Source organism: Elephas maximus, chromosome 3 (assembly GCF_024166365.1).
Source record: "Elephas maximus indicus isolate mEleMax1 chromosome 3, mEleMax1 primary haplotype, whole genome shotgun sequence".
Taxonomy (NCBI): Eukaryota; Metazoa; Chordata; class Mammalia; order Proboscidea; family Elephantidae; genus Elephas; species Elephas maximus.
The window spans coordinates 811,059-948,162 of NC_064821.1; the positions used below are offsets into that span (position 1 = coordinate 811,059).

The 137,104-nt window shown below is 57.7% G+C and overlaps 5 protein-coding genes across 12 annotated transcripts; 3 read left to right on the forward strand and 2 right to left on the reverse strand.

Annotated features, from left to right (window-relative positions):
- Positions 1–9,156: 9,156 nt before the first annotated feature.
- On the forward strand, positions 9,157–11,527 carry GPX4 (glutathione peroxidase 4). Its single transcript, XM_049876119.1, has 7 exons — positions 9,157–9,268; positions 10,200–10,294; positions 10,386–10,530; positions 10,729–10,880; positions 10,955–10,979; positions 11,135–11,194; positions 11,275–11,527. Exons 1-7 carry the CDS (start codon positions 9,185–9,187, stop codon positions 11,305–11,307), a joined length of 594 nt encoding a protein of 197 aa, XP_049732076.1. The 5' UTR covers positions 9,157–9,184; the 3' UTR covers positions 11,308–11,527.
- A 1,244-nt stretch (positions 11,528–12,771) lies between these two features.
- SBNO2 (strawberry notch homolog 2) lies at positions 12,772–77,639 on the reverse strand. 4 transcript variants are annotated; one of them, XM_049876113.1, is made up of 32 exons: positions 77,523–77,639; positions 61,833–62,049; positions 53,963–54,057; positions 51,536–51,662; positions 32,246–32,401; positions 28,610–28,693; positions 28,298–28,394; positions 27,698–27,858; positions 27,472–27,605; positions 27,274–27,364; positions 26,630–26,773; positions 24,500–24,617; positions 23,924–24,029; positions 23,365–23,518; positions 22,359–22,535; positions 21,987–22,084; positions 20,947–21,029; positions 19,770–19,961; positions 19,173–19,342; positions 18,527–18,658; positions 17,233–17,368; positions 17,009–17,121; positions 16,785–16,856; positions 16,575–16,683; positions 15,863–15,937; positions 15,602–15,745; positions 15,357–15,451; positions 15,161–15,253; positions 14,905–15,036; positions 14,631–14,707; positions 14,204–14,394; positions 12,772–14,100 (listed from the first exon to the last, which is right to left on the reverse strand). In XM_049876113.1, the coding sequence occupies exons 2-32, from the start codon at positions 61,950–61,952 to the stop codon at positions 13,586–13,588; spliced, it is 4,191 nt and encodes a 1,396-aa protein (XP_049732070.1). In that variant the 5' UTR covers positions 61,953–62,049; positions 77,523–77,639; the 3' UTR covers positions 12,772–13,585. The 4 variants fall into 4 exon arrangements, with proteins under 4 accessions (XP_049732070.1, XP_049732069.1, XP_049732071.1 ...); XM_049876112.1 differs by having other exon boundaries at positions 19,713–19,961; XM_049876114.1 differs by lacking the exon at positions 61,833–62,049 and having other exon boundaries at positions 19,713–19,961.
- A 23,166-nt stretch (positions 77,640–100,805) lies between these two features.
- Positions 100,806–123,839, forward strand: STK11 (serine/threonine kinase 11). 4 transcript variants are annotated; one of them, XR_007516384.1, is made up of 11 exons: positions 100,807–101,795; positions 109,762–109,845; positions 110,617–110,706; positions 111,244–111,376; positions 111,574–111,710; positions 111,862–111,989; positions 117,172–117,229; positions 118,181–118,377; positions 121,557–121,769; positions 122,709–123,226; positions 123,636–123,839. XR_007516384.1 is itself a non-coding variant. In XM_049876123.1 (10 exons), the coding sequence occupies exons 1-10, from the start codon at positions 101,506–101,508 to the stop codon at positions 122,921–122,923; spliced, it is 1,545 nt and encodes a 514-aa protein (XP_049732080.1). In that variant the 5' UTR covers positions 100,807–101,505; the 3' UTR covers positions 122,924–123,839. The 4 variants fall into 4 exon arrangements, 3 of the variants coding, with proteins under 3 accessions (XP_049732082.1, XP_049732080.1, XP_049732081.1); XM_049876123.1 differs by having other exon boundaries at positions 122,709–123,839; XM_049876124.1 differs by lacking the exon at positions 123,636–123,839 and having other exon boundaries at positions 100,810–101,795; positions 121,552–121,769; positions 122,709–122,796.
- Positions 123,840–124,596: 757 nt separating this feature from the next.
- On the reverse strand, positions 124,597–133,865 carry CBARP (CACN subunit beta associated regulatory protein). Of its 2 annotated transcripts, none has more exons than XM_049876121.1 (10): positions 133,571–133,865; positions 131,932–132,042; positions 131,723–131,862; positions 130,769–130,833; positions 130,288–130,432; positions 129,924–130,095; positions 129,628–129,768; positions 128,842–129,052; positions 126,920–127,100; positions 124,597–125,750 (listed from the first exon to the last, which is right to left on the reverse strand). In XM_049876121.1, exons 2-10 carry the CDS (start codon positions 132,019–132,021, stop codon positions 124,682–124,684), a joined length of 2,214 nt encoding a protein of 737 aa, XP_049732078.1. In that variant the 5' UTR covers positions 132,022–132,042; positions 133,571–133,865; the 3' UTR covers positions 124,597–124,681. The 2 variants fall into 2 exon arrangements, with proteins under 2 accessions (XP_049732078.1, XP_049732079.1); XM_049876122.1 differs by lacking the exon at positions 133,571–133,865 and adding an exon at positions 132,440–132,605.
- LOC126073993 (translation initiation factor IF-2-like) lies at positions 132,724–134,214 on the forward strand. Its single transcript, XM_049881334.1, has 4 exons — positions 132,724–132,822; positions 132,872–133,103; positions 133,306–133,419; positions 133,532–134,214. Exons 1-4 carry the CDS (start codon positions 132,724–132,726, stop codon positions 134,212–134,214), a joined length of 1,128 nt encoding a protein of 375 aa, XP_049737291.1.
- Positions 134,215–137,104: the final 2,890 nt, after the last annotated feature.

The window sequence follows — 137,104 nt, forward strand, 5'->3', positions numbered from 1 at the left end:
AGTAGTTAAGCACCCAGCTGCTAACAGAAAGGTCATTCGGAACTCACCAGCAGCTGTGCAGGAAAAAGATGTGGCAGTCTGCTTCCGTAAAGATCACGGCCTTGGAAATCCTATTAAAAAAATACTGCTGTCGTGTCCAACCACAGGGTTTCCAAGGAGTGGCAGATGGATTCAAACTAGCAACTTTCTGATTAGCAGCCAAACTCTTTAAGCACTGCACCACCAGGTCTCCGTATGGAGCAGTTCTACTCTGTCCTATAGCGTCGCTATGAGTCGGAATCGACTCAGCAGCAATGGTTTGGTTCAGCTTTTACTGAAGCAGGTGGCCAGGCCTTTCTTCTGCAGTATCACTGAGTGGGTGCAAACTGCCAACCTTTAGATTAGGAGCCAAGTGCAGACTGCACCACCCAGGGACCCAAGAAACACAGAGATAGTGAATAAAACAGACCAGGAGTCCCTGATGTTCCAGGGGACACAGGATCACAAGCACTGAACATAACATGTGAATGATAAAATATGTCTGAAGCTGATACTGCTATGAAAAAAGCAGACCAGGGTAAAGGAGATGGCGGATGAGAAAGCTTGCAGCATTGAAGGCAGAGGTCAGGGAAGGCAGGGAGGAGAGATTTAAGCAAAAACTCGAAGGAGAAGAGGGAGGGAGCCACGCAGGTGTCTGGGGGAGGGTGTACCGGGCAGAGGTTAAAAGCCCGTGCAAAGCCCCTGAGGCAGGACTGGCCTCGTGTGTTGGCATCCAGGAGGTGAGTGTGGCTGGCTCGGAGTGTGCACCGGGGAGCAGGGGAGTTCAGAGTCGAGGTTCTCATCCTGGGCGTTTCTGCCCCCAGGGGACACTTGGCAACCTCAGGGAACATTTGTTGTCGCAACTGAATGGGGTGCTACTGGTACCAAGTGGGTGGAGGCCAGGGATGTTGCTCAACACGCTGCAGTGCCCAGGACGGCCCCCACCCCAGGGAAGGCAGCAATGCTGAGGGGGAGGACCCTGTGGCCTGAGCAGGGTCACTGGGTGTGAGAATGGAACAGAAGGAGGGGTCAGGGATGAGAGTCACGGGAGCCTCTGGGACTGCGACTTGACTGTGTGCTCTCAGGCCCGTGGCTTCACCTCCCTGTGCCTCAGCACCCCTCCTCGGCCCATGGTACAGTACCCACTTCATCGGGTAACTGTTGTTGTTAGGCGCTGTCAGTAGATTCTGACTCATAGCCACCACGTGAGGTTTTCTAGGCTTTTTTTTTTTTGTACTTTAGGTAAAAGTTTACAGAGCAAATAGGCTTCTCATTAAACAATAAATACACATTGTCTTGTGACATTGGTTGCCAACCCCTCAATGTGTCAACACTGCCCCCTTCTCCACCCCAGGTTCCCCGTTTCCATTTGTCTACTTTTCCTGTCCCTTCCTGCCTTCGCTTTTGGGCTTGTGCGGACCCTTTAGTCTTGTATACATTATTAAACTACAAAGCACGGTCCTCGCGTGTGTTATTATTGTTTATTTTATAGACCTGTCTACTCTTTGGCTGAAGGGTGAATTTCGGGAGTGGCTTCAGTACTGAGTTACAAGGGTGTCCGGGGGGCTGTACTCTAGAGGTTAGGCTGTAATCTTTACGGAAGTAGATCATCAGGTCTTTCTCCAGTGAGTCCCTGGGTGGGTTCGAACCGCTGATCTTTCAGTTATCGGCCGAGCGCTTAACGCTTGCACCAACAGGGCTGCTTTCATTGGGCGGTAATGGCCGATAATTGCAGACTGCTTAGACCTGCATCACCTGAGTTAGCAACCCAAAACCGAATCCACAACCGTCAAGTCGAATCTATAGAACAGAGTAGAACTGTCCCATAAGGTTTCCAAGGACTAGTTGGTGGATTCGAACTGCCAACCTTTTGGTTAGCAGCTGAGCTCTTAACCACTGTGCCACCAGGGCTCCTGAGTTACCTAAGTGCTCATTAAATAAAATAAAGGAGACAAGCAAACAAGGGAGGAGGTTGCCAGGTGCCCTGGAGCCAGGGGAAGGTGGTGTCTCCAGGAGGAGGGAGAGACCTTCATATGTCCCTGGCCCCAAAATGTGTGTCAATTTGGATAGGCCAGGATTCTCAGTGTTGTGTGGTTGTCCACGGTTTTGTGATCTGATGTGATTATCCTATGTGTTGTAAATCCTAAAGTCTGTGATGTTAATGAGGCAGGATTAGAGGCTGTTATGTTAATGAGGCAGGACCCAATCTACAAGGTAAGGTCGTATTCTGAGTCAATCTCTTTTGAGATATAAAAGAGGGAAGAGCAGAGCCACAGAGAGATCTCACACCACCAAGCAAGGAGAGCCCCTGGGGGCTGCTGCGCTGAGAAGCTCCCAGGCCAAGGGAAGACTGATCTCAAAGACCTTTCTCCAGAGCCGACAGAAAGAGAAAGACTTCCCCTGGAGTTGACACCCTGAATTCAGACTTCTAGCCTCCTAGACTGTCAGAGAATAAATTTCTCTTTGTTAAAGCCATTCACTTGTGGTATTTCTGTTATAGCAGCAATAGATGACTAAGACAGCTGTTGAGCTGCCAAGCCCTTGGAGGCCTGAGATGGAGCAAGTGGGGCTTGGCTGAGTGGCCCTGTGACCCTGACCAAAGCAGACCCTGGGGCTGGCTGGATAGGACTCTGCCAGGACAGGAAGGGGAAACACGGCTACAAAGGGGGACAGCAGGGAGTGATGCTGCAGCAGGAGGAGTGAAGATGGGGGAAATAGAGTTTTATGTGCTGGGGTGATGACCCAGTTAAAAAAAAAAAAAGAAGCTTCTGTGGAGTTGCCCCTGAGTCATGGTGACCCCATGTGTGTCAGAGAACAACTGTGCTCCACAGGTTTTCAGTGGTTGATTTTTCAGATGTCTTTCTTCCAAGGCACCTCTGGGTAGACTCGAACCCCCAAACTTTCTGTTAGTGGCTGAGTGCATTAACTGCACCACCCAGGGACTCCACTCTGGAGGGAGAAATCCACAGGGAGGGGTGAGGACTGCTGGAGCCCTGGGTGAGCCAGAGGGCTTGGGTGCAAGTGAGGGGTGGTCTTAGCTGGGAGCTGGGTGACATGGATGGTGCGGGGGTTGAATTGTATCCCCCCAAAAGATATGTCAAATTGTAACCACCCCCAGTACCTGCGACCGTGACCTTGTTTGGACACAGGGTCTTTGTAGATATGATCAAGTTCAGATGAGGCCATACTTGAGTATGGTGGAGCCTAACCCAGTGACTGGTGTCCTTATGAGAAAAGACACAGACAGACAGACTCAGAGGGAAGATGGCCCCGCGGAAGTCAAGGAATGCCAAGGGTTGCCGGCAATTGCCAGAAGCTGGAAGAGACGAGGAAGGCTCCTCCGCTAGAGCTTTCAGAGGGAGCTTAGCCCTGGATTTTGGACTTCTGGTCTCCAGAGCTGTGTGAGAATCAAGCGCTGTTGTTTTAAGTCGCCTGGTTGGCGGTACTTTGTCATGGCAGCCCCAGTAAGGCAGAACCCCCACAGTGCTTGTCACGGATTGAATTATGTCCCCCAGAAATGTGTGTATCAACTTGGTTAGGCCATGATTCCCAGTACTCTGTGGTTGTCCTCCATTTTGTGATTTTAATTTTATGTTAAAGAGGTTTAGGGTGGGATCGGAACACCCTTACCAGGTCACATCCCTGAGCCAATCTAAAGGGAGTTTCCCTGGGGTGTGGCCTGCACCACCTTTTATTTCTCAAGAGATAAAAGGAAAGGGAAGCAAGTAGAGAGTTGGGGACCTCATACCATCAAGAGAGCAGTGCCAGGAGCAGAATGTGTCCTTTGGACCCAGGGTTCCTGCGCAGAGAAGCTCCTAGTCCCGGGGAATATTGACAAGAAGGACCTTCCTCCAGAGCCCAGAGAGAGAGAAAGCTGTGCCCTGAAGCTGACACCCTGAATTTGGACTTGTGACCTACTAGACTGTGAGAGAATAAATTTCTCTTTGTTAAAGCCACCCACTTGTGGTATTTCTGTTACAGCAGCACTAGACGACTAGGACAGTGCTTTACTCTTTACCTGGCTCCCTCCCCTACAGTGTTGTATTTCAAAATCATTTTTTCCTTTGCTGGGCTCCCCTCCCCCTGAGCTTTGCATCTGAATCCTGCTTTTACAGGGAGGTTCCATGTAAACCCCATGCGCCTGCGTGGTATGATGAAGGATGTTGTCAATGTAACTTGTATGAACTCCCTACTGGCAAACCCTTTAAAAGTAACCTGCCTGCCCACCCCTGGGGACCAGTTTTGGCAGCAGTAAGCACTGAGGGACCCCATTTCCTTGTACAACAAAACAAAGGTGCCATTTTTGTTCTTCCACCTTGGTCTCTTGTTTACTGGGCAAAATAAGCCATGCTGAGTAAGATCCTGGGGTTTCCACCTGGTAACACCAGGACAAGAGTACAGGTGCTAACAGTTGGGACCACCACCACCCGTCTGTCAGTTTGTCGAACTGTGGTGGTTGCAAGTTGCTGTGATGCTGGAAACTATGCCACTGGTATTTCAGCTGCCACGGATCACTTCGTGTGGCCTTCCTAGCCGTGGTCTTGTCACTCCCACCCAAGTGATTGGGCAGGACTGTGTGATAGGGTAATTGTGGCCCACCAAGGGGATTGGTCAGTTTGTCATCCTGCTGGGCTTGAAATGAGCCATCCCAGAGGTCAGAGAGACGATACTACCCCCACTACGGAAGAACAGCCAGGAGTGGAGAGTGCGTCCTTTGGATCTGGGATTCCTGTGCTGAGAAGCTCCTGGAACCAGGAGACAGAGAGAGAGAGAGCTGTAACATAAAGGCAGCAGAGACCCAGCAGCAGGAGATGGCATGGTGGACTTACAGGCCCATGGAGAGAGTAAGCTGAGTGACTTTGGGCACAGGCCTAGGGGCAGGGAGAGGCGTGCCTGTGAGCAGGGCTCGGAAGAGGCCGTCCTGGTGGAAGAACTGTATCCTGAGCCTGAATTGTAACCTGTTACTTCCCTAATAATCATGAGTATTATCTGTGAGGTCTGTGTGGCCATTGCAATGAATTATCAAACTCAGAAAAGAAGTACAGAGTGCTGTGGGAGGGACGGGTGGTGTCAAAATTGGGAAAGATGGCGGAGAGAGGAGGCATGCCCGACCTCTGCCTCACAGGAATCAGCCTTGGGCTGTTGATCTTGACTCTCCTTCCCCTGAAGTTAGAGGAGGTCAGACACCACCCCCGGTCATTCTGACAAGAGTTTTGCAGAGCTTCCAGACTAAGAGTAGGAAGAAACTTCCAAAAATGAGCCAATGAAAACCCCATGGAGCACAGAATATTGTCTGAGATGTCGACTAGCTAACTTTGGTCATGTCATCAGGAGGGACCAATTGCTGGAGAAGGAGATCATATTTAGGAAAGTAGAGGGCCAAAAAGGGCAAGGGAAACCCTCAGGGAGACGGATTGACACAATAGCTCCAACAATGAACTCAGATACGGCAAGGGTCGTGAAGAGGTGGCAGGAGCAGGCACGGTTTTGTTCTGTTGAACATAAGATCACCATGAGTCGGAGCTGATTCAACAGCAACCAACAACGGGTGGAGAGCCAGGTGTAGGGATGGGTGCAAGTGGTTGTGGCAGTGGGAGGGTGTGGAAGTTAGAGTTGTCTTGAGGTTCCTGGCAAAGTAAGAGATAGGGAAAGAGGTGGGAAGACAGGGGAGAAGGGGCATGTGGGAGCCCAAGAGGTCACCTCCAGCCAGACCACAATCCAAGCCAGATAGATGATTGAGGATGTGCCATGTGGCACGTGACCTCTCAGCTGCTTCAATAGCTGGTCTCAGTCCACACAAGCTCCCTACACGCCCTGCCCTGCCATACTAGTTGGCAGAGTCCCGAGATCACCACGACCCTCACACAGCTGGTGGGATTGTAGAATAGGTGCCTGCTGAGGAAAATAGGCTGGCAATTCCTCCGAAGGCTAAACATGGAGTCACCATGTGTTTTAGTCATCTAGCGCTGCTAGAAATACCGCAAGTGGGTGTCTTTGACAAATGGAAGTTTATTCTCTCACAGTCTACAAGGCTGGAAGTTCAAATTCAGGGCACCAGCTCCAGGGAAAGGATTTCTCTGTTGGTTCTGGGGGGGAAGTTCTTTGTCATCCAGCTTCTCCTGGTCTAGGAGTGTCTCAGCTCAGGGACCCTGGGTCCAATGAATGCATGCTCCTGGTTCTTTTTTCTTGGTGGTATGAGGTTCCCCTCTTTGCTGGATTCTATCTTTTATACCTCCAGAAAGATTGACTCAAGACACAACCTAATTTTGTAGATTGAGTCCTGCCTCATTAACACAACTGCCTCTAATCCTGCCTCATTAACATCACAGAGACAGGATTTACAACACATAGGAAAATCACAGAAGAAGACAAAATGGTGGACAATCACACAATACTGGGAATCATGGCCTAGCCAAGGTGACACACTTTTTGGGGAGACACAATTCAATCCATTAACACCATGTGACCCAGCAATTCCACTCCTAGGCATCCACCCAAGAGAAACGAGAATGTATGTCCACAGAAAAACGTGCACCAATGCTCACTGCAGCACTATTCACAATACCAAAAGGTGGAAACAACCCAAGTGTCCATTAACAGATGAGTGTATGAACACAATGTGGTCTGTCCACACAACAGAATATTAAAAAAAGTGAACCCGTTGCCATCGAGTCTATTCCAACTCATAGTGACCCTATAGGACAGAACAGAACTGCCCCATAGGGTTTCTAAGCAGCGGCTGGTGGATTCCAACTGCTGACCTTTTGGTTAGCAGCCAAACGCTTACCAACAGGGCTCCAAATGGAATATTATTCAGCCGTAAAAAGGAACGAAGCTACAACATGGACAAAGTTTGGAAACATGAGGCTCAGTGAGTGAAGCCAGATACAAAGGATCACATGTTGTACGATTCTGCTTACACGAAATGTCTAGAACAGACAAGCACAGAGGCAGAAAGTGGATTTGTGGTTGCCTATTTTTTTTTTTAGAGCTTAGGGGGTAGCGGGTGGGTAGTGACTGCTAATGGTTACGGAGTTTCTCCTGGACTGACAAGAATGTTCTGGAACTAGGTCGTGGTGATGGTTGCACAACATTGTGAATATAGTAAAAACACTGAAATCGTACACGCTCAAAGGGTTAAAATAATGAATTTTAGGTCACATGAATTTTCTCTCAATAAAATTTAGAAAAACAAAACAAGAAATGAGACTACGTACAGGCCCCATTCCAGTCCTTCCTGGAGCTGGTGGGAAGGACTCGGTGGTGGGAAGGACTCGGCTGGTGGGCAGCTCCACTTCCTCCCTGGGGACACGGGAACTGTCCTTCTGGCCACCACCCGGGAACTTCTCTGGAGCCTTCGGGCTTCCCTAGACTCCATTTTGTCAGCTGTACAATGGGGTCACTTGAGGAAAGCCATGAAACCCCACATGCAAATCCCTACCAGAGACTGGAGCCTCAAGCGTGGTTCCCAGGAGCAGCCAAGAGCAGTCCTGCCCACTCTGTCCTCCCCACTGGGCCCTTATCACAGCTGGCACAAAGTCAGGAACACTGGGCGGGAAGCCACTACATTCTCCCCACCTTGTGCTCCCTGAGGGTGGTGTTCAGGGGAAGCTGAGTTAACATTCTGGTGAACGTGTTTACAACAACCTTGCAAAGAACACCTCCAGCAGAACTGTAAACAGCTGAGCCTTGGAGAGCACCAACAGAGTCACAGTGTGGTCATTTTGCCCAGCGCTGACAAGGAGGGGAGGAAATGGGGGGGGGACTTCCTGAGAAGTGAGACAATGGGGCTGCCCTGCCGAGAACCATTCCAAGGATGCAGCCCCTTGTAGCCAGCTGGGAGAGGCCACATGGAGACCCTTGCACAAGCACAGGACTGGGGGGACCCAACCCCAGAGTCCCCGGCTCCATTCGCATCAAAGTTCCCCTGTTCTGTCTTCTGGCAGGCCTGGGAGAGGGTCCGGGGTCAACCCCGGGATGGAGGGAGGGACCCGCCCCAAACCCCACCAGTGCCGTCGAGTCGATTCGGACTCCTAGGGACCCTATAGGACGGAGTAGAACTGCCCCATAGAGTTTCCAAGGAGCGCCTGGAGGATTCGAACTCCGACCCTTTGTGTAGCAGCCGTAGCACCTAACCGCTACCGCACGAGGGTTTCCGCTTTTCACAGGCTCCCCCAATTAGCCCAGCCTGCAGAAATGTCCAAGGCGGGTGGGGAGGGGTGGTCAGGAAAGAGGGTGAGAAGTGGAGAGCAGGGCAAAAAGCAGACGCCACCTGACAGTCACAGGCGTGTTCTTCCCGGGGGCGGCGGGCAGTGGAACCTGGTGACTCAGTCCCCAAGAAGGAGGGCCTCCCGGCTAGGGAAACGCCTGGAAAAACAGAGCCTAGCGAGACGGCCTTGTGTCTTTGTAAATACCTGCCTACCGTGGTGACAGCGCTAGAAATGCGAACGGGAAGACAGCCCTCCAGGTGTTTCGAGTTTTCTGAGCGTGTACCTGCGTGTCGTACCTGCGTGTCGGGGTGTGTTACCTGGGGGGTGGGGGTGGGACAGGGACCCCTGAGGTTCGGGCAACGTTTCTTAACTGTCCTCGGGGCCCGGCGACCCCGTGCTTCTCAGGGGAGCAGCGAAAGGGGGCATCCACGGCGACACGCCGCCCCGAGTGGGGGAAGGCGGCCCCAGCCCACCCGGCAGGACTGCGGCCCAACTCTGCTTGATTTTATTAATGAATCAAAAACACAAGTTTTCAGAGCGGAGGCGACTTCCCGCGAGGGGGAGCCCCACGCACGGCTTCCCGGGGCGCCCCCCAGGCTGTAAGCCGTTCCGCCCGCCTTGCGGGGAGCCACCCGCGTAACCGTCCGCAACCCTCCGAGACGCCGCCTGCGTGGACGCCGCCTGCGTGGACGCGGGCCCGGCCCCCGAAGAGCATGCGTAGTCGCCAACAACAACAAGGCCGCGGCCCCGGCCCCGCCCCCGTCCGCCCCGTCCGCCCCTCACCCCGGCCTTCTATTGGCCTGCCGTGGCCCGCGTTGGCGGCGACCACGGCACCGGCCAATGAAAGCGCCTGTGGGCGGGGCCGGGCGCGGGGCGGAGCGGGGCGGCGGCGCGCGTCCATTGGCCGGCTGGGCGAGGGGAGGAGCCGCTGCTGCGGGCTCCCCGGCGTCGCCGCGATGAGCTTCAGCCGCCTCTGCCGCCTGCTGAAGCCGGCGCTGCTGTGCGGAGCCTTCGCGGCGCCCGGCCTGGCCAGCACCATGGTGAGCGCGGCCGGGCCGGGCCGTCGGGCGGGCCTCCGGGGCCGTCGGCTCTGTCCCCGGGCCGGACCCCCGGCTCCCTTTCCCCGCGGCCGCCGGGCCGGGCCCGAGCGCTGGGCCCAGTCGGGGCGCTCGGCAGGAGGCCGGGTGGAGGGCCGGGCCGGGGGCAGTTGGGGCCCGGGTCGCCCTCCCGGGGTCGAGGGGCGGCGAGGGCCCGGGCGCGGGCGCGAGGGCGGGGAACGCGGATCAGCGCGACCGCTGCGCGCCGGGCCGCGCGCCCCTCCCCCGCCCGCTGTCCCCAGGCCCCGGGGCCGTGGCGTCACAGTCCGGGCGCCCTGGCCACCGGCCCTTTGTCCCCCGGGCGTGGCGCTCGCAGGGCACTGGCGCGACCCGACACCGGCCGACATGGGCCGCGCGGTGGCCGGTCCCCCGCAGCGCCGGGGCAGGGGCCGGGGTGGGCGGAGGCGCGGAGCCCCGGGCGGGCGGAAGGCCCGCGCGTGCAGGCGCAGAAGGGCGCGCCCTCGGCGGAAGGTGGCGTGCAGCGCGGGAGCCAGGGCGGCCAGGCCCCCACTCCCGTGGGGCCTCGAGCTCTCCCCAACCCTTTGAGGTCGAGTCGATTTCGACTCAGTGACCCTGTAGGACAGAGTACAACTGCCCCCTAGGGTTTCCAAGGAGCACCTGGTGGATTCGAACTGCCAACCTTTTGGTTAGCAGATGAGCCCTTAACCACTAGGCCACCAGGGCTCCCTCGACCTATCTGGGTGGCTTCACTGTGTCCTGCAGCCCGGGTGGGGCTGGCCGGGGGTGTGAGCACTCCAGAAGGGGGGGGACGCACGTCTACTTTACCTTGCCCTGGGGCCCTGGTTTCCTGGGGTGCCGATCCCCCAGACCCCGGGTTGGGCACCCCGGCCGCTCAGTGCCCCTTGCCTTGCAGTGCGCGTCCCGTGAGGACTGGCGCTGCGCCCGCTCCATGCATGAGTTCTCTGCCAAGGACATCGACGGGCACATGGTGAGCCTGGACAAGTACCGGTGCGTACCCGCGGCCGGGAAGGGATCGAGGGTGACAGGCAGAGGAGGGGGGCAGCGTGGCCTGACCTTGGCCCTGTGACCTTGTCTGCAGGGGCTTCGTGTGCATCGTCACCAACGTGGCCTCGCAATGAGGCAAGACAGAGGTAAACTATACTCAGCTCGTCGACCTGCACGCCCGATATGCTGAGTGTGGTTTACGGATCCTGGCCTTCCCCTGCAACCAGTTTGGGAGGCAGGTGCGTGGCCTGGGACACTGGGCCGGCAGAGGCCTGGTGAGGTGGGCGTGGGGCGGAACACAGGACCCCAGAACAGGGAGGAGGTAAGGATCTGTGAGGTGGGGGGTGGGGGCTACAGCTCCAGAAAGTAGGGTGAGGCAGGAAGGAGGACCCGAGGGGGCTGCCAGGCCAGTGACCCCTAGCACCCTGTCGCCACAGGAGCCAGGGAGTAACGCGGAGATTAAAGAGTTCGCCGCCGGCTATAACGTCAAATTTGATATGTTCAGCAAAGTCTGTGTGAATGGGGACGACGCCCACCCCCTGTGGAAGTGGATGAAAGTCCAGCCCAAGGGGCGGGGCATCCTGGGGAAGTGAGTCAGGGGGCCGGGAGGGCAGGGTGGGCCTGTGGGTGGGCAGCCCTGGTGACCCTGCTCTTCTTTTACAGCGCAATCAAATGGAACTTCACCAAGGTAAGGGTTGTGTTATAACGGCCGGTGGAGCAGGACAGGGCTGTGTCCAGGTCCAGTGCCTCCTCCTGCCCTTGTCCCTGTTCCCCTCTGGCCCCCGTGCCCGGTCCCTTTACCCCATGATCTTCCTGTTGCTGACACTGCCCCCATTCGCGTAGTTTCTCATCGACAAGAACGGCTGTGTGGTGAAGCGGTACGGTCCCATGGAGGAGCCCCTGGTAGGTGGCACTCTGAGGACCCGGGTAGGGGCGGGGGCGCGGGGAGAGGAAGACTTTGACCTTCATATTCCCCACCATAGGTGATCGAGAAGGACCTGCCCTGCTACCTCTAGTCCCACGAGTGCCCACCCATCCACCCGTGCAACCCCTCCCTGCCCATGGCCTCTGCGCTTCTCAAGCCTTCCACCCGGCACCCATGACGGCCTGCTTGCAAACCAGCCCGCTGGTGAGGCAGACCCGAGAACCTGGCGTGCACCTCTGCCGGAGGAAGGTCTCAGTGGCCCACCTTGGGCGTCCCCCTTTTCGCCTTATGGAATAAAATGTTCACATTGGCCTGCTGGCACCTCCTGTCTCCTAGGGGGCTCCTCCTGGTTCCAGGGCAGGTGCAGGTGGTTGCTTCTGCCGTCCCGCCCACCCCCTGCCCCACTGCACAGATCTGGGTCATTGGGCTCCACCCCTTTGCTTCTAAGCCTGCTGGGCTTGACAGAGCCAGACACAGGGGAGCCGATCCTGAGGAAATAAACCCTCCTAACTGGCTACCCTCCCTGACCAGCATTAACCCGAGAGACAGCCGTTCTGGGCTGACCCTGGTGGCTTCAGTCTGCCCTGTGAATCCTTAAAGCCGTCTGTGCAGTGTGGTGGGTCAGTCCCCTGCTCTGGGACTGGCCTCGTGCAATGACCACCTGTGGCCCTACCAGGCCAGAGCCGGGGGCTGTGGGCTCAGCAGCTTGCAGGAGGATGTTCAGCTCCCCTTCACAGGGAGCTCAGGAGACCTGCCCCTCTGTTTCGTGGGAGGTGGGCCTACCCAGGGGATAGCTGGGCGGTTGAGACCACCTGCCCCCTCCCAGGGAGAACCAGCAGCTGGGGGTGGGGATCCTCAGGCTGGGAGGGGGCTAGGAATCCTATGGTCCCCTGGAGGGGGGGTCCCAGGTCACTTTCTGCAGGGTCTCTGCCTACTTCCTGCCTCGCCAAGAAGGGGCCTGCGAGCTGAGGCTATGGGGCTTCTGGCCAAAGTGCCCCCCCTTTCTCTGATGGAGCCTAGGTGCTCCCATGGATGCATGGGTGCATTTTCTTCCAGGCTACCTCCTGGACTGGACAGCAACAGGGCTGGGGCCTGGCTGTCTTGGCAAGCCCCCCCAACCACTGGGGTGGTCCCTCACATGAACCAATCCCCTGCAGAAACCCTGGGACGAAATTGTTGTAGACTGCAGTCCCAAATACCAAGGTTCCAGGAACAATTCCGGGTACTGTCGGGTGCCAGGCCCTGGGTCCAGGACAAGCCAGAGACTGGGCAGAGACTCAACGTCCACACAATGCACAATGGCCTCCTAGGGAGGGGTGAACCCTTGTGTCCCAGGGAGAGGCAGTGGTGGGCCTGGGGATCAGGCAGTGATTGACAAGATGGCTCAGAGGGAGTTTTTACCCCCGGAGTCACCCTGGGCAGAGCCAAAGCCCCTGGGACTCTTGCCATCTCCAGTGGGACCTCCGGCAGCCAGACCCCTCAGTCCTTGTCATCTCCCCAGTTCCGGTCTCCCACGCAGACACAAACAGCCTGGGCCAGAGAACCAAACGGTGTGGGAAATAGTCAAAAGGCACATATATTTAAAAAAGATCTCTTTACATATATACACTGGAATTCATTATAAATACACTATAATAGAAAGGAAGCCCCTGCGCCAGCCCACCCTGAGAGCAGATTCCCAGGGCCTGGGGGAGGCGGCCAGGCAATAATTTAGGGAGCAAAGGCGGCTGGGCGGGTGGGGGCATTGCATATATTAACAGGGGCGTGCCCTGGAGCCAACAGTTGGCAGGGGCCCTGAGCACCTGGGGTTTCCTGAGTCTCCAGCTCTTGGGACCACCCAGTTTCACGGATTTCTGGGGTTCACCTGACCAAGGATGGGGCCTTATAACGTGGGTGTGGTAGAGCTGGGGGCCCTTGGCCCAGGGCCCCTACCTATAGTGATGGTGGCGGGGGGGTCAAGAAAGAGGGGCAGAGGATCCTGGGACCCCACTCCCAGGGCCTGTGCTGGCCCCGGACACCCCCAGTCCTGTGCTGGCCCCGGACACCCTCAGTCCTGTGCAGGGTGGCCTGCATGGGGCCCCTGATGACCCCCCCCCCCAGAACTGACCCCCATCTGGGGGGGTGCTGCCCAGGCACCGGCTGTCCCAGCCAGCCCTTGGAGGGTTGGCTGGGGGAAGGCACTGCAGTGAGGCCCAGTGGGCTGGATGGGGCCGCGCCCCCTCCTCAGTAGTCACAGGGGACCTCGGCCCTGCTCACTGCCCGATTCGTGGGAGAGAACCCGCGCTCACTTAGATAGACACGAGTCACCCAGCACATAAATAAGATTCTGTCCCGAAGGCACCCCGCCGCTGGGGCTGCGTGTGCTCGGCCTACGAGTTGGGAAAGGGCTGCCCGAACTGAATGACGCTTTGCCGCTCCGGGCCCCCGCTGCCCCCCGCTGCCCCCGTGCCGGCGCCAGGTACCGGTGGGCCGGGGGGCTCGGCGGCCGGAACAGCGCGCAGCGAGCGCAGCATGTCCTCCAGCACCTCCTTGAAGTTGATGTCACAGCCCAGGTGTAGCAGTTCGCAGGAGTCAGTGGGGAGCGCCCCAGGGTGCGCCGCGGGATCTGGTGGGCCCAGCAGCAGGCCAGGACCCGCGGGTGCGGGAGGCTCGGCGGGCAGTGGCGGGAAGGTGAAGTGCGGGGCCGGGGGGAAAGGCTCGGCCGGTGGGCTGTAGGTCAGGTCCAGCACCTCGCCAGGGCCGCAGGGCAGTGTGAGCGGACGAGGGGCAGGCAGCGGTGGCGCGGGGAGGCCCAAGCCGCGCGCGCGCTTGCGCTTCACGTCTGCGTCCATCAGCTGCAGCTCCCGCAGCACGCGGCGCACGCAGCCCTCGGGGACCTTGATGCCTGAAGGCGGGCGGGCCAGAGAATGACATCAGGGTCATTGGGGACCTCGCCCCCAACCCCTGCAGCCCCGCCACTCACCGGGAACCCTGCCCCTGCCGCTCACCAACTTGCTTTTTCTTGTCCTTGGTCTTGAGACGCACGATCTGCAGGTAGCTGCTGCTGGTGATATCGGCCATAACAGCGGCGATGCGGCCCCACACGCGCAGCAGCGCCCCGCACAGCATGTAGTGATGCCGTAGGCGCAGGCCCTGCACGCAGTCCTTGCCTTCCTGCACCAGTCGGCAGTGCCCGTTCCTGCGCCAAGGTGGGGCGGGATGGGGCGGGGCTCAGCCACTCCTCAGGGATCCCCGAGGCGCCCCACGTGCCCTGCTCCTCACTCTCCCCTGCCTGACACCCTATCATACAGCCACCCTAGAGGATGAGGTGAGAGAACTGGGGGCCACGGAGACCTGTTCAAGGAAGACCCCCCCACCCCACCCACTCGGCCAGCACCCCGTGACCAGCCCCTCCGGCCACCTGCTTGCCCTCACCAGGCCTTGTGGCTGCAGTGCTTAAGCGAGAAGCCGTAGCTGTTCTCCCAGTGTTCTTGGGCCTCCTCCGCAGTGACCTGGGGACACAGCCGCCTGAGCCTCTGGAGGACTCCAGGGCCTGCGGCAGGCGGCCGGACAAGTGGGAAACTGCCGCCCACGGCGTGCCCTGCGCGCCCTGTACCTGCGGCCCCTCCAGGTGGTGTGGGGGCTGCAGGGCCGGCCAAGGGAGGATGGGTTGCCCGAGACCCCCCACCCAGCGGCACCGTGTCCTCACCCGGTGGAATTTGCGGCACAAGCTGTCCAGGGTCTCCAGCTGGCTCTGCCGGCCGATGTTGGGTTTGTACACAGTGAAGTGCTTGCCGCGGCTCTGCTCCGCCAGCAGGCAGCTTGGCTTGTTGCCACGTACCTGGTGGGGAGGGGGCATAAGGACGGGAAACAGGGCTTGACCCAGTACAGGGCTCGCCGGAGCGTGGGAGTAAGGACTAAAGGGAAGGGAGAGAGTAGGTAAGCAGGGCACGGGAGCTGCCCACCTTGTAGGAGAGGTAGAAGCCGTCATACACGCCCGTCATTTCCAATGACTTGGCAAATGCTTCCTCCCAGCGGAGGCCTCGGTCCACACTGATCTGCCACCACACAAGGACCGTTATCAGGGCAGTCCAGGAAGTCAGTAGGGACAGTGACAGGGTGATGGGGCTGGGCCAGTGGAGCAGGGCAGTTCCTGCTAACCTTGTAGAAGACCACCTGTCCGTCCTGGGGGTGCCCAGGCGTCAGGAACACCTGCTGGCTCTCCTCGTAGATTTCGTCGACACCCGGGGCCAGGTCTGGGGAGGAGACCAGGTTTGGGATCAGAGGCCCACCAGCCTGGGCCTGTTCAGACCTCACCCCTCTCCCGCCTACAGCCCTTGCCCACGTCCCCATGCAGCGCCTCCCACCGGTGCCCCCCAGATGCTCGCATCCCCTGTGCCCCTCACCCAGGATGCCCATGTCGTATTTGCCCTCCTTCTTGTCTGCCTCCAGGAGGTGGTCAAAGGTGTCCGAGAAGTACTGGAAGAGTGCGTTCTGCTTGTGGACCTCCAGGCCCAGAATACGGTTCAAGAACTTGGTGATGGAGCAGTCTGGGCAGGCGAGGAGGGAGGATCACCCTAGGAGGCAGGACTAGGAGCCCCACCCCACCCTGATAGTGGTCCCACAGAAGGGGTCTCCTTCCCTGGGCAGCCCCGAGGGACACTCACCCTTCTCCACGTCCAGGCAGCCGGACCTAGACTCCCGCCCGCTGATTCCAACCGACAGCAGGCCCTGCTTCATGTCTGGGGCGGGGCGAAGAGGGGTCGTCCACTGCCCCACCAGTCCGCAAGCCTCCCACGGCCTTAGGCCTCAGCTCTTACGATGCCCCAGACAGGGTGACCACCCTCCCAGTCCCCTCCTGTTCCCCAAGGACATGCTGAGGAAGGAGCCAGCCGACTCTGGATCCCCCCCAGCTTTCGGAGAAACTCTATTTCCCCATCTGTAGAACAGGGCCTTAGTTCTGGGAGAGAAGGCGTTGTAGCACCAACTGGGCACAGGCAGGGTGGGCTTCCCGTGAGGGGACTGGGGTGGCCCACCACCCTGCCAGCATCAGAAACCTGAGGGGGGACTGGGGGGCCCTGAATTTGAACGCAGTGGAGGCTCTCCTGGGGACCGGAGGGGTGCATTGGCAGCCTGGGTCCCGGTGGGACATCAGCCTTTGGTTCTTTCTCCTTTATTCTGCCTCCACCAAGCAGACAGAGGAGCATGCTCCTTGGCTCCCCGGAAACGCACCAGGATCCACTCCCCTTGACCGTAAGTGGCCCCTTTGTGAGTGGGGGGTGGGGGGAGTTCTAACCTACCCCAGGACCTTATGATCTGTTGTCCCCTCCCGCTGCCTTCCCAAAGACTCCCTCCTGTACGTGTACCCCCAGGGCTCACCCCGGAAAAAGGCCGCGTCCCCTCCTGGGTATCCCCGGGGCAGGGGCACCTTGTTCTCTGTCTGGCTTAGGATGGTGGTGAGGACGCAGTGCAGGGCCCGGGCACCATACTGTACAGAAAAGCGGGGGACCAGGTCAGACGCCGGCCTGAGGGGTGGGCTCAGCAGTCCGCAACCCCCTTTCTTCTCAGTCACCCCTGTCCTGCTGATACCTTGTTCTCGAAGTTGTACTTGCTCAGGTCCCGGGACTCAGTGGCTCGGCGGTCTCCGTGGGTCAGAGCCCCCTGCCAGGAAGGGGTGACAGTCTGCCTAACAGCCCACGCGCCTTCCTCCGCCTGGCGCTCCATGCCCCAGCTGCCCTAACCAGCTCCCCGGGCCACGCCCCCTCCCCCTCCAGCGTGCCCTCCGGACAGGCCTCTGAAGCCTGCCTACTCACCAGGCTCTCCAGGCGCTTGGCCACGATGGAGGCAAACCTCCGCTCCCCGGCCAGCTCCGAGATGAGAAAGATGTACTCAGGCGCCGAGACCTGGTTGGACCGGTGAGTACGGCCTTAGAGAGACAGAAGGCTTTTAGGGACCTGTGGCCCAGCAGGACTGGGGAACAAGTTGGGGCAGGGGCGGGCCCATTGAGGCAGGGGTGGGCCCACGAGTTGGGGCTCACCGAACTGTTGGATGGCACGGTCAGCGCTCCAGGGCAGCTCAAGTGTCATGTGGACCCGCCGCTTCTGGTTTTGCACCCGGCGGTCCGCTTGGAGGGAGACGCCTGAGCTCGAGGCCTCCGAGATGATGGCCACGAGCTGGGGCCAAAACGCAGACATTGGGGTGGGCCGGGGTGGGCCAGGGCAGGGCCCCCTGCACGCTCACCCCTCACTCATGCTCCGGGTCACCTAGACGGTGAACCCATTTCCCAGTGGAAGGGTCCCTGTGATGCCCCAATTCCAGGAGGACTGTTTCTTTGGTGGGAGCCCACGTGTGTATAAAGTAAAAGGGCCACTGAAGGGTCTAGAGACCTCACTGAAGTCACTGTGGCGGGGTGGGGGTGGTGGCTTTTATTCGTGCGCTTCCCTGAGAGCTTAGAGGTGGCCATCTGGGCCACCCCTGTCAGCAGATGCAGCCCAGACAGGCTGGGCAGTCTGGACCACAAATACGCATGCACACACATGCTTGTACACATGGATGTGCATACACGTACACATCCGTGTATATGTGTATACGGACACACATTACACACATGTATATGTGGACACTGGCACATTACACACGTGTATACCGACACGTGAGCACGCTTACGTGTATGTACATACCAACACACGTACACACATGTATGTTCATACCGGCACACATTACACACGCAAGTATATGTCCATACCAACACACACGTACACTCATGTATATGGGGAGACCGACACATGCACGCTTATGTACGTGTATACCAACACACGTGTACACACGTATATGTTCACACCGGCACATATCACAGTCGTGTATGTGCACACCGACATTACACACGTGTACATCCACACCAACAGACACACACACGGCCAGCCACACACGTGTATGCACACACCCACACAGGGACACTGCCAGGGACCTCTCAGGCCTCTGCACCACCTCTGACCCAAGGAGAATCCAGGCCCATGGTGTCAGGAAGACACCAAAAACACCCAAACCCATTGCCATGGAGTCCATTCCGACTCTTACTGACCCTGTAGGACAGAGCAGAACTGCCCCATAGGGTTTCTAAGGAGCACCTGGTGGATCTGAACTGCCGATCTTTTGGTTAGCAGCTGAACTCTTAACCACTATGCCACCAGGGTTTGTCGAGAAAAAGGAGGCTCCTTAAATAAGGCCCCGCCCACCCCACCCCCGAAACCCCAGCTCCGCCCACCTCCCCATCCCTCAGAAGCCCCGGCCCTGCCCACCTCCCACCCCTCAGACGCCCCAGCCCCGCCCACCTTCTCGCCGCTCATGAAGCGCTCCTTCTCCCTGAGGTTCACATGGTCAATGGACAGGCCTTGCTCTGCCCGTGACTCGAAGGCCACAGTCCCGTCGGGCCTGGACACCACACGGCCTTTCCTGCCCGTCATCTGTGGCCACGCCGGAAGCAGGGCAGGCTGTCAGCAGTGTGGCTGCCCAGGGCCTGCCCCTCCTGACCCTCAGTTTCCACACCTCCCCCCACCAAAGGCCGAATTGGGAGGCTCCTGCCCTGAGCTGGGCCTGGTGAGTCAGTGGGGGGCTCGCAGCCGGGCAAACAAGGCTCTCCTTGCGCCTAAACACACCTGAGTGGCCCCAGAAACACGTGGGACGCAAAGACAAAATGGATGAGAGCAGGCAGGGAGGGAGGAGCCAGGAGGGGTCAGGTCTACAGGACCCTGGAAGCACACCCCGAACCTTGCGCTCTAGCACTTCAAGGCAGCACAGGGCAGGCAGCCTGGCTGAGGGAGCCCGCCCGGCCCTGGGAAGGTGGGGCTGGGGTCTGTGCCAGGGAGAGCCCTGGACCAGCCTGGCCTGGGGGCTGGGATGCAGGCTGGCCAGCACGGAGCACGAGAGCCAGCCCAGTCTGAGACCTTTGTCCCAGGCAGCCAGTCCTCCCACGCTCACCTCTGCCACGCACTCGGGACCCCCGAGCTGGTCAATTAGTTCATCCAGGGTGTTGACGGGCAGCTCCCGACCCAGGTCACGCACTTTGGCCAACAGGTCCTGCTTCAGCCGCTCCACCCGCTCCAGCACACCTGGGCCCTGCAGGTCCCGCTGTTGGGGGCAGAGAGGGACTGCGGGTGGGGGGGTGGTGTAAAGGGTCAGGGAGGGGCGAGAGAGAGCAGGTGAGGGTCAGACAGGGACAGATGAGAGACGAGGACCGGAGAGGGTTCAGAGTCTGGGTGCTACACAACCGCTGGGCTCCTGACTGACAGGCACAGGGCAAGGGTGGGGTCAGGAACATTCTCCCTGACACCTGATTGCCCAGGTCTAAACTCTGCTCTGCCTTGAAACACCTGTGTGGCCCTCACTTCCCTCCTCGGAGCCTCAGTCTCCCCATCTGTAGTTTGGGGCAGGAGTGCAGTCCACCCTCAGGCAGGCCAAGCACTTGGGACAGGCCTAGCTCGGGACAGGGCTGGCTCGGGACAGGGCTGATGGGCCCACCTGCTGGGTGCTGAAGAGCTGGATGAAGCAGCCAGTGGACGACGGGCTGGCCCTCACCTCGGTCGTCAAGAGGGGGCCCGATGGCGTCCACGATGACCACGTCGTCGTCCACCAGGGACTCGGGGGAGGAGTTGAAATCGCTGTCCAGGCCGGCGTCCGACTCGGTGCTGCTGTCGTCGCTGACGCGGATTACACCCGCCGCCTCACACATCAGCCGGGGAGCCTTGGCCCCCCGGCAACGGGGCCGCCCTGTGGGGAGGGGACAGGGTCACCGTGGGCTGGCAGGTGGGCTCGGCAGGAGCAGGAGCAGGAGGCAGCAAGAGCCAGAGGCAGCAGAGAGAAGCCAGTGCAGCGAGCCCCGTGGGGAAGGGGCTGTCGGGGACAAAGCAGTTTGGAGCCCCGCTCCTGAAAGGCCTGGGACAAACGGTACCACAGGTGCCTCTACCCGGCTGTCCCTGGTCCTTCGCTCATGGAAACTGCTGTACCACCGCTGGGTTGGAGCAGGGTCAGGGTCCATTCTAACCCCAGTGTCCCTCCTCCAGGCCAGACGAGATGGTGTACATGGGGCCGTGGGAAGACCGCACACCTGGACCTTCGAGGGACTTGATCAAGGGACCAAGTGCGACTCTGCTGTCCACATACAGGCCCTGATGGCCAGGCTAGGGGGCCCAGTGCCTGTCTGGGGGGGAGGGGGTGGGTCCCGGCTCTGTCCCCAGGCTGTGTGACCTCACGAGGCTCTCTGGTTCTCTGGGCCCCTTCCCATCCTGAGCTGGGATAGCTGGGATGACGGTGGACCTAGCATCTCACATTTGCTAAGGCCATGACTTCCCATAATGGGGATGCTTCCTCCTGGCCTAACCCTAATCCACACGGCCAGTGTGTTTCAAGCCATGTGGATGGGGCTTGTGCTAAGCAGTTCCCGGGGCCCTGCCTACTGAGGGCCATGGCGCCAGGGCTGCTGTGTCCCTGCCAGCACTCAGGTTTGCTAACTCGGGACCTCTGGGTGACCAGGGTGCCCAGGGTGGGCCTGGGAGCCACGTGTCCCTCTGCTCAGCTGTCCTACACTGCTCATTTGCAGAGAATGAAGACACCCTGCCCCTGGGGCTATCCCCTCATGAGCCGGGGGTCAGTGGTGGGGGGACCTGGCCCAGAGAGAGGGGGCAGCAGGCACAGGCGGCAGCGAGAAGCCGGGGAGGCGGCGAGGCCAGAGGCCGCAGCAGGGATGTGCTCTTACGTTTTCTCTTACTGCCCGCGGCTCTGTCTCGCTTTCTCTTGGTTGAAGGAAAGTGCTTCTGAATGAGCGACAGAAAGACGCCTCTGGAAGGGATACGCAGAGTCATGCTTGCTCTGGCCACGCTCCGCGGACCTGGGCGGTCGACTGCAGGGGACCCTGCGGGGCCTAGGATGGGTCGACCCCATGGCGAGCACGGGGCTCTGCTGCGGCCAGGCTCCTGCTGCCCTCGGCCTCTCCAGGGAAGGGGCTAGGCCTGACGACAGGCTGCGGGGCAGGCAGGGGTCTCACTTCAGGGACTCTGAGGTGGCAGCAGAGCCCAGGGAGCCAGAGGGCTGCTTCTGCCTCCTGCGGGGACCACAGCACGGCCCTCAGGGAGTGAGATTTTGATGGAAGGGAGGAGGAGGGCAGGTCTGGGCTGGGTAGGACTCCCGCCTCTTAGTCCCCCTTCCTCTTCCACCATTAAAGGGCCACCTTAGTGAGGCTGGATGCTGCACACAGCTCTGGCCGCACAGGCTGCCTGCCTGCCAGGGCCAAGGTGGTGGCCGAAGATGCCAGCTCCTGGGATGGGGCACTGGTGACATTCCAGCCCTAGACGATGAGGGGGAGCAGGGCAGGGGCTGCGAAACCAGACCCACAAATCCAGGTCTATGCAGGAGGGTGTATGTGCCTGGAGCCTACCTCCAGCACCGTCTGCCCCACTGGCCATGGTCGCCCCGGGGCTAAAGGCCTCTGAGGGCTGAGCCCACTCTGAGCGAACCCACCCGGTGCTGGCTGGGTCTGCAGGGCCCTGCACCCCGGCAGACACCCCAGGCAGCATCAGTGTCCCCTGGTGGCCAGCCTGGGCTCAATGCACACGCTTGCTTTGGTCTTGCGTGTCTGCTCCTGCCAGCCCACTGCCTCAGACCACCCCTGGCCCAGGTGAGGCCCAGGGGGCTGCGCGCCTGCAGAGGTTACACAGGGAGGGTGCTGCTGTCCAGGCAGACAGCGCACAGGACCCTCAGAGCTGAGACGGCCCCTCCTGCCAGGCTGCAGTCACTCACTCGGCAGCTGAGACGAAGCAGTCAAGGTGCCCATCCTTCTCATCCAGCACCTCACGGGTGCGGGCCTCGCCCGTGGACTGCAGCCCAATGACCACACACTGCGGATGGAGGGCCAGCCGGGTCAGGCAGGGGGTGGTAGTCAGCGGCCCTGAGCTCATCCAGGCCCACCCCCTTGTCCGGTGCAGCCCCACCCCGCCCTGCCCCATTCTTCCTGGATTGGCAGCCCCCCAACCTTCTCCTGCCCACACTGCCTTAGGCCAGCACCACCCTCGCCCCCCTCACCTTGTCCTGGGTCAGCCCCCCACCCCACCCCTACCCCGCCTTCCGTGGCCTCCCAGCACCTGGGCCAGGACCAGCCCCCTCTGCCCTCACCTTGTCGCGGGCCAGCTCCTCGCGAGCCAGCTCCACCAGGCGGTGGACCTTGGCAGCGATGCACAAGTACTTGAAGAAGCGCTGATGGGCGGACCAGAACTGGCCCCACAGGGACTTGCGCGACTCCAGGCCGATCCAGTCGGCCGCCTGCTGGAACACGCCCAGGGCCTCGGCCCACTGCAAGGACAGCGGGGCTGAGCAAGCACCCATACCAGGGATGTCCCGCCTACCCTGGCGCCCCTGGGACTGCCGGCCTACCGATTTTGGGGGGCTACCTAGACCTACACAGTCACAAACGTTAAATGCCCAATGAGTCAGATGTAAACTGGGGTGACCCTCCAGCTCCTGTGATTTTCCTCCTCTCTCCTCCCCACTCAGTGTGTGGATTTAAATGTGAGCACGTCCTAAGAAGTCAGGATGATTATAGGAGAGTTTCTTGGGGGTCAGTGGGATCCCCTAACCCATGGGTTCTCGTTGCGGTGATTTTGCCCCCAGGGTACACTTGATGACGTCTGGGGACATTTGTGGGTATCGTGATCGGGGGGCTGGTGGCATCAAGTGGGTGGAAGCCAGGGATGCTGCTCCACACCCTGCAGTGCACAGGACACCCCCACCCCAGAGAAAGACCTGGCCTCATGTCAGCAGTACCGAGAGAGACCCTGCTTTAGTGTGACCCTAAGAAATCACCCCAAATACAGGCAGGGCCTGATGCTCGGAGGGCTGGTGCTGCGTACGTGTAATCTGTAAGAACAACAGGAGCCTGTCACTGTGGGCTCTCGACTACAACCTGGGGGCAAAGGCCTCAGGAGATTGTGGGTAGCGGGCTCGGTTCATGCTCACGGAAGCAGAGGGGCACAGTGGCTGTGTTCTCCCCATAACTGGACAGCCTGTCACGTCCCCAAGGATGCAGCAAAGGGAGGTGCTGCAGCAGGATGAGGGGTGTCGTGGAAACCCAGGACCACGCACAGTGCCTCTCTGCAGCAGAGCCCCCGGCTGCCACACTTACCAGAAGGGCCGCGCGGTTGTAGACACGCTCGAAGGCTGGGGCCAGTGGGATCTCCTCGATGCGGAAGGTGACTCCAGAGAAGCTAAGCTGGCGTGCAATGTACATGCCACTGACCTTCATGTCCATGGCCACGATCTCCATAGCACCCACACCCCTGAGGACAGACAGATGGACACAGAGCCCCTGAGTGCCCATGCTGGGGCCACCTAGGGATGGAGCTGACACCAGGGCTGAGACCCAGAGGGAGAGAAAGAGCCAGCCTTGACACTGGAAGGACAGCATGTGCAAAGGCCCTGTGGCCATAAGAGCCTGGTGGACCAGAGAACACAGAGAAGTTAACTGGGTGGGGCCAAGGAGGGGCTGGAGCAGGAGTGTAGAGGGTCAGAGGGCCTGGCGAGGGGGAAGGGTCTCTTCTGAGAGCAGCACTAGACAGAAAGGATGCAGTTCACATTTGAAGACCCCTCTGGCTGCCACGTGGAGTGTCCAGTACAGAGAGGGGAGCTGGGAAGGTGCCCCAGCCTACTACCAGGCCCCCATCAGGTGCAGGACGGGCACTCACCTCTTCTCGATGGCGTGCAGAAACTCCTCGAAGGTGCGGAAGGGCGTGCCCTCGCCCCAGATGCCCAGGCGGCTCATGTAGATCATGTTCCGTGGCTCAGAGGCACCTGGGTGGTAGGTGCAGGAAGGCGGCATCAACTCACCCAACTCAGCAAGGTCAGGGTTGGGGGCCTCAATACCACCCCAGAATGAGCCCCGTGAAGACCACATACAGGGGGCTGAGGGTCTCGGTGAAGTCCCCACAGCCAGGGGGTGCCAAGAAGGGCTGGAGTCACGGCTATGTTTGGTGGAGGAGGGGCTTGGCATGGGACTGTGGAAGTTACTGCTGCCCTGGGGAACATGAGCCCTACTAGGCCAGAGCCCGAGGAAAGCTGGGGTGCAGACCAGCATGGCAGGTACACAGCAAATGGGACATTTCCTCCATGGCTGTACCAAGGCAGGCATTGCTAATTGATGGTAGCAAGTGAGATCAATCACAGACACTGCTAATCAACAGTGGCATGTGCAATCCAGCCAGCTGACCCTACTGCCTGCCCACTCTCTGCTCCAGCCCCTTCCTGCCCCTGGCCTTCCTCACCTGTGGCACTGGCGTAGACAACCCTGGCCAGAGGCAGCTTGTTCTGAAGGTCTAGGACGGCCTTGCCCATCTTGGTGGAGCTGGCATTCTTGGCTTTGTGGCACTCGTCAAATACGATCTGAGTGGGCGCAGGTTAAGGACTGTCCTGGGACCACAGGCAACCCCCAGGGGCCCTGGCCCTGACCACTAAGGCCTTCCTGGTAGGGGGCAAAGGCCCTCAGCCCATTACAGGCCCTGCCACATCTCATCTTACTTGGGACTTGGCAGCATCGCTCCTGGGAGGGAATCTGCTGAAGGGGCCATTGCCCTGGGCGACGCCAGGCCAGGGTGGTTGGGGGGATAGGTTCTAGGTGGGACCATCGCCTTGGGCTACGCCAGGCCAGGGCGGTGGGGGGGATAGGTTCTAGGGGGGACCATCGCCTTGGGCTACGCCAGGCCAGGGCGGTGGGGGGGATAGGTTCTAGGGCCCGAGCACACAACAGGAACACAGAACATGGCATACGACAGCCTCATGCAGACCTCTGGGGCAATACTGACACAGTGAGCACAAGGAAACTGGGGCCATCTCAGGGAAGCAGGTGGGGGCTGCAGCCACATCCCCACATCTGTGTCCTGGTGGTGACACGGCTCTACGGCTTTGTCAGATGTCACCACTGGGGGAAACTGGGTGAAGGGCACCTGGGACTGACCCTCTAAATTCTTTCTTACAACTGCACATACATCTGCAATTATGTCAACTTTTAAAAAATAGTATTGAGAAAAAACGTGTTCTAAAGATGTGCGGGGAGAAACCAGTTGCCATCAAGTCAATTCCAATTCATGGCAACCCCGGGTGTTACAGAGGAGAACTGCTCCGCAGGGTTTTCTTGGCTGTTTAACGTTAACAGGAGCAGATCACCAGGCTTCTGTGTGGGAGATCTCGGTTCGATTCCTGGCCAGCACATCTCCTGTGCGGCCACCACCCGTCTATCAGTGGAGGCCTGCCTGGTGCTGGGACGCTGAGCAGGTTTCCGGGGAGCTTCCAGGCTGACTAAGAAGAAAAGCCTGGCGATTCACTTCTGAAAAACCGTCAACGAAAACCCTACGGATTTATGGCAGTCCAATCCGCAACGGATCATGGAGATGGTACAGGACTGGACAGCATTTTGTTGCGTTCGGCATGGGTCGCCATGAGTTGGGGGCTGACTCAACAACAGCCAACAATGACAACACATAACACAGGGTCCCGTTTACATACAAGTGATGCTTCTCTATAGGTGCCTGTATAGAAACACCTAGAAAAGGGCCTGAGAGGGTACGCTGCTCCCACCTGGGGGCTGTTCTGGGGAGGGAAGGGAAGGGAACCCAGTGGCACCTGGCAGGACAAAAACTGTTGGAAAAACGTAACAACCAGAGCGGCAGTAATGAGACTGTTCACGCATTGTGAAGAACCTAACCAATCTCACTGAACAACTTGTGTAGAAATCACGGAATGGGAGCCTAAACTATTGTGTAGACCTTCATCGAAAACACAACAAAGTATTATTAAAAAACAAAAGAGCGCTGGAAAATGTATCCACCTCAGGACAACACCCAAGCCACCTCATACTTTCCTGGTCTTTACACTATCTACGACTCTGTCGGTCAGAAAGCGAAGGTATTTACACCTTTCAAGAGCACAAGGAACAGGATGAGAAAGAGGGAGGAAAGGCCTCCCTGCTGGGCTTTCTGTCTCTGCTGGATGGTTGCGGGGGCCGGGCTCCCCTGTGGGAGCCCTGGATGAGGCAGCCAACCAGATCCTTGACATGTCACCAACGTGACGCCTGACGCTGGGCTTGGCCAGTGGGGTCTTTCCTTGGGAGCTGTCTGCCTCCCGTGACGGTGGAACCCTTCATGGCAGGCACCCCCAAGCCACCACATCCCAGAAAGGAGGGGGGAAGTAGGGGCAGTGCCCCTGTCCTCCCTCATGGCCTCCTGTCAGGCAGTACCCTCCCAGCTTTGGGGCCACCGGTGGCCACTGCCTCCTTGGGGCGTCACTGCAAACGCCATGCTGGAGTCTGGTCACACATCCAGCTCTGAAGCCAGGAGGCTGGGCTGGACCCAAGAGTGCACGGAGACGGTGGGTTATGTGTGGTCCCCCAACAAGGATACAACGCCGTCGAAGGCGGCCCCGCACCACTCAAGGATCTGGCGGATGCGGGTGCGGTGCTGCCCGCCGGCCTGGCTCTCCCCGATGAGGGCGGAGTAGGTGGCAAAGAGGACACCCTCTGAGGTAGTGTTGTCGCCGTACTTGATCTGGGGGAGGGGCAGACATGCACTCGTGTGGGTGCCCCTGCTCCCCTCTGAGCCTCAGTTCTCGTTTGTGAAAGTACGGGCTAGAACTGGGGCAGCTCAGCCCTTGGGCCCCTGAGACCCCCAGGAGACATGGTCTAAGGATTCCATCACCCTAGGTGGGCTTCAGGCTCAGCTTGCGTGGGGCCCCCTCAACCATCCAGCAAGAGGAGTGGGGCACAGCGCAGCAGTGGGCTTTGCTGTGGTGGAGGCAGAGAAGGCCAAATGGCTGATAACAAGTGAGATGAACCTGCAGCCCCAGGGCCATGTCACTGCCCCCTGGACCTGCCGGCTGCAGATGAGAGCTGAGACCAGAGGCTTGCACCAGCTGGCCTGAGGAGACTGGCTGTTCTAGAAACACTGTGCCGGGTGTGCAGGGCAGGAAGGCAAGGTAGGACCCTCTGAGAGGCAGAAGAGGGGGCAGGAGGATGGGAAGGTGTGGCAGGGGTCCCACAGCGCCCCACCTTGCTCAGTGCGTGCACAGCAATGCCGGGGGCCTCGATGTCCCGCAGATCACGCTCCGCATCATACTTGAGATCGTTGGAGACGCTGAACCTGGGTGGGGAGCGGGCATCTGGTGGACGTCCAGGGGTCCCCGTCCCCACCCTCTGGCCTGCTGAGGCTCCTCAGCATGAGTGGACTGGGATGGGGGGGGCACTCACCACAGGGACTTCTTCCTGCCCCTCAGGTAGTTCTCCAAGATGATGCCAGCCACTGTGCGGCCCTTGCCCACGCCGGCCCCGTCCCCAATGAGGAAGCCAGCCCGCTGCCCGCTGGGGAGCAGGACCTCATGTTGCTGTGTGGGGGATGGGGGAACAGTCAGGGCGACAGCACAGGGAAGGCTTGGGGTGTGTCCCCCTGGGAGCAAGGGTAGGGCCGGGCACCCACCTGGCAGGCGTAGGTGATGGCCTCCAGCTGCAGGGCGGACAGTGCCCCACTGTCTGAGGCTGAGGCAGGCAGAGCCAGTGTGTAGGTGACGTCGGGAGGTGGCACACTTGACAGGGTGCTGGTCTCCACCACGCGGTCAGGGTGGTGTTTTCCGATCTTGGCTGTAGGGTGGGGGGTGGTGGTCAGGGCTCACTGTGGCCGGCTGAGCAGCCACACCATCCTGGGGATGCTGGGGCTTCTTCAAGAAGTGTGAGTGGGGGTTCAGGGCCAGGAGGGAGAATTACTCCGTTTCTGGCCTTTTGCAAACAGCATGGAGAATGGCTGTTGGAATTCCAACGGGACACCAACTGACACCACCCCTGGTGTCCCTGCCTACCTCCCAGAACCAGCCCCCTGGTGTCCCTGCCTGCCTCCCAGGGCCAGCCCCCCACCCCCGATGTCCCTGCCTGCCTCCCAGGGCCAGACCCCCAACCCCGATGTCCCTGCCTGCCTCCCAGGGCCAGCCCCCTGGTGTCCTGGCCTGCCTCCCAGGGCCAGACCCCCACCCCCGGTGTCCCCGCCTGCCTCCTAGGGCCAGCAGCCCTCTGGCCTCGCACTCACACTTGGAGGGCACATAGTCAGCGTAGGTCTCCGTGTGGCCCAGCTCCTCGGCCTCCTCCTCCTCAGCCTCGTCCTCCTCCTCGGGCTGGCTCTGCGACTGAGGGGCCGTGTTAGGGGGCTGCTGGCGCCAAGCCTGGTGGGGAGGGTCCCAGCACCCCAACCGTCTCCTCTGCTGGCCACCCACTTACCCACCCTGCATGGTGCCTTCCACAACCCAATTTCCACATCTGTGAATGGGATGCTCCCTGCTTCTGTGTGTGTGAGTCCCCCCAAGGCCCCTGGGTAAGGGGGAAGGCAGTGCTGGGGGCTCACCTGGTAGCTGATGAGAAGTGAGGTGGCAGGGAGGGAGGACACAGGGTCTTCAAGGCCTGAGAATGGCCTGGTGGGCAGGAAGAGCTGGGGGTGGGGAGACAAGAAATCAGCCCACAAGCTGGGAGAGGATTCACCCCAACAAGCCCCCTGCCTGGCTCAGGCCTCGTCCTTCCCCCTCTCTCATGCCCCCTGGCCCCACACCAGGGCCTCCTGGCCACGAGGGGTGCAGCAGTTCCTCAAGCACCTGTAGGCACTTCCCTGGGGGGTACATTCTGCCTCCTCCCAGCCAACACCCTGCCTCCCCCCGCCCACCGGCTCCAGGCTGGCCTCAGGGAAGGGGCTGCAAGTTCTGACAGATAAACAAGATGCCCCTTTCCTGTGTAGCAGGGGCAGGCTGAGAGCTGCCGTCCAGTCTGGTGCCAGAGACCCACCATGTGCTTGAGGGAGAGCCACTCTGTGCTCACTGGATACCCACTGTGTGCTTGAGGGAGAGCCATTGTGCACCTTCAGGAGACCCACTGTGTGCTCACTGGATATCCACTGTATGCTTGAAGGAGCACCACTGTGTGCTTATAGGAGACACACTGTGTGCTTGTAGGAAATCACTGTGTGCTTGAGGTAGACCCACTGTGTGCGCTCGCAGGAGACCCACTTTGTGCTTGAGGGAGACCTACTGTGTGCTCACTGGAGACCCACTGTGGGCTTGAGGCAGACCTACTGCGTGCCCGCAGGATACCCACTGTGTGCTCACTGGATATCCCCTGTGCACTCGAGGGAGACCCCCTGTGTACTTGTAGGAGACCCACTGTACACTTGGGGGGGACCCATTGTGTGCGCTTGCAGGAGACCCACCGTGCTCGCAAGAGGCCTACTGTGTGCTCACATGAGACCCACTGGGTGCTTCTGGGAGACCCAATGCATACTTCTAGGAGACGAGTTGTGCCCTTGTTGGAGACCTATTGTGTGCCAGGCCCCAGCAGCAGCACTCGGGACATGGGACAAAGGCCAGTAATACTGTCTTGGTGCTCATGTGGGTGGGGGCACCTGTGTGGCCTGGCCATGTGTGGCCCGTGGGGGCGGCTGTGAGAGCTGGGGGCAGTGGCCACCAGCACAGGGACCTGCTCTGGGCCCTGATCCACACAGCATCCAGAGCTCAGGGGACGGGGTGGCCCCACAGGCCTGAGGCCACACAGATAACGGTGCCTCTGTGGAGGGGCCGCACGGCCCCATCCTGGGGACGACTGCAGTGGAGTTGTCTCTGTGGCCACCAAGGCCACAGCATGGATCTAGGGAACTGCCAGGAGTCCTGTGGGGGGCGGACATGGCCCACACTGGGCTGCACGGTGGGGTCTCCGATGCTGTAGGGGTGCGGAACCTGGGACTGGCCGGGCTGTGGCCAGTCACCCGCTGTACAGACCACAGCACAGGAGCACAGTAGAGACCAGAGCGGGGTCTGTGACATTCTAGAACGTTCTCACTCTTAAAACACAATTGTGTGAAAAACTTCTAGAAGGAGACAATGCCGAGAGTTGCACAACGCGGTGAATCCAATTAACGTCACTGAATGGTACTTTGTCGTTGTCGTTGGGTGACGCTGAGTCACAGCGGCCCCACGTGACAGAGCGGAACTGCCCCGTGGGGCTTCTCGGCTGCGATCTTTACGGGGAAGACGGCCAGGTCTTTCTGCCCAGGGGCGGCTGGTAGGTTTGAACCGCTGACCTTCTGGTTAGCAGCCGAGCACTTAACCACTGAATGGTACTTGCAAAAAGTTCAAATGGCAAGTTTCACATTCTATATATTTTACCACAATTAAAAAAAAAAAGAAAAAATTGTAAAAAAAACTGTTGAAGTAGGAAAAAAAAAAAAAGGATGGGGGGTGGTTACTTCTGGCCTCAGAACTCTCCATGAGGACCCCACGCGTGAGGCTGAGGCTGAGGCCGGACCAGGGGCCAGGCCCACCCTGAGCAAGTCTCTGGGTCTCAGGCGCCATTTCCGGCCCCAAAGCCCGCGAGCAGCGCATGGGACCCAGGGTGGCCGCCCGTGACGCTGAGCCGTGACTTTCACTGCTGGCTTCAGAGGTTCTGTGCGCGGCAAATTTTATGATGAGAAAATGAAGTGGGCGTGAGATGCAGGAAGGCTGAGAACCTACACTCAGCCTCCTCTCTTTTTTTCAAATTAAAAAAACCACACACAAAAAACAAACAGCGGCCAGTTCCCGGAAGGCTGAGTCACGGTTCCCGCTGGCCAAGGGTGGAGGGTGCAGGCTCCAGGGACGCAGCCTGGGAGGCCTGGGGCCAGTCACGGGTGTGGGCTGTGGGGCTCCCTCCAACCCACCTGGCCACTGCGCGGGTCACAGCCCTCCCTGTGGGGATCAAAACGTGACAGGCCAGCAGGCACCTAGCAGTGTCCTCTGGGGAAAGCTGGGTGGGCTGGTGACATTGCGGAGTCCGCGCCAGGCTGCACTGCAGCCCTGGGCTGGGCCCTAACCTGCCTGTCTGACCCTTGGGTCGGCGGCTTGTTGAGGAGTCTCTCTCCTGACGGGGGGCTCGAGGAAGGCCCGCTGATTGGGTGCCCCCACTGTGTGCCTGGAGCTCCTGCCCAGCCCTTTCTGCACCCCTCCTCAACCTCATTGCCACCAGGGGAGCTTTCTAACAGAACCCCAGCGCTCAATGCCCCCAGAACACTGGCCAGGGGCCTCTCGCTCCCCTGAGGACAAAGTCCAACCCCCTGCCCTAACAGGGACTCGATTCCACCAACCTCGGCCCCTCGTTCCCACCTGGCCAGGCTCATAGACCACCACCACCCCTCAAACCCATCATGCCCACTCTTGCCATAAGGCTTCTGCATCTGCCGTAAGGCCTCCACACAGACGCCCCTCCCTCAGCTCTGCCGGACTGACACCCTCCTTGGCTCTCAGCCCAAGTGTGCCTCTTCAGAAGCACTCTCCACTCTGTCCCATCACCTGACTGTATTCTCCCAGGCCAGGGCCACCCCCTCAGCACTGCTGACACGGCCAGATCCTTCCCTGGGGTGGGGGCATCCTGTGCACTGCAGGGTGTTGACCAGCATCCCTGGCCTCCACCCTCTCAATGCCATGGTGTAACCCCCAGCTGTGACAAGCACAGATGTCCCTAGACATGAACAGGAGTCCTCTGGGGGGAAACCGCCCAGGTGAGTGATTTTCACTTACCCATCGGTTAACGCCCGTCCCCCAGCAGGGCCGATGGCCTTGCTCATGCTGGCACAGAGCACCGAGCAGAGATGCCCCAGGGACAAGGAACCCTTAGAGAAGAGCGTTCATGTAGAGGGAACAGCAGGTGCAAAGGCCCCGAGGCAGGAATGGACCAGGTGGGCTGAAGGGGTCTGGCCAGTGTGCCACGGGGGCCTGCAGGGAGGGCGGGCTGTGGCGGGAGCCTTGTTCCTGCGCTGAGAATGGGAGAGGCGCTCTGTGCTTTTCTGGTTCTAATCCATACGCCTTCTGGGCTATGCAAGAAATCTGAAGCCCCTGAGCTGATAAGCCACCCACATCCATGAACACGTGCGAGCCCTGACAATGCCCAACCGGGCCCTGCCTGAGCGCCCCACCACCCACCTCTTGGAGCCACCCCATGGGGGCCGGGGGGAGAGAGCACTGACCTTGTTGTCATGGGTGGATGAGGTGGTGCTCACGTCCCAGATGGTGGGCACCTGGCTGAGGCTGTCGGCCGGTGGGAAGTCGGGCGTGTCTGCGATGTCCGACAGGGAGTCCACGGATGAGGATAAGTTGGAGATGTCGTCGAAATTCAATGAGTCCTGGAAGACGGGCTGGTGAGGCGGCGGGCGGACACCCACGTTTGGCCCCCAAGTGGGGACGCTGCCTGCCAGCAGCACAGTGTTTTGTGACACCTTTAACTTCAAAAGCTTTTTTAACTTCAAAAGATATTCGGTCACTTCAATTTCCTTGGTTACTAGGGGGAGTTCCTGGGTGGTGCAAGCGGTGAACACGTTCAGCTGCTAACTGAAAAGCTGGAGGCTCAAGTCCACCCAAAGGAGCCTTGGAAGAAAGGTCTGGCTATCTACTTTGGAAAGATCAGCCACTGAAAACCCCGCGGAGCACAGTTCAACTCGGACACACGTGGGGTCACCATGAGCTGGAGTTGACTCGATGGTAACTAGTTAGTTAGGTTGGTTATAAAGGATAATCACTCATGGTTGTAGGACAGTAGGCCCAAAGACGTCCACACCCTGATCCCTGAAGCCTGGGATCTCACAGGGTTAAGGGACTCTGCAGATGGATGAAATGAAGGCTCTTGAGATGGGAGATGATCCTGGATCACCCAGGTGACCCATGTGATCACAGGGTCCTCATCAGAGGAAGGCAGGAGGGTCAGAGTCAGAGGAGATGTGAGGACGGAAGCAGAGAGAGAGAGAGACAGGCTGGAAGATGGTCTCTGTTGGCTCTGAAGGCGCATGAAGGGGCCGTGGGCCAAGGAACGCGGGGCCTCTAGAAGCTGGAAAAGGCCAGGAGACGATTCTCCTCTGTGGCCTCTAGAAGGAACCAGCCGACACCCAGATTTCAACTCTGACACCCAGATTTCAGCCCCACGAGACCTATTCTGGGCTTCTAGTCTCCAGGACCGAAAGGGAAAAAAACTTGAGTTGTTCTAAGCCACTCAGCTGGTGTTGGTTGTCACAAGGGCCACAGGAGAAGCATGCACTGAGGGGGGTCTGCGTGGGACCTGGGAGGATGTGGGCACCTCAGCTGGGAGGGGCCTGGATGGTGTGGAGGTGGGACAGCTGTGCCGAATCCCACCCGCCCTCCCCTCAGGCCTGTGGAGTGGGGCGATCTCAGGATGTGCGGGTCAGGAGGGTGAATCCAGAGAGCAGGGCTTCTTTCTAGGGTGACGGAATGTTCTGAAATCAGGGCTGATGGCTGCACAGCTCTGTGAACATACTAAGAACCACTGAATCGTGCACTTTAAATGGGTGAATTATAACTCAATAAAGTTGTTAACAAAAGGAAGAGAGAAAGAAAGAGAAAGAGACTGAGGAAGCCAGCACCGAGGCTGGACGACTGGGTGGATGTGGAATCTAGAAGAGGCAGGGGAGCAAGGGCAGGGGGCAGGGAGCAGAGGGGATGGGGAGAGAGGGGACAGGGGTGGAGGGACGGGGGCGGAGGTGACAGGGTGGAGGGGACGGCACTGGAGGGACGGGGTGGAGGGGACAGGGTAGAGGGGATGGGGTAGAGGGGACGGGGTGGAGGGACAGGGGCGGAGGGCCGGGGTGGAGGGGCCGGGGTGGGGGGCAGCTGCCAGCCAGCAGTGGGGGAGCTGCTGAGGAGCTCTGAGGCGACAGCAGCAGGATCGGGGTGGAGGGGCCGGGGTGGAGGGGACACGGGCGGAGGGGCCGTGGTGGGGGCGGCTGCCAGCCGACGGCAGGGGAGCTGCTGAGGGGCTCTGAGGCGACAGCGGCAGGATCCCTGCATTTGTCAGATTCACCACGCCTGCACGTACCCCTGAAAAGGTGACACTTTTTTCTTCTTAATTGTGGTTTCAGTGAAATTTTACGCTTCAAGTCAGTTTCTCATATAAAAATTTACAAACACATTGTTACGTGGCCCTAGCTGCTCTCCCTGTAATGTGACAGTATGCTCCTCCTCCCCACTGGGTTTCCTGTGTCCCTTCAGCCAGCTCCTGTTCCCCTCCCCCTCCACCAGGTCCACAGAGCAGCGGCCCAGTTAGTCTCCCGTGTCCACCTGAGCTATGAAGCACACTCTTCACGAGTATCATTTATGTCTTATAGTCCAGGCCAATCTTTGTCTGAAGAGTTGGCTTCAGGAATGGTTTTAGTTTCGGGCTAACTGACAGTCCAGGGGCCATATCTTCCAGGGTCCCTCTGGTCTCAGTCAGACCATTAAGTCTGGTTTGAAAAGGTGACATTTATGTGCTTAAATTACCAATCACTAAGTAAAAATTCCCCCACGTGTCTGTCAGTTTGTCGTACTGTGGGGGCTTGTGTGTTGCTATGATCCTGGAAGCTATGCCACCGGTATTCAGATACCAGCAGGGTCACTCATGGAGGACAGGTTTCAGCTGAGCTTCCAGACTCAGACAGACTAGGAAGAAGGACCCTGCAGTCTACTTCTGAAAAGCATTAGCCAGTGAAAACCTTATGAATAGCAGCGGAACACTGTCTGATATAGTGCTGGAAGATGAGCCCCCCAGGCTGGAAGGCACTCAAAAGATGACTGGGGAAGAGCTGCCTCCTCAGATTAGAGTCAACCTTAATGACGTAGGTGGAGTAAAGCTTCTGGGACCTTCATTCGCTGATGTGGCACAACTCAAAATGAGAAGAAACAGCTGCAGACATCCATTAATAATCGCAACCTGGAATGTATGAAGTATGAATCTAGGAAAATCGGAGATCATCAAAAATGAAACGGAACGCATAAGGATTGATATCCTAGGCAACAGTGAGCTGAAATGGACTGGTATTGGCCATTTTGAATGAGACAATCACATGGTCTACTACGCCAGGAATGAAAACTTGAAGAGGAATGGTGTTGCGTTTATCATCAAAAAGAACATTCCAAGATCCATCCTGAAGTATGACGCTGTCAGTGATAGGATAACAGCCATATGCCTACAAAGACCAGTTAATATGACTATTACTCAAATTTACACACCAACCACTGAGGCCAAAGTAGAAGAAACTGAAGATTTTTGTCAGTTTCTGCAGTCTGAAATTGATCAAATGAGCAATCAGGATGCACTAATAGTTACTGGTGATTGGAATGCAAAAGCTGGAAACAAACAAGAAGGATCTGTAGTTGGAAAATATGGCCTTGGTGATAGAAATGAGATCGCATGATTGAATTTTGCCAAGACCAATGACTCTCCACTACAAATACCACTTTTTCACCAACATAAACGGTGACTATACACATAGACCTCACCAGACAGAATACACAGGAATCAAATGAACTACATCTGTAGAAAGAGACAATGGAAAAGCTCAATATCATCAGTCAGAACAAGGCCAGGGGCTGACTGTGGAAGAGACCATCAACTACTCATATGCCAATTCAAGTTGAAACTGAAGAAAATTAAAGCAAGTCCATGAGAGCCAAAGTATGACCTTGAGTATATCCCACCTGAATTTACAGACCATTTCAGGAATAGATTTGATGTACTGAATGCTAACGACCAAAGACGAGACAAGCTGTGGGATGACATCAAGGACATCATACATGAAGAAAGCAAGAGGTCATGGAAAAGACAGGAAAGAAAGAAAAGACCAGAGGAGACTCTGAAACTTGCTCATGAATGTCACACAGCTAAATCAAAAGGAAGAAATGAAGTAAAAGAACCGAACAGAAGATTTCAAAGGGTGGCTCAAGAAGACAAAATGAAGTTTTACAATTACATGTGCAAAGAGTTAGAGATAGAAAACCAAAAGGGAAGAACACACTCAGCATTTCTCAAGCTGAAAGAACTGAAGAAAAAATTCAAAGCCTTGAGTTGCAATACTGAAGGATTCTAAGGGCAAGATGCTGAATGACAAAGGAAGCATCAAAAGAAGATGGAAGGAGCACACAGACTCACTATACCAAAAAAAATTAGTTGATGTTCAGCCATTTCAAGAGGTGGCATATGATTGGGAACCAATGGTACTAAGGGAAGAAGTCCAAGCTGCACTGAAGGCACTGGTGAAAAACGAATCTCCAGGAATTGACAGAACACCAATTGAGATATTTCGACAAACGGATGCAGCGCTACAAGTGCTCACTCATCTATGCCAAGAAATTTGGAAGAGAGCTACCCGGCCAACCAAATGGAAGAGATTCATATCTATGCCTTTTCTCAAGAAAGGTGATTCAACCGAATATGGAAATTATTGAACAATAATTTTTTTTTATCATTAACACCACAGGCAAGTAAAATTTTGCTGAAGATCATTCAAAAGCGGCTGCAGCAGTGTATTGGCAGGGACTGCCAGAAATTCAAGGCGGATTCAGAAGAGGACATGGAACCAGGGATATCATTGCTGATGTCAGATGGATCCTGGCTGAAAGCAGAGAATACCAGAAGGATGTTTACCTGTGTTTTATTGACTGTGGAAAGGCCTTCGACTGTGTGGATCATAACAAATTATGGGTAACATCGCGGAGAATGGGAATTCCGGGACACTGAATAGTGCTCATGAGGAATCTGTACATGGATCAAGTGGCAGTCATGCAAACAGAACAAGGGGATACTGCATGGTTTAAAGTCAGGAAAAGTGTGCTTCAGGGTTGTATCCTTTCACCATACCTATTCAATCTGTATGCTGAACAAAAAATCCGAGAAACTGGACTATACGAAGAAGAACGGGGCATCAGGATTAGAGGAAGACTCATTAATGACCTGCGTTAGGCAGATGACACAACCTTGCTTGCTGAAAGTGACGAGGAGTTGAAGCACTTTCTTATGAAGATCAAAGACCACAGCCTTCAGTATGGATTGCACCTCAACATAAGGAAAACAAAACTCCTCAACGGGACCAATGAGCAACATCATGATAAACGAAGAAAAGATTGAAGTTGTCAAGGATGTCATTTTACTTGGATCCACAATCAACACCCATGGAAGCAGCAGTCAAGAAATCAAAAGACGCGTTGCACTGGGCAAGTCTGCTGAAAAAGAGCTCTTGAAAGTGTTGAAAAGCAAAGATGTCACCTTGAGGACTAAGGTGTGCCTGACCCAAGCCAAGGTGTTTTCAATCACCTCCTATGAATGTGAAAGCTGGACAATGAATAAGGAAGAAGAACTGACACCTCTGAATTGTGGTGCTGGTGAGGATTACTGAACACACTGTGGACTCTGGGAAAAACGAACACATCTCTCTTCGAGGAAGTACAGCCAGAGTGCTCCTTAAGAAGAAGGGGTGGCGAGGCTGCGTCTCACGTACTGTGGACATGTTGTCAGGAGGGATCAGTCCCTGGAGAAGGACATCATGCTTGGTAAAGTAGAAGGTCAGCCAAAAAGAGGAAGACCCTCAACGAGGTGGACTGACACAGTGGCTGCAACGATGGGCTCTAGCATAACAACTGTGAGGGCGGTGCAGGACCAGGCAGTGTTTCATTCTGTTGTGCACAGGGTTGCTGTGAGTCGGAGCCGACTTGACAGCACCTAACAACAACAACAAGGTCAAAATTTAAGAAACAATCAAACAACCTAACAAAAAGACAAACAACCCAGTCAAAAAATGGGCAAAGGACTTAAACAGACATTTTACCAAAGAGGATATTCAAATGGCCAACGAGCACATGAAAAGACGCTGGCCATCATTAGCCATTCCAAACCCAAACTCACTGCCGTCCAGTAGATTCTGACTCATAGCAAACCTAGGGGACAAAGGAGAACTGCCCCACAGGGTTTCCAAGGCTGTCAATCTTTAGAGAAGCAGATTGCCACATCCTTCTCCCGTGGAGCAGCTGGGGGGTTCAAACTGCTGACCTTTCAGTTAGCAGTCGAGCATTTAACAACTGCACCACCAGCGCTCTACTCGTTGGCCATTAGGGATATGCAAATCGAAACCACAATGAGACTCCACCTCAGCCCCTCTGTAACGGCAATGATCAATGAAACAAGTGTTGGCCAGGTCATGGAGAAACAGGCACCCTCGTCCATTGCTGGCAGGAATGTAAAATGGTGCAGCTGCCGTGGAAAACGGTCTGGCAGATCCTCAAAAAGCTGGCCACAGAAACACCATATAACCCAGCAATCCCAATCCTAGGTATAGACCCAGAAGACGTGAAAGCAGGAACGCAAACAAAACCTGTACACCGATGATCACTGCAACACTTTCCACATGAGCCGAAAGGTGTAAACAACCACAACATTCATCAACAGATGATGGACAGACAAACCTACAGGTCTCTACTCGACAGGAGCAAAATGGTAGGAAGGTAACCAGAAGTTCAGAGAAAAAACAAGTCCACAGGAGCCACAACTTCATCTGCCCTGAGACCAGAAGAACTGGATGGTGCCCGGCTACCACCGCTGACTATTCTGACCGGGATCACAATAGGCGGTCCCGGACAGAGTGGGAGAAAAATGTGGAGCAGAACTTGAATTATTATTAAAAAAAAAAAAAAAAAAAAAGCCAGACAAACTGGAACAGTAGAGAACAGAGGACTTCCTGAGACTATCACCCTGAGACACTCTTTAAACCTAGACCTGAGCCTATCCCGAGATCATCTTTTAGCGAAATAGCAGAAACCAAAACCCGCTGCCGTTGAGTCGATTCTGACTCATAGCGACCCTACAGGAGAGAGGAGAACTGCCCCATAGAGTTTCCAAGGAGCGCCTGGTGTATTTGAACTGCCGACCTCTTGGTTAGGAGCCGTAGCACTATGCCACCGGGGTTTCAGCGGCACACAAATGATGCTAACTGTAAGATCCAAACCGGGTTTAAAAGCCATCTGTGTGTGAGACTAGAAGGTCAACAATCACCCAAAAGCAAAGATGACGGGGCAGGGAAACTAGAGTCCTGGAGACAGAACAAAACTAAGGAGAATGTTGACACATTGTGATAAATATAACTAATGTCACTGGACAATTTGTGCAGAAATTGTCAGATGGGGACCTAACTTGCTGTGTAAACTTTCACCAAAAGCTCAGTAAAATGTTATTAAAACAAAGAACAAACGAAGAGATGATGCATAAACCCAGTGGGGTATACCCACACACTGAGATACTGCTCGGCGATGAAAAGAAATGTGTTCTGATGACACGAGCCTTGTGTGAGCCTTGAAAACATCATGCCGAACCAAGTCAGTCAGTGGTGAAAGGACACTTTCGCTTTTATGAAATAAGCTAATATCTAGAAACTGAAGATTACTGGTGGTTAGCAGGAGTGGGAGGGAGGGGAAGGGGGAGTTTTTGCTTAGGGGCACTGAGTGCATGTTAATGGGGGGGGATGTCTGGAAAAGGACGGGGAGAATGTCTGCACAACCTGAAGAATGTAACCAATGTCACCGAATTATCTGTGCAGAGATTGTTGAACTGGCACATGTCTTGTTGTTGTATATTTTCGCCGCAATTGAAAAAAAAAAGAAGAGAAACCATCGATGGGGGGAGGCGTCACTGAGCCCCCTGAGCCAGTCCTGTCGGGAATTCCAGGGCAGGGTGACTCAGATGGGAGATGAGTGGACAGGTCAGCCGGCCAGACCGGTTCTGACAACCATACGCCTCCCCCATGGCCATCCCCAGCCTAGGCCCTCGAGGTGTCAGGGGGCAGACCCAAGCCCTCCTGCTCCAGGAGGACCCGGCTCTGGACTTGCTCAGCCCACATTTGAGGGGCAGGAGCAAAAACCTCTCAGGCTCCTTCTGGAGGCGGTAGGGGCAGGGGAAGGTTTGTAAAAGGTTCCAGGGCCTCCGGGAGTGGGGAGGGGGACACTAGCAGCTGCGAGCCCTTAGGAATGGGACACTCCAGAAGTCACCCATTTTTGCTATCCTCTCCCTAGGGCCACGTGTGACTGTGCCTGCCCCGCCGTGGCAGCACGTGGGGGGCATATTCCATTTTCAAAAGCGGAGATGAGGGATGAGGGGCCGGCACCTGCTGTGAGGGGGCTTTCAAGACCCCTCCTTACCAAGAGGGTGGAGCAAAGGGCAGGGCCAGAGGTGAGAGTGCATCGCCCCCCCGCCGGCAAGGTGGCCAAACATGGTGACGTCCCTCCAAAGAGCACAGCGTGGAAAGAGGGAAGAGACACCTGACGATACACCTCAGCCAGGTGAGCAAGGTCAACGTCACAGTAACGTGTCAGGAGGACAGTTCACAGCCTGATGTGATAGGGTGGGGAGGGCATCTCACCCCTGAGTTCTTTTCCCAAAACCCACCACCCCACTAAACCATGAGGGAAACACCAGACACACCCAATCGAGGGGCCTCCCACAAAACTCCTGAGCAGCACCCCTCAAAATCGTCAGGGTCTCAAAAACAGGGAAAGTCTTAGAAACCGTCACTGCCCAGTGGAGCCTGAGAGGTAAAGTAAACAAGACGTGAGAGAAAAACTGAGGCAATCCAAACAAATATGGTTCTCAGCTAATGACGGTGTATCCACATTGCTGGCTGATTATGACGGTGTCGCAACAATCTGTCTTGGAGGAAGTATGGCCAGAGTACTCCTTAGAAGCCAGGATGGCCCAACGTTGTCTCACATTTCTGGACATGTTATCAGGAAGGACCAGTCCGTGGAGAAGGACATCATGCTTGGTAAGGTAGAGGGTCAGCAAAAAAGAGGAAGACCCTCAACGAGATGGGTTGATGCAGCGACTGTTAACAATGGGCTCAAACACAGCAACAATTGTGAGGATGGCAGAGGACCGGGCAGCGTTTCATTCCGTTGTACGTGGGGTCGCTGTGAGTTAGAAACGACTCCACAGCCCATAACAACAACATGGCACCAATATAACTGATGTTAACAACAGGGGAACTGGGGAAGGTTTTGAGACTCTACACCATCTGTGACTCCAAAGCTGTTCTAATAAAGTCTACTAAAACCCAAGTGCTCACCGGACAGCACCCAACCTCCCCTTCCTAGACACTGTCTCCTGCTAAGGCACCCCCACCCTCCCGTCCCCACCCAGAGCAGAAGACCAGGCAGGACAGAGGGAGGGGCCTCACTGAGGTGTGGGGCCACGGCCCTGGCAGGGAGCAGGGCGTGGGCCTCCCAAGCTCCACCGTCTGGACCCTGCTCATGCAGGGTAGGCACCCACCTGTTGCAGCTGAGTCAATTCTGACCCATAGCGACCCTATGGGACAGAGTAGAACTGCCCCATAGGGTTTCCAAGCAGCACCTGGTGGATTCAAACTGCCGACCTTTTGGTTAGCAGCTGAGCTTTTAACCAGTGTGCCACCCAAGGTTGCCTAAATGGGGGCAAGAGCAGAACCCTCCCCAGGGAGGCCCTGCCCCTGCCCATGTGTCAGGACGTGACTCCCAGCAGCTCCCCCAACCTCGAACCCCAGAATCTGACACAGAACCAGACCCAAGTCAATGGAACCCCAGCATCTCCTCCTGCCCCTCCCACCCTCCTCATCAGCCCCAGGCAGGGAGGAAGCCTGGTGGCCACACCTGAAAACTTGAGAACAAGGGTAGGGAGGCAGGATGGGGTGGGGCCGGGGGCAGGACCCGGCTCTGGCCCCTCCCAGGGGGTGGGGACTCAGCTCTGTGGGACACGGCAGACTGGGGACACACCCCCTCACGCGGCCCCCTCCGGACTGGCCTGCCCTGGACAGGGGCCCCGCTGGGAGGGCATGTGACCGTAGTCACTGGAGGAACTCTGCACAGGCCAGGGTCCGTGTTGTGGGGGAAGGGTCTGCCCAGCCAGAGCCGAGCCCAAAGCCACGCCCCCGCCCTATCCCTGGCTTGCAAAGCCCCACAAACAGCTCCGTGTGAGGTTTCAGGGGAGATAAGGATGTCGCAGCGTGGACGCCCCAGAACCCACAAATGCCCCAGTTGGCGACCCACCTCCAGCCACCCCTTGTGACCACGGGTGCTCAGACCGACACCCTCGTTCCCCTAAGACTCCCCACCATTCAGCCACAAGCCTGAGGCAACTGATCCACCCCCAAGTCCTCAAATTTCTCCTGGAACATCCCGGCAGGGTCGCTCCGGCTGCCTGAAGGAGCAGGGTGGGAGCTTTCTGGGGATTCCCGCGGTGGCTAGTTGAGGAGGGCGTAGGGGTAGCTCTCCCCATCCTCTCCTCCCGTCCGGTCCCCGTCCCGGCCGCCCCCTCCTCTTCCTGGCTGCCCCCTCCCCATCCCTGCCAGGAGAAGCGCACTGAGCCAGTGGCCCGCTTACCTGGCCGAGCGCAGAGAAGCGCAGCCAGAGCCGCAGCCGGGACATGGCGCGGAGCTGGCCCGGGAGGTGCCGCGGCTCCGCATGACCCCGCGCGGTCCGGGCTCGGCAGCCGCCGCGGGCGGGTTAGTCACAGGCCGACTTCCTCCGCCGGCGGCTGACTGTCGGGAAATGATGCGGCCGGGCCGATTACCGGCAGCGCCCGGCCTTACTGGACGGGGCGGCTCCAGCGGCTGGCAGCGCGGGGCGCCATACCGGGCGGGGCACTACCCAACCCAGGTCCCGCCTCTGCCGAGTGCACAGGCCCTCCTGGCCCTGGCATCAGTTTCCCCCGCCAGCTTACGCTGTGCGTTCTGTCCCCAGCGCCACCCCCAGAGCAGCTCCCGGCCGCCCAGACCCCGGCCGCCCAGACCCCAACTCTGAGGACCAGCGCTACACGAGGGAAGCTGCGGCTTGGCGAGGGGTCCGGGGGTCTCTCAAGCCCTCGTTCCATCCCCCACCATGAGCCCCTTCACCACCCACCATCCACTGAGGGTTTGCTGGAGTGGGGAATCAACCCTCTGTCATCCCCACAACCTGGCTGGGCACCCTTGTCCCAGAAATGGTGTTTTGTTCAGTAGAAAACAAGAGAAAGGACCATCTGTCGTGGCTTTGCCAGTGGACTCCCAGCGTGGGAGCCTCGGGTGCCCTTGCTGTGCAGGCCTGGGGGTGGGGCATGAAGGGCGGGACTCTGGCCTTTTGGTAAGTCAGGGGCACAGGCTGTCCTGCAGACTCCCACCAGCCTGTGCTGAGTAGGGCCTGGAAGCTCCCCTCCCAAGCTTTGGAGCCTTGAGTCACCATGTCTGATGGTCCCCCAGGACTGGTGACGTTACCAGGGGCAGAGACATAAATAATGCCATGTTGGCTGAGGGAGACCTGCTGCTCATGTTACTATCAACCACGACCCAACCCTGGGGGCCACTGGGGGGCTGCCAGAGCCTATGCAAAGGAGCCAGTGGGGAAGGGCAGCTGGGCACAGGCCACAGTGACCTGGAGGAAACTGCACCTCAAGACCCTGTGCACGCCCCCTGGTCCTCTGGAGCAAGGCGGGGCAGGAGGGCACCCCTACCCATCTCACTGCAGCTGGCGGGCGGGGCTGCCTGTGCTAACCCAACAGCAATGGCGGCAGAGCTGACATTGGAACCCAGCCCACGTGGCTCTCCCACTCCTGGACCCCGACATCCTGAACTGTGACCAAGCCCCCTCACCTAACAGAGCACCTGGGTAGCATCTACTCTGGAAACTGCTGAGCACAGACCACAATCCCCAGACACTTGTCCACCATGATGGCCCCTCCACCTCCCAGCCTGCTCCCCACCCACAGCCGGAGTGGGCAATATACCCTAACGACCCCAGCAGGGCCAGGCTTAACACCCTGCAGGTAGGCAGGAAAGAAGGGGCACAAATGGCCAATCAGCACATGAAAGAGTTGTTAGCCTCCAGGGAGATGAAGCTCAGTACCACAGGGAGACACTTCAACCCATGAGCATGGCTACCACAAAAAAGACAATCACAAGGCGGACCAGAATGTGGGGAAACTGGACCCACATGCATGGCTGGTGGGAGTGTGAGATGGGGCTACTCCTCAAAAGGCGAAACAGAGTCACCGTACCACCCAGCAATGCCACTCCTAGGTGTCTAAAACCAAAAACCAAACTCAGTGCCATCAAGTCGATTCCGACTCACAGCGACCCTATAGGTGTCTGCCCAAAAGAAATGAAAACACGTCCACACAGACACCTGTGCGCACACATTCACAACAGCCAGCGGGTGGAGACCCAAGTGTCCATCAGCGGATGAGTGGATAAACAAAACGTGGTTTGTCCACACAACAGAGTATTATTCAATGATACAGAGAAATGCGGGTGTGACCCATGCAAGGGCACGGATGAACCTCTAAAAAGCCAAACACAAAAGAACTAATACTGATTGTATGATCCCACTTACATAAAATATCTGCAAAAGGCAAATGCGTACACACAGAAGGCAGATCTGTGGATACTGGCGGCTGGGGGAGTTTCCTGGAATGGGGTTGACTACTACTCAGTACAGGGGCTTCTTCCTGAGGTGACGAAAATGTTCTGAATTTGGTGTGGTGATGGTTGCACAGCTCTGCGAACATGCTACACCCTCTGACTTGCACACTTTCAATGGGTGAGTTGTATGGTATGTGGGATATGTCTCAACCTAAAAAAAAGACTTAGCAGGAAATTGAAGCATAAAGAAGACACAAGGGCACACGGCACGGAACTTTAATGTAAGATTCACAGGACACAACGCTCGCTGTCAGACTACCCCAAGTCCCTAAACTCCCTTGGGGTCTCCCCTTATCCTCTCTGCAGATGATTCGCTGGCTGGTGAAGCAGCCCTGAGCAAGCGCAAGGGAAGACTCCTGAGAGGAGACACAGAATGTTCCGGAGTGTGGGCTGGGGTCCAAGGATAGGGAACGGAGTTTCCGCAAGGGAGAGGCGGGTCCTGCAGGGAGAGGTGTCCTGTGGGCTCAGGAGTCTCCCTGGGGTGTCCCAGCACTCCAGCTGCCCTGCACCATCCCCAATGATGCCCCTCGGGTGGATGTCTCGTTCTGGGCTCGGCCAGCATGTGAGGATAGGGGCTGCAGCTGCCTGGGGTTCCTGGGACAGGCCCCTCTGGCTGCTGGGGAAAAGTGGGCTCAGGGCTGGAAGGGCTGCGGTGCCCAGGAGAGGCAGCAGGAAGGGCAGAGAAGCGTGAGGGGGGGAGAGGAGTCGAAGGGTGCCGAGGACGCCGGGGAAGGGCAGGAGCACATTCAGGGGAGACCATTCTGGAAACAGAGGGCAACGAAGAAAGGACAGGGCAGGGGGGAGGAGAGGTCGTAGCTGGAGGCAAGACATCTTATCACCAGCACCCGGTGGGTCTCTGTGGTCAGGAGCTGGGTGTTCACCAGGCAGCGGGGTGGGCGGGCGCTGCTTTCGTGCCCCCGAGGTGGGGATGGAACCGAGGGAAGGCCAGTGCAGTGGTGCTGGCTGCGTGCCGTGGCCACCCCCCATGTGTGGCAAGGGCTACAGGGGTCTCTAGGGTGGGGGCCCTGGCTGGCGGGTCCCAGGGTGACCTCTGGTCATGCTCACGAGGCTGGGTGTGGTACAGGGACGGGTGTCTGTCACGTGGCAGTGGGGCCAAGGATGGCCCTGAACCAGGTCTGATGTGGCTCCCTGCTCACAGCTGCCTGCCAGGCCGCTGACCCTCTCTCTCCGGTTCTGGGGCTGCCTGGCCACCCTGTCCCTCATTCCTTCTTTATCCCTCTCTGACGGATCCTCTGTCAACACCAAGTGCTTGCTGTGTGCCGGCTCCGGGGCCCAGCTGAGCAGGCCCTCACCATTGTGGCCTGAGGCAGGGATGGGGGTATGTGTTCAGTCTTCTGGAGGATGGGATGAAATGGAGACAATTAGAGAAGCTTCCAGGGGCAGCCTCTCAGTCAGTGGGTTTCCAGGCAGATGGACACCAGGAGCAGAGGCAGAGGCCCAAGGTACCGGGAGTGGGGTGGGACCAGCGGCGGGGGTGGATGGGAGAAGGCTGCCTGGAGCAGGCCTGGGTGTGAGAAGGCCCCCAGAGAGCCTGCTGCCTGGTCACTGTGCTGGAGCTGGCCTGGCACTGCCTCAATGGCCACCATGCTGCCCCAACCTCGTCAGCCAGGAGGGGCTACGGCTCTGCTCCTGCAGCCGCCCTGTGACCACAGCTGTCTGCAGGACCCTGCTGTCCAAGAACTTGTGTGCGCTGCTGCCCCCAGCCCCTTCCCCGCCTACCACCCCCTCTGCTCTCTGCCCAGACCAGGGGCAGAAGGCGGGCCTTCTTGCCGAGGACCACAGGGCTTCCTGTAAGAAGACCTTTGTCTCCCCCTTTTTTTGCTGAATGCCAGTAACTGCTCAAGCATGGTGGAGGGCGGGCCGGCCCTCTGATCCCTTGCAATCCACTCTCGGCACAATCAATGTGCGTGCCCATGTGTGCAGAGCAGGCTGCATCTGCAAAGCACTCTACCGAGCCGTGATCTCATCCTGGCTTCCCAGAAGGCCGGTGGGCAGCGGACGGGGTGGCCCCTCCTTGGGGTGGTGTCTGTAGCTCAGAGAAGCGGAGGGGCGACCAGAGCCACCCTCAAAACAACACCCTGCCCCACACCTGTGGCCCCACCTCTGTGGAGCGCACTGTGGCACACATTCGGGGGGTGGTGGCGTCCTGTTTACAGCCAGGCACTGTGGCGGTGACGCACAGACATAGGGACCTGGACAGGGGCCCCCAGCCACTGCCCGGCACTAGAGCCCTCTGGTCCTAGGTTCAGGGGACTGTGACTTATCCAGGTTTCCAGGCAGCCAGGTGTGTTCAGCGCATTCAGTGACCCCGAGAGGCAGGCGTGACCCCTTAGGTGACCCCCAGCAGCACTGCCAGCTGAGCCAGAATCTGAGGCTCCAACCCTGGTGTTCTAAGCCCCTGGCTGGGAAGTATGCCCAAGGGAAGCCATCCTCAACCTGCCTCAACTGCCCTCCCTGGGTCTCCATGGACTCAGGTGCAGGTTTGAGGGGAGGGACCCAATGCTCTGACTCAGCAGAGGTGACAAGAGAAGCAGAAAGCTTCAGAGAGCGCAGCTGGGGCCTAGACCAACCATGGGCTTGGGACCCTCACAAAGGAGGTGGGGACAGGGGCTGCGGGCCCTCATGAACTAACTGCTTGCTCCCTGCCCCAAAGGGAAGCCAGTACAATGTGGTAAGAAAGCTCTGCTTTCCCCTATAGGCAACACGCTTACACTGTTCATCTGCTTCATTTTTTGCTTTGGCTGCCGGGAAACTCAAGGTTGAGCTGAGCTACCATGCAGACTGTTACGGCCTTCAGATTTATCGTCACTCCTCACCCCAACCCAGTTCTGGGTGCTCTCTTCCAATCCCTCCTGATTTACATAACAGTCGGAGCACTTTCAGAGTATACGTGCTCCAGAGGTCACGTGAGGGCTTCGCACACTGCACGAGCTTCTGCTTGCCCCTACAATAGAGCACTACAAATTTCGTGGCTCAAAACAATGCGTTTATTCTCTCACAATTCTGGAGAAATCTGAAACGGGTTGGCAAAGCTCTGTGTTCCTCCAGAGACTTCAGGGAGAATCCGTTACCCGCCTTTTCCAGCTTCTAGGGGCCCTACGTTCTTTGGCTCGTGGCCTCTTCCTGTGTCTTCAGAGCCAGAAGCGAGCATCTTCCAGTCTCTCTCCTTCCGTCCTCACATCTCCTCCTCTGACTCTGACCCTCCTGCCTCCCTGTGATGAGGACCCCGTGAGCACATGGGCCCCCCGGGTGATCCAGGATCACTCCCGTCTCAAGACCCTTCACGTCATCCATCTGCAAAGTCCCTTTACCACATTAGGCACCTTGTTCCCAAGACAAGGATAGGGATGTCTTCAGACCGTCACTGTGCCAGCTGCACGTGGCCAAGCCAAATAATCCAGAAAGTGACCCCGTCTGAAGCTAAGGGAAAGGGCTCTGTGGGGTACCGGCAGGCTAGTGCCAGCTTGGGTCTGGACTCATCCCGAGCTACCTGGACCCCACGGCATGGGCCATGGGGAGGCCCGGGCCCTCCTCTGCTCAGTGTTTGTGTCCATCTGTCAGGCCTCACACTTGGCGCTGGCACAGGACGTCACTTGCAGATGACCTTGTGGTTCTAGGAGAGAGGCCTGGCCCTCTTGGTCCAGAGCGAGGCGGTGAGGGTGAGGCAGGGAAGCCACACGGGTACCGGGTACTAGGTAAGTGCCTGTTGGACGCGTGAGCATAACGGCCGGCCACATGCCTCCCAACATGTAGTGACAAGCAAGGCTCTGACAGGAGCAGGCAGGGAGTGCAGCCACCCTGTGAAACCTAGGCTCGAAACCCCGTAGGTTCTTGGCAGGGCCAGGAGGGTGGCAGCTGAATACATTAGAGAGAAGGAGAAGTAAGAGCAGCAAGGAGCGGGAGAGCCAGGGGTGGGGGACTGGGCCGTGCGGGAAGAGCCGCCTCTATCAGCCCCAACCTCAGACACCGACCCCTGGTCCTGACCTCCAACCCTAGAGATTGGGGGGCTTCTCCCCCTTCCTGCCCCAACCCCCTCAGAGGGCCCTGCACGTGGCTCCTCCTGTACCTCAGTTTCCCCCTCTGCATAGCAGGGATAACACGCCAGCTTGCTGCAGCGAGGGCTCTGTGTGGCCTCCACCTCCATGTCAGCGCCTGGCATCTCTGTGCCAGTGGCCTGGGCCAGGCATGTAAGGGTTGGGGCCAGGAGTGGATCTGAACGCAGACTCCCGGGTGCCCAGAGGGGTTGGCCTCACAGGTCTGCGATGGAGCCTAGGAGCCAGCGTTTCCGGCATGCGCCGAGTCCTGGGCCACTCAGGGCCTCACATACACCAGCAAGAAGGCGGGGGTCCAACCCTGTTCCCATCATCCTGCTTCTATCTCCTCTTGCCCCAATGAAGGGTTTAGCCACAGGGTGGGCAGAAAGGACAGGCACATAGATACGCACACAAAGACACACAGACAGGACAGAGACACAAACACAGACACCAGACAAAGACAGATACAGACACACAGACAGAACAGAGAAACACAGATACAGACAAGTGCACACAGAGAGACAGAAGGAGAGGCACACGCACGCACACAGACACACAGATGTGCACAGATAAACAGACACACGGACATGTACAGTGAGGGCCACCCCTGGGGGCTGTGTGGAGGCTGAAGCTGTCCCAACCTGCCCTGGCCTCTTCATCTTGGAGACAGGTGAGCCACCAGATTAGACCCAACAGATGTCCCCATTTGCCCAAGAGAAACCAGCCCCAAGGGAAAACTCGCGGACACACAGTCAAGATGCCCTTGGGCCTCCACGGGTTTTGATGCATGTTCTCTAACAAAGGCCCGTGCAGACCGCTCGTGGCCAAGTGTGGTCAGGACCCTCTAAGGGAAGGTGGTCGCAGGACAGTCAGGTGCCTGTTCCCCATCATGTGGGTGTGGGGGGGGTGGTGCCATAAGGTCCAGGGAGGTGGTGGGGAATCTCCCCAGGGAGAGGCGCTGATGAGGTCCAGCCCTGGCCACCTGCCACCAGACAGCGGGCGGGCGCTGGGGGAGGCACCCGGTCCCCACCCCGTCTCTGTGGTCCCATGCCCAGGGCCCTGTCCCCTGCTGCCCCGCCCTACAGCCCCACCCCCGCAGTCCTGCTCCCTAAGGGTCTGTCCCCACAGGCTCTGCTGTCAGCCCCACTCAAGGGCACCAGGGCCTCTCCCTCAACCAGCCACTTCTGTGGAGGCTGCTGTAAGGAAACCCAGCTACTGCGTGAGATCTGCCGTGGCCGGGCAAGGAGGTGGTCCATGCAGCCCCTGTCCACAGAGGCACACAGCCATCATGGATGTGGCTATCCTGACAATGGTGGGGTAGACTCCTGCAGCTGCTGGGACAAAGCACCACGAAATGGGCGGCTTAAACCACAGACAGCTCTAGAGGCCCCAAGTCCAAAGTCAAGGTGTTGGCAGGCCGCTCTCCCTCCAACTGGTCTCCTCCAGCTTCTGGGGCTCCAGGTATCCCTGAGCTTATGACTGTATCGCTCCAGCCTCTGCCCCTGTCGTCACAGGGCCCTCCGCACTGTGTCTGTCTGTAGGCCCACCCTCCCCCCATGCGATCTCACCTTAACAGATGACATCTGCAAAAATCCTCTATGCAAACAAGGCCAAGTTCACAGGCTCTAGGCTAGGACTTCAGCACGCGTTTGGGGGTGAGGCCCCGGGTGGTGCGAACGCTTTGCGCTCATCTACTGACCTAAAGGCTGGTGCTGCAGAAAAAAGGCCTGGCGGTCTGTTTCCGTAAAGACCGCGGCCAAGAAAACCCTTTGGAGCAGTTCCACTCTATCATGTGGGGCCACTGTGAGTCAGAATCAACTCCGAGGCAACAGGTTGGATTTTGGGGGACACCGTTCAGCCCTGATGGCACAGTGGTTAAGAGCTTAAAAGGTCGCCGGTTCAGATACACCAACTGCTCCTTGGAAACCCTATTGGGCAGTTCTGCTCTGTCCTATACGATCACTATGAAATGGAATGGACTCAACGGCAACAAATTTATTCAGCCTGTGACAACAGCACCGTGTTGCTGGGGCATGAACACAAGCGTCCTGTTAGACCTCAGGATACCATGGTCACCAAGCACCAAAGACTGAGACACAGGGGTTCCAGTGGTGAGACAGAGGTGGGCTAGTCAGGGATGAGGACAGACGGGGAGGGGCCTGTGCATGCTAACCACTCCTGCTTGTCCTGTCCACAGCCCTGGACCAACCAGCACTGATGAGGTGACCTCAACCCAGCCCTGCTGAGAATTCACGTCCAGGCAGAACTGCCCAAGGACACGCGGTCACATGTGCGAGGAAGTCCCCACGCACTGGGGAGACCAGAACCTTGGAAAGACCCTAAACTTCCCTCTGGAAGGTCTGCCTGCTTCAGCCATCCCAGGGCAGCTAGGGGGTGTGGGGCCATGGGTGGGGATACAGTTATAGAAGGTGCATGTGTCTGTGAGAGGGGTCTTGTGATTGTGGGCAGGGCCATGTGGCTGCAGGAGGGGCCACATGTCTGTGGGTGGGGCCATGTGTCTATGGGCAGGGCCAGGTACCTGTGGGTGGGGCCATGTGTCTGTGGGCAGGGCCATGTGCCTGTGGGTGGGGCCATGTGCCTGTAGGTGGAGCCATGTGTCTGTGGGCAGGGACATGTGTCTGTGGGTGGGGCCATAAGTGGAGCTTGGGGCCATGGTCCAGGCTGTGGGCAGAGTTGTGGGCAGGGCTGTGGGCAGACCTGTGGGTAACGGGAAGACCCTTGACCCCAACGTCTCCCACACACTCGCTGCCCATGGAAGCCAAGAGGACCTGGGCACTGGTTTTTCCCAAAGACCAGCTGTGTCTGCCTGCTCCAACACGCCCTTCTTCTCACAAAACAGCCTACGCGCCATTGGCATTGCTGAGCCCCTGCTCAGGGATGCGGCCGGGGCTTCCTCTGGTGGTTGCTGTGTGGCGCCAGTAGCAGAATGACGCAGCAGCATGGGGTCTCCTACCTGAGGAAAGTTGTTGCTCTTTGGTAGGAAGCTGGGGGTGGCGGCGGCCGCGGGGGCGTAGCTGGTGTCCAGGCAGGGCTGGCCACCCATGGGCGGGCACAGGTAGGAGGTGGAGGTCCGAAACTGGCTGGAAGAAGAGACAGGAAGGGGCTGACCAGGGGCAGGCAGGGCAGGGTCCCTCTCACCAGCCCACCAAAAGAGCCCCCACCAAGAGCCCCACACCCACGATACGGCTCCACCAGCACCTGCAGCAGGCCCCTGCCGGTGGGCCTTGGCCTGCTGGGGGTCAGCTGGGGCCACACAACCACAAAATATGCCAGCCACGAGGCCGACTGCCCAGAGCTCATTAGTGCTGTCAGGAGGGCCTAGGTGTCACCACCCCCCCGCCCCGCTAGCTTCCAGATCATTCCCTCAGGCTGCCCTGACTATGTTGTACGTCCAGCCTCTCAGGAAACAGGGCCACCCAGACAATGGGGCTGCCCTCTTCCGGGAAGAAGCAGCTCCCCCTTGCCCTGCGCCAGGAGGTCTGGGGGACAGAGGCAGCCAACACTGGGACCTGCGGTCAGCTGAAGCTCTCCCTTCCCAACACCCAGGGAGGGGGCTGGCCCACTCCAGGCACAGACGAATCTCCGAGGGGAAATGGCCGTCCTGGCAGACCTGGAAACAGCCCCCACCTGGCTGCCTCTCCAGTCCCCCCACTGGCCCTCTCCAGCTCATGGAATGAAACACCACGAGGCCCAGTTGGGGGGCTGGGGGGGGCAGGGTGCCAACAGGGAGAGTCCCGGGAGCCAATCGATAGGGCCATCTTGCCCTCGGCTCGACAGCGCTCACCACCTGCCCCCTGCAGCCCCAGGGTGTCAGTGCTCTGGTCAGGGGGCCATTTACGGGAACCAGGAACCATTACCCCAAAGCCCTTCCTCGCGATTCTCCCACCCTCCCTTCTCCCCTCTTCTTACAAGCTCACACACTCCCAGGACGCTGCCCAGCCTGGTCAGGCCCTCAGCTCCCCATCTGGAAGCCTCTTCCCTGACAAGGCCCAGGGTCAGCAGCATTGCTTCTGCTGGATGAGCCCCCAAGGGCCAGCTGCCCCAGTGCAGGGGCCACGTGGGACCCTCCCTCTTCTCCCCCTCCTCCATCACCAATAATGGGCAAAAACTACTAAGAACAAAGAACCTTCCCTTCCCCAGAGGCCTGCTGCTGCTTTCCCTGCCCTGTCCCCACCCCCTGCCCTGCTTCCAACAGCCACCCCAGAGGCTTCTGGAGTCCCCAGGAGGTGAGGCTTTGGCCACATGTGCCCTCGGGCCTTTGCACTAGCCATGTCCTTGGCCTGGGGTGTCCCACTCTCCGAGCTCTCCCCTGAGCGGGTCTCTGCTCAGACAGTCACGGAGGGAGAGTTTTCAGCTGCCTCTGTGTGTCTGGGGCTGGCTCTCAGCAGACAGGGCCTGGGCTGATTCTCTGTGTGTCTGGAGCTGGCTCTCAGCGGACAGGGCCCGGGCTGATCCTCTCTGTGTCTGGGGCTGGCTCTCAGCGGACAGGGCCCGGGCTGATCCTCTGTGTGTCTGGGGCTGGCTCTCAGTGGCACAGGCCCGGGCTGATCCAATGTGTGTCTGGGGCTGGCTCTCAGCGGACAGGGCCCGGGCTGATCCAATGTGTGTCTGGGGCTGGCTCTCAGCGGCACAGGCCCAGGCTGATCCAATGTGTGTCTGGGGCTGGCTCTCAGTGGCACAGGCCCGGGCTGATCCAATGTGTGTCTGGGGCTGGCTCTCAGTGGCACAGGCCCGGGCTGATCCTCTGTGTGTCTGTGGCTGGCTCTCAGCGGACAGGGCCCAGGCTGATTCTGTGTGTGTCTGGAGCTAGCTCTCAGCGGACAGAGCCCGGGCTGATCCTCTGTGTGTCTTGGGCTAGCTCTCAGTGGCACAGGCCCGGGTTGATCCTCTGCGTGTCTGTGGCTGGCTCTCAGCGGACAGGGCCCAGGCTGATTCTGTGTGTGTCTGGGGCTAGCTCTCAGCGGACAGAGCCCGGGCTGATCCTCTGTGTGTCTTGGGCTAGCTCTCAGTGGCACAGGCCCGGGTTGATCCTCTGCGTGTCTATGGCTGGCTCTCAGCGGACAGGGCCAGGGCTGATTCTGTGTGTGTCTGGGGCTGGCTCTCAGCAGACAGGGCCCGGGCTGATCCTCTGTGTGTCTGGGGCTGGCTCTCAGTGGCACAGGCCCGGGCTGATCTTCTGTGTGTCTGGGGCTGGCTCGTAGCAGCACAGGGCCAGGGCTGACAGTGGAGAGTCAGACTCAGGCCCTCCCCCATGACCCTGCTGGAACCCGTGGCCTCAGAACCAGGAGTCGGCACAAAGCCCCCGTGTCCTGTCTCTTCCGCAAGGTTGTGTTGCTCCCTGGGACAGGGCCCCACCTGGAGGCGTTGGGGTGGCACTTACTGGTTCTCGGTGGGGAAGGCTGGGTATGCTGGCAGTGGCGGCGGTGGCGGTGGCGCGAAGTAGGTGCCCCACCAGGGGCAGTGCAGCACCGCATTCTGAAAGATAGCGAGGGCGAAGGCGTCAGGCACGGGGCGGGCAGGGGGCAATGGGGACCCTGGCTGAGTCTGCTGTGCCAATCAGGTTAGGGTTCAACAGGATGAGAGAGAGGGCTTCCAGTCGTGTCCCCTGGGTTGAGCTGCCTAAACGACCTGTGCCTCAGTTTCCCCATATGCACGAGAGAACTAGCCTGATGGATGTGAAGGGCTCAGGCCAGGCCTCTGCTGTGACCCCCATCATCGCCCCCTACCCCCAGGGTCGTTAGTGTCCAGGCTCCAGAGGGAAGGAACACGAGAGAAATGGGGAGTCTGCTTGCAAGCTCTGGGTGTCTGTGTCCTGTTCCATCAACTTTTGTGCAGGTTGCAAAATAAATTTATCAAAATAAAAAACTGGGGAAGAGCCATAGGGCATCTTCCAGCACCAAGGCCAATGGTTTCCAGGCTCCTGGCTCCCTGTGTTCACTCTGATGAGGGATCGTCTGTGGAAGCTTCCAGAAGCAGTGCCACAGCCCAGGCAGAAGAAGGGTGGGGCTCCCCAGTAACCCAGCTTCTCCCCAGAGCCCTGGTTTAGAGTCCTTTCCCATTCTCCTGGCCCACTTGAGGGAGGGGAGAGTCCAGACTCAGAAGGGGTATGAGCCTCCGAAGGCCACACAGTGCACCCAGAGTATTCTGGAACAGGACTCAGACCCCACACCCCACTCAACATCTGTAATAACCCAGAGGAAACGGTCCTAGCCTGGGGCCAGCAAGGCAAAGGGTACTAGATAGCACTCTGGGCCAGGCCAGCTGGGGAGTGGACAAGTGGACTGTGAGTCCAGGAGGGCAAAGCAGGGCCTCAGGGGGCTCCCTTATATGGGGGGTAGGCCAAGGAGTCCTTCACTTACAACACACCCACCTGTGCTGAAATGGCTTGGCCTGCCCTTGCTCCCAGGCCAGCGACCTCTGGCAGACTGGTCTGAGGCCTCAGTCAGGAGGCCAAGGACTGTGGGGGACAGCAACCCCACCTCCCCTCAAAACATGTGGCCCTGGTGGGGCTGACAATCAAGGACACCCAGTACCACCCCACAGAGGTGGCCTGGTCCTAGCCAGCCAGTCAGAGCCTTCCTGAGGATTTTCTATAGGCTTTCAGACATGACTGGTCCAGGAGTGGACATATGACCCCAACCAACCTGTAAGAGCCTTCCTGGGATGGCTCCTCCTTTAGAGAGCCAGATCCCAGGACGTGATTTGTCCAGAGGTTGGCACTTGAATCCAGCTAGCCAATCAGCGCCTTCCTGGGGATTTTCTCTCTACATACAGCCAGAAAGGGTGGCTCCCTTCTCCTTTAGAGGGCAAGATCTGGGATGTGATTGGTCCAGGGATGGGCACCTGACCCCAGCCAACCAATCAGAGCCTTCCTGAGTGACTCCTCTTCTGTGAGAGACAGTCTGAGGAATGTGAGCCCAAAACTGCCCCTGGCCACAGGGAAGCTGGTGCAGGAAGATGAAGCTCACACTAGGGTTGTCAGGTAGAACATGGGACACCCGGTGAAACTTGAGTTTCTGATAAACAATGAATCACTTCTTACTACAGAACGTCCCTTGCAGTCTCTGGGACATACTTATACCAAAAAACATCTATCATTGGGAATTCAAATTTAACGGGGCGTACTTTTTTGGGGGGTCCCTGTGTGGCAAAAATGGCTAACGTGCTTAGCTGCTGCCTGATAAGGTGAAGGTTTGACTCCACTCAGAGCCGCCTCAGAAGGAAGACCTGGCAATCTGCTCTCAAAAACTCAGCCGTGAAGACCCTGTGGGCACAGCTCTACTCTGACACACGTGAGGTCGCCGTGAAGACCCTGTGGGCACAGCTCTACTCTGACACACGTGAGGTCGCCGTGAAGACCCTGTGGGGCACAGCTCTACTCTGACACACGTGAAGTCGCCATGAAGACCCTGTGGGGCACAGCTCTACTCTGACACACGTGAGGTTGCCATGAGTCAGGATAGACAGGACAGCAACTGCTTTTATTGGACTGTACTGTACTTTGCAACATCTGCCCACCAGTATGGCAGAGAAAGTCCTGGGGGCCAGGTCCCTGGACCTGGGCAGCCCTGGGGTCAGCTGCACCCCACCTTTCTGCACTGGATTTCTCTTTCTGCGTGTGGGTTGGGCCAGTCAATACTCAGGAGAAAGAAAGAAATGAAGGATGTCCCTAGCCCCCACATCAGACCTGAGCAGCAGCTGGGCCTAACCGCACCGGGCTCAGTTCACACCCGGTGTCTACTCTCAACCACAGAGGCACCAGTGTCACTGATGGGGCAGACATCAGGGTGGGGCTGCTCAAAGGCAGCTGAGTCTCCTGGGTCAGGTCCCCAGCAAGGCCCTGGGCCGACTGTCACAGAGGCGGCCATGAGAGCAGCCTCCCTGCACAACCTGCTGCACAAGGGTGGACAGACCAGAGGGGGAACTGTCACTGGGAGCTTCCCCCCATGCCGTGACTGCCGGCATGGCACTCAGAGCCAAAGTCAGGGTTCATCCTAGCACCCCTTCACCACAAGGCCTGTCATGCCACAGACATCCCTTCCCTGACACCAAACAGTCCTTGTGCCCTCTGGAGCCCTGGTCCTCACAGGTCCCCTGGTGGAGCAAGTGTCGGGGGCCACTGGTCGGGGCTGCTCCATAAGGCACAGGGAACAGCTCCGTCTGCTGCAAACCCGCCTGGTGCTCACCCTGACCCAGGAATTCTGTTTCGGAAACACACCCCTAATCTGTGCTCGGAGGAGAAGCAATGGTGTTATTCATAGAGGCAAAGTGCTGGAATGGCCCCAAAGGCCCAACAATAGGGGAACAATTAAGCAAATTACAGGATGCTGAGAGCAAGGAGTCCTATGGAGATGGCACTTGGCCCACCCTTCCCAGTCTTTGTGAAGATGAGGCCCCCGCGCCCTTCACCCCCCCCATCAGGTAACAGGGTTTGTCTTGTTGGCTGCAGTGGAGGGAGCCCTTGAGTAAGCCCCGGGAAAGGAGGTTCTAGAGCTGGCCTGCTGGGGGTTCTGGAACCTTCTATTCACCGGGTCCTTTGTACCAGATGTAAAGTGAGCAGGTTAGGTCGGCACCCGTCATAAATTAAAACCTGTCCTAAACACAACTAGGACACCTTCCCCTAGGAGAATGGACAAAGTATGCTCCGTCCATACAGAAAAAACAACAGTAAAGTGCTATTCAGCTATAAAGAGAAATGACCTAAAGAGAGAGAGTAGAAGAGCAAATAAGAAAAAACAGCCCATCAGTATGCTGCCTCCCACAGACACACCTTAGACACAAAGATATAAATAAGCTGAAAATCAAAGGACGGAAAAAAATACATCAAGCAAACGGCAACCAAAACGGGGCAGGAGTGGCAATATTCATCTCTGATAAAATATACTTTAAGGCAAAAACTGACAAAGGAGACAAGAAAGAATATTATATAACAACTAAACAATCAATCCACAAGAGAAAATAACTATAATAAGTATGTAGGCACCCAACGAAAAAACTCCAAAACACGGAAATCAAACTAACAAAACTGAAAAGAGACAGAGCTCCACAATAACAGTGGAAGACCTTAACACAACACTTTCGATGAAAGATAGAACTAGAAAGAAACTCAAGAAAGATACAGAAGATCTAAACGACACAATCAACCAACCTGATCTCACGGACACACGGAACGCCCCGCCCGACGGCAGCACAGGACCCGCTCTGTCCCGCTGCGCGTGGACCACTCCCCAGAATACCGTGAGCCAGGCCACAAAGCAAGCCTCAAGAAAAGTCAAAAACACCGAGATAATCCGAAGTATCTCCTCGAATCACAACGCTGTGAGATGAGAAATCAGTAACAAGATGAACGAGAAAAAAAATACGGAAACTGAGAGCCCCTGCTTAAAAACCACTGGGTAATAAAACATTTGTAGCATCAAACAAGAATGAAAATGCAACACACACAACCTTTGGGACACAGTAAAAGCAGCTTTCAGGTCAATTTATAGCAAAAAATACATCAAAAAGGAAGAGCAAAAATCAATACATTAACCCTACAACTCCAACAAATACAAAAAGAGGAGCAAAAAAAGTCCACAGTTACCCCAAGAAGAAAAAACAATAAAGATTTGAGCAGAGACAAATGAAACAATAAATAAATAAAAAGAATCAATAAGACAAGAAGTTGGTTCCTTGAAAACATTAATAAAATTGACAAACTTCTGGCCAAACTAAGAAATGAATATGAGCTCACACTACAACAGAAACACCTGAAATAAGAACGATGATAACAGAATACCGTAAAGAACTGTACAGCTGTACAGCCAGAACGCGCCTTAGAGGCAAGGATGGCGAGACTATGTCTCATACCTTGGACATGCTACCAGGAGGGATCAGTCCCCGGAGGAGGGCATCATGCTTGGTAAAGTAGAGGGTCAGCGGAAAAGAGGAAGACCCTCAACGAGGTGGACTGACACAGTGGCTGCAACAATGGGCTCAAGCATAACAACGATTGTGAGGGTGGTGTGGGGCTGGGCAGTGTTTCGTTCTGCTGGAACTGACTCAACAGCACCAAACAACAACAACATGAAGAACTGTAATTCAGCAAATTCGAAAACCTAGAAAAAACAGACAGTTTTCTAGAAACACCCTACCTACCTAAACTAACACAAGCTGAGGTAGGAAATTTGAACAGACGTATAACAAAAAAAGACACTGAAGAGGTCATAAAAAAACTCCCAACGAAAAAAAAAGCCCTGGCCCAGGTGGCTTCACTGGAGAATTCCAGCAAACACTCAGAGAAGTGCTGACGCTAGTTCCGTTCAAACCACTCCAGGATACAGACGAGGATGGGATGGATACTCCCGCAGCACGATAGACCATTTCTATCGGGCCTTCTCCTCCACGGTCATGTAACCTCCACCAAAAGACTAGGTGAAGCTATGCAAATGAGGTGCTTGTGACCCACCAAGGGGATTGGACAGCTTGCTAATAATGTAAACAAGGTGCTTGGCACTCTTGTGGGGGTAGGACCACACAAATAAAATGTACGGAACCCTAATGAGGGGATTGGTCAGTTTTCCATCCTGCTAGGTTTAAGAGAGCCAATTCCAGAGCACAGAGGGGACCTGGCTACCACCAGGAAAGAAGACAAAGGAGTGGGGCATGTCCTTCGGGCCTGAAATCTCTGTGCTGAGACCCTCCCGGACCCAGGAGACAGACAGCAAGCTGTAACAACGAAGGTGGCAAGATGATGAGAAGCGGCGGCAGCAGAGGCAGCAGAACCAGGAGAGCGGCAGGCTTCCTGGTGGAGTGGGGTGTCTCCAGGCACTTGTCAGAGCTAGGCTCACTGACCCACCGGGCAGGGCGAAGAACTTAGGCACCTTCAGGCTCAGGCTTCCTGGCAGGGTGGGGTACCTCAGGGCGCTTATCAACAGAGCTAAAAGAGCTTTCTTTGCACACTTGCCCAAGCACAGCAGAGGCCAAGGGGCCAGAGACAGGCCTGCCTTCAGGCACAGCTGAGAAGAGGCTGTCCTGATGGAAGAACTGTATCCTGAGTGTTCCTGAACCTCAACTGTAACCTATTACTTCCCCAATAAACCCCACAATCATGAATATTCTGAGTTCTTCATGGCCACTGCAACGAATTATTGAACTCAGCAGAAAAGTAGAGTGTTGTGGGAGGGACAGCTGGTTTCAGAGTTGGCAGAAAGAGTGGGGTGGAGGCATGTCTGACCTCCGCCTCATAGAAATCAGCCTTGGGCTCTTGATCTTGATTCTCCTTCTTCCTTCCTTGCCACACCATTTTTACAACTTCCGAATTCATTCTATGAAACCAGCATAACCCTGATACCAAAGCAAGGCAAAGACACCCCTAGAAAATTATAGACTGATATTCCTCATCAATATAGATGTAAAAATTCTCAAAATTCTAGCCAATAAAATTCAACACTGTATCAAAAAAAATAATACATCGTGACCAAGTGGGATTCATACCAGGTATGCAAGGATGGTTCAACATTAGAAAATCAACTAACGAGAAACAATCTATCAGCCACAAGAAGACAGGGAGGAACTAAGTCAAAGAAGCCAGTCTGAAGGGACGACATATGTATGACTCCAACTGTCAGGCATTCTGGAAAAGATAAAACTGCAGAGACACAGAAAAGATCAGTGGTCGGCAGGTGGCTGAGGAAAGGGTAGAAGGACGAACAGAGGGCGTGCGGGTCATCTTTAGGGCAGTGCGACTATTCTGCATGATGCTGGGATGGTGGACACGTGACAGTACGTGTTTGTCAGACCCACAGGACTGTACAGCAGGGTGAACTACAAATCAAAAAACCCCAACCAGGGTCTTAAAAGCCTGTGCGCGGCCATCTAGGATACCCGACTGGTCTCACCCCTTCGGGAGCAAAGGAGAATGAAGAAAACTAAACATACAAAGGAGAGGTTACTCCAAAGGACTAATGGACCACAACTGCCACGGCCTCCACCAGACAGAGTCCAGTACGAGATGGTGCCCGGCTATTACCACCAACTGATCTGACAGGGATCACAATAGAGGGTCCCGGACAGAGCTAGAGAAAAATGGAGAACCAAACGCTAACTCAAATGAAAGACCAGACTTGCTGGCCTGACAGAGACTGGAGACACCCTGACGACACGGCCCCCAGACACGGTTTCAGCTCAGTAATGCAGTCACTCTTGAGGTTCACCCTTCAACCAGAGATTGGACAGGCCCATGGAACAAAACAAGACTAAAGGGGCACACTAGCCCTGGGGCAGGGACTGGAAGGCAAGAGGTGATGGGGAACCCAGGGGTGAGAAGGGAGAGTGCTGACATGCCGTGGGTCTGCTAACCAATGTCATAGAACAACATGTGTGCTGTCTGATGAGAAATCAGTTGGTTCTGCAAACCTTCATCTAAAGTACAATTTAAAAAAAAAAACCGCTGCTGCCCAGTTGATTCCACCCCACGGCAACCCCACATGTGCCAGAGCAGGGCTGTGCTCCGCGCGGTTTTTCACGGCTGAGTTTTCAGAAGTAGGTCACCAGGCCTTTCTCCTGAGGCACCTAGTAGGTGGACTCGAACCTCCAGCCTTTTGGTTAATAGCGAAGCACTCCACTGTCTGCGCCACCAGGGGACTCCCATGCAGACTCCAGTTAATGATAACGTATCGGCGCATCTACCGTGAGACGCGTAGCACACAAAGGAAGATGTCAACAACTAGAAAACCCGTGCGCCAGGGCGAGGGGATATATGGGACTCTACCTTCTGCACCATTTTCCTATAAACCTGAAACTGCTCTAAGACACAGGGTCTATTAAAAAAGTAAAATTTAAAAAAAGAGCATCCCAACAATTCCAAGCTCCCTTGGCTCAGCCCTGAGACTCAAACCCACACCACGGGCAGCTCAGGTGCACGCTCGTGGGTCAGCCCCTGAGGGTCAGGAGGTGCTTCTTCAAAAGAGTCCCAGCAGCAACCTTCAAGGAGCTCAGCACTTGGGGTGGATGGCTTCTCTTCACAGGCCCTTCCCAGGATGCAATGAGGGGTATGATAACCACCATTCCACTGAGGGGAAATTAAGGCAGGCCAAGCAGGGGACAGCCTGGGGTCCTACAGGGTCTGGCCCCAGGATGCTGCCCTGGGAAAGCTAGTTCATGGCTGCACTCCTAGCCAACCCACTGACCAGACCCTGAGCCAGGCACGGCGCCACCCACCTGGGAAACGCGGCAGGGCTGCCGGGGTTGGGGATGCGGCTGGGGCTCACCTCGATGCTGGAGCCATAGATTGGGGGCTGCAGGGGATGCCGGCCACACAGGACGCTGCCCACGGGTGGGGGCTCTCGCTGGGGGCACTCCCCGTCCATGGCAGGGCCCACGGCGAGCATGGGCGGGCGGGGCGTCCTCGGCCGGGTGCCACCACCCAGGGCAGTGTGGCCTCTATCTGGGCTCCTCACTGGGCAGTGGTGGTGGCGGCATCATGTCCTGGAAGAGAGAGACAGGCGGCTCTGAGGCTGTCCTGTGAATCCCATGCAGGGGGCAAGGGGCAGGGGAGCAGGGGGGTGGGGTGAGCGGCACCGCGCCCCAGCACAGAGACGGGCAGTCCTAAGGTCCTGCTAATCCTGAATGCAGCGTGTAGGGGCTGGACAGGTGGCCAGGTCTGGACCCTGAGTGTGGGCCTCACCTGTCTTCCCCACTGCTGACTCAACAGGAGCCTTGCCAGGGTGGAGCCCAGGACTCTGGACGCCCCAGTGCTGGGTGCAACTTCCACCTCTTTTAGGGCTGTGCAGGACAGACCCCCACTCTCCTTCAGTGCAGCCCCATTCTGCCCTAGCATGGTCCCCCACTCTCCCCCAGGGTAGCCCTCACTCTTCCCCAGGGCAGCCACCCATTCTCCCCCAGGGTGGCCCCCACTCTGCCCCAGGATGGCCTCCACTCTCCCCAGGGCAGCCCCCTACTCTGCCCCAGGCCACCCCTACTCTGTCCCAGGGCAGCCCGCCACCATACCCCAGGGTGGCCCCCTACTCTGTCCTGTTCTCTAAGCTACTGGAGGTCCCACCTGGCTGGCCCCTACAGACCCCACTCCCTGGCCCCTCCTGGGGGTTTTGGGGTCTGGCCATCTAAGTGCCCCCCAGGAGGTGGCTGGAGACACCATACCCAGCCAAGGAAAAGTGCAGGGCCTGGAGCCATGCTCCCCGAAGGATAACCGGTTGTGGCCCAGGAGCCTTACCCACCACCCTCAGGGATAGCTGGTCATGGCTCAAATGGCTTGTCCCACTGCCAGCTGGGACAGCCAGCCCAGGACCCCAGCCACGGGCAGCACCTCCAGCATCCCAGGGAGCCTTGTCCAGCCCCGTTCTCAGGCTCTAGGCCTGGCTGTGCTGAGGGGCCCGGGGCAGTCAGGGGCCAGGCAAAGCCTGCTGCTGTCCCTTCTTGGGGCAGCAGACTCTGTACCCCACCCCCCAACACTGTCAGCCCCCGGACGTCATCACAGAGCCCTCTGGCACTGGGAGCTGCTGTCCTCCTTGGCCTCTGGGCCCCTCTCCCCAGCTCCCTGGTCAGGGACCCTGGACAGCCCCTGCTCCTGACTGAACCTGGATCTGGAGGGAGCAGGAAGAGGAGCAGGCACACCCGCATCCCGGCCCAGCCCATGAGGATGTACGGAAATCCTCGGGACTTCCAGTCATCGTGGCCACACGCGGGCGCTTGTGCAACCAAGGGAGGGGGCGGGGCAGGCATGCGGCCACCAAGAGCTCCCAGCCACCGCCGGCCCCTGGGAGGCCCACCCAGACATGAAGCTGCGGGGCAAGGTCCCTGCCCCAGCTCCGAAAGAGGGTCCTCCTGCCTGCCCCTCCCCCACCCATCCGTCCTGTGGGGGTCATGCCCCAGGCACACTGCACGAGGGTCAGAGAGAAGGAACCAGGGGCCCCCATACAGTCCTCCGTGTGGTTCTGGGTCTTGGGGTCCCCATAAAGATTTGGGGGTTGGCAGCAAGGACCAGACAGCTAAACCACCTATGACAGGTCAGGGCCTCCCCCCCCCGCCCGCAAAGCCTCAGCATCCTCATCTGGGGATGGACCACAGAGGGTGTAAAGGGGTCAGTGGACGTGGCACGCAGTGCTGAGCACAGCATGGGCAAACTGTGAGCGGGAGACAGCTGTGTGCTCTTAGAAGGCCCCCAGGCCTGGGGCATCCCACAGCACCTGGGACGGGACGGCCCCTCCCGATGAGAAGCAGCGGGGCACGCACTCTGGCCACAGGGAAAGTTCCGGCTCATGGCCTGTCCCCCCCAGACTCTTGGCTGAGTTGCCCCAGACCCCTCAGCACAGTTCTTCTGGAGCCACATTGGGGATGAAACCGAGACCCCGAACTCCAGGCCACTGTGACAGAGTGCCCATTTACCCTGCCTCCGGCAGCCCCCCCAGTGGCCACTGGCCAGCCCCCACACACAGCAGGCCCCTTGACACTCATTCTGCTCCTCTCATCCCCCTCAGAGCCCTGGAGACCCCACCCAGGGACAGGGGGCTGAGGTCTAGTCCCCCAGCCCCCTCCACCATGGAGGGGGGAGCTGTGGCCGCACTGGGCCTCTCTGCTGGCTCATGAAAGAGTCATGAGGACTGCGCTCTGAAGCCGGCTCGGGTGGCCATCCCACAGGAACACTACAGGGCCGCTCTGGGATGACAGGTCCCAGAGAGCACAGCCTTGTTGCTGGGCTGGGCGCCACGTCAGAGGACTGGACCCTGATCGAACGAGAGAAAACTGTGGAAAAGGACTCAAATTGTTAAAACGTCCAGGCTTACCAGAGCGGTAAGCTGAGATACTTTTTAAACATGAGACTACTGCCCTGAGGTATTCTTTAAACCTTGAACTGAAACTTTCCCCTGTAGTCACCTTTTAGCGAAATAACAAATTGGCACACAAAATAAACGATATCGCCGTGAGCACGGTGCTCCATTAAAAAACCGTCTGTATGAGACCAGCAGAGAAACGTCTACGCTAGACCAAAGCTGAGATGCTGAGGGGCCAGGGAAACTAGAGTATTGGAAACAGAAGGGTAGCAGATGAACGTCTACTCCAGACCAAAGCTGAGACGCTGAGGGGCCAGGGAAACTAGAGTGCTGGGAACGGAACGGCAGCAGATGAACGTCTACTCTAGACCAAAGCTGAGACGCTGAGGGGGCAGGGAAACTAGAGTACTGGAAACGGAATGGTAGCAGATGAACACCTACTCTACACCAAAGCTGAGACGCCGGGGGCAGGGAAACAGAACGGTGCAAGTAAAGAGGGCGCTGAAACACTGAGAGAAGGGCAGCTGATGGCACTGAACAATCTAGACAGCAACTGGAGAACGGGAATCTAACCTGCTGTGTTAAGCTTTCACCGAAAATACGATAAACTGTTTTAAATAATGATAATAAAAACGGAAAACGTAAGTTGTTGGAAAAAAAAAAAAAAAAAGCCAAAACGATACAGAGTCTGGGTCCTAGTAGCTAAGTGGCTGTGCTGGGCAGAAGAGTTCTGCCACCCAGCGATATCAACAAAATGTGACTTACTTTCCTGGAGTGTCACCACGCAGACGCACAGACACAGAGGCACACTGATACACAAACACACAGATGCACACAGACACAAAGATGCACACACCCAGGCAGATACATAGACACACACACAAAGATACACACAGACATACACAGGTGTGCACACAAATACACGCACCCAGACAGGTACATAGATACATGCACAAACACAGATACACACAGACACACACGCACACACTTCCCTGCTGGCAGAGACAAGGCAGGCCCCTCCCCTGAGAACTCTGGATTTAGACTCCCGGCCTCCAAGACTGAGAGGAAGGAATGTCTGGTGTTCTCAGCCCTGGTGTGTAGTGCTTTGTTACGGGGGCCCCAGGTCACTCACAAAGCGGGACACTAAACCCCACCAGGAGCCAACCCTGACCCTCAGCCCAACTCCCTGGGAGCCCCAGGCACCAGGACGAGCCACAGGGCCAGCCCAGCCCAGACCCCGTCTCACTCGAATTTCTAAAGCATCCCCAGGGGTGTCTGGAATCCACAGCTCTAGTGCCAACAAGGGGCAGGGTTAAGGCCTGTGGTCGGTGAAGGCCAGACAGCTGGGAGGGGGTGCTCCCATGTGGACCTGGTGTCTCAGCCCCTCCCACTCAGGGGAAGTAGGACAAGGGGCCCCTGGAGAGCACAGCCAGGGCTGGGGCGCAAGTCTTCAATACCTACAGTTCAGCAGCCTCAGCTCCCCCAGTGAGTCCCCGCAGGGCCAGCCCCCACCAAGCTCACACACTTCCCCACAGTGTGTGGCTGGGACCTGGGAGCCTTGGGACCTGGGTTTGAACCCAGCTCCCCCAGGAAGGCCTCCCACACGCAGGGTCATCGGCGGGGGGGATCCCTGGTCCCTGGTCCCTGCTCTGTGGGGTGCTCCGGACAGCCGAGGACGATGCAGCGTCACACCACGGGGCTCCAGACCCAGGCAGCCGTGGCTTCAGTCTCCGCAGCTGACTCACGAGCTCTCCACCCCCCATGGCCCTGGGCATTCAGGGATCCACACAGCACCCCTGCCTCCCAATGGAGTCCCTCCAGAGAGGGTGAGGGGGCGAGCTGCAGAGAAATCGGGGCCAGGGATCTCTGCAGTGGCAGAATCAGCTCTCGCAAAGCCCCTAGCGTGGCTGGCTCAGACACAAAGCTGCCCTGTCTGGGGGCACGAGCGGGTCCCCCACCTAGAAGGACTCATGCAGGAGAGCCCCCCATAACATGAGACTGCCAAGGACCAAGCTGCAGGGCAGGGGGGTGGGGACATGCTTTCAGAAGTGTCCACGTATAAACCAGCGTCTAGGCCAGAACGGAGCCAGAAGCCCCACGGGCCCCCAGCCCACCCTGCCTGGGTCCTGGCCCCCCATCCTGCTCAGGCACCACCGTCCTCAGCACTGCACTGTTTGGGCCAGGGACCAGGCCTGGCTCAGTCAGAACCTAAGGGACAAAAGGCCGGATCAACAGACCTGTGAGTGCAGAGAGCCCTCAGGGTGCAGCCACACTCAGCATCCAACCAGGCACTTGGTGAGGGACAGCAGCCACAGGGGCCATGAGAGGCAGGGGGCTCACAGCCATCTGTGGGCTGTCCAGACCCAGTGCCCCGTACCTGAGTCATGGCCCCAGGAAGCACCCCCCACCCCGGCCAGTCATCTGCCCCGACTTCTCAGCTGTCAGTGAGGCCCACCTAATGAAGTCCCAGGGCGGCCAGGAGGCAAGGGCAGCACCACCGTGGTGGTTAGCGCTCAGCCCGCCAGCCTGAACTGAGTGAGTGCCACATGCCCGCTGAGGAGGAATCTGGGGGCAAAACCGCAGCCCAGGTCAAAGTCCAGGGCAGGGGGAACACCGGATCACACAGAGCTGCAGCGGGAACACATGCTGGCAAAGAGACACCAGGCGCCTGGGGGCCTGGGGTCACACACTGGCCAGGGACAGTGCCACGGCTGCAGCCAAACCCCACAACCCTGCGCGCGTCCCAAAACGGGATGAGGTAGGGCACGCTTTCAAGCTCAATGAGGAGGCTGTGCTTGACAAAGCCATCGCAGCAGCCAGGTGGGGAGCAGGTCAGCGTCCTTGACCAGAGTCTTGACCGCTGCACCAGCCCTTGTTACTGTTGGATCTAAATCTCCGTCTGCTAGGACAAGTAGGAACAGCTTCCTGCAGCGGTCGAGCATCTTCCAGGCGGGTTTCCTTTTCTAGGAAGCGCCTGCCCCAGTCATGTTTATTTGTGGACTTTAACAGATTTCGGCTATGCTGAGCTCGTGGTTCCCTCTGAACCCCAAGTCTTCTTCCCTTGAGCAGATATTAAGCCAAATCTCACTGGGCCCTAACTCCCGTTTGTCCATAGTCCAAGTGGCACGAAGACTGCCTCCCTGCATTGCTGCTATTCCTGCCTGATATCGGGCACCTCTGACCAGTCGCCCTGCCAGGTCTCTGCCAGCTGCAGGGAGCACCCCAAGCGGGATGGCAGCTGTTCCTGTCCCTCTGGCTCCTCCTCTCCAGCCTGGGTGCCAAGAACTTCACGTGGGACCTGCGCCTGAGCCTGGCAGGCATCAGAGGACGGGAGGAGGAAGCTGGCTCACGGGGCTCCGGGCTGGGCTTGAGAAAAGGGCTTTAAGTTGAGACTTGCTCAACCACACCTGGCAAACGTGATGCCTGCACGTCCAAGACCCCGTGCCACAAGCGGTCACACACAGCAGAAGCCCCAGGCCCCCTGCAGAGCTGGGATCTGCCGTGACAGGTGACTACGGCTCAGCAGCTTAGACATGCTCTTGGATCTCCTCACAGTTTCCACTGGGTCCTCGGCTGCAACCCATGGGGCAGAAACCTGGGTGCCACTGGGCCACACGCTCAGCTGGAGGTGTGACCAGGGACAACTGCTTCTGGGCTCATGTGGGTGCCGCTGGATCCAGCTCCTTTCAGCTGTGGCCAATGGTCGTCCTGTGTCCTTGTGACCTTTGGTAGGTGTGCCTTCAGCTCCCAGAAGCCCCGTTCCTTGCCACGCAGCCCTGCCACCTCCAAGCCAGCCACGGGCTCGAGTCCTCATGCTTCAGGTCTCTTACTTCCCCTCTGTTTCCCTCTGCCTCCAACCAGATCTCTCCTTTTACAGGTCGTGTGATTCCCATGGGAGTCCCTGGGTGATGCAAACAGTTAACGCAGTCGGTTGATAACCAAAAGATTGGAGATCCAAGTCCACCCAGAGGTACCTCTAAAGAAAACCCAGTGATCTACTTCCAAAAAATCAGCCACGAAAACCCTATGAAGCACAGTCTACTCTGACACACATGGGCTCGCAATGAGTCAGGGTGGACTTGATGACAGTTTGGGTACTTCGGTGATGCTAATAACATTCCCAATGTTAGTCCCACCTGCAGAGTCCCGTTTGCCAGGAAGGCTGCAGACCCCCAGGCCCGGGGTGATTGGGCATGCACACCCTGGGGGCAGCTGTTCTGCCTGGTACAGAACCCAAGCATGACACAGCACTGGCCACGTGGTCTCACCCACGCCCAGCCCAGGTGATGGTGAGTAGGTGGGGCACAGCTGCAGCCCTCCCGGTCCCCGTGCCCTTGGGACCTTAGGCGGAGATGGCCTGACACCCACCTCCCAGGACAGGCCCTTCTACCCTCCAATGGCCGGTCTGGGGAGCACATGCCCAGAGAGAGGAACGCAGTCCAGGTTTCTAGATAGGCTGCTTTTCTGAGAGAAGCTCTGGGTCTGGGGGAGGGGGGGTGCTGTCACCCGAGCCCCCACCCCCTCCCCGGTCAGGCACCTGCTGCAGGTGTCCACCACGCAGGGGACAGAGCGATCCAGAACCCTGGCTCCGTCCCCAGTGAGCTCTCACGTCCATCCGGAGATCAGGCGGGCTCTGCGCCACACTCCAAACAGGGCCCCAGCTCCCGCCGGGACAGGGTCACTCCGGAATCGGACACAAACCCCACAAACACCACCTGGCAAGCACACTTAGCCCAGTGACACAGACTGAAGTCCCTGCATCCTAGACCCAGGCAAGAGCGAGCCCCTTTCCCGAGCCAGCCAGTGAAAGTTCCGGTCACTCTGAAGCATCCTGCAAGTGCCGCCCTCCCTGCTCCTGCTGCTTGGCTGACCACGACCCCTCCTGGCAGACCACGTCCAGCCCGGCCATGGCCCAGGTGCCCGGTCCACGTCGTCTTCCTCAGAGGCCTCTCTCCACTCCTACCCCAAGCGCACCAAGGAGAGGCCGCCACAGTGAACACAGTGGACGTGTGGATCCCAGCCCTCCTTAGGACTCTCCTTGCACCTGCGAACATGGGCACCACCACAGTCCCCCACCGAGGGCAGCAGGAGGTGGAGGCCAGGTGGCATGCGGGCACAAGGCCAGGCAGAGTGGCACAGCCAGAGAGCCAAGCCTTGCTTCAGTTTATCTCTGGTGGTGAAGAAAATGGCTTCTCATCGCAGGGTGGGCTTGGGAGACCTAACCAGAAGTCAGGGCAGCGGGGGGGGGGGGGGCACCTGCCACCCCCAGCCCCTTTGGGCCATCCCCCCACCTAGCGGGCTTCCCTCCCCCTGGCCACAACACCCCCTCAATGACAATAACTCAGTTTCATAAACCTTACTGTTCACGGCCAACCCGCTCCCTCCCTCCCACTATCCCCCAGCTCCTGGCTTCTTGTGTCAAGAGTCTTTGACCCCAGCTGGCCAATGGAGGCAGCTGACTCCCAGACTCCCAGGACACAGAGGGACCGCCCCTTGGAACAGACGTCTCCGTCTCACTCAAGACACGGCGTCTTAACAAACACGAAAAGCCCCTGGAAGATATGCCTGTACCACCTTCAAGGCGCAGTGATCTGGAAGAGAGTGAACAGCCCCCCGGGAAGGTGTGTCTGTACCACTTCCGAGTTGCAACGGTCTGGGCGGCCTCATTTTTAGCTTTGTTTAGGGGTTCCTAACTTGGACGGAAACCAGTGTTGGCGCAGAACAGTAAACTACACCCACATCATGGACTGCACGCTCCTGACACCTGAGCGCTCCAACTACAGCCCAGCAACCAGCCCAAGACCTGCAGAGCCTGGGAGGCACTGGCCTTTCCCTCACGCCGGCCTCAGTTTCCAGCGGTGGGTCTAGGTGCATGAAAGGTGGGGAGGGTCTGAGGGTGCCACTGGGTCCTGTCCACCCTCCACCCCACCCCCACACAGCAGGGGCCAGCCCAATAAATGCTTCCCTGGGTGGGGAACGTCACAGGAGACCATCTGTTCCTGGCCGTCCTGCCCTGTCCCTGCTCTGCAGACACTCGGGCTACCCAGGGCAGCAGTACTCAGAGGCAGACCCCCAGGAAGAAGCACCGGCTCCCTGGGGACGCTTCCCTCCTTGGTCTCCCCTGAAGTAGGGGTCCAGCGTAGGGGTCCCCGGGGAGCAAGAGGCCCAGGAACCGCAGGGGAGCTCACTTCAGCCCACTCCCCACTGTGGGCACCAGTCAGGGGTCAGCCCACACCTCTTGGAACCTGGGCATAATCCCACACCCAGACCCCCATCCTCCCTGGCCACTCCCTCCAGTATACCTTCTTATCCCCAGCTCGGAGCAGCCGTCATTCCCCTCAACCCCTCCTCGTGGGGCTGGTAACAAGCCACCTGGCCTGGCTGTCCGCACACGGAAGCTTGGTCAATCCTGCGGTCACCACAGGTGACCCCCAGCAGGGCCAAGATGGCTCTCGGTAAACTTTTTTTACATAACTCACATACCATAAGATTACCCGTTTGTGGCCTGTACTCGACTACTAGAACCCTGACGGCACAGTGCTTAAGAGCTCAGCTGCTAACCAAAAAATCGGCAGTTCAAATCCACCACCTGCTCTTTAGAGACCCTATAGGACAGTTCCACTCTGTCCTGTAAGATCAGTAGAAATCAGAATCGACTCAATGCCAACAGGTTTGTTTTCTGGTGTGCTTGACTGTTAGCCAAAAGATTGCAGGTTCGAGCCCGCCCAGAGCTGCCTCGGAAGAGCCCTGACTATCTGCTTCACAAAAATCAGCCCCTGACCCATAACCTCTGTTGGCCCAGGACAGGAACCATTCCCAAAGCCATCTCTTCAGACAGGGACTGGACTGGACAGTGGGTTGGAGAGGGATGCTGGTGAGGGGTGAGCTTCTTCGATCAGGTGGACACTTGGGACTGTGTTGGCATCTCCCGCCTGGAGGGGAGCTGAGAGGGTGGGGGGGTTAGAGGCTGGGGAAATGGACACGAAATGGAGGGAGGGAGCGGGCTGTCTCATTAGGAGGAGAGCAATCGGGAGTGTTCAGCAAGGTGTACACGGGTTTTTATGTGAAAAATTTGTCAACCTTCACTTAAAGCACAATTAAAAAAAAAAAAACAGAATCAGCCCCTGAAAACTCACGGAGCAGCTCTACTCTGCCACCCGGGGTGCTGTGAGTCCGAGACGACGTGACGCGGCTAACGACGACGACGACGACGGCGCGGTTTGTGCACGTTCAGGGTTTTCCGAGCAGCCACCGCCACTACCTAATTCTAGAAGCTTCCATCACCTGGAATGGCAGTCACGCCTCCCCGCCCCGACGAGCGCCGGCCCTCCTCCTCCCCAGACTCGTCCCTTCCGGACGGACGCCTCACACGAGCGGGTCCGACTGCAGGCGGCCCTCAGGGGCGCGGCGTCTCCACGGCCCCCCCAGGCAGAGCTTACCTTCGCCCCCCACCCGGCCGGCCAGCGGGCGGCCGAGGCCACGTGTCCTCCGCGGCCCCAGGACCCCAGTCACGGCCAGGCCAGGCTGTGGCGTGACGTCAGCCGCCGGCGTGAGGTCAGCGGCGTGAGGTCGGCCACTGGGGTGAGGTCAGCCGCCGGCGTGAGGTCAGCCGCCGGCGTGAGGTCAGCCGCCGGCGTGAGGTCAGCCGGCGTGACGTCAGCCGGGGCGAGGACAGCCGCCGGGGAGAGGTCAGGCGGCGTGAGGACAGCCGCCGGCGTGAGGTCAGCGGCGTGAGGTCGGCCACTGGGGCGAGGACAGCCGCCGGCGGCGTGAGGTAAGCCGCCGGGGTGAGGTCGGCCGCCGGGGTGAGGTCAGGCGGCGTGACGTCAGCCGCCGGCGTGAGCTCTGATCAGCAGGGACAACGAAGGACGTCCGCCTTCTGTCCTGGCTGCTGCCCTGCGGAGCCACTACAAGGTCTGCGGGGCACCCAGCCCCCTACGTGACCCCTTGGTGGACGCAGGCAGGCACCCCATAGACGTGCGGACTCAGGACGGTAGCCAAGTGCAGGTGGGATGGGGAGAAGGCGGCAGAGGAGCCGGCAACCTGGGACTAGAGCTGGGTCTGGGTGACCTCGCTCCCAATCACACCCTCGGCACCACGCCCCGACCCTCCCACGGCTGTCGGACCACACAGCCCTGAGCTGTGGAAAGTGATAGGTGACGCACCAGGCTGCCCATTCCCAACCGTGTGCACATGTACACGCATGCACGTAGACATGTTCACACGGCACAGAAACCAACACACAGTGCACACACATACACAGCACCAAAACCAACACGCACGTGCACACACGTACACAGAACAGAAACCAATGCCCACGTACACACATGTACACGCATGCACGTACACACGTTTGCACAGCACAGAAACCAACACACATGCACACACATTTACACAGCACAAATATGCACGTACACATGTTCACGCAGCACAGAAACCAACATGCACGTACACATGTTCACGCAGCACAGAAACACACATGCACACACATGTACACAGCATAGAAACCAACATGCACATACCCATGTTCACACAGCACAGAAACCAACACAGTGCACACACGTACACAGCACCGAAACCAACACGCACGTGCACACGCGTACACAGAACAGAAACCAATGTGCACGTACACACATGCACGTACGCATGTTCACATAGCACAGAAACCAACACACATGCACACAGCACAGAAACCAACATGCCCGTACACATGTTCACACAGCACAGAAACCAACATGCACGTACATTCACACAGCACAGAAACCAATGAGCACATACACACGTTCACATACCACAGAAACCAACACCCACGTGCACACACGTACACAGCACAGAAACCAACGCATACGCACACACATTCACACAGCAACCAATCCGTGCGTACACACGTTCGCACAGCACAGAAACCAACACACATGTGCACACATGTACACAGCATAGAAACCAACATGCACGTGCACACACGTACACAGAACAGAAACCAACGCCCACGTACACACACGTACGTAGCACAGAAACCAATGTGCACATGCGCATGTACACAGCACAGAAACCAATGTACACATGCACACGCATGTACACAGCACAGAAACCAACATGTCCACACACATGTCCACAGCACAGAAACCAAAGCACAGTGCACATGCATGTACACAGGACAAAAACCAACATGTGTACACAACCCAGAAACCAACATGTGCACGCACAACAGGTACATAGCACAGAAATTAACATATGCATGTGCACATACAGGCACACAGCACAGAAACCAACACATGCACACGCATGTACACAGCACAGAAGCCAACATATGCACACATGTTCACGCAGCACAAACCAATGCGTATGTGCACAGGTTCACACAGCACAGAAACCAACACCCATGCGCGCACACGTGTACACAGGACAGAAACCAACACCCACATGCACACGCATGCACACAGCACAGAAAACAACACCCACGTGCACACACATGTACACAACACAAAAACCAACACGCACATGCACACATGTGCACAGCACAGAAACCAATGTGCACATGCACACACATGTACACTGCACAGAAACCAACATGTGCACTGCACACACACGTACATGCACACACGTGTACACACGTACACAGCACAGAAACCAACATGTGCACTGGACACACATGTACACAGCACAGAAACCAACATGTGCACATGCACACACGTGTACACAGCACAGAAACCAACATATGCACACATGTACGCAGCAAAGAAACCAACGCGCACATACACACGTTCACAAAGCACACAAACCAACACGCATGCGCGCACATTCACACAGCAGAAACCAACACGCACGTGCACACACGTACACAGCACAGAAACTAAAGCGCACATGCACACACATGTATGCTGCACCGAAACCAATGCCCATGTGCACACACATGTACACAGCACAAACCAACATGTGCACATAACATGCACACACGTGTGCACATACAGGCACACACACGCAGAAACACATGCACAGAGAACATACATGCATGTATGTACAAAGGCATGTGCACGCACCTGTACTCACATGCACACACATGTACACACACACACACCTACACTCACGCGCACACTCTGGGACCTGTTAAAGCCATGGGTGGGGGCTGTCTCCATGGGACCCTGGCATGTCAGCCTTCTCCTGTCCTGTTTACAATGTGAAATGATGTTACCCCCCAGACAAGCTGCTCCCCCCGGGGGCCTGTCACAGCTGGCTGACAAGACTATGGAGGCCTTCCTGGGACCATCTCCTGCTGGCTCTGGGCCAACACAGTTGCCTCTTTATTCCCACCGGCTCATGACCAGCTCCCCTGCTGCTACGGCGTCTATGCTAGAGGTGGGCCAAGCACCACGGCAGGCTGAGCACCCCCTGGCACGAGGCAGGGCTGTGGGCTTTGAGGGTCCCAAGGACTCTGGGCCTCGGTTTCCCCACACAGCAGGAGGTAGGGACTTGCCCATGGTCACCCAGCAGGAGAGGGCCGTGTCAGCCATCAGCCACCTGCAAACACAGCCCTCCTCTTTGCCTGCAGCCCCTCCTTTTCCACCCACCCAGACTTCAAAGACAACTTCACGCATGATAGAGATGTCCCGCTGGGACCCCCCTGGGCCGCAGGGCTCTCTGCCCATCCCTCTTGGAGTCTCTTCTCTGTCCCAGCGTGGGGCTTCTCTGTGCCCTGCAGGTCCTGGCTCCTTGCTCCAGCAGTGTGAGCAGATGTCTGCCGAGATGCTCTCCTCATATCTGAACCCCCCGAGCCCCCTCAGCCCCCTCCTGGGTCCCTATGCCCCCAGGACTGCTGACCCCCTGCCTTCGCTGGGCTGCCCTCCCCACCAGCCCCAGTGCCCCAATCCCACATGCTGGCTTCCTCCACCAGGCCTCAGTAGGACCGAGACCCCAGAGCGGACAACTCAGAAACCACTCCCAGCCTCACATGGGAAAAGCCAGGGCGAGGAACCCCAGGAAACTGGGAGAAAGAGGACCCGGTCTGGCTGGCATCATGTTCTCTGGGCCACTGGATGTGCCACCAACTCCCCAGGTCCCAGGTCTAGGGCAGGCACTTGGCCAGTCCACACACAAGAGTTCAGGGAGGCTGGTCCAGGGCAGGCGCCCAGACAGCATAGTGCCTCCCTCTCCAGGCAAGTGAGCCCCAGGTCAGGAGGAAGGACTTCGATTTCCCCTTCATGGGATAGTGCAAATGGTCACAGCACCAGGCTGCTGAGAGGTTGGAGGTTCAAATACGCCCAGAGGTGCCTCGGAAAGTCTGGCGATCTATGTCCAAAAAATCAGCCACTGAACACCCTATGGAGCACAGCTCTCCTCTGCACAGAAGGGGCCGCTTGAGTCGGAGTCCACGACAGCAACTGGTTTCACGGGGCTGGTCAAGAGCTGGGCTACCCAGGAAGCGGGAACGGAGCTCCAGACTGGAGTGAAGCTCACACCAATCCCTCCCAAGGCACCACCCTATTGGCCATCGCTGGACAGAAGCGTGAGCCTGGCAGGCTTTCTTTCTTCCCTCTGGAATCTGGCCCTGAGGGCCCCACCCCTCATTTTCTCCTTCCAACCATGTTCACCAAGTGCCCAACGCGAGGCTAGCACCCAGGGCACCAGGCTCCAGGGCCTGACAAGCCTACCTGGTGGCAGGCAGAGTGGGTGCCCAAATGCAGTCAGCCCCCTCTGGCTGACACCAGGCCCCTACCAAACTGTAAAACAAGTCCCTGAACCACGGGCCGGCACCCCCACTACAGGGTGGCAAATACACAGCACCAGACCCGGCCCAACTAGGAGGAAGAATGTTCTCAGAACAAGCAGTACCCACGGCGTTATAGGAAGCGCAAGGCAGGGGATGCCTGGGAACAATTTTTTTTTTTTTTCCCCAGAAAGTTATAATTACTTTATTCAGGGAGACGCCCCACATTCCGAAGCAGTCCCACAAACCTCACTGCCTCCCCAGGCCTTGCCTCCAGCGTACAGAGGTGCTTGGTGGGGGCTCTATCCACACACACACCCCATCCCAGTCTGGGTCAGTCCCTCCAGGGCACACAGCCCCATTATTTAGGGTCTGAGGTGGTGGCAACAGCCCAATTCCAGGCAGGACCAACCGTGCCGGCCTTGCTCTCCAGTGCACCCACATGTGCTCCTACACCCCACCTCGGGTCTGGGCTCTTACTGACCCCCGCCTCTGTCCACGAGCCTCCCTCCTCCCATCCTTGGAGGCGCAGGGAGGCATGCACTCCCACCCCAACTCTCTCAGCAGACCCCTGCTGTCAGCCCCTCCTGGGCTAGCTAAGGACAACACGACTCCCTTCCCCAAGCCCCCATTCCAAAGATGTGGGATCCCCTCCTGGCCCTGGAAGAAGAGGAAGGTCTTTGCTTCTCTGCCCACCTGGAGAGGCTGCGAGGCGGGGGGTCCCCAGGGCTGAGGAAGCCCGAGGGGGCTGCGCTGGGGGGGCCAGAAAAGGAGGGGGCTTTGGGGAGGGGGCTCTGGGAAGGAGGGGACTAAGTAAACGATAAGGTCAGGAAGTAGGGTAGGGGACACGAAAAAGGGGCAAGGGTCCCCCAGGATCAGAGACCACCGAGATGAAACGGGGCTGGGGTCATGAGGGTGCACAGGGTCGAAGAGTCACAGGAAGGAGGAATAATGGAACCCCCGAGAAGCAGGGTGGGGAGAAATCTAGGGCCAGGTTTAGGGGTCACCGAAGAGTGCCGGGTCAGGCGTCACCAAAAAAAAAAAGTCGGAGGTCGCCTAAGAGCATGGGATCGGGAGTCACGAAGGGAGGGGTCAGGGGATCACAGATAAGTGAAGCGGGGGGGGGTCACCAAGCAGCGCGGGGTCAGGGGTCACCCTAGAAGGAAAAGTTGAGGGGGGATCGCCGAGGAGGGCAGGGTCAAGCTTCAGGGCGGAGGGCGGAATCGGGGGTCGCCGAGGCGGGTGAGGTCAAGGTTCAGGGCGGGGGGCGGGCCGGTCGGCGTCGCGGCGCGGGGTCGGGGGTCGCCGCGGAGGGCGGGATCACGCGCAGCGCTCGCCCACCCGCCGCCCCCGGAACCCCGGAACCCCAGACGAGCGCGCGGGCGGCCGCGGGAGCAGGGCAGGCGGGCCGAGGCCCGAGCCGGGGCGGCGAAGCGGGGCGGGGGTCGCGGCCCGACGCGCCTCACCTCGGACCCGGTCTTGCCGGGAGCGGAGCCCGCGGCGCCTCAGTTTCTCGAAGCTCCTCAGCGGCCGCCGCTCACTTCCGGGTTTCGGGCGCCATCTTGGGGTCCCCGCGCACTTCCGGTCATGCCGCGGGAGGCGGGGCCGCGGAGCGAGCAATGGGCGGGGCCGCGGGGTGGGCGGGGCCTTGGAGCGGGGGCGGGGCCATCCCCAGGGACCACCGTGGCCCCCGGAATCCGGGGTGTCGCCCCGAAAGCGACTCCGGACTCAGAGAGGCAAGGGTTCGGATCCACGCGCGGTGCCCTCTCCAGGTGCCTTGTATAGCTCGGCCCTTTATGTCTCAGATCTTGGCTCTAAACTTCCTCCTTCCAGACCATGCAACCAGGTCCACCCCACCTCCACCCCTACACCTTTGTGCTCCCTCTTTATAGTATTGTCTGCCGACAGTAGTTCTCCCCGCCAGAACGACTTCCCAGACCTCCCACCCGACATAGAGCCTGGCACGAGGGGTCCCCGAGCGTCCCAGGGGCCACCCCAAGAGAAGGCAGGATCCTGGTGGGCAGGGTTAGGTTTCTGCCGCTGGGTTTCTCCCCGTAAAAGCTTCCAGGAGCCGGATGCAAACGATGCCCGGATTTGCCCCACTGCCGGGAAGAGGGTGGGACTCAGCCCTGGCACAGGTGGCTGAGCCCAAGGGCAACTTCCCTCTGACTTGAGCCCTTTGGATCCACCGTGGGACGGGCCAGGCTGGTTCAGGCGGGTCCAGTGTGGGAGCCGCCACTCCCTCATCTGCCAGGCCTTCACCAAGGAGCACTACTGCTGCTCCCTGGGCCCATCTCACTGCTGACCGGAGGCCTCCCTCACCCACTCCAACTCCCAGAAATTAGAGCTTGCTTGTCCACCATCTTGTTCATTCACTCAAGGAACTCTTACGGCTGTTGCTTTGTGCCTGGAGTTGAGCTAGGCAAAGCTGGGCCCAAAGGGGCCTCCATTCTCTGCCCTGCCCTCAGGGAGCCCCCAGACTAGGGAAGACAGAGCCTGTACCAGACAGTCCCGTCCATGAGATCAGGCCTGGGGCCCTAGGAGGAGTAAAGTCTCTGCCTGGAAAATCATGGAGGGGTTACATGGAGGAGTCGACATCGAAGCTGGGGCTTTGAAGTTCAAGTAGGAGTTAGCCAGACTGAAAAGAGTGGGAAGAGTGGTCCGGGCAGAGCAAAAGCTGTTCAAAGGCCTGATTCGAGGGGAATGCGGAGGGAATGGGCATGTTTAAATCCTATTTGCTCTACAAAGTTCAGGCTAAGAGCTTCTGCGCCTGAACCTACGGACACAAGGAAACAGTTGAGGAAACTGAGGCCTAGAGAGGAAGGGCGACTTACCCAGAGTCAGCTTCCCTTTGGCATGCTTAGTTCTTGGCAGTTCGGGTTGTGATTTTGGCTCTGAAACTATATTTCACAGCTAATGAAAAGAAGTCAAATTGAGCAACAGGCACTGAGGATTAGGAAGGGTGAATAAGCCCATGTCAGGCACAGATGGCGTCCACTTGCGCTTGCTCATTTCCTCCCACACATGACAGGCCAGTTGACTTGAGCGACTCCGTGAGAAATGAAAACGGAGGGCCCCTTGTTCAAAAATGCCTAGAAATTTCAAGAGGACAGGGAAGTATTAAACCCAGCACGGGTCCTTCTGAGCACACGGCCCTGGGTACCCACCCTGTCCCCACGACAGCCCTCGGAGGTCAAGACTGGTAGTAACCTGAACTCACAGGTGGAGAAACTAAGTCACAGGGCTGTTCAGTAGCCTGCCCTTGGTCCCCTGAGAAAACCATGTGGTCTTTAGGAGCCACTCTGCCTGAAATGGAGCCAGTCTGCTGGGCCGGGGTGGGTCCAGCCATCTCAGCATGAAGAAATCTGCCAAGTTTGGGGATTTCAAGGAAATTAGTCATTTTGGGGATTTCCAGGGAAGCATGGAGAGGCAGCCTGGGACAGCGAAGGGGACCTAGCTCAGGAGCCCTCGGCCCGGGGGGCAGCTATGCTTGTGAGCTCTGAGGTCCCAGGAGAGTTACTTCACGGCTCCGTGGGGGATGATGATGATAAGGAGTGCTGCATCCTGGATTGTTCAGGGACTAAATGAAGTGTCTAGTATTAGTTGTGTGCTGTCGAGTTGATTCCAACTCACAGCGACCCCAAGTGACAGAGTAGAACTGCCCCGTAGGGTTTCCTGGGTTCTAATCTCTCTCCTGTGGAGCCACTGGGTGGGTTCCAACTACCGACCATTTGGTCAGCAGCCAAGCACTTAGCCGTTGCGCCACCAGGGCTCCTTGTCTGGTATTTGGCCATCACACGGGTTCCCAGATGACCTGTGGCGCTTTCCTCCGCCAAGTCCACTGTGAATGTTTTAGACATGAGTGTGCCATAAGACAAGAATAATGATGAAGTTAGGAGCCCTGGTGGTGCAAGGGTTGAGAGATCAGCTGCTAACCAAAAGGTTGGCAGTTCAAACCCACCAGCTGCTCCTTGGAAAAGCCCCTATGGGGCAGTTCTACTGTGTTCTACAGGGTCGCTATAGTGAAGCTGGGAGTGGAGAGGAGGGGTTTGAGGACAATACGTATGTGCCGGTGTCAGGCTGAGGCCCAGTCTCATGGCTCAGCCCTCAGTGGAGCCCCCAGAAGGCTGCTCAGCTGGCCACGTGTGCCCACAACCCCCTCCTCCAGCAGCCCTTACCATCTTGGGGGCACTCCGCCTCTAGCTCCAGCCCAAGGAGAGGGTCCTCACTACTGCTTCATGGGGGGAGAGGGCTCCTGGGGTTAGGGGTTGTGGAAGGCCTGGGATCTGCCTGGTGAGGCTGTGTCTGAGGTCAAGCCCCCCAGCCCTCAGGCCACCCCTCAGCCCCCATCACACACAGGGACCTCATAAATGTCTCCAGAGGCCCTTTGACCAGCTCATGAAGGTAGGGATGCCAGGTAAAATACAAGATGCCCAGTTAAATGTGAATTTCTGGTATACGACGAATACTTTTTTTTTTTTTAGCGTAAGTATATCCTAGGCAATATATGGGATATCTTTATACTACAGAAATAGTCACTGTGCATCCGAAATTCAAACTTAACCAGGTATCCTGTATTTTCATTTGTGAGATCTGGCTGCATGACTTGGGGAGACTGCAGAGAGAAATGGGGTCCCAGAGCCAGGCTACCAGTGGGGCCTGGGTGGGTGGCCCCCTGGCTCCAAGCCTCATTCCTCTCACCTGCTAAAAGGGCGTGATCACGGCTCCCCGTGCCCAAGGAGGACAGGAGGCCAAGAGCAAGTGCTCAGTGTGGATCGGCTGGTCTCATTGTCACCGTTGTAATTATTTAAACAGTAGGAGGACCTCTGGAAACCTGAAGGGTGAGTCAGCTGGGGCTTCCCTGCAAGCCCAGGAGGAGACTTAGGCTGCCCTCTGTGTTCCTCCTGAGCGTGCCACCCTGGAGCCCCCAGCCCCACTGTTCCTCCCGGGAGGTGTCTCCCTGGGGCCCCCCAGCCTCAGTTTCCCTCCTGGGAGTGGTACCCAGGAGCCCTTCATCCCCCCTCTCCCACCTCAGTTTCCTGCCTGGGCAGGGGGAAGGCCTGGGGGCTGTGCCCATTTTGCGGCCCAGGAGACAGAGGCCTTGGGGGAGGAGCCCAGGGAGGAGAATCCCAGGAGGCTGGGCGGTCCTGGCCCAGATTCTCAGACATGGACACCTAGGGCAGGTGAGACCAGGCAGGTGGGCCTGGCCTGGCACAGCCCCCATGGGGGCAAGGACCTCGCCACTTCCTGTTTCCCCACATTCTGGAAAGCCCCAGCCTTCCCAAGTGAGGAGCACCTCCTCCCTCCGGCTGCCTCCCGGCTGGGTCCCTCGCCACTTCTCCTTTCGGCACCCACTTCCCCTGGCATCCCCAGCCTCAGTGCCTACTCCCCCCACTTCCTCCGTCTCCCTCCACGTGTGACCCCCCTCCCTTCCTCCCTCCTGAGCCCCATTCAGGCCATTCCCAGTGTGCAGAATGGGAAACGGAGGCCAGGCAGCCTGCCCAGGTCACCCCAGGCTACATCTGATCCCACCCCAGCCTCCCTCTCTCCCCCATGTCTCTCTGTCTCTCACTCGGTCTCTCTGTCTCCCTCCTTCCTTTCCCCGGAAGCCAGAGGCCCTCCGGAACCTGCCTCGCCATGTCCAGCTGCCACACCCTTCCTGTGGCCAGGACCACCTGTCACCTGCTCCAGGCTGTCCCCAAGTACTGGCTGGTGTGTCCCCGGCCCTGTCGTTCCTTGGCTGAGCCGAAAGCAGGATCCCACCAGCCCTGTCGGGGCCCAGACAGCTGCAGGGACAGCAAACCTGTTGGACGGGGTTGAGATCCTTCTCGGAAAAGGCCCTCCCGCCTCTGCACTGAGGCCAGGCCCAGGGCTGAAGGGGTTATATGGGGCCATGACCCGGCTGGGCACACACCTGCATCCTGGTCTGCATCCTCTGGTCAGGGAGCTGGGGGAGGGGAGCAGGACAGACTGGAAGGAGAAGGAAGGTCAGGTCACCAGGGAGCCGCCCCCCAGGAGTAAGAGCCCACAGGGAGGGTGTGCAGGGCCCAGGGGCCTGGGGAGGGAGAGTTCGGGGCAAGGCCTTTATCCTGGGGCAATAGGGAGCCATGGAAGGTTATGGAGTGGCATGGACAGGGTGGGGCCAGAGGCCACTCCATCTGCCCTCCTATGCTAGATGGGGTGGGGCCGAGGGGACAGCCACAGCTGGCGTCAGAAGGGTCAGCCGGTGGAAGCCCGTGAGGTTGAGCTGACACCCCAAGAACTCAGGAAGGAACCGAATTTCCAACTTCTTTCTCTGAGGGGCTGACTGGGAGCCAGACTTGAGCTGGAGAAGAGTTGGGAGAGGGAAGGATCCCTCAGGACACCCCCAGGCCCGGATGGGTATAATTGTGAGCCCTTTCTCCCCACCCTGAGCCCAACTCCATGTCAGAGGGAGGCAGGGAGAGCCTTGAAGGCCAGACCCAATAGCTGGACTTTGCCCCCAGGGTGGTGGGGAGCCTTGGGAGGCATCAGAGCAGGGGAGGAGACTGGGCGGAAGATGCAGCCGAAGCGGGGGCGTGAGAAGGCAAGGCAGGGGCTGGGAGGGGAGGGAAGGGCGCATACTGGAGCTGCATGCAAGGAGCCATGCTCCATGAGCTCCATCAAGGTGACCAGCCCCAGGAGCTGATGTCACCTGTGTGGGGACTTCCTGAACCTTCACCTTGGCTCACCCGGCCCAGGAGGGAAATTCCGGGGAAGCCAAGCCCGGCCTTGCTGACTCACCGGCTGAGTCCCAAGGACACCCTCGGGGAGAACTTCATGGAACCCAACCACCCTCCTCCCCCTTCCTGCTGTGCCCCTGGGGGCTTGGAAGGAACCCTGACTCCCCAGGCGCCCCTGTCAGAATCTCAGTGGTATGGGGGTGAATCTGAATTCCAACAGGTGAGCATTTGGGGGTCTGGAATTGGTGGGGGGAGGTGTTAACCCCCCAGAGCAGAAAAGGGGCCATGAACATAGGTGTGAAGACTTCCTGGGTTCAAATACCGTCTCTGCCGCACAATGGTTGTGTGAGCCTGGGTATGTTAGTTAACCTCTCTGCTTCGTTCTCATCTACAAAATGCAGATAATCACAGTACCACTCTTAGGGGTTTTTATGAGAATTTGGGGAGTACCAGTATGAATTAAGCATTTGGAATGGGGTTTGGGACAGGGTGAGCGTGTTATGGTAAATAACATTAAAAAAAAAAAATTCATAGCAGTGTGATTCATAACAGCCCAGAAGCAGAAACAGCCCAAGGGTCCATCAACCGGTGACGGAGAAACACAGCATGGTCTATCCACACAAGGGAAGATCAGCCATAAAGAGGAGCGAAGCTCTGCTATGCGTTACAACCTGGATGAACCTTGGAAACATGATGCTGAGTGAGAGACACCAACACCAAAAGACAAAGATATGAAATGTTCAGAACAGGCAAATCCATAGAGACAGAAAGTGGATTAGCGGGGGCCTAGGGCCTGGGGGCAGTCCCTGTGTGGTGCAAAGGTTTAAGTGTTGGACTACTAGCTGAAAGATTGGTGGTTCAAAGAGCAGCCTGGCTCAGGACTCCTGGGTTCCTACCCTGTGCTCCTTGGGACCTCAGTGGACCTGTCTGTGAGCTAGGTAGAGCTACAAGAACATTCTGGATGGGAGTCATGGAGCTACCCATCTTCTCCTCTACTAGGAGAAGGAGGCCTGGCCAGCAAGACCCCTCCTCTGGGACGGCCAGCCATTGTTCAGGTGGGCCTCTGGGACCAGAGGGACGCAGTGACCTGTCTGCCATCACACAGGTGGACCCTGCAGACCCAAATTCCCAGACATCACTGGGCCAAGTGCCCACTCTGCAGTTGGGGAAAACATGTGACTCAGGTTGGGCCAATCAGAACCTTCCCTGGGATTTGGGCTGCAGCTCTGGGGGAGAGGGGCGGACCTCCTGATGGGCTGTGATGGGGGTGAGGTCTGGGGCTGCTGGCACTGCTTTGTCCCCACGAGGAGGAAGTCTGCTGAAGATAAAAGCCAAGAGAGAGGAAAGCAGAGCCAAGAGATGGAGAGGTGGAGGCATCCTTGTGACATTGTTTGTGGGCCCTGGATCCAGCTCAGCTTGAAACCTGCGAGGCCAGTAGGTCTCAATCTCAAGCAATTTCTGGCCCCCAGGGGACACTTGTCAATGTCTGGAGACATTTGTGATTGCCACAACTGATGGGGAGGAGGCTACTGGCATCAAGTAGGTGGAAGCCAGGGATGCTGCTCAACACCCGACAGAGCACAGGATGGGCCACCCCAGAGAATGATCAGGGCCCAAATGTCCACAATGCTGAGGAGGAGAGACCCTGCATTAGACCTACCCCTGGACCTTTCACTTCCATGAACAAAAAGATTCCCTTTTTTTTTGAAGCCAGTTTCGGTTGGGTTTTCTGTCACTTGCAACCAAAAAATTCTAACCCACACTGGAGATGAGACATACACGGGGGTTTTGCAGACAGAAGTGGGCACCGCAGCAAGTCTGCAGAGGTCCTGGGTGCTGAAACTGTGGCCAGGAGCGGGGGCCTGTGTCAGCCCTTAAACTGGTTATCTTTTTCTGAAAAAATAAACTTAGTTTTAGATTTATAGAAAAGTTGCAAAGACAATACAGAGAGTTCCCACATACACACATACCCAACTTATTTTTAATATCCCCTATTAAAAACAAACAAACAGTTGCCATCGAGTTGACTTTGACTTCTGGCGACCCCACGTGTGGCAGAGTGCTCCACAGTCTCCAGTGTGCCCCGCAGTTCCAATGGCTGAATTTTTCCTAAGTAGGTCATCCTCCAGGTGGACGGACCCAAACCTCCAACCTTTTGGTTAGCAACTGGATGCTCAACCGTAAGAGCCACTTAGGGACTCCCATCTCATGTCAGAGCCGTGCTTTCGTCACATCCGATAACTCAATATCCATACACTGTCGTTAACCGAGGTGCATGTTTTATTCAGGTTTCCTCAGTTTCCCCTAACGCCCTGTTTCTGCCCCAGGACCCCATCTGGGACCCGCGAGATGTTTAGCTGGAAGCCGGACCTGACCCGACGGGCGTGTTTGTGACTTTATTCTCAGAGATACAGCTGTGACATCCATCTACCCCTTGGCCACCAGGACTGATCGTCTTTCTTTTATTGAAGTGAAATACACATACCATAAAATTTGCCTATTTTAGGTTTGCAATTTGGTGGTTTTCAATATATTCGGAGTTGCGTAACCTTCACCACTATCTCCTTCTGGAACATTCCATCACCCCAAAGAGAAACCGTGTACTCAGTACATCACCTCCTCATTTCTCCCTCCCCTGGCCCTTGCTGTCAGTTGCCGCCAAGTCGACGCTGGCCCCTGGCGACCCCATGTGCGCAGAGTACAGCCGCTCCGTAGGGCTTTCGACGCTGTGGTCTTCCAGAAACAGTCCTCTGAGGTGCCTCTGGGTGGGTTCGAACCACCAGCCTTTCCGCTAGCAATCGAGCGCTTAACTCCTCAGTAAAGTTAAAATATGTTTGTGTTGTTTAACCCTCACCGTTCCCGAATTTTTCAGTCCCCTCTAACAGAAGCTCAGAGGCCTGTAAGCGATGAGGCGTTCTCTCTCCTCCCGCCTGCCCCAGGAACCAAAAATAAACTTTTCCGTCTGTACATTTGGGAACACAAGTGGTGTAGTGGTTAAGAGCTCAGCTGCTAACCAAAACACAGGGGCTCAAATCCACCAGGCGCTCCTTGAAAACCCTATGGAGCTCCACTCTATCCTATGGGGTTGCTGAGTTGGAATCCACTTGACGGCAATGGGTTTGGTTTTTGTGGTTTTTCTGTACGTTTGCCTATTCTAGATATTTCATATAAAACCATAGAAACCAAACTTGTTGCCCTTGAGTTGATTCCGACTCATAGTGACCCTTTAGGACAGAGTAGGGCTTCCAAGGAGCAGCTGGTGGATTCAAAGTGCCGACCTTTTGGTTAGCAGCCGAGCTTTTTCCTCACTGCTGGGATCCAAGTTTTTGCTGTGGGAAATTTCGAACAGGAATAAAAGTTGAGAGAAAAGTCTAAGAATTGTTCCTCTGCTCGCAGCCCGGCTGGTTTCTTGTCTCCCACCCAGGCCTCCTCTCCCGGAGTCAGTAAGCCTTCCAGGAGGCGCCTCCCAGGCAGCCAGCCACCAGGTCCTCAGTTTCAGGAGCGCTCAGGACTCTAAGCTCATTTAATAATTAAAAAACTGTTTGGTTTTTTTTTTTTTTAACTGTGTTAAATATATATGCAACAAAATATTTGGCATTTCAACAATCTTCACACGTACACTTGAGTGACGTGAATTCACCCCAGTTGGTTAATTGTTCGACCGTCGCCTGCGTTTCCATCACCCTTGACAAAAGGAGCAGTAATCTCTTGATATGACGTCAACTAGCCAGTCAGCGCTCACTTTTTTTTTTTTTTAATGGCTTTTTTGGACGATGGATCCCAGTAAAGTCCACGCACTACAACTAAGTGATGCGTCTCCTCAAGTCTCTTTTAACCTGGGTGTTCACCATTCCTGTCATTCTCTGCCTCTGATTTGTTTTTTTCTTCATCTTTCTTTGGTATGAAACCAGGTTGTTTTCCTGTAAAGTGTCCCACCGTCTAAAGTTCGCTGATTTGTTTCTCTGAGATAATTTCAGCTTTAAATGCGGAATGCGTCTCCTTGTTTTGAAACTCAACAGTCAAAAGGGTTAAAATCTCCCTCCCACAAGCGCTTACAGCCTCCCAGTCCTGCCCCCCGAAGCAGCCACACTGACCACTTTCTTGAGCGCCCTTCCAGAGAACTCTCTATATAAACTCTTTTAGTGTTTTTTTAATGTGGTAAAATATGCCTAGCGTAAAGTTCACCATGTTAATCATTTTAACGTGTATAATTTTTGAAGAATAGGAATTCCAGAACGCTGAATTGTGCTGTAGGTAAACTGTACATAGACCAAGAAGTAGTCATTTGAACAGAATAAGAGGATACTGCACAGTTTAAAGTCAGGAAAGGTGTGCGTCAGGGTTGTATTCTTTCACCATACCTATTCAATCCGTATGCTGAGCAAATAATCCGAGAAGCTGGACTATACGAAGAAGAAAGAGCCATCAGGATTGGAGGAAAACTCATTAACAACCTGCGTCATGCAGATGACACAACCTTGCTTGCTGAAAGTGAAGAAGACTTGAAGCACTTACTAATGAAGATCAAAGCCCACAGCCTTTAGTATGGATTACACCTCAACATAAAGAAAACAAAAATCCTCACGACCGGACCAATGAGCAACATCATGATAAACGGAGAAAAGATTGAAGTTGTCAAGGATGTCATTTTACTTGGATCCACAATCAACAGCCATGGAAGCAGCAGTCAAGAAATCAAAAGATGCGTTGCATTGGGCAAATCTGCTGCAAAGGACCTCTTTAAAGTGTTCAAGAGCAACGATGTCAACTTGAAGACTAAGGAGTGCCTGACCCAAGCCATGGCATTTTCAATCACATCATATGCATGTGAAAGCAGGACAATGAATAAGGAAGACCAAAGAATTGACAACTTTGAATTGTGGTGTTGGTGAAGAATATTGACTATACCATGGACTGCCAAAAGAATGAACAAATCTGTCTTAGAAGAAGTACAACCAGAATGTTCCTTAGTAGCAAGGATGGCGAGACTGCATCTTACACACTTTGGACATGTTGTCAGGAGGGATTGGTCTCTGGAGAAGGACATCATGTTTGGCAGAGTACAGGGTCAGCGGAAGAGAGGAAGACTCTCAACGAGGTGGGTTGACACAGTGGCTGCAACAATGGGCTCAAGCATAACAACGATTGTGAGGATGGCGCAGAACCGGGCAGGGTTTCTTTCTGTTGTACACGGGGTCACAATGAGTCAGAGCTGACTCAATGGCACCTAACAAATTAACAGTGTGTGTAATTCAGTGGCGTTAAGTAATTCGATTCACAGTGTGGTGCAACCATCACTTCTATTTAGTTCCAGAACATTCCATCACCCCAAATGGAAATCCCATTCTCGTTAGCACTCACTCCCCCCTTTTCCCCAAGCTCTAGGCAACCACTAATCTACTTCCTGTCTCTATGGATTCATTATTCTGGACATTTCATATGAAAGGAATCATGCAATACGTGGCCGTTGGTGTCTGGCCTCTCTCACTCATACGTTTTCACGGTTCATCGGTTGTAGCGTGTGTGGATGCTTCATTCCTTTTGGGGGCTGCTTTCCCTGTCTTTCACACAATCTGTGGTATGCCCTTTATTCTGCTCTTCACCCTCCTGTGTTTACCTGACTCAGGGTGGACTTCCTCACACATAAAGAGTGCCCAGTTCTTTTTTGGGGGGCTATGTAGTTTTTTTTTTTTTTTATGTAGTATTCCACAGTCAGGATCAATGTACTCCATTCCTTGGGGGGACGTCCAAGCTGCCACCATTGCCAGAGGCAGCCTGGCATGACTATCGTGTCGCACATGGACAAGGGGGTTGTGGGGTGGGATTCCAGGCAGTGGAAATTTCTGTGCCTCGGGCATTTCCGATGCCGTCACCGATTGCCCTCAGGAGACTGACTACTTACACTCTCACCAGCGGTGAGCCAGTGCCATTTCCTAGACCTCCCCAACTTTTTTTTTTAATTGTCATGAAAATATACACACCAAAACATTCGCCAATACAGCAATTTCTACATTTGCGGTTCAGGGACACCAATTATATAAACAGCCCTGATGGTGAGGTGGGTAAGTGCTCGGCTGCCAACCAAAGGGTCAGCGGTTTGAACCCACCAGCAGCTCCGTGGGAGGAAGATATGGCAGTCTGCTTCTGTAAAGATTTCAGCCTTGGGAACCCTGTGCAGCAGTTCTGCTCTGCCCTATAGGGTCGCTGTGAGTTAGAATCGACTTGACGTCACCTAGCAACAAGAGCCACCATCACTGCTATCCTTTTCCAAAGTATTCCATCACCATAATCCACCAGCTTTTTATCGTGGAATATTTCAAACCTGTTTAAAAGTAGAACATAGATGGAACGGGTAAACCCAATGTGGTCCATCCACGCAATGCAATATCACTCAGCCACAAAGACAAATGGAGCCTGATACATGTTATGACACGGATGAACGTTGAAAACGTGATGCTCCGTGACAGAATCCAGACAGAAAAGGACAATTCGTGTGTGATTCTGCTTTTAGGAAATATCTAGAATAGGCAAAATGCATTGAGTCAAAAGTAGGTTAGGGTTACCAGGGGCTGGGAGGAAGGAGGAAGGAGAAGCTGTTGCTTACGGGACACTGAGCTTCTGTTAATCAAGGTGGAATAATTTGGAAACAGGATGGATTGACGAGTGGACTCAGCAATGGTTTCAAATATGGCAGCGGTTGTAAGGACGACACAGGATCGGGGAGCGTTTCATCCTGTTCCACACGAGGTCGCTATGAGTCGGAGCTGACTCAACGGGACCTAAAAACAACATCGTCGTACGACATGGAGAATGTAATTAATGTCACTAAACCTTGCATGTAAGAATGGTTGAAAGGGCAAATGTTTTGTTATATATATTTTATGACAATTAAAAACAATGTGGAGTGCAAAATGTATGCTCTATCTCTGGGACTCCCACTCAGCTTCAATGCTTAGCAGCTTCTGGCCAATCTTGTTTCATCACTACCTAACCTACAATTATTTTTTTCCAACATTTTATTATGAACATTTTCAAACATGCAGAAAAGTTGGAAGGATTTTATGGCAAAAATCCAACACCCAGTTCCTATGACTAACGTTGTACTGTATTTGTTTATCACGTGTAGAACTTTCCATTCTTTCCTCCACTCATCCATTAATCCATCTTAGTGTGTGTGCATGCATGTGCTTAGACATAAGGTGCCACCTATTCGAGTGGTAAAAACAACAAACCACAAAACTGATGGTTGGTGAGCATAGGGAGCAACTGGAACTCTTGTCTGTTGCTGCTGGGAACGCAAAACGGCGCAGCCACTTTGGAAAACAGGTCGGTAGTTTGTTGAAATGTTACATGCACAAGTACACAGTCCAGTCATCTCCCTCCTAAGTGTCTACCCAAGAGAAATGAGAACATACATCCCCACAAACATCTGCACATAGATGTCCTTAACAGCTCTGTTCATAATGGCCCAAAGTGGAAACAACCCAAACATTCCTCAGCTGGTGGATGGATAAACAAGTCGTGGCTATCCGTACAAAGGAATACGACTTGATGATAAAAAAGGAACAAACCTTGGATACTCCCAACAACAGTGTATAAATCTCAAATGTGTGTCGTGGGGTGAAAGAAGCCGGGCTCGTCTTGTGTAACTCCATTTATGTGATGTTCTGGGAAAGACCAAACTCCAGGGACAAACAGTAGGTCCATTGCCAGGAAGGGCTGGGAGGTCGGAGGGAAGGGGCTGGCCACAAGGGGCCGTGAGGAAGCTTGTTGAGGTGACAGAAATACTTTATATCTTGATTGTGATGGTGCTTACAGACTGTATTTGTAACTTTTTCTGTAATAAATACTTCTCGATAACCTCACTTAAGATAACAGTTTAAGCAGTGGCACACAAGACACCATCTCCCCAATACTTCAGCTTGAGCGTCACCCCTGGATTATTTTCAGGCAAAATCCTAGATATCATATCCTTTCGGCCACTAAGACTTCAGTGTGTTTCTCTAAAACAGAGGTTCTCCAAGGGGGATGATGCTGCCCCGCAAGGGACACTGGGTGATGTCCGGGATGTTTGCGGTTGTCATGACTCAGGGGGGTGCTACTGGCACAAGTGGGTGGAGGCCAGGAATGCTGCTCGGCACCTTACAGTGCACAGGACACCCCACCCAAAGAAGGATCCAGACTACAGTGCCAGCGGGGCCAAGGGCGAGAGGCCCTGGTGTCGAGTGAAGGTTGGGTGATCTCGGATGTGTGAGGCTGGGGACCCCTGTGCTGTGATGATGTAGGTGTGACGAGACCTGATGGGGTGACAGTGGGTGACGACCTGGGATTGTTGCCACTGCATAGGACTGTGCGTGGGCCTGAAAGTCTAGTCCCCAAGTGTTCTGCCCTCTCACTCTTACACACACTTTTTTATTTCTCACACTCACACACGCACACACTCATATTAAACACTCTGTCATAACACTCACACACTTTCTATCTCTCACTCATACCCCCCCATGTGTCTGTCAGATTGTCGTACTGTGGGGGCTTGCGTGTTGCTGTGATGCTGGAAGCCATGCCACCGGTATTCAGATACCAGCTGGGTCACCCATGGAGGACAGGTTTCAGCTGAGCTTCCAGACTAAGACAGACTAGGAAGAAGGACCCAGAAGTCTTCTTCTGTAAAGCATTAGCCAGTGAAAACCTCATGAACAGCAGCGGAACATTGTCTCATACAGTGCTGGAAGATGAGCCCCCCCAGGTTGGAAGGCACTCAAAAGACGACTGGGGAAGAACTGCCTCCTCAAAGTAGAGTCGACCTTAATGACGTGGATGGAGTCAAGCCTTTGGGACCTTCATTTGCTAAGGCAACATGACTCAAAATGAGAAGAAACAGCTGCAAACATCCATTAATAATCAGAACATGGAATGCACGAAGTGTGAATCTAGGAAAACTGGAAATCATCAAAAATGAAATGGAACGCATAAACATCAATATCCTAGGCATTAGTGATCTGAAATGGACTGGTTTTGGCCATTTTGAATCAGACGATCATATAGTCTACTATGCTGGGAATGACAACTCAGAGAGGGATGGTGTTGCATTCATCGTGAAAAAGAACGTTTCAAGATCTATCCTGAACTACAACGCTGTCAGTGATAGGATAATATCCATACACCTACAAGGAAGACCAGTTAGTACAACTATTACTCAAAATTTACATACCAACTACTAAGGCCAAAGATGAAGAAATTAAAGATTTTTATCAGCTGCTGCAGTCTGAAATTGATGAAACATGCAATCGGGATGTGTTGTTAATTACTGGTGATTGGAATGTGAAAGATGGAAACAAAGAAGGATCCGTAGTTGGAAAATATGGCCTTGGTGATAGAAACAATGCTGGAGATGGAATGATAGAATTTTTCGAGACCAATGACTTCTTCACTGCAAATACCTTTTTTTACCAACGTAAATGGCGACTATATACAGGAATCAAATCTACTACATCCGTGAAAAGAGACAATGGAAAAGCTCAATATCATCAGTCAGAACAAGGCCAGGGGCTGACTGTGGAACAGATCATCAATTGCTCATATGCAAGTTCAAGTTGAAACTGAAGAAAATCAGAGCAAGTCCACGAGAGCCAAAATATGACCTTGAATATATCCTTGAATTTAGAGACCATCTCAAGGATAGATTTGATGCGTCGAACACTGATGACTGAAGACCAGAGGAGTTGTGGGATGACATTAAGGACATCATCCATGAAGAAAGCAAGAGGTCATTGAAAAGACAGGAAAGAAAGAAAAGACCAAGATGGATGTCAGAGGAGACTCTGAAACCTGCTCTTGAACGTCAAGCAGCTAAAGCAAAAGGAAGAATTGATGAAGTAAAAGAACTGAACAGAAGATTTAAAAGGGCGGCTTGAGAAGACAAAGTATTATAATGACACGTGCAAAGAGCTGGAGATAGAAAACTAAAAGGGAAGAACACCCTTGGCATTTCTTAAGCTGAAAGAACTGAAGAAAAAATTCAAGCCTCGAGTGGCAATAGTGAAGGATTCCATGGGGAAAATATTAAACAATGCAGGAAGCAGCAAAAGAAAATGGAAGGAATACACAGAGTCGTTATACCAAAAAGAATTGGTCAACATTCAACCATTTCAAGAGGTGGCATATGATCAGGAGCCAATGATAATGAAGGAAGAAGTCCAAGCTCCTCTGAAGGCATTGGCGAAAAACAAGGCTTCAGGAATTGACGGAATATCAATTGAGATGTTTCAACAAACAGATGCAGCGCTGGAGGTGTTTACTCGTCTATGCCAAGAAATATGGAAGACAGCTACCTGGCCAACTGACCAGAAGAGATCCATATTTATGCCTATTCCCAAGAAAGGTGATCCAACCGAATGTGGAAATTATCGAACAACATCATTAATAGCACAAGCAAGCAAAATTTTGCTGAAGATCACTCAAAAGCGGCTGTAGCAGTATATCGATGTCAGATGGATCCTGGCTGAAAGCAGAGAATACCAGAAGGATGTTTACCTGTGTTTTATTGACTATGCAAAGGCATTCAACTGTGTGGATCATAACAAATTATAGATAACATTGTGCAGAACGGGAATTCCCGAACACTTAATTGTGCTCATGAAAAGCCTGTACATAGACTAAGAGGTAGTTGTTCGGACAGAACAAGGGGATGCTGATTGGTTTAAAGTCAGGAAATGTATGCTTCTGGGTTTTATCATTTCACCATACCTATTCAATCTGTATGCTGGGCAAATAATCTGAGAAACTGGACTATATGAAGAAGAACGGGGCATCAGGATTGGTGGAAGACTCATTAACAACCTGTGTTATGCAGATGGCACAACCTTGCTGAAAGTGAAGAAGACTTGAAGCACTTACTATTGAAGATCAGAGACCACAGCCTTCAGTATGGATTGCACCTCAACATAAAGAAAACAAAAATCCTCACAACTGGACCAACAAACAACACCATGATAAAAGGAGAAAATATTGAAGCTGTCAAGGATTTCGTTTTACTTGGATCCACAATCAGCAGGCATGGAGGCAGCAGTCAAGAAATCAAAAGACGTGTTGCATTGGGCAAACCTGCTGCAAAGGACCTCTTTATAGTGCTGAAAAGCTAAGATGTCACCTTGAAGACTGAGGTGCGCCTGACCCAAGCCATGGTGTTTTCAATCGCCTCATATGCATGTTAAAGCTGGACAATGAATAAGGAAGACCAAAGGAGAACTGATGACTTTTAACTGTGGTGTTGGCGAAGAATATTGAATATACCATGGACTGCCAAAAGAATGAACAAATCTGTCTTAGAAGAAGTACAACCAGAATGGTCCTTAGAAGCAAGGATGTTGAGACTGCATCTTACACACTTTGGACACGTTGTCAGGAGGGATCAGTCCCTGGAGAAGGACATCATGCTTGGCAGAGTACAGGGTCAGTGAAAAAGAGTAAGACCCTCAACGAGGTGGGTTGACACAGTGGCTGCAACAATGAGCTCAAACATAACAACGACTGTGAGGACGGCGCAGGACCGGGCAGGGTTTTGTTCTGTGGTGCACAGGGTCGCTATGAGCTGGAGCCAACTCCAGGGCATCTAACAGCAACTCACACACACTTTCTCTCCCATGCACACATACACACACACATTCTCACACACTTTTAGTTCACACTCACTCCCACACACGCAAACACACATTCTCTCAACATACTTTTTTTCTCACACACACACACTCTCAACACTTTCTCACATCATACACAGGTACTCACACACACACACACACACTCACACGCAGAGTCTGGCGCTTCCACTGTGATCCACGCTCGCCCCCTCGTGGCTTCAGGGGCGCACGGCGGCCGGTCCCTTCCCTCGCCCGCTGTAACCAAAGCGACGTCTGGGGCTCCTGGGGCCACTGGGCTGGGCACTCAGGGTTGAGTCCTAGCGTCACCAGGGACATGGAAGGTGGGCCTGTGTAGGTGGCATTCGCCTGCGAGCTTCAGTTTTCCCACTTGTAAAAGGGAGGGAGGATTTTACGACACTTTTAATATCCCTAAAAAAAACTCTGTATCCCTCAACAGTCACTCCCCATTAGTCTCTTCCCCAACCCTGAAACCAACCCTTTGCCATCAAGTTAGTTCCAATTCGAGGCGACCCCATGCGTGTCAGAGTAGACCTGCGCTCCGCACGGTTTCAACGGCTAACTTTTTTGAAGCGGGTCACCCAGCCTTTCTTCTGAGGTGACGCAAGCCTCCAACTTTTAGTTAGTAGCTGAGCACTTAACCGTTTGCAGCAGCCCCTCGACCCCAGAAACTAAACCTATTGCTGTCGGTTTGATTCTGACTCATAGCGACCCCGTGGGGTTTGCAAGGCTGTCAGTCCGTATGGAAGCAGACTGCAACACCTTTCAAACATCAGCCTCTCGTAGCCATTTATCTTTCTGTCTCTGGGGATTTGCCTGTTCTGGACATTTCACGTCAACAGAGTCATACACCATGTGATCTTTTGTGAGTGGCTCCTCTCCCTCAGCGTAGTTTTCAAGGCTCATCCATGCTGTAGCATGTCATCCATGTTGTAGCATGTCATTCGTTCTTATGACAGAATAATATTCCATTGTGTGCCTGGCCCATATTTTGTTTATCCATCCATCTGTTGATGGGCATTTGAGTTGTTTCCACATTTTGGCTATCGTGAACAGTACTGCTGTGAACATGCATGTGTAGGTTTTTGTGTGAACGTATGTTTTCATTTCTTTTGGGCGTATACCTAGGAGTGGAATTGCGGCGTCATGTGGTAACTCTGTTTAACGCTTTGAGGTCCGCGGTCGCTGCACCGCTTAAATCCCCAACAGCAGTATATACGGGTCCAGTTCCCCTACATCCTCACCAACACTCGTCATTATTTGTGATTTTTATTACAGTCATGGCGGTGGGCACAAAGTGGTTAAATTTAATGATATATTTATTTTGACCTATGTCTTAGCTATCTAGTGCTGCTATAACAGAAATACCACAACTAGTTGGCTCTAACAAACAGAAATTTATTTCCTCACAGTTTAGGAGGCTAGAAGTCAGAATTTCAGAGCGCCAGCCCTAGAGGGAGGCTCTCTCTGGGGGCTCTGGAGGAAGGTCCTTGTCTCTTTGAGCTTCTGCTCCTGGACAGTCTTCACGTGGCTTGGCATCTCTCTTCCTGGTCTCTGCTTCCTTGGTCCCCTCAGTCAGTATTTCCTAAGAGATTGACTCAAGACACACCCTACACTAATCCTGTCTCATTAAGATAACAAACGGGATTATAACAACAGGCAGAGAGGTTAGGATTTACCACGTTGTTTTTCTTTTTCTGAATTGCGCTTTAGATGAATATTTACAAGGAGATTAGTTTCTAATTAAATAATACACATATTGTTTTGTGATGTTGGTTGCCAACCCCGAGACATATCAACATTCTCCCTTTCTTGACTTTGGGTTCCCCATTTCCATTTGGCCAGCTTTCCTGTCCCATCCTGCCTTCTTGTCCTTGCCCCTGGGCTGGTGTGCACATTTACTCTCATATAGAAGACTGAGCTATTATTGTTTGTTTTACGGGCCTGTTTCATCTTTGGCTGAAGGGTGAACCTTAGGAGCGACTTCAGCGCTGAGTTAAAAGGGTGTCTGGGGGCCACAGTCTCGGGGTTTCTCCAGTCCCTGTCAGACCAGTAAATCTGGTCTTTTTTGTGAGTTAGAATTTTGGTCTACATTTTTCTCCAGCTCTGTCCGGGACCCTCTATTGTGACCCCTGTCAGAGCAGTCAGTGGTGGTAGCTGGGCACCATCTAGGTGTTCTGGACTCAGTCTGGTGGAGGCTGTGGTAGATGTGGCCCATGAGTCTCACAACGCATATTTTCGAGGGATGAAATTCAATCCGTAACAATGTAAGATATCCCAAACTATAACATTTCAACATGCAATCAATATGTTGTTGTTGTTAGGTGTCATGGAGTCAATTCTGACTTACAGGAAATGTGGTGGTTGTTAGCTGCCGTCAGGTCGGCCCCCAACTTGTGGGGACCCCATGCACAACCCAACTGTGCCATTCCCGTGACTGGTTCCAGATCGGACTGCTATAATACATAGGGTTTTCATTGGCTGCTTTTTGGAAGTAGGTTGCCAGGCCTTTCTTCCTAGTCTGTCTTAGTCTAGAAGCTCTGCTGAAACCCGTTCAGCATCACAGGAACATGAAAGCCCCCTGACAGACGGGTGGAGGCTCTGCGTGAGGTGTGTCGGCCGGGAATTGAACCCAGGTCTCCTGCATGCAAGGCAAGGGTTCTACCACTGAACGTCCTCCGCCCCCGCTGCCCCTGGGAAGGTTAGTTATTATGGACAAACCTGTATCAGTTTGGAGCCCTGGTGGCATAGAAGTTAACAGCTATGGCCATTAACCAAAAGGACAGCAGTTGGAATCCACCAGCCACTCTTGGAAACCCAATGGGGCGGTTCTAGTCTGTCTTAGAGGGTCAGTATGTGTCAGAATTAACTCGACCGCGGTGGGTTTTTAAATTTTTGTATCAGTTTCAGAAGTAAGAGAAAATGAGACACACAAACAAACATAACCCCATCCATGGCTTTCCCACTGCTTCTGGGATCACATCACACTCTGAAGCCTAACCCCCAACTCAGTTAACAACCCTTCCTGCTCCCGTGAGGTCCAAGCCTTTGCTTAATGTAACAGGGAGGACAAGGAGCCCCGGTGGCACGTAAGCACTCAGCTGGAAACTGAAAGGTTGGTGGTTGGGACCCACCCAGTGGCACTGTGGAAGAAAGGCCTGGTGATTGGGCCCTGTAAAGATGACAGCCTAGAAAACCCTATGGGCAGATCTACTGTGTCTCTTGGGGTTACTATGAGTCAGAACGACTCGGCGGCATCCAACAACACGGGCGGGTGGAACTGTGTTCACCAAAAGATATGCTTGGTCCTAACCCCTGTACCTGTGAGTGTGTTCACAGAAACAGGTTCTTTATTTGAAGATACGACCAGTTCACGAGGTCATACCAGAGTGGGGTGGGTCCTGATGCCTTCCAACTGACCTTTCTTAAAAGGGCAGAACAGGGGTGGTAATAGTCACGCACAGAAGAAGCCCGCCCAGTGTCCCGCTCATGGCCCCCCATGTGATACAGAGTAGAGCTGTGCTCCATAGAGTGTTCTTGGCTGCAATCTTTTATGGAAGCAGATTGCCAGGGCTTTCTTTCACAGCACCACTGGGTAGGTTCCAACCACCACCCTTTAAGTTAGGTGTCATTGTTGTTGTTAAGTGTTTTCAAGTCAGTTCCGACTCATAGTGACCCTATAGGGTAGAACTGCCCCATAGGGTTTCCAAGGAGCGGCTGGTGGATTTGAACTGCTGACCTTTTGGTTAGCAGCCGAGCTCCTAACCACTGAGCAAGCAGGGCTTTTTCAGGTGAGCAGTCAAGTGCAAATGGTTTTCACCACACTGGGGCCTTGAGAATCAAACAGAATGAGGTAATGGGTGAAGAGGCACCTAAAAGCCAAGGAGTGTCAAGAAATGCTCGGGTTCCAGAAGCTGGAAGAGACTAGGAAGTGTCCCTGCCTAGAGCGCCAGAGGGAGTGTGGCCCTGCCCACCCTTGGTTTCTGATTTCTGGTCTCCCAGCTGTGAGAGAATACGTTTCTGGGCTTATAAGCCACCCACTTTGTGGTACTCTGGTATGGCAGCCCCGGGGGACTAAGATGGGGAGGCTGAGCCCTTCTCCTGGCATGTCACCCTCTTCGATCTGACCTGTCAAAGCCCTCATTCCAACCCAAAATAACCAAAACCGTTGCTGCCGAGTGGGTCCGGACTCATAGTGACCCTGTGTACAACAGAACGAAACACTGCGCTGTCCTGCACCATCCTCACAATCTTTACATTTGAGCCCATTCTTGCAGCCACTGTGTCAGTCCATCTCACTGAGGATCTTCCTCTTTTTCGCTGACCCTGTAATTTACCAACCGTGATGTCCTTCTCCAGGGACTGGTCCCTCTTGATAACACGTCCAAAGTAAGTGAGACATTGTCTCGCCTTCCTTGCTTCTAGGAAGCATTCTGGTTGTGCTTCTTCCAAGACAGATTTGTTCATTCTTTTGGCAGTCCGTGGTATACTCAATATTCTACAACCGCACCACAATTCAAAGCCATCAGTTCTTCCTCTGTCTTCCTTATTCATCATCCAGCTTTCCCATGCATATGAGGCCATCGAAAACGCCATGGCTTGGGTCACATGACATCTTTGCTTTTTAACACCTTAAGGAGGTCTTTTGCAGCAGATCTGGCCAATGCAACACGTCTTTTGATTTCTTGACTGCTGCTTCCATGGCTGTTGATTGTGGATCCAAGTAAAACGAAATCCTTGGCAACTTCAATCTTTTCTCCTTTTATCATGATGTTGGTCATTGGTCCAGTTGTGAGGGTTTTTGTTTTCTTTATGTTGAGGTGCAATCCATACTGAAGGCTGTCGTCTTTGATCTTCCTCAGTAGGTGCTTCAAGTCCTCTTCACTTTCAGCAAGCAAGGCTGTGTCATCCACTTTGTATTGGACACTTTGAGCTACTTTTTGACCCTGGAAAGCTGGGTTCACCTTGAGCATTGGATAATCTGACCCTGCCTAGAAATTGTGTAGTTTTGTGCTTCACAGTTTAGCCTGTGATCCATCTGCAGTCACTTTTTGGGCAAGGTGGAAGATCTGTGTCCAGGTTCCATCTCTTGCACGTGGGTGTCCAGTTTCAGCACCACTTATCAAAAGCCTGAGCAAACTAGTATTGATCTCTCACTATTGAGCAGAGAGGTGTCCCTGGGTGGTGCAAATGGTTTACACACTCCACTGATAACCAAAAGGTTGGATGTTCAAGTCCACCCAAAGGCACCTCGGAAGAAAGGCCTGGCGACCTACTTCCAAAAAAATCAGCCACAGAAAACCTTCAGAGCACAGTTCTGCTCTATCGCACACACGAGGGGTCACCGTGAGCGGACACCACCGGTCGGAGTCCACTCGACAGTCACAGGTTTGGTTTGATGAGCAGAAAGGTAGAAAATACAGGACTTGGGCAGAAAGAGCTATTTTTAATTTTATCAAGTCATCTTTGGCCAACTTCTCCCGTTTTTCTCCAAAGCACTTTGCTGGGACCATCCCAGTCCTGTTCTGAGTTTTATTCGGCGAGTTGCTTTCGGGCAGAGAGTGCTAAGCTTCTCTCTCCCTGACCGGCCAGGCAGGTGTTTTCATAAAGGACTTTTGCCTCGAACTGGCCATTTGGGCTACTTTTTGACCCTTGACCTCGCCCCAAAGGGGATTTCGGGGGAGGGGCTCTAGAAGGCTCTCCCAAGGCCTCCGAGCAGCCGTCTCAGCCCGCGAGGGCGGGACCCACTTCGCGGCCCGACGAGGAGGCGGTTGGCGCTCGCGTCCCCTGACCCCAACCCCTGAGCCCTCGGAGGTCAAAGCCGCTGCCTCCCCCCGCCCGCGTCCCGCCCCCTCCCGTGACGGGCGTTTCCGCGGGCCAAAGAACAAGACTTATCCACCCACGGGGCGTGGCCAAGCGGGAGCCAATCCCCGCTCGGGCGCCCGCCCGGGTCCAAACGGACCAATGAGCAGTCGCGGTGGGCCCAGCCGCGGGAGGAGGGCCTGCCGCTCCAGCCAGCCGGCACGCACGTCGGCGGCGCGAGGGGGCGTGTCCGCGGCGGGGCGTGCGCGGCGGCGGCGGCGCGGGGAGGGGGAGGGAGGTAAACAAGATGGCGGCGGCGTGTGGAGCGCGGAAGGGGGAGGCGGCCCGGGGCGCCCGCTAGTGAGGCTCCGCGAGCGGCGGGAGCGGCGGGGCGGCCGCCAACTGCGCGGCGACCTTGCATGGGCTGGGCCCCTCGCCGCCCCGCCTCCTCCACACGCGCGGCGGCCGCGGCGGGGGGACGCGCCGCCCGGGCCCCGGTAGCTCGGGAACCCCCGGCCCGGGGCCTGCGGCCTGCGCCGCCCCGCCGCCTGGAGCCCCGCGGCCGCCCGGCTGCCCCGCGGGCCGCTCGCTGAAGGCGCTCGGGGCGGGAAGCGCGCTCGGCTGCCGTTTGGGGGGAGGGGGCGCCTGCGCGCCCCGGCGTCCACTTCGGGGGTCCCAGCCGGCTTGGGGGACCCCTGGGCGCGCCCCGCTCTCGCCTTGGCCCGGCCCCCTCGAGGGCGCCCCGGGAGCGGCCGGCTCTGAGCCACGTGGTTTCCGCGGCAGGAGGGCGCCCCGGAGCCCCCGGAGCCCGCGTCCGGGCGGCGGGTGCCCCCCGAGAGGGCGGGCTCGGGGTCTGCGGCCGCCAACTTCTGCCTGGACGGAGCCCCGGACGCCGCCAGTCGGCAGAGAAGCTGCCAGGCGCCCCGTCGGCCTCCGGGAAGTTTGTCTTCGAGGAGCCGGGCGCAGGGGTCCCCGGCGGCCGGCATGGGACCTTGGTGATGGGAGGCCCGGAGCAGAGCTCCCCGCGCCGGCGGCGTGTTTGTCCGAGGGTCTGAAGCCCCAGAGGATGACCTAGCACTTCAGACGGCCCAGCCGGCCTCCCAGGGACCCGCGGACGAGTGGCTCGCGGCCGCCAGGCCGGGGCGCACCCCAACCACCCGCCCGGCCCGCGCGGACCTGGGTTCCCACAATCGCTTCTTTGCGAAGAAGGCTTTTTCTTGTTGGGGGTTTGTGTTGACGTTTGGGGGCGAGAGGAAACAGGGCTGGACGGCGGGTCTTGGCGCGAGTCCAGCATGGATGTGGTGGACCCCCAGGAGCTGGGCGTGTTCACGGAGGGCGAGCTGATGTCGGTGGGCATGGACACCTTCATCCACCGCATCGACTCCACCGAGGTCATCTACCAGCCGCGCCGCAAGCGCGCCAAGCTGATCGGCAAGTACTTGATGGGGGACCTGCTGGGGGAGGGCTCCTACGGCAAGGTGAAGGAGGTGCTGGACTCGGAGACGCTGTGCCGGCGCGCCGTCAAGATCCTCAAGAAGAAGAAGCTGCGGCGCATCCCCAACGGGGAGGCCAACGTGAAGAAGTGAGTGCGGGAAGCGGGCGGGCTCCCTTCCGTCCTGCCTCCCTTCCTTCGTCCCTTCTTTTCCACCTGCCTCCCTCTCTCTCTGCTTCACCTGCTTTCAGTCCCTAACTTCCTACTCCTCCTTCTTGTCTCCCTCTCTCCCTGCCTTACTTCCTCCTTCCCTTGTTTCTCTTCTTCCTTCTTTCTCTTTCACTCTCTCTTACTTTCTCTTTTTCTCCCTCTCTCAGTCTCCTTCCGTTCTTCCTCTCTCCCTTCCTCCCTTTAAACCCCCCGAGCTGACAGGCCCATCACAGGCACTTGGCCTCCTGTTGTGGCACTGGGATGTGTGTCTTGGTTTGCTCTGGGGCCCTGGTGAGAGCACTTGGGACATCAGCACCCGCCTGTGGGGTGCACACCTTCCTCCCTGGTGTCAGAGGAGCCTGGGAACCCACTGGCGGGGCAGCAGAATGTGGTGTGTTTACCCGGTTGGAGAGAAGTCCCGCCTCTGCCAAAAAGAGCTGTTCGCACCAGTGGCTTATCGGTCAGACCCGGCCCTGGCCAGCTGCTGGGGCGGGGCTGTGATCAGGCAGCCCTGACAGGCCCCAGTTTATGTCCAAGAGGGCCAGGTAGGGCTCTGCTCTCAGCCCGCACGGGGTCTGCAGAAGGAGCAGCCCCGTCCTCCCCAGGCACTCTTGCTGTGGACACTCTGTCTCCACTCCCAAAAGGCGTTGGTTTCATGGGCTGGATGGCCCCCGACCTGGTCTCGGCGCCCCCCTGCCTGGTCTGGGCCCCACAGAGGCCTAGGGCGGCGCCACAGGACTCCACTTCCTCCACCTCCTTTACCTCTCACACCTGCTCACCCGAACCTCCCCAGGCTTTTCTCACTGGCTCAGGGATGGGAAGCTGTATGGAGCCCTGCATGTGGGGCTGGGCCTGCCTTGGGGTGGAGCTTTGTTTGGGGATTCCTTGGAGAAAGCAGCTTCTGGAGTTAACCCTTCCGGAATCAGAACCAGCCCAGTTGCTGTCGCGTTGACCTGTACTCGTGGCGACCGCGTGTGTTCGGGGTGTAACTGAGCTCCGTAAATTCTCACTGTCTGACTGTTTGGCGGTAGATCACCAGGCCTTTCTTCCAGGGTGCCTCTGAGTGAACTCAGACCTCCAACGTTGCAGTTAGCAGCCGAGTGCGTTCACTGTTTGCAGCACTCAGAGACTCTCTAATCAGAGCAGTCAGGTTGCATTGTGACCAACCGGGAAGGTTTTGTGGCCGCCTTTCAGGGTCCTGACCCATCGAGTGGCAACCCTGGTGGGAGGCGTGGTGTGGGTTCCTGGTTGCAGTTTGCTTCTGCATCTGTGAAGTGAGGTTGCTGGATTATTCAGGGCCACCAGCTTGGAGCCCTTTGGGGCCAGGCGGGGCAGCCGTGCCAGGGGCGGAGGGTGGCACAGGGACTGGGTGGCTGGCGCCTGCTGTGCCCGCAGCCTGAGCACAGCCGCCTCCACATCCTAACCATGAGGCAGGGATCCAGATGCAGGCACTGGCTCCCATTCCTGTCCTTTCATTCCACCACGCACCTGGGAGGAGGGGTGAGGCCCAGTGCCAGTCTGCGACCCCTTTGGCTCATGTCTGAGCGGGCAGAGGGCGGTTGGGGGCTTGCCCTGGGCCATCTCCAGGAGCGGTGCCATCCACATCCTGGGTGTCTGTGTCCCATGCGTGCCCCTGCTCTCGGGCCCTCCCTGGACATCCCTGTCTGCCTGGCTGCTCCCGAGAGGGACTTGATGTCACCCTGCCCTCACTTCGCTGGTCTTGGTCCCCCACTCAGGCGCCTGGGGTAGAGTAGGCATGGGCGTCCGTTGTCCGGTGCTCATGGGCGGGCTCAGCAGGCATGTGAGGATGCCTGATGCAGTGGGTGCCTGCCAGCCAGGGCCCTTCTGGAACCCGTCCCTCCAGCACACAAGTTCTGCTGGTTCTGTGGAACAGCTGTCCACCAGGGCCTTCGGGGCAGAGACCTGCCCCACGCTGAGGGTGTCATGCCACAGCCACAGAGGGGCCAGGCTCCCAGAGCATCCACATACCACACGGCACCTGGCCCCCATGAGGTGGGCATGCCCGGGGCCACAGCTGAGGGCTCGGGACTCAAGTCGCCCACCATCAGGACAGGAGGCCTCACAAGTGCCCCATGCTCACAGGAGATGTGAGTAGCCACCACCTGCCGTGGTAGCAGGACGCCGGGGTCTAGAGAACCCGAACCACGTGTAGTGCAGGCTACCTGTGGCCACCAGGTCCCCAGAACCACATGACCTGAAGGGAGCCACAGTGCAGACAAGCAGGTAGGGGTGCGTCCTGAGGGGAAGCTGAGGCCCAGGGCAGTGCAGCGATTAGTGAAGAGGTCCCTGACCTCCAGGACTGGCCGGCCTCACAGTCAGGAGTAACTTCTCCCATACGCAATGTGCCACGCCCAGTGTCCAGCCAATGGACTTGGCTCCAGACACGTGGTGGGGCTGCCTTGGGGATCCCCTTGGCCCCGTGCCCTCTGGTCCCGCCCGCAGTGTCTGGCCTGAGGAGCTGCAGCTGGCTGTGAGCTTGGACCTCACTGTGCCACCTCTCTTCTCCCTGCGGCTGCAGCACCCTGCCTGGGGTGCACATGGTTGAGATACCGGCCCATGGACCAGAGTGTCCTGGTGTCGTATGGAGACCGGGGTGTCTGCTCCAATCCTAAGATTGGGGCTCCCTGGCAGCCTTGCTGCCAGCCTGCCGCGGGAAGAAAGGCCTCTTTGTTGGCGAGAAGCTTGATAAACGCGACTTGATCGTCTCTTTTCATGAAGCATCGGGACCTTCCACACAGGCTCCCAGAGTCCCTACTGCAGCTCAGAGTGAAAGCTTCTCTCTCCAAGTGTGAAGACGTGGGGATGTTTGCCAGGGGCACTCTGGCGTGGGGCCCTCTTCTGGGCCAGAGCCTGGGAGACATCCTTCCCTTTCCAGTGTCTTCCTCTGCCGGAGTCTCCATGGAGTTTGCCCCCTGCCCTCGCGAATAAGAAGTAATACGCTCTTATTATACTAAGGGAGAGTCCTAAGAGGTTTAAAGAAAGGAAAGTTACTTCTAATGGGCATTGTGAGAGTTTTGTTTTGTTTTGTAACATACCCAATTTCTTTTTAATGAAACCTGAACTTCTCTCTAAAGATCCTTTGCTAAGTAACCCATGCGAGCTGTGTCTTCCACAGGCTGTAGGTTCCTGTGCACCAGTGCTCGGTGGATTGGGCGGTTGTCCAATCAGTGGCCCCCCTGTGCCACTGGGGCCCCCCTCTTGCTCACGCTGGGATGGGTAGAAAGCACGCATCCTCCTCAAACAAATGGGCGTGGCCCTGCGCCCACTCACACTCTCTTTGAGGGTGGGGGTCAGCTGTTGCAGGTCACCCTCCAAAGGGAGGTGCAGGCAGCCTCAGTGACCTCAGACCCCACCCTGCTCACCCCACCCAGTGCCCCCCAGCCCTGTGTCACGTGCCCAGTGGGGCCTAGTGTCATGTGTCCATGTGTTTGCTTTGCAAACAAATGGACGGCAGGCGGGAGGAGTGCTTTGCTTGTGGTAACTGGTGTTTATGGGCAGCTTGCCCCACTGGCCGCTGCCTGGGAGATTAAGGCCACTTCTTGCTCAGGTGTGGGAGTGGACGGCCTCCAGGGTGCTGGGCCAGGGCTGCTCTGGACCCCCCCCCAAGCCAGGAGCCTTGGGTGAGAATTGTGGCCTTGGGCCCCCATGTGCGCGTGACCCTGAGCCTTAGCTCTTCATGGTGTGGAAAGTGGCAATGATGGAGGTCAGGTGTCTGGTCATGGTCTTGGTCAGGTAAACGGGAAGCTGGGCTGGAGCTGCTTGGTTCACACTGTGCCAGGCGTTTGACGGGCCTCAGAAATGACACGCTGAGCATGGGGCCCTCGCTTCTGGGGAGCCAGGGTTCTCATTCTAGAGTGTGTTGGAGAGTCACTGTCAAAGCTGCCGTCCACCCTGTGTCCACCAGCTGGCCAGACTGGACCTCCTTGTTCTTTATCAGCTTGATTGAGATGTACCTCACACCATACACTCCACCCGCATGAAGTACATGCCGCAGACTTCACCCACCTGAGGTACACAGACGCCGAGACTTCTCCCACGTGAAGCACACATGCCACTTGCTCCACCCACAAGAGGCACACGCTGCAGACTTCACCCACGTGAGGTACATATATGCCACACACTCCACCCGTGTAAGCCACATACACGCCACACATTTCACCCACATAAGACACATATGCTACAGACTTCACCCATGTGAGGCACGCACCACACACTTCACCCACGTGAGGCACACGCCACACATTCCACCCACATGAGGCACACATGCCATGCACTTCACCCACGTGAGGCACACATGCCATCACCACTCTCTAGTTCCAGAACTTGCCATCACCCCGCACAGAAGCCCAGTGCTCATCAGCAGTCACCCCATTCCTCTCCAGTAGCCTCTGGCATGTTTTCGAGGTTCATCCACGTTGTAGCATGTATCAGAGCTTCGTTACTCTTTATGACCAAGTAATCATCCTGTTGTGTCGGGGAACCACACCTGCCATGAGGCCTGAGCCCCTCCCCGGCCAGCATCCTAGTCTGACCAGAAGCCAGGCCAATGCTGGTGCCTCTTCTCGGTGCCTCTAGCCTGAGTGATGTTGGTGGCCCACGCTCACACTGCTGATCTTCCCCCGATCAGTCAACAAGCGGGCAGTTGGCTGCTCTGCTCTGGGCCACACACAGGCTGGCAGGGTCCGGAAGGTTCTGGAGAGCCGAGGGTAGGCGTGTCGAATGGGAACTGTCCACTGCCCAGAAGGCAGCTTCCTCTCTTTCAGGAGCACTTCCGGCAGTGTTTTCCTTTTCCTTTAAACATTGTTCTTTCTTGCTTTTTTTTTCCTGGCGAGAGATGAGATACTTCTTGTAGGAAGCTGAAAATAGATGATGCCAAAGCCCCCATGGTTGTGCAGAGCGAGCCACAGAGACACATGTGGTATACCCTCCTGGGTGTCTCCTGCGCCCAGGTCACACTGCACACGTGACTCTCTAACCTGCAACTCTCACAGCCTCGTCCAGGTCACACTGCACCCCCGACTCTGTTACCTGCAACTCTTATGGCCTCATCCAGGTCACACCGCACCCCCGACTCTAACCTGCAACTCTCACGCCCTCGTCCAGGTCACACCGCACCCCCGACTCTAACCTGCAACTCTCACGCCCTCGTCCAGGTCACACCGCACCCCCGACTCTAACCTGCAACTCTCACGCCCTCGTCCAGGTCACACTGCGCACATGTCTCTAACCTGCAACTCTCACGCCCTCGTCCAGGTCACACTGCACCCCCGACTCTAACCTGCAACTCTCATGGCCTCATCCAGGTCGCACTGCACCCCTGATTCTCTAACCTGCAGCTCTCACGGCCTTGTCCAGGTCACACTGCACCCCCAACTCTCTAACCTGCAGCTCTCACGCCCTCGCCCAGGTCACATTGCACACACGGCTCTAACCTGCAACTCTCAGGTCCTCATCCAGGTCACACTGCACACATGACTCTAACCTGCAGCTCTCACGGCCTTGTCTGGGCCACTCAGCGCAGGTGCGAGCAAGCGACCGTAGCTCTCCCTGTGCACGCAGTGTGAGGTGTGTACAGAGTGCCTGGGCCCCAGGGTGTGATTACACAGACATGAGCACAGACCCCACGTGGGTTGGCTGGCTGCAGCGCGGACATTGGGGTTTAAGAGAGAGCATCTTACTGATGGTGAGTGGGAGCCTGGAGCCGTCTGGAGGGCTGGCTCGTCAGCAGCGTCTGGGTGGGTCCCATGGAGAGTACGCACACACAGTCAGTGATGGCTCCGCCTTGGAAGCGGGGTGCGATGGGAGCAGCGTGGTCTTGGGAGGTGGCAGGGGCCCTAGTGTCTGAAGCTGTGGGGATGGAGCCACGGCCTGTTAGGACCCTGAGGTCATCCAGGCCAGACCTCTCCTGTTGATTGGGGTGACAACCTGGATCCTCTCCGGGCATAGCTGGGCTGCCCCACGCCCACCCCGCTGACGGGTTTGAGGCTGTGCTGTCTTGTTCTTGATTGGCAGGGTCTGAAACACACTTGAGGCGCCCCTCTGTTTGGAGCAGACGACTGCTGTTTTGGCACTGCAGGCTGCCCTGGTCCCACAGCCCGGGGGGCAGAGCATACTTGGCCCCATCAGCAGATGCGGTTTTAGTGGACCTTCCTGACGCAGCTTCGTGGAGGGGTGCAGAATGGCGCAAGAGGGCTTTCTAGAGCCAGGCACATCACCAGGCGGGGGTGGGGTGGGCACGCCAGTTTGGGGGTGTCTGGAGTTGTGAGGTCGTGGCAGCGATATGCTGGAGAGGCGTGTCCCAGTGCTGGGCTCTGAGCCAGAAGTCCTGGGAAGCCACGAATTGGGGTTGGGGTCAGTTCTCCATGGCCAGCTCCTGCTGCCACCACAGGCCCTGGGGGCACGTGTTTGAGGTGGGCTGTGCCTGCTGAGGGGGAAGCCGTGCCCCCGGACCGCCCTCCTTCTCTTCAGGGCCCACAGGCTGGTCATCGGCTGGCCCACAGGGTGCAGGGTTGGACAGACGCCCACGGGAGGAGCCACACAGCCTGGCCAGGACTTGGTGTGCGGCAGTGGGTGCTGAAGAATCTGACAGGACCGCTCTGTCCCTGGGCCTGGACTCCTGAGAACGTGGCTAGGGCTGGGACAAACAAACCTGTCCCTGGCCCCTAGGGCATGCCTGAAGCTCTCTGGCCAGGCCAGGGTAGGGGGAGGAGCAGAGAGAGTCCACGGGGAGCTCTGCTGGGAGGGGTCAGTGCAGGGTGAGCTCGGGCCCCTCCGTCCCCAAGGAGACCCCGGCAGGCTCCTCCGACGTCTTTGTCTGACATGGAGGCAGCGCCCCCTAGGGCTGGGCCAGTGTGGGCGCGGGGTAGTGTGGTGTGTCACTCGTGTGGCCCTGGGTGGACAGTAATCGTGGCTGTGTCTGGCCGTCCTCTCATCGCCCTGCGCCACCTCCTGCCATCTACCCGCCCAACTGTGAGTGCCAGGCTCCCAGCCGGCGCCATGAAAAGCTGGCCGGCCCCTGCCGGTAATCGGAGCTGCAGGCACGTGTTTAACACAGAAGAAGGGAGGGCGCTTGCCTAGCCAGGCGTGCACGGGCCGGGGCTGTGGGGACAGGCCTCTGGGCCACGGGTGGCAAATGGCTGGGGTCTTTCCTGGGTGGGGCCATGTCCTTTGTCCAGCTGTCTCCAGTTCCTTTCCCTCTTCCTCTTCTTCCTGCCCAAGCAGCTGTACCTGCATCCCTCGACCCTTGGCCCTCACTCTGCGGCTGCCTGTATCCACCCCGCGTTTGCCCCGTGTCCACATCCAGCCCTGTTTGCCCTCATCCACCCCCCGTCCACACCCAGCCCTGTTTGCCCTCATCCACCCCCTGTCCACGCCCAGCCCTGTCTGCCCTCATCCACCCCCCGTCCACACCCAGCCCTGTTTGCCCTCGTCCAGGGGATTGGCTCTTCAGTGCCACTGTTGCAACCCCATGATGGTGGTGGCCCAGAGCAGGCCCTGCCCACAGCCACCCTGGCCACTTGCACCCAGTGCTCCGGGAGGTCAACAGCTCTGGGGACGTGGGAGTGATGCACAGCGGTGAGGGGCAGTAACGAGGGCTTCCTGGAAGGAGTGGGCTTCTCAGAGCCTGGACAGTGAAGAGACAGGAACCTGGGTCTGTGGGGGGCCGTGCCAGTGTGGACGGAGGCACCAGGTGGGTGAACGGCCGGTTGCATCTCCGAGCAGAGCAGAGCAGAGCAGAGCACTTGAGTAAACTGGGAGGCATAGGAGGGGCTTGAGCTTGGGCCGTCCTGCCCCGGCCAGAGCGCGGCCAGAGCAAGGCATGGTTGGCAAGCTGACTGTACCAGGTCTGCCCACAGCTATGCTGATGCCTGTCCCGTCCCTGCAGGGAGATCCAGCTTCTGCGACGGCTGCGGCACCGGAACGTCATCCAGCTGGTGGATGTGCTGTGCAACGAGGAGAAGCAGAAGATATATCCTCTCGTGTGCGCATGTGGGTGGGGAGGCCTCGGCTAGGCACACAAGGCAGGAGATACAGCCTTATGTGTGCACAGAGGAGAAGCAGGAGATACATGTGCGCACGTGTGTGTGCGTGTGTGTATGGCACCTGGGCTGTGCACAGAGAAGCAGGAGATGTAGTCTCACCTGTGCACCTGTGTGTGTGTCTTTGTGCGTGCGTGCGCAGGGGCGCTGAGCTGCGCATGGAGAAGCAAGAGCTATATCTGCATGTGTGTGTCGGGCCCATGCTGTGCACCAAGGGGAAGCAGATGTATCCTCGCGTGTGCATGTGCGTGTGTCAGGGGGCCTGTGCTGTGCACCAGGAGAAGCTAGAGCTGTATCCTTGCTGGGTGGGGCTGCCTAGAGCTGCTGCCCAGCCCCATTGGGGCCACTGTACGCACAGTGGCCAGTAGGTGTCCTGGACTCTTGTCTCGGAAGCTAGTTTATTGATGGAATGGTCCACAGCTGGCCGGTGGCCGTGGCAGCTGAGCCCCCGCCCCCCCTGTGTTGTCACTTAGCAGCCCAGGGTGGCTGGTCACTGAGCTTGGGGCGTGGGTTTGGGCAGATCCCCTCAGACCCCACAGGTCCCCGTTCCTCGGGGGTCCCCTCCGAATCCCCTGCTCTGTCCTGAGCTCCAGCTCGTCGGTGACGCCGTGCCCCACAGCCCAGCTGGTACAAGCTGTCTCAGGGATGGAGGGGGCTGGTACGGGCGGGCATCCCCGCGGTGGCTTCCTTGACGTGCACACGTATATGGTGATGGAGTACTGTGTGTGCGGCATGCAGGAGATGCTGGACAGTGTGCCCGAGAAGAGGTTCCCTGTGTGCCAGGCCCACGGGTCAGTCGGTGGCCCGTCTGCAGCCACCAGCCTCGCCTGCACCCTGCACCGCCGGGCCCCGGCCCACGGGGGCTTCCACCCTGCGCCGTGCCGGGCCCCGACCCATGGGGGCTTCCACCCTGCGCTGTGTCGGCTCCTGACCCACGGGGGCTTCCACCCTGGTGGCCGTACACCCAGGCCTGAGGGGATGGTCCAGCCAATTCTATGTTCAGACAGCTGGTTGTTGATGAAAGGAAGGTTCGAATGTTTTTGGATTGAGAACTCTTAGGGGCCATGTGTGCTCCTCAACTGTGGACACCGGGGGCACGAGAGCTCCCCTCAGTAGCTCCCCTCTGCACCCTGTGGAGCCCCTCCTGTCCCCGAGAAACTGCTCAGGTCAGGTGACCTCCAGGTCCTTAGGAAGCCCCCGGACGCCCTGCCAGAGCCTGTAGCACCCGCCAGCCAGCTGAGCCTCCCGCTGCGTGGGGCCGCCCGCCCTGTGCCGCGCTGGAGTCTCTGGGCTCCCAGGAGCCCTGGCCAGCATGCGCCTCTCCACAGGTACTTCTGCCAGCTGATCGATGGGCTGGAGTACCTGCACAGCCAGGGCATCGTACACAAGGACATCAAACCAGGGAACCTGCTGCTCACCACTGGCGGGACGCTCAAGATCTCTGACCTGGGAGTGGCGGAGGTGGGGCCTTGGGTCCACGAGATGGGGTCACAGGGGAGTGGCTGAGGTGGGACGGCAGGGGCGGGGTCTGGGAGAAGAGGACTTGGGGGCCTGCACAGGGAGGGGCTGGGGTCTACATGAAGGGGGTGCATTTAGGGGCTTGCGTGGTGTGGGGGTGGGCTGCCCAGGGTGCTCACTGACGCTGCTGGTCCCTGCAGGCCCTGCACCCGTTTGCTGAGGATGATACATGCCGGACCAGCCAGGGCTCACCAGCCTTCCAGCCACCGGAGATCGCCAACGGCCTGGACACCTTCTCTGGCTTCAAGGTGGACATCTGGTCGGCGGGGGTCACCCTGTAAGTGCCTGGGGCGCTAGACCACAGCCCTGCCCCCCCCAGATCCCCAGGCTCTATGCTGGGTGCCAGACCTTCCCTCCCCCAGCCTGTTGGGGGCACCCTGTGCAGATGCGTGTCCTTACCAACCACCCCCGTTCCTTTGGGCACGCAGCTACAACATCACGACAGGCCTGTACCCTTTCGAAGGGGACAACATCTACAAGCTGTTTGAGAACATCGGGAAGGGGGACTACACGATCCCGGGGGACTGCGGCCCGCCACTGTCAGACCTGCTGAGAGGTAGGGCGGCCCCTTGTGTCCAGACCTGCGCGTCTACATGGAGTCCAGGAAGGGTGTGGGGGGCGGCGTGTGCGTACTGAGGGACCTGCTGGAGAGGCCACGGGGTTCCAGGGGCTCGGGAAAGCTGCCCGGAGGCCCTGTTATGTCTGTTCCACCTCCAGGGCCGGAGGCCCCAGAAGCGCTGGCTCTGCATGCAAAGCCCCTGTGCAGCCCCCTACCCCTCACTGCCCTCGGCCTAGCTGGGGGGCTGGGGCAGGGACAGGATGGGACTGGACCTCAGAAAGGCTTGAGTTGGCTGGTGGGGTCTCCTGCCGCACTGCAGGAGGGGCCAGTTCTGGGGTGGTGTGCAGGGGCTGGGAGCCCCGGCTCAGGTGGGTGGACCTGGGCGGTACCAGGATGGATCCCTAGGCAGGGTCTCCCTGTCTGTCTGTGTAGACGCTGTCAAGGGGCTGGCAGGGGCACCTCTTGCTCATGCGTCCAAGGCCCGGTTGGGTCCCTTGGGCTCTGTCACCTCCCTTGGGGCCCTCAGTTCAAAACTAGGGGTAGGTATACCCTGCAGAGCGCACACTGGTGCCGCCACCCTATCTCGTTATCACGCCACGCACCCTCTCTGGCCGTGGCTGCAGGGTCCTTGGACACCGGGCAGACAGCTCCTCCTCTTCCGGCCATGTTTCCCAGGCAACGCAGCAGGTGGCGCTGTTGTCTGTACAGTCGCGGTTTCCTTCCCAGGGTCTTCGTGGTTTTCGCAGTTGATCGGCCACATGCCAGTGGGGCTCTGGGACTCCATGAAGTAGGACACTGTCCATCCACTAAGTGTGGCCAGCGTCCTTTGATGGGGCCTCCAGCTCCCTGGCATTGGTGTCTCAGGGGATGGGGCAACCACCAGCCCCAGGACCAACGGGCTCCTGGGGCCGTGCCCTCCCGGTTCATGGTGCTGGGGGCCACTGAACCAGCTGTGCCTGCTGTGTTCTGGCTTTGCTGGCCACCCAGGTCCACTGTATTATCTGCAGCTCTTGGCCAGACCCCCGCCACCCCCACAGACAAAGTGAAAAGCACCTTTGCCCAGTGCATTCAAGGTGAATCTATCAGCAGGTGACTCGCCTGCTTTCTCCTCTTGGCTGTGGTCGCCTGCATTGCCAGAGCAAGTGTGCCGTTCACGTGTGCGTCTCAATTCAGATGCCACGTTCCCACTGGGAGCTCTTGATCTTGTTAAGACTTTGTGACTGACCGCTGGAAGGTGGACATCTGTCCTCAGAGGTGTTCCAGTGGCTGTGTTGAAAACAGTCTCACTTTTTGCACTCATTAATATGAAGCAGATGTGGACGGGGGGTGGGTGAGGGTCCCTCAGGTCCCCTAGGCTGGCATGGTCCTGGCCAGGCTATACCCACCCCACTTGTGGGAGAACCTGGCTGGTCTAGGCATAGTTCTGACTTCTGGGTTCGTGCCACAGCCTCCCAGGCCCACAGGCTCTGAGCCACAGCACAGCAATCCTCACCAGCTAGGGGCTGCCCTGTCCCTGGGTCTCCATCCTCCCAAGCTCAGGCACCTCCTCCCCACCGGTGTGGCCCCTCCTGGCTAGATGCCCCATCCTACCCAATCCACGCAGTCCGTAAGAATGAGGGTGGTGGAGGGTGCAGGGCCTGCTGCCCTCTCCACAGAAGTGTTGGGGAGGCACCATGGGCTGTGGAAAACCCAATGCCATGGGCACTTTGGGCCATAACCGTGGTGGCTGCACCATCCTCTGGCACCCTCAGGTTGACTCTGTGCCCGGCTTGCAGAATGGCCACAGGTCTGAGAGGGCCTGTAAAAATGGCTTGTCATCAGGAGGAGAGAGAACCACCATCGATATCAGCCCGAAGCTGATTCCAAAATGGTGTGGTGTCAGACCTCGTCAGTTAACGTCAGGAGCGGGAGAGAGGCACCATCCACATCAGCCCGAGGCCGAGTCCTCTGAGGCAGAGGTCACACGTGCCTCCTCTCTCCAACCTTTTGATCAGTTCTGACACCAGCCGTCCCTCCTGCAGCACTCTCTACTTCTCTGCTGGGTTTGATAATTTGTTGCAAGAGCCACAGAGAACACACAGACCACCCTCAGGATTATGGGGCTTATCAGGGAAGTAACAGGTTACAGTTCAGGGTCAGGAATGACTTGGAAGTAACAGGAACAATTCAAGATACAGTGTTTCAACCAGAACCGCTGCTTCTCTGCCCTTTCTTTAGGTAGGCCTCTCTCCGTCCTTGGGCCCTCGGCCCCTTGGCCTTTGCCCAACTCGGGCAAGTGTTACAAAGCTCTTTAGCTCCACAGACAAGTGCCTGAGGCACCCCACTCCGCCAGGAAGCCTCTTGCCCAAAGGCGCTCAGCTCTCAGTCTGTGGGTCAGCACACAGACCGTAGTTGGAAGCCTACCATGCTGTCTTGTGCTGGTCCCTTGGCTCTGCTGCCACCACGTCTTGACACTTCACACTGTCTCTGCTGTTTTAGTTCTCTCTGTCCTTTGAGTCTAGGAGGTTCTCAGCATAGGGACCCTGGGTTCAAAAGACCTGCTCCACTCCTAGCTCTTCTTCTTGATGGTAGTGAAGTTTCCTTCCTGGCGTTTTTTTTTTTAATAATTTTTATTGTGCTTTAAGTGAAAGTTTACAAGTCAAGTCAGTCTTACATATGAACTTATATACGCCTTACTATATACTCCCACTTATTCCCCCCTTTTTTTTTTTTAGTGAGTCAGCCCGTTCCCTCCTTCCAGTCTCTCCTTTCGTGACCATCCGGCATAGTTTAAGATTGGCTCACTTTAAGCCTAGCAGGATGGCAAACCGACCAGTCCCCTCATTAGGGTTCCATACACCTTATTTGCATTATTAGCCGGCTGCCCAATCCCCTTGCTGGGCCACAAACACCTTATTTGCATAGTCCCACACAGTCGTTTTGTTGGAGTCACACAGTCATGCCTAGAAGGGCCATATGAAGTGCTTCACTACACCACGGAGCTGCCTTCTGCATTACGCCCAGCTCATGCATCCCGTGTGTCCCAGTTCATCATGCTGGACTGTTGAGGGGCTTTGGACCTGGTACTGACTGTGGGAAGAGTGGGTGGCCTTGTCAGTCCCAGCCTCAGAGGGAAAACTCACTACTACATTTTTAAGTATGAGACACTAGTTATCAGATGAGGAAGCCCCTCCTGTTTTGAGTGGGGCAGGTTTTCTTTGTGAACCTTTTTACAATCTTACCAAGCGCCTTTTTGCATCTACCAGGTGACCACATATTTTCTGTCTGTCGGTGTGGCGGCTTACGTTGATTTTCTAAAGTCAAACAGACTGTGCCCCTGGAGGCATTGCAGCCTTGTCCTGAAGCACACTTTTTTTATGATCGCTGGGTCTCCTGTGGTGGTTTCTGCAGTGTTTTTGCTCCCGTTTCCGGTTTTGCATGACTGGTGGCTCTTGGCTGTCCTATCTTGGTGAAGTGTTGATACTCAGGTAAAAAACCAACTGCAGTCCAGTTGACACCGACTCATGGCAACCCCACACGTGTCAGAGTAGAGCTGCGCTTTGTAGGGTTTTCAGTGACAGACCATTTGGAAGTAGGTCGCCAGGCCTTTCTGTCGAGGTGCCTCTGGGTGGACTCGAAACTCCAGCCTTTTGGTCAGCAGCTGAACACGTTAACCGCCTGTACCCCTCAGGGACTCCCAGTTATAAAGACGGTTAATTTTCAATCTTCTTGTCTAAGTTATCTACTGCTGCTATAACATAAATACCACGAATGGCTTTAAGAAAGAGAAATTTATTCTCTCACCGTCCTGTAGGCTGGCTACAAGTCCAGACTCAGGGCATCAGCACCAGGGGAAGACTTTCTGTCTCTGTGAGCCCTGGGGGAGAGTCCTTGTGACGCATCAGTCTTCCTGGGTCTGGGAGCATCTCAGCGCAGGAACCTCGGGTCCGAAGGACGCGCGCTGCTCCCGGCACTGCTTTCTTGGTGGTAGGAGGTTCCCATGTCTCTCTGCTCACTTCTCTCTTTTATATCTCAAAAAAGATTGGCTTAAGACGCAATCTAATCTAGTAGACCCCATCAACGTCACTGCCACTAATCCATCTTGTTACATCATAGGGATAGGATTTACAACACGTGGGGATATCACATCAGAAGATAAAATGGTAGGTAGTCATACAGTCGTACAAGGGAATCATGACCCAGCCAAGTTGACAGATACTTTTGGGGACACGATTCAATCCATGACATTTCTTTTCTAGTGTATGCCTTTAGGGCTACTAATTGTTTTCTCCATCGTGCACTGCCATTACACCACAAATACTGGTGTGTAGATAGTTGTTCATCACGACTCTGTTTACCAGATTTTCTAATTTATGTTTTTATTGTCTAACACCCATGAATTCTTTAGACACACTTAAATTCAAAACACATGGGAATTTAAATTTTTTACTGTTTGTTTTATTTCAAGCTTTATTGCCTTCGGTGAGACAATTTGAATGATTCCAGTCTTGTGAATTGTGCCGGCTTACTTTATGGCCTAAAATGTCGTCCTTGTTTGTGAACATTACACGTGAACTTGGGGAAGTTGTCCTTCGTTCAGCGTAATGCTCCCTGCGTGCTTGTCAGTCAAGTCTGTTGATTGTGGTGTTGGAATATTCTCTGTTCTTGTAAGTTACAGAGAGAGTTTGGCTGTGCCGACGATGTGTCTGGTCCTCCTGGTCCAGCCTGTTTTCTCTTTATACTTGGAAGCTGTGTGTCAGGTGCCCCACGTGTAAAACATAGAGCGTTTACCTCTTACTTTCTCTTATGTGTTGTTTGCTTTCACTGCTGTGAAAACAGCCCACAGGAGGTACGGTTGTGTCTTTAGCGGCCGTGTCCATTCAGGTTCCCCCATCCACCTCGCTTTGCCCTTCATCCCCCTCGGGCCTCGGGCAGTGCAGTCACATTCGGCTGACGTGTGGCCTTTCCCCCAAGGTCGGCTTGATGGCGGGTCTGGGTGACCTGCCCCACCTGGCAGGAAGTGGACACTCATGGGAGGGCAGGTCCCCGTCCTTCCCTGCAGCCAGAGCCCAGTGTCTTGGCCTCTCCGTGGCCCAGGAAGAGGGCTGGGCAGATGGATGATGGATGGACGGGAAGCAGCAGTCAGCAGTGGGGGCTCGGGGTCCGAGTGCTCTGCCTGACCAGTGGCACCTCTCCTCAGGGATGCTTGAGTATGAGCCGGCCCGGAGGCTCTCCATCCAGCAGATCCGGCAGCACAGGTGAGCTGGGGGGGATGCAGGTGAGTGAGGGGGGAGGTGAGTGGGGGGATGCAGGGGAGCAAGTGAGTGGGGGAGGATGCAGTTGAGGGGAGATGCAGGTGAGCTGGGGGGCTGTAGGTGAGCTGAGGGGGTGCAGGTGAGCTGCAGGGGCTGTAGGTAAGCAGAGGGGGCTCAGGTGAGCAGGGGGCAGGTGAGTGGAGGGTGCACGCAGGTGAGCTGGGGGGTCTCTAGGTGAGCTGAGGGGGGCACAGGTGAGTGGTGGGGGATACAGGTGAGCTGGGGGGGCAGGTGAGCTGGGGGACCATAAGTGAGCTGAGGGGGAGTGCAGGCAAGCGGCAGGAGATGTAGGTGAACTAGGGGGGTATAGGTGAGCTGGGGGGGGGCAGGTAAGCGGCAGGGGATGTAGGCGGGTGTGGGGGTGGTAGGTGAACTGAGGGGGGCGCAGGTGAGCAGGGAGACATAGGTGAGTGGGCCGATGAAGGTGAGTGGACAGGCAGGCTGGCGGGGGGGGTGTTCCCAGTAAAGTCACTTAAGAGGCCCAAGGTGGCAGGCCATCAGGAAGTGATGGTTTCGGTGCTGGTGCCAGCTCAGCCCCGAAGATCAGGTCGGGGACGTGGTGGTCCTGGTGGCTTCTGCCCCCTGAGCTGGCTTCACCCCAGGAAGGCCTGGTGTCTCTCGGGCAGTCCGGGGTTTGCGTGGTCCTCGCTCCCACTTGCAGGGCTGGCTTTTCTCAGTGTCCGTCTCCCAGGGCTGCCCCTGAGTTCCATGGTCTGCAGCCTGCACCAGGGTCTGTGGTGGGTCAGCGGGGGTGACGCTGGGGCCCCCTGCGTGGGGAGGAGCCGGTGCGCCTGGCCTGAGGCTGTCCCTGCAACTGTCCTATGGCAGTGGCCCAGGCAGTTCTCCCCCATCCTCCTCGCCATCCTGACGGCACCCCCGCTCCCGGCCCTGCAGCTGGTTCCGCAAGAAGCACCCACCAGCCGAGGCGGTGGTGCCTATCCCCCCCAGCCCGGACACCAAGGATCGGTGGCGCAGCATGACCGTGGTGCCCTACCTCGAGGACCTGCACGGCTGCGCCGGCGACGCCGATGATGAGGGCCTCTTTGACATCGAGGACGACATCATCTACACTCAGGACTTCACGGTGCCCGGTGAGGCCCGGCTGATGGCACCCCCACCACCATGGCTGTCCCACCTGCAATACTCTCCCCTTTAAGGGTATCCCCGACCACATCCCTCCAGACATGTCTACCCAGGATGTCCCCTCACGGCCTGTCTGAGGCCGCTCCTGATAGCAGCCCCACTGCCTCGGCCGGTGGCCTCCATGGGGACCCAAGGCTTGGTGGTGCTGAAAGTCTTGCTGCCCTCGGGGGCCTCCTCAGGCAGCCCAGTGGGTCTTGATATGCGGAGCCTTAGCTGCAGGGGTGGGGGTCCCAGCAGGTCAGGTGGGAGAGACCCTGGGGCAGAGTGATGGGCGAGGTATACCCAGAGGGTGAGGGCCAGCGGGAGTCTTGGGGTCCCAGAGGGCCCCTGCCTTGGCCGCACTGACGCCCTCCTGCCTTCTTCCCCAGGTGACGAGGTGGAGGCTGAGGCAGGGCTTAGAGAGGAGACAGGCTCGCAGCGCAGCGAGGGCTCCAGCTTTTGTGGAGAGGACGCTCAGGCAGCCATAGTGCCCGAGGACGTGCTTGAGGCCTTAGCATAGTGGCTTGCAGCCTACCCTGCAGCCCCTACCACCACGGCCTGCTAGCTTCTCCAGTTAAAGCAGAAGGAAATGCCCGCCCTGGGCCCAGCCCGGAGGCAGCATCCCCTAGGGTCGGGACACCCCACCCAGGAGTGTTGGTTTTGTTCTGTGGCGGGGCTGGTTCTCAGGTTCAGTGTCATAAAAGGTTTACCCCGCTGCTGCCGCCGTGTGTCTGGGGTGATGCTCACGTCCCACCTGGCCCCTGTAGACCCGCTGTCTGGTGTCTGCAAAGCCTGGCCCTCCCACACCAATCCCCGCCCCTCTCATTTTCCCAGGCAGGTTGTTGCTTGTGGGGGAGTGGTGGGGTGGTTGTTTAAAAGGAAGACCTGGTGTATGAGAACAGCCAAGGTTGCAGGTGCCCACGGCAGGAGAAGGCCAGAGGCCTTGCTGCACCTGATGGAAGGCTGTGGACACTGGGAAGCCCCAAGACCTGTGGGGACAAGGGTGCACACTCGGCCACTGGCCCTGAGGAAGGAGATGCAGCCTGGCGGGGCAGGGGGGTTCCAGGACCTGGTCCCTGAAACCCGAGGGGAGGAAAAAAACAAGCCAGTTGCCATTGAGTTGACCCCAACTCGTGGCGCCCCCACGTGTCAGAGTAGAAGTGTGCGCCGTTGGGTTTTTAATGGCTGGGTTTTCAGATTGCCAGGCCTTTCTTCTGAGGCGCCTCTGGGTATATCTGTAACGTTTTGATCGGCAGCCAAGTAGGTTCGCTATTTGCACCACCTGAGGACTCTGAAGGCTGAAAGGTGTCTTCAAGGCATAGGTCCGGGAGCTTCTGTACCTCTCCGTGGGGTGGTTCTCACTGCCCCTAGTAGCCCCAGTGCTCACAGTGGCTGGCATCCTTTTCTCGGACATGCTGCTGGTCTTTGGAGGAGTGCGTGTGGCCCGTGCCTGGTTGGCCTCATACACAGGTGGTCCTGTTGCATGTCCCCCTGTACCCCAGACTGTGCTGTCTGATGCCACAGTGGGAGCCCTGGCCACACCTGGGTCCAGGTCAGGGATGATCTACCTGGCCGAGCCCCAGGGGTTTTTGTAATTGGGGGGCTAGACATGGCCTGTGCATTCGCATCGGGACAGGCTGGGTGGTCTGCAGTGCAGGGCCAGGCTCGTGAGCCCGCCCAGGGAGGGACACTGACCCCACCCTGTTCCTGAGACCCCAGTCAGCACAGCTTTGCTGCCCCTCAGTCAACCACAAACCAGACCCCACGTCAGGGGCCAGCACTGGGTATGACCTGTGCTCCCGTGGCCAGAGTTGGGGAACCCACAGATGGTGGGACAGGCCTTGAGCTGCCCCCCACAGAGGAGGCGGAGCTGAGTGGCAGGGGGGCCCAGCTGCCTGTCTGACCTGCTGTTCTTGGTATGGCTTAGGTCTGCGGTGGTCGTGCTCAGAGAATGACAGGGCCAGGGTACAGGGGACAACCGTCCTTGCCTGATGAGCAGGTGTCCTGGGGCTTCCAGTGGATGCCCTTCCCACGCCTGAGCCCCAGGTACCAGAGACAGGTAGGGGACGTGTCTCCCAGGAGCCCAAGCAAACTCCCGACTTGAGCTGAGCACTCGGGTCCCTGGACCAGTTTTGGCCACTTCAGACTGAGAGCTGTACCCTGGGCCCAGACCTGCTTCCTCCAGCCAGTTTACCCATGGGGGTGGGTGAGGGGCCCCTGCCTCCGGCCTCCCAACCAATGCATGCCCCCACCGGGGCTCAGGGTGTACTGGGCCGGCCCCTGCTGCCCCTCAGCCGAGCAGCTCTGCAGGGTCACTGAACAGCATGGTGAGTCAGGCAGGTGGGCGGTGCTGGAACATGGCCTGGCATCCAGGGGGCCTGGGGGGCCGGCCGGGTCCTGCGTGCAGCAAGCTCCTGCCCTGCCACACAGCGCCTTGCCCCGCGCACTGCTTCATGCCTGCACCCCGCTCAGTTTCCACACGTGCGCCTTGCGGAGCTGTGAGGGACGACAATCCAGGCCTAAAAATAAAGGTTGGCACCTCATTACTGAGGCGTCCTTTCAAAACCGGCTACTTCCTGTGTGCAAGTGGGTGCTTGTGAGCTCCGGAAGCCGCTGAGTCAGGCTCCTTGATGCCCGCCCCCCACCCCTCAAAGAAGCAGCTCTATTTTGGACGGCTCCCCCATGTGCCAGGGTGGGCTCGTGAGCCCAGCACTGGTGGCGGCGGGGTGGGGTCTCCAGCACAGGTGGCTTCAACGGGCACCTTGGCCTGTTTTTGGTGCTGGTGATTGTTGTCACTAATTGAGCTGACCCGCCCCAGGCACCAGACAGAGGAGGCTGCTCTGGTTCCCTGCACGCCTTCTTTGTGTCCCTGCCCCTGGGATCTGGCAGCACTCAGCACAGACACCCACAGCACTGGCTGTGGTTTCTGTTCGCCCAGTGGCTCTCTGCTGCCCTGTGCCCAGGCACCCACTCTTGCTGGGCAGCGGGACTCTAGGCCATGGGCTGCACATGGGACCCCAGACGGTGAGCCCTTCCCAGCGTGGTGGGGGAGGTGGCACTCAAGGGGTTGGGTACACTGTCAGGGTGGTGGAGGCATGGGGCAGTTTGGCCCCTGCTCAACCCCCTCGCTGTCTCCCTCCCAGGACAGGTCCTAGAGGAGGAGGCCAGTCAGAATGGACAGAGCCGGGGCTTGCCCAAGGCCTTGTGCATGAATGGCACCGAGGTGGCCCAGCCGGGCCCCAAGTCAAAGGCCGAGCGCCGTTCCAGCGCCTCCTCCAACCCTGCCCGCCGGGCCTGCTCTGCCAGCAGCAAGATCCGCCGGCTGTCAGCCTGCAAGCAGCAGTGAAGACACCACCTGCAGGTGGGCTGGGGGCTGTGGGGGGTAGGGGGGTGGTCACCGAGGTGCTGGGCCGCTCATCTGCACGGGCTTGGCCTGCAGCATCAGCCTGTCCCACAGTCTCCTTCCTCATGACTGTACCACCGGTGTCTCATCACAGCAGGATCTGGGACAGGTGGGTGAAGAGGTCACTTTCTGCAGGACACTGGCCACTCAGCCTGGCCAGAGCCCCGAGTAGGCCATGGTGTTGAGGGGCCACCTGGATTCTCTGCTCCTGGCTCGGCTGTTCCAGTACTGTCCTCCAAGCGTCCCCCAGGGGTATAGTGGAGGGCTCCTCCACTCTCACACCCCACACTGCTCCCAGAAGAGGGTTCCTTGGGATCCGCCTGGCAGCCTAGGCGTGGGTGGAGGCTCTATGTGCTGCCAGTCTTGTGCTGCCTGCCAGGGTCTGCTCAAGGCAGTGTCATTTGGATGCTTTGCAGCCCCCTCTCTATTCCCCTTCCTCCTGCCCCTGTCCGCCCCGGCCCAGGGGGTCAGGCCCTGAGGTGTTCAGTCCTGTCACCTGTTCAGGACGTGGGCTGGCGGAGGGGAACCGGGCCCCTGACTGCATCATGTACTGGCTCTCTGCTGGGCATGCACACGTGCACAAACAGGCACCCACAGTGCTTATCTGCCAACGTCAGAACCAGCCAGGCCAGGCTGAAAATGGCTTCGAGAGAGGGCCTGTGCCTGGTAGCCCATCCCCCACTGTCCCCGTCTGGGAAGGCTGAGCTTCATTCATGCTGGGCAATGAGTCACAGCCTCTGTGTGTCCCTCCTGATGCCCGCCCACTGCACAGTGGCCGGGCCCCAGGCTCTGCATGCTGCCAGTGGCACCTGTCTCCAGGAATGCAGAGGGGCCAGCTGGCGAGGGCCACTGCTCACCAGTCCAGAAGTGACCTACCTTCTGTCCTTCCCTCCACAGTCTGTCTCCAGGGTCCCTGGCCTGGTGCCATGTCCCAGGCCTTCCTCAGTCTTCCCACCGACTCCTGGCCTGCCGCCCACCTGGGAAGGACATCGCCACACCCTCCATGCTGGCTGCTCCTCCAGAAGTCAGGAGCGTCCGGGAGTCAGGGCCCAGCCCTCCCCTGGACCACCTGCGCACAGCACCTCTCGCCAACGGACATGACTTCCTGTTGACTTTTGCAGTTCTCCCCAGGCGAGGGGGGGAGGGTCAGGGCCAGGGTCAGAGGGCAGGCCCTGCCCCCCAAGGCCCTGGCCGTGTGCGAAGCCATCGCAATGCACTTTATGTTTAGACTACTGGTGTCTCCGCCCCGCCCCTTTTGTTTTTACTCTGCTACGTGTTAGAGCCTCCCACAGCTAGTGATGTGTCCAAACAGATCACAGCCACAAAGGACGCCGGTTTGAAGACGCAGACCTCCCATCCCAGCGATGCATGCCCAGCCCCGAGGGAGCCAAGTGGCTACCTTCGGTTTTTGTTTGGTTGGTTCTTTTGTTTTTTCCCTTTTTTTTAAGAAAAAAAATAAAACAGGTGGATTTGAGCTGTGGCTGTGGGGGATGCTTGGTGCCGCTTCGTAGCTGTTGAGGCTGTCAGGTAGAGGGTTTCAGGTCGGGCCCTGCTGTCTTTTCCCCTATGGCAGGACTTTCAGGTCTTGCCGTTGGTAGATGGTGGGAGAAAGGCAGAGCTAGGTCCCTGGAACCCCGATTCCAGGCCTGGGGTCCCCTTTGTGCCTCTGCTGCTCCTGTCTTGGTGGGCTGCAGACAACATGACAGGTCTGCCCTTCATCTGGGACCTGCCTGGGTGCCATCTGCTCCCAGTCCTAGGGCCCTACAGCTCCACAGCCAATGGTGGCCAGTGACAAACCTGCTGACCCTCTCTTCACTCTCAAAGGCTACTGTGCTCCTGGAACCCCAGAGAAAACTTGGAGCAGACCGGAGTATGCAGTAAATATTTATAACCAACCAGAAAACAAAAACACAATGGGAAACACCGTAACTGATGGTGCACACACTGGGCAGGAAGCTTCGCAGAGTGACTGCGGTGGTGAGGGCTGCCCCATCTTTTGGCAATAAATAAAGCTTGGGAAAACTTGAACCCTTGGGCTTTCGGTTCTTTTTTAACGTCCCTCTGAGCGGTGCCCTTTCGGTTCCTTTGGACAACGCAGCTGCAGGAGCAGGCAGCCCTTTCACATGCAGGGAGCGTGCGGGAAACAGATGCGGGAGGTGGGAGATGAAGGCGGGAGGAGCCGCTGGGGGTGGGCACAGGGTGCGGGCAGGAGCAGCAGCGGCGGCGGCGGCGGCGGGCACGGTTATTGCTCGGAGGGGGCGCAGGTGGCCTCGAGCACACGCCGCGGTGAGGTAAACGGCTTCAAGGAGCTGGCTGCACGGTCTCGGGCCAACCTCCCGCAGACTCCAGGACGGTGCGCTCGCGCCTGCTCCTTGGCGGCCCAGGCAGTCCGTGCGCACGGGGGCAGTGACCCCGCGCCCCAGAACCACCTGGAGGCGCCACTGGCCCTCAGGACTCTCGGGATCTCTTCGGGTGGCAGACCCTGCGCATACATCTGACGGAGGTCACCCACCACTGAAGCTCCTAACAGTTTTTACAACGGTCACCCCCATCCCGAGGCCACAATCCAGGGCCACAGACAGACTTGTCTTTGGAAGCCCAAGATGAGGAAATTAACTCTCCCGGCAGCCCGCGGTCCCCGAGCCTCTGGCCTCCAGACACCCCGAGGACCCGAGACTGCGCGCCGGCAGGGCCGGAGCACGTGCGCCCCGGTGCGGCACGAGGAGGCCGGCGAGCTACGCGTGCAAGTGCCGCGCAACTCTGGGCGGGGGCGGGCCACACGTGCGCGCCGGGGCATTGCGGCCCCCCGTGTCTCCCGCCCCGAGGCCTCGCGCGGCCCCGGAACGAGAGGTGGGCTCGGGTCGCGAGGCTTAGGCCGGGCTGTGGTCGGGGGACGTGGGGGCGGCGGTGGCCAGCGCTGGAGCCACGGCGAAGGGCTGGACGAGGCGTGGAGGGAAGAGTCTCTCGTCGAGGCTCGCTGCCAGCTTGTGCAGCACCGTCTCCGGGGGCTCGAGGCATAGGCCCGAGTTGGAGCAGCTGCTGCCGCCGCCGCCAGGCTCCTCCTCGATGACCGGGATGGCGGCGGGCGCGTCCTCGGGCCCCGCGCCGGCCACGCGCGTGGGCGGCAGTGGGCCTTCGACGCTGTCGCCGCGGCGCAACGGTGCACGCGCGGGGCGGGGCTCGCCGCCGGCCGGGGACGGGGCCAGGGCCGCGCGCGCGCCGGGGTCGCTGTGCTGCCGGCCGCGTTGCTGCCACTGCTTGCGCGTGTGGGCGTGGGGGTGCGCGCGTGCGCGGTGGCGCGCGGAGGCCTCGTCGAACTGCGGGTCGTGGCGGAGGAACTCGTGGAAGAGGGCGTCCGTCTTCTCGTCGATGCTGTAGTCGCGGCGGGGGGTGCGGCGTGGCCAGGCGCGCGGGCTGAGGGGCCGCGCGGGGACGGGCACCTCCTCGGCCTGGGCCGCCTCGAAGCTGTCCGCCACGGTGGCCGCGCGGCCAGCGCCGAAGGAGCAGCGCTTCTCGGAAGCGCTGGGCCCGTCGTCGCCGGCGCCGCGGCCCTCGATGCTGGCGTAGCCGCTGTCCATCTGCAGCAGCTTGCGCGGCCCGCCCGTGTCGCCCGCGTCGCCGTCCTTGGGCCGCGGCGTGGGCGGCGGCGAGGGCGGGGGGAAGGCGGGTGGCGGGCCCCCGGAGCCGGAGCTGTCGCCGCTGCGCACCGAGTCGCGGTCATTGCCGCTGCTACTGTGGTCCGAGGCGGTGGCCGCGTGCAGTTCGAGCGAGGCGCGTAGGCTCCAGATGTCCGTGTAGACGCTTGGCGCCGGCTCCGGCCCGGCCTCCCGCTCGGCGTCCGAATCCTGCTGCTGCTGCTCGGGCCCCAGGCTGCCGCGCTCCGGGGGGATCTCGGGGCTGCCTGCTCCCGCGGTGCCCTGCTCCTCCTCGGCCTCTAGCCTGCAAGCCACGCCGCTGCCGTCAGAAGTGCCTGCCTGCGGGGGGCCCCTTCCCCCCCTCTCCACGACGGCCACCCCACCTCTGGGTCAGCGAGGGTAGTCCCCGGTGGGGACCTCCAGAAATTGTCCTGGCCCTGCACGAAATGGATTTTTTAAAAAAATGTTGCTGTCGCTTTTGTGTGGGACACTGTTTGGATCAACCCTGAGCCCAGGTGCCTGCCTCTGCTTTTCCAGCCAAGGACTCTCATGAGGGGCTTGCCAAGCACAAGGGAAGGGGTTGCAGGTGGCCAGCCCCTCCCCCAGAAAGAGCCCCATGAATGGGTTGATCCCTGGTCAATTTAGTGCATGCGGGAATTGGACCAGGGCAAGTAGCTGTGCCCCTACTTGGTAAAGACACCCCCCCCATCCCAAATGCATCAGGAACCAGAAGAAGAGACACAAAAGGAAGAATTAGTCATGCTGTTGTAGAACATTCTGGAGCTCACTGTGCTTCATTCTCCTGTGACTCTGACAGGTGACTGCGCCCAGTGGGGCTCACGGAGTGTCTGCCTTGACTCAGGTTGCCCATGCCCTCCCTATATGCCTTAGAGACCAGAGTGGTGCTAGGGGTCTCACAGGTGACTGGACTGCCTCAGCAGCTGCAGCTTTAGTTCCACACCGAGACCGGGAGGTTCTACCTGGCAGCCAGGTGGAGGTGGGTTTGGGGAAGGGCACCTAGCCTCTCACCGAGACCCGGAGCCACCCAAGAGGAGGAGGCCTGCTGTGCCCCGGGATCCCACCCCTATCCACTCCTCTGGGTACTGGGGCAAACAGAGCAGTTACAACTATCTCTGAGAAAGGACTGTCCGGACCCCAGGAAGGGGTGGTGGGCGAGGGTCCAGGGCCACAGCAGAGACCCCTTCAGTGCCCACATGGGCACACACCCATGGCAGACCTTCCTAGGTGGGTGTCCTGTATTGGGGTCCCCTCTCAAGCCCTCCACCCTTACCAGGTCTTTCCCTGCTTCCCTTCTCCGGTCCATGGTGGACAGGTGGCCCCGGCGAGTCCACCTTGGGGAGGGGCTGTGGAGCAGAAGGGCGCACCTGCGCATCCACAGGGTGGCCTGGGGGAAACAGGGACGGGCAGGGGCCCCCAGGTCCGTCCCTAGCTTCTCTATCTACTGAAAAATACCTGCCGAGAGCGGGGGGCGGGCTGGTGGGGCTGGCCAGGAAGGGGCTGGGGGGCGGGAAAGTCACAGTGTCGCCGGCTCGGGCAATGTACTGGATGAAGTCCTCGTGGGGAGCGTCCCCCTCCTGCTCCATGCTCTCACTGGCTGCCCGCTGCCGCTGGAAGTGGTGCCGCTTGGGTGAGCCTGCACAGAGGAGAGGACTGTCAGCTCGTCTGCAGCCCCCAGCATATCTCCCACCTGGGCACACCCTGGGCCAGGTTATGTTGATGTGGCTCCCCGGGGTGGGTACACCCTGATTGTCGTTACTGGCGTTACATGCTGTTGAGTCAATTCCGACTCCCAGCAACACCACGCAACAGAACGGAACTGCCCTGTAGAGTATTGTCACTTGTGGTCTTTACAAGAGCAGATCACCAGGCCTTTCTCCCCAAGAGCTGCTGGGTGGGATCGAATCCCCAACCTCTCAGTTAGCAGCCAAACTGTTGACTGTCGCGTCACCAGAGCTCCTTACACCTGTTACAGGGGAGGAGACAGATACAGAGAGCAGAGGAGCTAGGTGTGAGTGAAAGAGCCTTGGGCGTCAGTGTGGGGCCTCAAGTGTGAGTGGCGCCCAAAGGACCCCTGGCCAGAGGGGGCACAGCCACAGCAGGATGCTGGGGACCCAGCAGTGGCACAGCTGACGAAAAGTGCAGCAACCAGAAAGAGTGAGAGTGAGAGGCAGGCTGGGGGGAGCTGCCAGGGGGAGTGTGGGGCTACCCAGCCCAGTCCGTGGGCTCCCACGCCAGGAAGGCCTCAGAGAAGCTTCCCTGGGAAGGCCTCGGGGGTGGGGAGGACAGCCACCCAGCAAACAGGTTCTGGGCTCTTCCGCAGCTGCACTTGACTGTAGCTGCGTCCCGGATTCACGGGCTCCGTCTGAGAGACCCGACTCTCAACTCTGGTCAGGGAAGCAGTGCAACTGGCCCATGCCTTACGCCCCCCTGGGCTGGGAGCTGCCCGAGACGGGCGGGAGAAATCTCGCCCTCTCTGCACGGCTGGAGCCCTCTGCCCACGGCCGGAGCCCTCTGCCCACGGCCGGAGCCCTCTGCCCATGGCCGGAGCCCTCTGCCCAGTGGCCCCAGTGAGACGGTCCTGCTCTTTCTCTCTCTGTCAGGGCTTGTCCCCTCCCCTCAGCTTTGTCTCACTTGTTTCTGATGTTTAGACTACGGATGGAAGCCTGCCACCTCCTCCTCTACTGTGCAGCGGGAGTCCCAGTGGCCTGGCCCCAGGCCCTCCATGCTGGCATCACCTGCTGAGCGTCCTGCCCTGTTGGAAAACTGATGGGCTGTGCCATCTAATCCAGGGGCTGGTGCACTAAAGCCTACAGACCAAACCGGCCCACTGCCCGGTTTTATAAATTAAGTTTTACCTACACACAATCACGATACTTCATTTACGTATCACCTACAGCTACTCCAGGACTAAGGGAACAGAACCGGGTAATCGAGACATAGACCGTTTGACCACTAGACCAAAAATACCACTATCTGGTCTTTTGGAAATGCTCACGGACCCCTGCTCCAGTCCAGCCTTGTAACCAGAGGAAGCCATAGTCTAGACAAGCACCCCAGCCAGCTGGGAAAGGAAGTGAGGGGGCGCTCAGGACCCTGCAGAACGTGATGGCTTTCGGTGGGGCTCCCACGAGTGGGCACAGGCTGAGCTGTGATCAGGGAGGAACCTGAGCCGACGCCAGCCCCGCTAGCTGAGGTCCACCATGGCGCGGGACCTCAAATGCCTGGGCCCACAGGACACCCCACACCGCCGCCTCAGTGGGGGGACTGGCTCACGCTGTTCCTCTGCTCGCTGCCACTCCCGAGGCCCCCCAGCAGTTGCCACAGCCCTCCTGGGGCCCTTGGGGCCCCCTGGGGCCCTCACAGCCCAGGCCTACCTCTTGTATCCAGGCTGCACGCCCGCTGGCTGGCCTCCAGCTTCCATTTCTTGACCTTGAAGTAGGGGCTGGCCCCATCCAGGCTGGCATGGCGCCGCAAGCGGGTGAGGAACTGCAGGACAGAGCCTGCCCCGGAGCTGGTGCCCACCTCCCCAGGACCTGCCGCGGCCCCTGGCCCACTAGCCTTGGCGCTCCGGGCACCTACATCCAACTGAGAAAGAAACAGGATGGGCTGTGAGCTTCAGCAGCAGGCAGCCCCCAGCCTTGGTGTTCATGTGTGTCCCTCTACCTTCCACTCCGCCCAGGGCGCCAGGGCCTGCTCGCAAGGTCCTGGGGGGCCAGGGGCTCGGGCAGACATGGCCAGCTCTCATTCCCCCCAGCCGCCCTCCCCGGCTCTGCCCTTCTCTGACAAGGACACTGAGTGGGAGTCGGGGGACCAACAAGCCCCAGGGTGGGTGTCCAGGAGCTCAGCCCACAGCAGGTGTGGGGGTGGAGGAAGCAAGGGAGGGGACCCCATGTGGCCCACAGCCCTGGCCGAGTCCTTGTAGGTACCTGGATCCTTCAATCAGGTAAAGGAGACAAGAGCGTTTCACATGTCTGTGAGCACACGTGTGGCTGCACACGCCACCTCCTGTGTATTCGGGACCAGGACCAGGAGAACCATGGGGGTGGAGGCCACCGGCTGACTTTCTCCCATGCAGGGGGCAGGCGTGTTATGCACTCCCAATAAGCCCGCCTGCTGTCCAGACACAGCAGGAGACACGCAGAGACGAGCCAGGCCCTTACCGAGGTGCCCTCCCCTGAGTCACTCGACGCCGAGGGGCTGATCTCCACGAAGTCAGGGGCGCCGGCGGCAGAGTTGTAGGGGTCACCTGGCAGGGCGGAGCTGGGGCCCACAGAGCGGCCGGTGAGGGCCTTCCCCGGGGACTGTGGGACAGAGCCGTGGGGGAGCAGTGACAGGTCAAAGGGCACGAGACGCTGGCCGTCCCGGGCCTGACCCCCCTCAAGGGGTAAGGGTGCTGTACCCGGAGGCCAGGACCCGGGACCCCCGGCTCCCGTCGGCCGCCCCGGCGTGTGCTCACCTGGAAGATGGCGAGGCTGGCCTTGGGGGCAGCAGCTGGGTGGGTCACAGCAGCCGCACTGGCCTCGCCTGAGTCACACTCGTGGATGGTGACAATCTTGAGCGGAGGCAGCTGTAGATGGGTGAGGCGGGCATTCTTCAGGTGATGGAAGTCGCCCTCCGTCAAGGTGTACCTTTGCGCATGTGACCAGGGCCACGTCAGTGTGCCACCCAGCACCCACCTTGTCCTGCCCAACCTGTAGGGTCTGGGGAGAGCTCGGGTAGGGTGCCAGGCCCCTACCCCACACTCCCCGCACCGGTGAGCTCCACCACTGCACAGTTACCCTCTGGGGACCCTCGAGGGCCCCTGCGCCGCACCCCCTTACCGGCGGCCCTTGTCCTGCGCCTTCCGGCTCTGCTCAAACAGCGCTGCCTCGTTGAAGGAGACTCGGCGGCCGGTGGCGCTGGTGGACAGGAAGCGCTCCGTCTCTGCGTCCTGGCCCTCTGGGTCCTCGCCCCGTGAGTCAGGGTCTGCGGAGGAGAGCCAGAAGAGGGGTGAGCCCCGAATGGAGCCGCGCCTGGTCATGGGTGGGTAGGCAGCTGGGCGGGCAGGCGGGTGGGGACGGATGGACAGGGTGGGCGGGGTGGCGGCACTCACTCATCCGCTCACACACTCACACGCTCAGCACGCGCCTGTGCGCACCTACGCGGAGGGCTTTAAGGAAACAGAGATGAGTCGGAATCGAGTTGCGCCCAGTCTGGTGGGGGAGACAGACAGACACAGCTGGTCAGGCAGTTCAGGGTGGGCAGTGGGGGTGGGTAGGGTGGGCCTGGGGGCCAGGGGCCGGGGCTGGTTGGGCTCCTCACCTCGGGCTAGGTGGGTACCGTTGTCCAGGTAGGTGGTAGTGGTCTTTTCTGCTTCCTCCATGGCTCTGTGGAGGGGCGGAAGGGCACTGTGGGACACAGAGGGCTGGGACCGCACCCCTGTAGCCCACCCTGCCTCCGCAGCCCAGCATGTCCCAGGGCGCATACAGGAATCTATCCACATGCACCAGAACTAGGAGCCGTTCATGCACCACGCCCAGAGGTCTTGCCCAGATATACCAACTCAGAGACAGGCGCCTGGCCAGCAGGAACTATCTCCTGCCTCATCCAACTTGTGGATGCATACACACATACACACAGGTACACACCTGTGCACACAGGTACATATGTACACGCATTTGCATACACAAGCACACACCTCTATGCACGTACCGTGCACACACCTATGGATCCAGACTGACCACATGTACGCACACTTGTGCACCCAGACTGTACACACATACCTACACACCTGTGCACCCAGACTGCACACGTAAGTGCACACCTGTGCACCCAGACTGTGCACACACACGTACGCACACACCCGAGGATCCAAACCGTACACACATATGCACACACCTGTGGACCCAGACTGTGCACACGTACCCACATCTGTGCACCCTGACTGCACATACCCACACACCTATGCACCCAGACTGCGCAGATACACACACACACGTATGCACACGCCGGAGGACCCAGACTGTACACACATACGCACACACCTGTGGACCCAGACTGTGCACACGTACCCACACCTGTGCACCCAGACTGCACATACCCACACACCTATGCACCCAGACTGTGTGCAGGTACACACACACATATGCACACATGCAACGACAGACTGCACACGTATGCACACATCTGTGGACCCAGACTGTGCACACATACCTGCACACCTGTGCACCCCCACGAGGCTGGCATGTGTGTACACCTGCCCCTCTCCCCCCTCACCTGTGGACACGCCGGTGCACTTCCCAGCAGCGCTTGCACAGCAGCAACACGCCGGACAGGACCACCAGCGTGCCACCCACGAAGAGCGACATGACCAGCACCAGCAGTACATAGTTGTCCAGGATGGCCTCGGGCTCTGCCTGCAGGGGGCTCCGTCAGGACCTCAGGCCTGGGTCCTTGACCCCCCACCCACTGCTCCCCTCACTCACCGTGGGGCGGCCCGTGGCATTGTCCCACGAGGTCGTCAGCGCCACGGTGGTGGCAGCAGCGGCTGTGGCCATGGTGGCCGTGGGCTGCATCGTAGGGCCGGGAAGAGGGGCCTGGGGGGGGCAGGGCCTCCTCAGTGCCCGCGCCCCCTCAGCCCCAACCCACAGGAGCCGCTGAAAATAAGCCTCCCTCTGCCGTCCCCCGGCAGGAGCCCACACACGCAGGGTGGTGACTCATGAAGGGGAGCTGCAGCAGCGCCCCCCCCGCCCCCAGCCTGGAGTGGGCCTGGCGGGCCACGAGCAGGGCTTTTCTCTGCACCTCCATTTCCCCATCTTTGGGGAGGGGCGGCTGGTGCGCCAACACCAGCCTCCCAGCGGGTGGGGCTGGGCCAGGCGGTGGGGGGGGCAGCACCCCGGCAAGGAATGAGGAAACGGAGGCCCAGCCGCTGGCCCAGACGGGACCCTAGGTCCCCATGCCCCGTCCACTGCATCAGGGAGAGGCCGCCCCCACCCTAAGCAGGAACCCGGCTTCACAGGTGGGGGGAGGCAGCGCTCCGGGGTCCACCCACGGCGGAGGGGCGGGGTCACGACTGGGGCTGTGAGGGTCCCCTCCGCCGCGCGCCGGTAGGAGTGGAGAGGACAAGGCGTGCGCATCTGCTCCCGCCTGAAGAATCCGGTTCCCATGGCGACGGCGCAGGCCGGGGGGGGGGGGGCCGGAGGGTTGCCAGGGAGCACGGGAGGGAGCGGCGGGGGGAGGCCCTGCAGGGGCAGCTGCGGAGCCGGCGGGCGGGCAAGATGGCTGCGGCCGCCTCCCGTGGGCCCACCCCGGCCTCCGGGCTGCTTCGCGGTCGGGGGAAACTGAGGCCCGTGAGGCGGCTCAGCGCGCGCCCGACGGCGAGAAGGGGCTGCCTGGACACTGCCCTGACCCCCGCTCCGAGCTCAGCCGAGTGGGGAGCCGGCGGCTATGCCCCGAAACCTCCAAGATGATCAGCCGTCCCGAGTTGGTGTGGGACCGCAGGGTCCTTTCCCAAAGCCTGGGGACCGGCCCTTTCGGACTTTAAGTCCCACTCGACAGCGGGGGAAATTGAGGCCGGGAGGAGAGGGTCCTCGCGGCGCTCCTGACCGAGGCCGGCCGGGGTTCCCTGCACCCCGGGGAGGGGGGTGCCGGCGCCGATGTAGGTCGGGAAATGAGTTCAAGCTGGGGGGAGGGGGGTTGCAAAAGGGCAGGCACAGCGACAGGAGGATGGCAGGAGACCGAGGGCAAGAGGGGCGCTTGGGGATAAGGCACGAACTCGGGGAGGTCCCCAGAGGGCGGCCCCCAGGCCCAGGCGGCCTTGGCACCCCGCGAGCTCGCTCTGCTCCCACCCCGCGCCCCAGGGGACCCAGCCTGGGGGCGGGGCGGCCGCAATCGGGGACAGCGGGAGCAGGGGGACCGAGTGGCCGAGACCCCGATTCCAGGAGCATCTACCCTGGACCTCCCGGGAGGCGGAGGCACCATTGCTCGCCCATCCTACAGGGGGAAACTGAGGCCGGGCAGGGCGTGGGGGGGTCCCCCTCTAGTGGCCGAAGGGGCGGGGCGCGGACACCCTTGGGTTGGGGACAGGACCCCCCGGCTCCCGGTCCCCCGCCCGGCCGCGCCTACCTCAGCGCTTGGGCGCGTGGCCCATGGGCGGCGGCGGCGGCGGCGGCGGCGGCGGCAGCAGCGGCTCCGGGCTTGCTCGGCCCGGCGGCGCGGAGAGGCGCGGATTTATGAATGGAGCGCGCGCGGCCCACCGCGCCCGGGAACGGCAGGAGGGGCGCGCACGTGATCGCGTTGGCGGCGCGCCCGGCCCGGTGGATCCTGCTCAGGGCCGCTCGCGGCCGCTCGGTCCCGGCCGGCCGCCTCCGCCGCACTCTGCTACCGAGTCTGGCTCTCTCGGCGCCGGCCACCGCCTCCCCTTCCCTTCCGGCGGGGGCGGGGGGCGGAGCCTGCACTCCTGGCGCCCCCTACCCACGCGGAGCCGCAGATCCAGGCTCCCGGGCTGGGGGTGCGCCTCTCTTCCCTTCACCCCCACGGCCTCCCCTACACAGGGGTCTCGAGTGACAGCCTGGGTGTCCCGAGGGACACGACTCCCTCGGCTTGGGGGACCCTGGAGTGCACAGCTCAGGGGGTCTGGGGTTCACAGTCCCGTGGCCTGGGGTGAACAGTCTGGGATGTGCGACTCCCCTCGGCCCAAGGATACTGAAATGCAGCACAACCTGGGCATATTGGGGCGCACAACTCCTGCCTGGGGGTCCCCAGGATAGACCGCCCAGGGGCTCTTGGGGAGATGTTTCTTCCCCTTTTTTGTGTCCCTCCCGTGGGTCCTGCAACACTTGCCAGGCATCGTCAGGGGCGCGCCCTGTTCCCCTGCTGAGGTGAAACAAGCAAACGTTAGCAAAGGTACCCAAGCCTGTGCTGGGTTTGTAGTGGCCTTCTCCATGCAGGGTGGCCTTCAGGCATCTCACACCTACCTCAGCCCAAACCCAATCCTTCCAGGTGCTCAGGCCACCCATGTGCCACCAGCCTAGTCCCAGCCCAGCTCCCTGGGCCTGGGTGCTACATCCCACTGCAGCCCCCATTCCCTCCTCACAGCATCCCCCTTACCTCCTGGCCTCACCTCCCCTACTTTTCCAGCTCCTCAAAGCCCCAGGCTAGGCCATCCTTGGCACTTAGCGCCTGCAGGAGCCTCTGCCTACAGGGCCGTCCCCCATTTAGGTGCCAGTTTCCCTCCCTTCCCTTCTTCCCCTCTCTCTGAAATACCCATGTCTCATCCCACACTCCCTAGTGCCCTGCCCTACTTTCTCTCCAGGGTCCTACACGGTGGAATTTACTTCCTCCTGGGTTTTGTCTCCCTTTGCGCCCTGCACCCCAACTACGCTACGCTGATCTCCAAGGGCAGGAATTGATTCATGACTGGGTGCCTAGGCTTTACCCCAGACTGAGCACACAGTACAGACTGCATGAAGTGGCAAGGGGCAGCCTTATGGCTAATGGGGGGTGTGTGTGCAAAGGCCCTGGGGCAGGAAACTGGGTTTGCTGAAGATGCACGTGAGCAAGGCTGAGAGAGTGGGCAGTGAGGCTGCCAGGGCCTTGGGGGAGAAACAGGGAAGCCAGTTAGTGGTTCCCAGCAGGGGGATGACAATCAGATTTTGTTTTTACAAAAAGAGACTCCCTCTGGTTTTGTGGGGACGAGGCACCCCGTGAGGCCAGGAGAGGAGGCTGGAGCGGTCCAGGCCAGAGCTCGTGGCTGCACTGGCCTAGATTGACCTTAAATTGGGTCTATAGGAGAATTTCAGCGTAACCCCAGGTTTGGGGCTTGAGTGCCAAGGCCACCTGGTTGGGGGCTAGAGAGAAACTCTTTGATGCTCTTTGATGCAGTGAGTATGAGAAGCTGATTAAACCCCTAACCCCTAACAGGAGTGGCAGCTGAACATGGGGTGGCGAGGCGGGGGCTGCCAACAGGCCACACCCGGAGAAACAAGGCTTCCCTTTGCACCCCAACACAGAACGGCCAGGGCATTAGGGCTGGCCCGGGGAGGGGGGGCCTCCTCAGCCACCTGGATTCCCGGAGCGCCTGTCTGGGCGAGGGCAACACGGGGAGCCAAGGAAGGTGGCAGACTCATGCCCGGGTATGGCTGCGCCCCTCCCCTGTCCCTTGTTCCCCCTGGGATGGAGCCCTTCCCGGGGTGAGCCCCAACGCCACCCGGATCCCGCGTGTTCGTGTTCTCGGAGCCCAAGGGCAGGGGGCTGGAGCCCGACACCGGGGGCCGCAGACCTGCGTGAGCGCGGGGGCGGGGCGCTGACGTCAGAACTGCAAACGAGGCTGCGCCGGCCCCGGCTGACGTCAGCGGAGCTCCAGGCCGCCCGCGCACGCGCCCCTGCGTCAGCGCCGCGCGTGGGCGGCGAGCGGGTGGGGCGCCGGACGTGCGTTCCCGGGCTGAGGGCGCCACCTACCGGTCGGGAGCGCGTGCGGTCCGCCGGGTGCCCGCACCTGCAAGCTCAGCTGCGCCGTCTGTCGGGTGCCCGCACCTGGAAGCTCAGCCTGGCGTCCGCCGGGTGCCCGCACCTGGAAGCTCAGCCGCACCGTCTGTCGGGTGCCCGCACCTGCAAGCTCAGCCAGCCCTCTGTCGGGTGCCCGCACCTGCAAGCTCAGCCAGCCCTCTGTCGGGTGCCCGCACCTGCAAGCTCAGCCTGCCGTCCGCCGGGTGCCTGCACCTGCAAGCTCAGCCAGCCCTCTTCGGGTGCCCGTTCCTGCAAGCTCAGCCTGCCGTCCGCCCCCCTACTCTGCATTTTCCCCTTTCAAGCGTACACCCCTTTCTCACACGCTGTAAGAGTCCCTCTTTTATTAGGTAGAATGTCTATGTTAGGCCCTGCATCCTGATCCCTGATGTCCCTCCAGACCCCGGCATCTGTTAAAACAAAAATCATATTAAACCAATAATAAAACAGGTTTATTTAACACCCGATTTGTAAATAGGGGTAACATTTCGATTGGGGAGTCAGAAATATTCCTGACTAAAGAATTTCCAGAGATTCTCATAAAAAAAAAAAAAAAAAAAAAACCCCAGTGCTGTCAAATCGATTCCCACTCATGGTGTCCCTATAGGACAGAGTAGAACTGCCCTATAGAGCTTCCAAGGAGCGCCTGGCCAATTCGAACTGCCGACCCTTTGGCTAGCGGCCGTAGCACTTAACCACTATGCCACCAGGGTTTCCGGAGATTCTCATATCCCATGTTATCTACATTGCCATGGAAAAGGGGCCAGAACAATGTGTTTATATAACAACAGCTTACTCTAAAACATATCTTCTAGTCTGATTTCGGAGTTTCCGTTTATTAAAAAACTGCATATAGACAATTCTTCAAAACAGCACAACGCCTAAGGCAACATGGTCTTAAACCAAAAACAAATCCATTATTGTCAAGTTGATTCCATTTATAATGATCCTATGAAGAGAACTGCCCCACAGGGTCCCAAGGCTGTAAATCTTTAAGGAAGCAGGCTGTCACATCTTTCTCCCATGGAGTAGCTGGTGGGCTCAAACGCTGACCTTTTGATTAGTAGCTGAGCACTTAACCACTGTGCTACCAGGAGTCCACTGCCACCATGTCAATTCTGATTCACAGCCACCCTATAGGACAGAATAGAACTG

What these genes read in the sequence shown, in the direction of transcription:
- CBARP (XM_049876121.1), bottom strand. Translation starts at nt 132,021, where the DNA reads ATGCAGCCCACGGCCACCATGGCCACAGCCGCTGCTGCCACCACCGTG. An exon ending in GTGCACCGGCGTGTCCACAG is followed by an intron (nt 130,834 to 131,722) that starts GTGAGGGGGGAG and finishes GCCCCTCCACAG; the next exon opens with AGCCATGGAGGAAGCAGAAA. An exon ending in CCAGCCTCGCCATCTTCCAG is followed by an intron (nt 129,769 to 129,923) that starts GTGAGCACACGC and finishes TCTGTCCCACAG; the next exon opens with TCCCCGGGGAAGGCCCTCAC.
- LOC126073993 (XM_049881334.1), top strand. Translation starts at nt 132,724, where the DNA reads ATGGCTGCGGCCGCCTCCCGTGGGCCCACCCCGGCCTCCGGGCTGCTT. An exon ending in AGGGGGGTGCCGGCGCCGAT is followed by an intron (nt 133,104 to 133,305) that starts GTAGGTCGGGAA and finishes CCCGCGCCCCAG; the next exon opens with GGGACCCAGCCTGGGGGCGG. An exon ending in GGACCTCCCGGGAGGCGGAG is followed by an intron (nt 133,420 to 133,531) that starts GCACCATTGCTC and finishes GGTTGGGGACAG; the next exon opens with GACCCCCCGGCTCCCGGTCC.
- STK11 (XM_049876123.1), top strand. Translation starts at nt 101,506, where the DNA reads ATGGATGTGGTGGACCCCCAGGAGCTGGGCGTGTTCACGGAGGGCGAG. An exon ending in CCTGTGTGCCAGGCCCACGG is followed by an intron (nt 110,707 to 111,243) that starts GTCAGTCGGTGG and finishes GCCTCTCCACAG; the next exon opens with GTACTTCTGCCAGCTGATCG. An exon ending in ACTGTCAGACCTGCTGAGAG is followed by an intron (nt 111,990 to 117,171) that starts GTAGGGCGGCCC and finishes ACCTCTCCTCAG; the next exon opens with GGATGCTTGAGTATGAGCCG.
- SBNO2 (XM_049876112.1), bottom strand. Translation starts at nt 61,952, where the DNA reads ATGCTCGCCGTGGGCCCTGCCATGGACGGGGAGTGCCCCCAGCGAGAG. An exon ending in GTCCCGAGTGCGTGGCAGAG is followed by an intron (nt 18,659 to 19,172) that starts GTGAGCGTGGGA and finishes GCGTGGCCACAG; the next exon opens with ATGACGGGCAGGAAAGGCCG. An exon ending in AGTACAACTTCGAGAACAAG is followed by an intron (nt 16,684 to 16,784) that starts GTATCAGCAGGA and finishes TTTTCTGTACAG; the next exon opens with TATGGTGCCCGGGCCCTGCA.